A 141,266-nucleotide genomic window follows, 5' to 3' on the forward strand; every position below is an offset into this window, starting at 1 on the left:
CACATGTAGACATGTCTTGTACACCTGTGCTTGTGTGTGTGTGCGCCTGTCGGGAAAACACGCTCAACCTCACTACTCGTTAGACCTGGGGCTGCAGCACTGTGGCAGCCTCACCTGCCACATTCGGCAGCCTCTCATAGAAGGGACTTGAATGATGTAGTGGTGCCGGTGGCCTGGCCAGGGCCACGTGTGCAGCGATGCCCGGACATGTGCAGCCATGCTATGCACCACAGGAGGAGTCAGAGGCACCCAGGCCAGGCTCACAGTGCAGTGCTCGGGCTCTTGATTTCCTCTGCTGTACAAAAGGCTGAAATAGCTGCACCTCATGTGCTGGCCTGACCCATTGCTAAGGCCAGGAGGTGGGCAGCTGGGACCAGGCAGCAGGGCTGCCTGGAGCTGGCAGCATCTGCCCCAGGGGCCAGAAGCAGCCGCAGCACACATGCCCCAGCTAGTCCCAGCTCTCCCACCCAAGGAGCTGCCCAGAGCCAAGTGGAGGGTGCAGGTCCCCCCTGGGTGCCTGTGGCCCATGGCACGTTGCCGGCAGCCAAGCCACATGCTGAGCCACACTGTGCCTCAGGTCTGTCTCCCACTTGCCAGCCCTGCTGGTGCTTCTCCCCAGCACCCGGCAGGCCCACGGTGCCAGCACAATGCGAGCCCAGAGCAGCAGTGATGATGTCCATCTCTGTACAAACAAGTGTGGTTTATTAAGGCATTTCTTTGAGAAGTTGGCACTTGGGTCCAGGCTGTGCTGGAATGGCCCAGTGTGCAGGCCGATGAGCAGCGCCCAATACATGCAGCTCAGCGAGACACGATACAAAAGGTACAAACAAAGTAGAAAACAGGAATCGTAGTACAACGTGTAAAAATAAATAACTGGAGGCTTGGCTCCTGGCTGGGCTTAGCAGCCCATGGCTGTGTTCCCCCAGACCAAAGTGGGGCTGCCGTGTGTCTGACCCTTCTATGTGGCGTGCAAGGGGGGTGGGGTGAGCTCTTCATGTTCCCCTGTCCCAAACATGCAGGGGGGAGCAGGGCTGCTTGGCCACCCTGCAGGCCTGCGCAGAGCTAAGGGAGCACATGGCACCCTTGGCGTGCTCCCCACAGTGCCCGTGAGCAGGACAGCCCATGCAGGAGAGAAGGGATGAGGGGTGCCCGCCCCAAGAGCCTCCATGGGCTGTCCCTGCGCTGAGTGAGGCAGAACCCATCCTCCCTTCCCAGAGCTGCCTTGGGTCCTCCGTGGTTCCCAGGCAGTGCAGGCATGGCCCTGCAGCCGCCTTGGTGCCACCATCACTGCTGCAGATCCCTGTCCCATGTCACTGCCCTGTGCCCAGGACAGCTCCCAGGGCTGCCGGCACCAGGGACCCACTCACATGTGCATCGTGGGGACCAGGGTGCAGCGCTTGCCCGCAGTGTGGGAACACCCACAGTGCAGGCTAGGCTGGGACCTGCAGCACAAATGGGGATGTTTAGGGCTCAGACCATGACAGATGCGGCTGCAGTGGCAGATGGTTCTTAGTGGGAAATGGGGGGGAGTGGGCAAAAGTGATGGGTTTTCACTGCTGTGATAAAACATTTGGGGCTGGGGTTGCAGCCATGGTGCCGACATGCTTCGGGCTGAGGCTACAGAGTGGGTCTAGGAAAAGTGTGATAGGAAGGAAACTCCCCCAGACCCCCTTCTCAGATGGCTGGGCTTCCTCCCTGACACCACAAACATGCTCACACCCAGTGTGACTGTATTTGGGGCTGCCGCAAGTGCTCCACATGCCCTGTTCCCGGCCCTCCCTCTGCACCCATGCCTGTGTGTGGATCACAGCGACCGTGAGCATCCAGGGCTGCAGTGGCAGGCCCTAGGACTGCACTCCCAGGGCACAGGGCCACGCAATGCGTGCCTGCTCCACTGTGAGCAGCCGTGGGCTGTGGGGTGAGCACTGGGTGGGGGGCTGACCCCAGTGTGAGCATGACACCAGCCGCAAGGCCAGCTCTGTGAGTGGTGCTGGAGTGAGGATGGGGACCTGCCCCATTGAAGTGTGGCTCTATACCACGCTCAGAACATGGCATGAAGGAGTGGTGCAGAGCAGCCCCTGCACAGAGGGCTGGGGCCTCGGAGCTGGGAGTCTGGCACCTACCCATATTTTGGAGGTGTCCCTGGTGGCCCAGACTGTCCTGGTGAGCATGTCACACTGCAGGGCCCTGGGGGAGGCCAGCTGCCCAGTTTCCCACCCAGTGGCTGTAAGGTAACATGCTGGCTGCCACCATGCCAGCTTCAGGCCATGTGGCTTTTTGGGGTACCCCCTCCCACCTGCTCCCCTGCAGCTGCAGGCTGGCCACCAGGCCTGGAGCAGATGGAGTGGGAGGAGGTCACTGGCTTGTGTTGCTGAGTGGCCACATTGCTGCCTTTCCTGGGGCCAGGCTGTCTCGGGGTCAGCTCTGCTGCAGCTCTCATGCTGCTGCTCCTGCCAGCCCCACCGCACAGCCTACCTGGTGCCTGGGCACTGTCCATGTCTGGTACCCCAGCCAACCCACAGCCCAGAGAGGTACCTGGCCCCAGGAGCATCTTCTCCAGGAATGGGGCTCCCATGCTGAGCAGGGCACCCACCTCCCAGCCCAGGCTGTGAGGAACAGGGCTCTCCAGCAGCTCTGGGAAGGAGATCCCTTAAAAGGGTCACATGCAGTGGTGGCAGGTGGAAGGGCTTGACACACCCCAAAGGATCTCCTTTCCGCCCACCAGCCACGGATAGGCAAGCAGAAAGTGGGCACTGCCTTCTCCTCCCACTCCAGCTTCACCTGGGATGGGTTGCCCCTCACTATCAGGAAGCAGGTTCAGCCATCCCCATCCCCACAGGCAGCATAGGCAGGCCTGCAGGCTGCTGTGGCTGCGCCTGCTGAGCAGTGCATCCCTGCCCTGGGAACATTCCTCCCCAGCCCTGCGACCTCCTGTGGAGAAGGGGCCAGCGGGGATGGCTCAGCGTCCTGCTGCACCCAGGCTGCTGTGTGGCTTGGGCAAGTGCCAAGTGGCTGGGGAAGGGCAGGGTCTGCAATCTGCAGCACCCCGGCACAGCAGGGCAGAGAGCACCCATCTTCTCCCAGCCTCTCTCAGAGCACAGAGTACCATGAAGCACCATCCTGCCAGGCGCTGATCTGAGACACCATGAGCAGTATAAGGAGCCATCGCCCTGGGGTGCTGGCACTAGGATCAGCAGTCCATAGGGCATCAAAAACAGCACTGAGTCTGCCAGACCGCAGGGAGTGACAGGAGGCAACGGCCCCAAAGGACACGGGAACCCACAGCCCATGGGGGCCCCAGGCCAGGCAAGGTGCTGGGAGAGCAGGATTAGCATCCACGCAGAGCAGCCATGGGCTTGGCCCCACTCCTGACCCCATGGCTGTGGGGTGGGGTGGAGGAGTCCATGGGCCCAGGTCTAAATCCTGAGCTCGGCCTCCTCGGGGGGCTCCAGAGAGTGCTCGGCACTGATAGCGGAGGCAGAAGGCCCCTGTGAGATTCCAAAGGGCGAGACCACAGGGGAGCGGGCAGCCAGCGGGGACAGCGAGGGGGAGAAGCTGGGCGACATGGCAGAGGACGAGATGGAGCCCTCATGGCTGATGGGCGAGCGGCGCAGGGAGGATGGGTGTGGGAAGGTCCTGCCCGGCGGCGGCTTGGGGGGCACAGACTTGGCACCTGGGTGGGCCACTGAGGTGATGAGGGGTGGGGGGTCGATGCGGGGCTTGGGCTCTGCCTTGGGCTTGGTCGGGAAGGGCTTGCGCAGGGAGCTCTCATCCTTGAGGCGGGCAATCTCTGTGAAGACACTGGCCAGCGGCTGGAACTGGGGGCACCAGTTCAGCAGGTAATCCCAGTTGTAGCTGCCACGGAGCTCCTCGTCGCTGGCCACGATGGCAGTGAGCGAGCCCTCCACGGAGGGCTTGCCATCCTCCGGGAAGGCATAGTCCTGAGGCTGTGAGGAGACGCTGAGGCCACAGCGCACGCCGAGGAAGGCGCTGCCTCCTCCATCCTCGCGGTACAGCTGCGGGGGCGGCCCTGGCAGCAGCAGCCCGGAGCCCTTCTTGCTCTTGAACCACTGGGCACTCTCCAGGGCAGCCGGCTCGCAGGAGATGTCAGAGAGCTGGTCGGCATCTTGCTGGATGCCAGAGTCAGGGCCACGGGCAGAGATGTGCTCCTGCATGGAGGCCGTGATGCTGGCCACGCGAGGGTACTCGTTGATCATCCGGATCTCATCGTCCTCAGCAGCTTCGGCGGAGCCTCGGCCGCTGGAGTGTGAGGGGTCCAGCGAGCCGCCCCGCGTGTAAGGCCCTGCCGGCTCACCCCCGTACCCCGGAAGGGCCTGGTGGTAAATGTGCTCACCCCCGGGAAGCGCCGGCTCCTCGCGGCCAAGCTTCTGCAGGGAGCCACTCTGCATGCGGCCCAGCGGGCCGTCCCCCTCTGGCTTCTCACGGCCCCGGCGGTGACGAGAGCGGACCAGTGCCAGCACAATGGCCACAGCGGCCAGCACCACCACAACCCCCAGTGAGGCAGCCACGGCCACCAGCAGCAGGTTGAGATCTGGAGCGAGGCCAAAGGAGGTGTGGGTGACGTCGATGGTGACCTGCGCAGAGGCCGAGCGGGAGGCGGGCAGGGGGCTGCGCGCCTGCACCTCCAGGCTCATCTCGCGTGGCTCTCGCTTGGCACGCCCGGCCCCGGCCTGGGGCTGGCTGTCCACACGCAGGTAGATGGTGCCTGTGGTTTGGTTGATGGCAAAGTACGGCGAGGGCTTTGCCAGGGAGTACAGTATGACGCCGTCGGCCCCCTCATCCTCGTCTGTTGCCAGCACCCGCCCGATGCTCTGCCCTTTGTGGGCGCCCTCAGGGACCTCGAAGTTGAAGGAGGGACTCAGGAATATGGGATCATATTCATCCTCCCCTGTCACCAGCACCCGCACGGTCACCGTGGCAGAGGCGTTGCCAGCATCAGTGGCCCTGACTAGGAGTTGGAAGGCTTTGGTTCGTTCATAGTCAAACGTAAGTCGGGAGCGCAGCTCCCCAGAGCTGCTGTTGATGGCGAAGGCATCCCGGCCCTCTGCCATGCCGGGCTCACCCACTGGCTGCTCCAGCACTGCGTACCGCAGTTCCCCGAAGACACCGGTGTCTGCGTCGACGGCACGCAGCGTGGTGACCAGTGTGCCAGGAGGCAGGTTCTCCCGCATGCTGGCACTCAGCACCTCCACCGGGAAGTACGGCTTGTTATCATTGACGTCTTTCACCTCGATGGCTACAGGTACCAGTGCAAAGTGCCCACCTGGCACGTCCGTGGCCTGCACCACAAGTGCGTGCAGTGCCTGGGCCTCCCGGTCCAGGGGCCGTGCCAGGCACAGGGCTCCCGTGCTCTCGTGAAGTTGGAAAAGCCCATGCTGGTCACCTGAACTGATGGTGTAGTGAACATGGCCACGGGGCCCCGAGTCAGCATCGTGGGCCACCACGCGCAGCAGCTCTGTGCCGGGTGGTGCGCTCTCACTCACCGCTGTGCGGTACTCAGCTCGGGTGAACACAGGTGGGTTGTCGTTGACATCCCGCACGGTGATGAGCACAGGCACTGTGGTGCTGCGCTGCGGCAGGCCCCGGTCCGAGGCTGCCACAGTGAGGTTGTAGACTGGGATGGCCTCAAAGTCCAAGGGCTCCACAAGCACCAAGGCACCCTGAGTGCGGAGATGCCCCCCTGCCCAGGCCACCCGGCTCTCCACCTGGAAGGCATTGCCGCCATTGCCACTGACGATGGTGTAGTCGAAGCCAGCATTCTCCCGGGAGAGGTCAGCATCACCTGCCTCTAGCGTCAGCACGGTGGTTCCTGGGCGCAGGTCCTCGGGGACACTGGCATTGTAGCGTGGCACCTGGAAGCTGGGGCTGTGGTCATTCACATCTAGCACCTGGAGCTGCACTGTGGCCCAGGATGAGAGGCTGGGAGAGCCACAATCACGGGCCTCCACCACCAGGTCCAGGGTGGGCTGGCTGGCATCAAATTCCACCCGCCGGATGGTGAAGAGGGTCCCTGTGAGGGCACAAAGCCAGAGTCAGCATGGGGCCAGCAGGGAGCTGGGAAGGGTGTTAGGGTTATTGGCTGGAGGAACAGGCATCTGGGATGCTGTGGTGGGAGTGCTCGATGGACACACCACCATGTCTGCCTCACTGGCCAACCCAGACTGTGACCTGGTGAGGGGCTGAGCCTGGGCCAGCATGGGGGCACCTCCCTCTGCAGGCACTGTCAGAGCAACCCACAAGATGGGCCCCACACAGCAGCCAGCACCACGCACCATTGCTGGGGTCGATGGCGATGTCAGGGCTGGGCACGGCGAGGTGGAAGGTGACATCCCCATTGCTCCCTGAGTCTGGGTCGGTTGCGCTCACGGTAAGAATGATGCTGCCTGCAGGCGTGTGCTCTGGCAACGTCACCTGGAAGAGGAGGAAGCCCCAGTCAGCGCCAGGTACCCCATGTAGTCTCCCCAGCCAGCCAGCAGGGCTGGGAGAAGGTCTGGGGCTGGTCAGGGCAGTGATAGCCAAGGTGGCCCAGCTCATGGCTGGCACACTGAGGGGGCCCGTCCCACCTGCACAGCACCTAGCCTTGTTAGTGTGACTCCCAACCAGCTTCAGCATCGAGTTCCTGATCCTTTTCTCTACTTTGCTCTGCTACTCTGAGAGATGATACTTTCTCCACAGAAGGTATTTTATACAAATCAAAACAGCTCTTGTCTTTTTGGTGTGCCAAACAGCACATACAGACAGTTCCATTGGTCTGTGCTCTCACAACCTTCAAGCATTTCTGTAGCTTCCCAGCTTCTCACACCTCTGCTCCAGAGATGCAGCACACTGCAAAAGTCAGCTTTCATCCAGTGACCTGCCTGTGGGGCCTCAGCACAGGTCTCACCAGAAACACTCGTCCAGGTTGTGACCCATCTCCCACCACTTCTGGCCTTCCCACTGTTCCCACCTATTCCAGCATGAACCGTCTGCATGCAGCTGTGCAAGCCCGCAGCTGCTGATCCCAGTGCTATGTGCCTGGTTTCAGTCTCCTGTCCATGCCACGGTGACAGCACAACGGGTGTCAGGATGCGGATGGGAGCCCAGGAAGAGAGGGGCCAGGATGGGCTCAGACCCATCCTCAAGGGGATCTCTGTGCCTTGTAAGGCCAGGTGAGCCAGGCAGGAGCAGCAGAGGGGCTTGTGCAGGATGGTCCACACTGCCTGGCACACCTGTGTGCACAGTACCTGATAGAAGCCCTGGCTGAAAGTCGGTGCGTTGTCATTCACATCCTCCACAACGACAGTGAGGTTGGCCTCGGTCTCATGGCGGGTGTCAGAGGCACGCAAGGTGACGGTGTAGTGGCTGCGCTGTTCATAGTCCAGTGGCCCTGTCAGGGCAATGCGTCCCCCATACCGCAGCACACTGAATGTGCCCACGGCATCACCATCCAGCATGAGCGCGTAGGAGAGCGCGGGGCCTGAGTCCACATCATTCCCGGTCAGCTGGGCTATCTGGGTGCCCAGCAGCGTGTCTGTGGAGAGGCAAGGCATGAGCAAGCAGCTCCACCACCTTGGAGAAGACCTGGCTCATGTGGTGGGAGACCAGCTCAGTCCAGAGCCTGAGCACTGGGGACAAGGGGGAGATGCTATGGGTGAAGGGGAAGGTCTTGGGAGCCAGGCAGGGCAGGTCAAGGCTGGCACAGGCACAGAGCACACAGGCCGAGGACAGAGAGCAGGCAGGGCAGGTGTGTGCAGCCAGAGCCCCTACAGTGTGGGCAGGGTCCAGGGATGAGTTGGGAATTCAGCTGGTTCCCTCAGGACACAGCTGCAGCATAGGGGCTGTACAACCCCCAGCCCCAGGCCATCACATACAGGGCAATGCCGAAGAGCTCAGGGGGAGCTCAGCCAGCGGGTCAGCACAAGCCAGCCCTTGGCAAGGGAATGGACAGGCCTCTATGGGGGCTTCTCCCGACCCACAGGTGTCCATCGCGCCTCAGCTTTTGCCATCAGTGACGCATTACCTCATGGGGCTGAGCTGCACTTACTCTCTGGAACCCGCACCTCCCAGGGAAACGGGATGGTGGGGCTATTGTCATTGATGTCCATCACCACGACGGTCAGCGTGGCAGAGCCCACAAGAGGCGGAGTCCCTCTGTCCATTGCCGTTACCACCAAACTGTGGGCAAGCACAAGGGCACAGCACAAGGTTCACAGATGCGTGGCCATATGTGTGAGGGAGCAATGCATGCATGCACAGCATCTGGAACATGTCAGGGGAGTACTGCATGTGTGCACAGGCTTGGAGTGTGTACATGTGGTAGTGGAACTGTGCACAGCATCTGGAGTGTCTGGGGCAATGGATATGTGCAGAGCGTCTGGAATGCATGTGTGGGGCAGTGGATGTGTGTACATCCACAGTATGGTGGGGCAGGGCAGCAGATGGATGCATATTTGAGGTGCGTGTTTGGAGGGCAATGGGTTTGTGTCCAGCACCTGGAACATATGAGCAGGCAGCGAATCTGGGCACAAGTGTTTGGAGCATGTGGTGGGCAGTGTATTCATGCACAGCCCTGGCATGGGCACGTGGGACAAAAGATGCATGCATGATTGGAGGCTTTTGCAAGGGGAGGTAGTGGATGCACCTGTAGCATTTTCAGTCTATGCAAGGGGCCGGAGTCTGGAATGTGTGTGGGAGATGATGCAGGCAGAGCATGTTGTGGGGTGCAGGGAGAAAGGCATTTGGAGCAATCTGGGTGTTGGGGAATGCACGGAGCCTCTTTGAGGAATGGTGATGAGTATGTGAACGGAATGAATGCTCTAGGCCTCCCCATGCCTGGCATGAGGGGAGAGAGACATGTAGCCATTGGAGCATATGGGGGAGTGAACATAGCCTGTGTGGGGTGGCAGAAGTTGTTCTTTGCATCTGAACGACGCATGTGTAAAAGGGCAGGGGAAGTCTTAAATTCATTGTGTGTAGTGTTTGCCGTTATCTTATGTAGCTAGACTGGCTGGATGATGTCTAGAGTGTGTGCACATGGTGAGGGGCCCAGAGCACCTGCACTGAATGCAGGAGGGCTTGCAAGAGGGTTCGGGGCAGTGCATAGCGTGTGTGGCAGGGCAGAAGGGTGCAATGCATGGGAGTGGGAAGGGACTGCGCATATGTGGTCTGGATTAAGTGGGCATGAAAGGGAATGGATGCAACCACTGAAGAGTCCACTGCCCCCCCTGCCAATCTTCTCAGATTTGCAGAGACCAGGCTGAACAGAGCACTGGCTCATCTCATGGCCATCTGTCATGCCTTCAACACCATTTGCTCCCCATATTAACACTAAGCCTAAGTTCCTGCTGTTTGGCAAAAACATTTTACAGACAGGGCTGAGACAGCTTTGGGTGGCATGAAGTAGCAGAGTATCCTCCGCAGCCTTGGGGATGCTGCTCCACAGCTATGCCCCCCTCATATCTGAGGCACAAGTTAGTCTGTCTCCACTCACCGGGTCTGGGACCAGATCTCCCTGTCCAGGATGGCAGCAGTAGTGATAGTGCCAGTCTGAGGGTCGATGTGGTACAAGCCTGTCATTGGCAGGGACTGGTTGATGGCATAAGTCACCTGCCCATTTGCTCCCTGATCCAGATCATCTGCCAGGACCTGCAAAGCCACAGGAGAGATTCAGTAGTGCAGTTGTGGAGCCCTGCAAACCACAAACCTCCAAGACTAGACCTATCCATAGGTGCCAGACCCAGGCCCATGGCACAGGCCCCCAGCCCCTCACCCCAGCAGAGAGGCAGGCCAGGGTTCCAGATGCCCCTGTTTGTGCCTGCAGTGATACCTGGATGACTGGTGAGTCATAGCTCTGTGACTCCCAGATGAACGCCACGTAGTTCTGCAGCTGGAAGCGTGGCAAGTTGTCATTCACATCTTGCAGGTTAAGGTTTATGGCCATAAAGCTGAAGGAAGCTGCTGTCTCTGCCTGGACCACAAGGCGCAGCCGGGGGCTGGCCTCAAAATCCAGGCTGCTGGAGTCCTGAACTGAGATGGCACCTGGGAGCAGGAAAACAGCAGGATGGGGTGAGTGAAGAACCAGCACATCTATCCCTCATCTTCTCTTTTGTTCCCTTACACTCAGTCCATCCCTCTGCTCATCCATCCATTCTCAAATAGACCAAACAAACACACTGAGCTCTTCTGAGCCCTCTCCAAACTGACAGCCTTCTTAGTCCCAGTGAGCTGCCCTGGGTGATAAATCCTGCACCTTGCGCAGGACAGACAGCTTCTGTTTACATTAAAGCATGCAATAGTCCTCCCATTATCAAGACACCATCTGAGGCATGGCCAGTTTGAAAAAGAACTGCTCCATGTCAAGCCCCATACTGCTCCACAAGCTCATCAAACTCCAAGCCAAACTCACCAAACTGCATCTGTTAGTCTAGGTCAAATCCTTACAAAGACACTGTAGGAGCTGCCAGCAGTTCTTCTGCGAGGGGTCTGAGGACAGACATCCATTCTTGTCCTCCTGAGCCACTGTGCACCTGGGCTTTTGTAGTGACAAGGTATTGCTGTCCCACACAAGAAGGTGGAGGGCATCCAAAAAGACATACTGACCGGCAGCATTCCTACAGGCATGCGTTCAAATGTAATGAGGAAGAACTGTGCTCCTGTTGCTGAATTCCTGCCTTGGGGAGTCCTGCGGAGCCTCACTCTCTCTGCAGCCTGTTTCAGCATCTACATGCAACCACCAGGTGAACTGGTCAGGTGATAGGGATGCCGTATCAGGCATCTAGAACAGCTATGTGGCCTTGGACAAACTTAGCTTCTGTGTAAGAGCTCTGCTGCCAGCTTTGCATGATAAACTGAGTTCCAATGCACACAGCTGAAATCAGGCTGTATGTCCGAATGGAAAACACAGAACACAGCTACCAGCATGGTGGCCTGGTTTGGAGAATGGCTGCGTCCTCAGCTCCTGCAACCCAAGGGTTGGGAGCCAGCTGCGCTTCCTTGTCCTTCCAGCACCATTTGGCTGCCAGAGCAGGCCCTGCCTCCAAGGCTGGCTTGGCCCAGAGAAAATAAAAGGAAAGCAGTCAGCAGCAGTCTGCCTTCTGAAGGGTTGTTCCTGCCTGGGACAGAAGCAGCAGAGCCTAAGGTGCCACAGTATGGGGCTGAGTATGCTCCTGTGACATGCCCCGGCTCTGCTCTTGTCCAAAGCAGGCACTTCAGTATGCTCACCAATGCAAAGCTCTGACACACCTCCTGTGGAGATCACCTCTGGTCCTCCCTGGTGAGGACATAAGCCTGGGGATGGCTGAGGACAGTCATGGACTGGTGCCCATGTACTGGCCCATTGTCAAAGCAGAGCTGAAGGACAGGGGCCCAGTGTAGCACTGCTGGGCAGCTGGCACAGGGCAGGAGAGCAGCACTACGCCAGCCTCCCTTGGCCTCCTTCACCGTGGTGCTCCAGCACCCCGCATCTGGTTGCGGCATACAGCCCCTTGCCCTGGGAGAAAGCAGGGCAGCCCTTACAGACAAACCAGACTCAAGGAGGGACATGTTTTAAGGGAAAAATCCTGTATTCTGGGCACTTTGCCTGAGGGAAATGTTTCCTCATTGAGATGAAGTGGTATTGCCACAGCAACCAAGGTGCAACTGAGGTGCAGCCAGGACATGTCCAGGGTATTCTGAGAACCACTGGCACACACGGTTTGAGCAGAGGCAAGATGAAGGGATGCAAAGGGACAGTGATCACAAGGGGTGGATGTGATTCTGTGACCCCATCAGGCCTTGCTGCTGCACAGCATGGCAGCTTGCCATGCAGACCAGTGTCACAGCCACACATGGTGTAGCAGAGCTCTGCTTATACTACCTAGGACAGCAGGGAGACAGGACCTCTCTGCATGACTGACCTCACAGGTCTCAGCCTCCCACAGTGGGGAGCACGGTCCTTGTGTGTAGGGTCTGGCTGCAGACCTGGGTAGAAAAGCACAGAGGAGAAGGGCTCTGTGAGGTCTATTCCAGCTGAGTTGTTGGCACAGGGGTTCAGTTGTAAGCTGGTGCAGTGGTGCTGTGCTGCACCAGGCCTGCTCGGGGCAGACCACTGGGCAGATCTGAGCAGTTGCTGTTCTCACACAGCTTGGCTCTGAACTGGACAGACAGGACAAGGCACAGTTCTGGCAGCCCCATGGGCAGCCTGGGAGTCACTTGGGCTTGTTTTCACCTGCAGGCTATAATGACAGCCATGTAGGCTTTGGCTGAGAGACCTGGATACACATAGGAGCATGGTGACTGCTGGCTCAGAGACCTGGGTGCTGGCTCAGGGACCAGACAGAATTGGCCAGGGTGCCACCCTGTCAGCCCTGCCTTCATGGACATAGCAGCTTTGGCCCAGCTCCATAGCTATCAAATGCTCACTCCTGAATGGCAGCTTCAGACAGACACAATCCTATGGCAGTGTGTGAAGCCTGCTCCTTCACAGGCAGGAGTCCCTGGGACTGAGAGCATGCAGAATAGCCCTGGGCACAACAGCTCTCCACAGTCGAAGACCTCTGTAAGCCTGATTGGGACTTTAGTACACCTGCCCATTGACTCTGGGTTTCAGGAACTGCAGACTACCAACTCCTGAGCTCAGTTTGGGGTTGGGGGTTACTCTGTTTGGGTGCTGGCATGCACCAGATGACAGAGGAATTGCTGTCAGGCTGTGCACGTAGCTTTGTTGCAAGGTGGCATCAGGCCCTGTGGGACAGCCGGGGTGCAGGCAGTCCTGCAGGGGCAGCTCAGCATGGTGCTGGCTGGCTGCCATGATGCAAGGCTGCAGCAGGAAACTTGCAGCTCAGGCTCCTCAGGACTCAGTGGGGCCATCCGCTAATGGGGGTTCGGACCCCCTTCATGAGAAAATGTGCTGGTCTGGCCTCCCCACAGTGCTCTCAGTGCCCATGCTGTAGCTTTCTTGCAGCAGAAGCACAGTGCAGTGAGTGGCTCGCAGTGACACCAGTGTGCTGAGGAGTCTGTATGGCAGCTGAGGGGATGCGTGGTGACAGTGGGCTGCCATGGGCACTGTGATTTCAGATGGGTACTTGTGCATGGCTGAGCATTTCCCACCATGCCCACGGGTGACTTGCAGTGGCCAGTACTTAATCATGGTGCCAACGCATTGCCATACCATGGGTGGCTCACAAGGACCTGCACAGTGGCCATGGGCTGCAGAGGGCACAAGCACGGTGTCAGAAAATCTCTGTCAGCCTGGGATCCTGTCCCAAACCCAACCATTTAGGAGGCACAAGAGAATGGGGTTTTAACAAGAAGTTCCAGCTTGATGTCTGGGCTCCAAGGACTGACTTTCTCATATCATAGAATAGTTTGAGTTGGAAGGGACCTTTAAGGGTCATCTAGTCCAACCCTCCCGCGCAAGGAGCAGGGACATTTTCAACTAGATCAGGTTGCTCAGAGCCCCATCCAACCTGACCTTGAATGTGTCCAGGGACGGGGCATCCACAACGTCTCTGGGCAACCTGCTCCAGTGCCTCACCACCCTCATACTGAAGAATTTCTTCCTTATATCTAATCTAAATCTACCCTCTTTCAGTTTAAAACCATTACTCCTTGTCCTACTACAGGCCCTGCTAAAAAGTCTGTCCTCATCTTTCTTACAAGCCCCCTTTAAGTACTGAAAGGCCGCAATAAGGTCTCCCTGGAGCCTTCTCTTCTCCAGGCTGAACAACCCCCCAATCTCTCAGCCTGTCCTCACAGGAGAGGCGTTCCAGCCCTCTGACTGTTTTCATGGCCCTCCTCTGGACCCACTCCAACACGTCCATGTCTTTCCTGTGCTGAGGACTCCAGAGCTGAATGCAGTACTCCAGGGGGGGTCTCATGAGAGCAGAGTAGAGGGGCAGAATCACCTCCCTCGACCTGCTGGCCACACTTTTTTTGATGCAGCCCAGGATGTGGTTGGCTTTCTGGGCTGCGAGCACCCATTGCTGGGTCATGTCCAGCTTTTCATCCACCAATATCCCCAAGTCCTTCTCCACAGGGCTGCTCTCAATCCCTTCATCCCCCAGCCTGTATTAATACCGGGGGTTGTGATATCCCAGTCTCTTCCAAACTACAGGGCAAGCACTAACTTCACAGCAAGGCACCCCTCACCGTACACTCAGCCAGGCTTTCTCTGATGCCAAGGGATGTGTGGCCCTTCAAAGGCTGCCCTTTCAAGCATGCAGTGCAAACAATGCCAGCTTGCTCAGTGTCACTGGGCAGTCTGCAACCTGCCTCGCTGCTCTGCCTGGGTTATCAGCCACCCACAAGCACCACTGATATGTTCTGCACCTGCTGACTGCTCAAGAAAGAGTTTGGTGCAGAGGGAGGGCTCCGGGCTCCCTTAGAATCCTCACTGGACAGTGAGTGGTTCCCCATTTATTGTCACCTTTGGGACTGCACAGAGACAACCATGAATCCACAGCAGTGCTGCAGTCACAGCAGCTACATGCACACTAGAGAATAAAGTGCGGCAGTCCAGGTGCCTGGCTCCAAGGCCCCAATATAGGCTGTGTCATTTGGCTGGATTTGCCATCTAAGGCAGGGGCTGCACCCAGATTGCATCTTAGTGATGGTCCTGGACTCTGCTAACTCCTGAACTGGGCCTAGGAGTTTTTGGGGAAAGGTCCAGTTAGGAGGAACCAAAATTGTGCTGGGAGCTGTGCTAAAAACCTCTGGACAATGACAGGTTAGTGTCCATGTCCAAATACTAACATATTTAATTTACTGGTATAGAGGTGTAGGCTGTGTTCCCGTGCCTTCAGGATGGCTCTGAGCCTTGTGATAGCTGAGCAGGCATTGGCAGAGCACAGGTAGCCTCCCACTTCCTGCTTCCCCAGGTGCTCTTGGTGCTGTACCTGAACTGGGCTGGATAAGGAAAGTATTCTTCTCGTTGCCGCTGACGATGCTGTACGTGATGCGCCCAGAAGAGCCCCCCGTGTGCATAGCTTGGATGCTTGCCACAGCAGTGCCTGGAAGTGAATGAAATAGTGTGAAGGGACAGCAGAGTCTCGGGGCAGGTGGCAGAGAGCATCAGGGTGGTGTGTTCTCACCATGACCCCTGGAGACCTTCCAGGAGCAACTAGGCACCTGTGACTGCCTACAATGATCTGAACACCCTGAGGCAAACCCATGGGGATTACCACCCTGAACAGCCTGGGCACCAGTCAGACCCTGCAGTCCCTTGGGTCTATCCAAAGCATAATGGGACTTCCCAAGACCCTGCAGTGCTCCCTGGTTTGAGTTTCCCACAGCTTTGTCAGCCCAGCACCCACTTCGCCTCCTGTCCCATTTCATCCCAGCACTTGCTGGTCACTTTGCCAAGCTGATACCTGGAGCAGCATTTTCTGGCAGGGCCACATCACTGGTGCTCCGGGGGAAGCGCAGCCCCCGGTAGGGCTCTTCCTGCAAATGGATCACCACCACACCGGTAGAGGAGAGTGCCGGTTGCCCCAGGTCTGTGGCCAGGATGAAGAGCGTCCGCTGGCGTTGGCTGAGTGAGCCCAGGGGCTGCAGCAGTTGGATATCCCCTGTGTAGGAGTTGATTGCGAAGGCAGAGTTGGGGGTGGCAAGGCGATACAGGATGGAGGCATTGGCACCTGCATCCCTGTCCTCTGCCCTCATGGTGGCCACGACCTGCTTGAGTGATGTGTGGCGGGACAAGTTGACAGTGAGGGGGCTGTGCAGGAACGTGGGGGCATGGTCATTGACATCTCGCACCGTGACCGTGACACGCACAGCTGCACTCTTGGGCTCCCATGGTGCTGAGTCCACAGCCTTGGCCAGGAAGCTGTAACTGGTGTGGCGTTCCCGGTCCAGCGCCTGGGCACTTCTGATGTGCCCACTCTGCGGCTCGACCTGGAACATGCCAAGTGACTCATTGCCCAGGTAGTAAGAGACCTGCCCATTGGTGCCCTCATCAGGGTCCTCAGCCACCAGCTGCAGCACCAGGGCACCAACAGGCAAGTCCTCTGGCACCTCCACCACATAGGTGGCTTGAGCAAAACCAGGCGCGTTGTCATTTAAGTCCAACACCCGCACGTTCACTGACATGGTGGCACTGCGCGGAGGGGTGCCGTGGTCTTGCACCACCACTGTGAGGCTGTAGGAAGCAACTTGCTCCCGGTCAAGGGCACGTGCAGTGGAGAGGACACCGGAGACTGGGTCTAGGCTGAAATCCTGCCCAGGGTCTCCATCTGGAAAAGAAGAAAGGGAATAAAAAGACAGCATGACTATAACTTGTACGAGGAAGGACCTGCCCTGTGCTGCCCAGAGAAGACAGCATGAAGTCCATCCCATTGTGGCCCAGCAGTGAGGGTAGAGTGAGCTGTTTTCTGTAAGGGCCCAGTGGGATTGAACCTCCTTGGTCCAGGTCTGTGTGTGTGCGTGTAAGAACTGGCTCCAAGAGCTTACAGGCCAGTGCTGCTGCCACAGGGAGCCCCCAGATAACGCATGACATGATAACAGCAGAGAGATCTCACTTAGCAACCTGTAAATTCAACAGATCAGAGCAGCCAAGAGAGGTATGGAACTAGTCCAAGCCTGGGGAACCAGACAAGACCATGGGGAATGAGGAAGTGCAGCCTGTCCAGATCTTGGGGTGCTCTTTACTGGGGGCAGAGAAACTAGAGGGCTGAGAGGTGGCAGCAGCTACATGTGGTTTGAAGCAGGAGAGAACTGAAGTGGAACAGGAACTGCCACAGCTGATGCTTCCCAGAGCCACCGGCAACCCAGGGTGAACAGCCCTTACCTACTGCCAAGAAAGAAGCTATAGAGCTCCCTGTGCACCTCACCTGCCACGTGGTATTCCAAGCGCCCATTCTCGCCTCCATCAGGATCGGTGGCCCGCAGGGTGTAGAGTGCCACACGGCTTTGATTCTCAGGGACCTCCACAGAGCAGGACTCACTCTCTAGGTATGGTGCATGGTCATTCTCATCCCCTACTGTTATCCGCACAGTTGCCTTGGAGAGGTTGGGGGGAAGGCCACCATCCCGTGCATAGACTGCAGGAACACAGCAAGAGCACTGCAGGCTACCCTGCTGACTGGGAGCTACTATCAAGGCCATCATATGCAAATGTACAATCACAAGGGCAGCCAGGCATGGGATCACTGGCCCTGCATGCTCAAACCACCCAACAACCCTGCATGCCCCACAAACCCCCATCACTTCCCATGGCCTGCCCTCCCTGCAATACTGCCCTACCCCAGCAGTGGTAGCAGTGCGCCTGCTGCACCCCTCTCATGCGCCAGCACAGCCCTACCCATCAGCACGTGTTGCTCCTGCTCCTCGCGGTCCAGGGCACGTGTGGTGACAATAAGCCCTGTCTGTGGGTGGATGGAGAACGGTCCACCAGAGAGACCCCCATAGGACACCTGCCCATTGGCACCTGCAGGGAGGAACATGGTTTAAGGGCAGCCCAGAAGCAACCCCAGAAGCCTCTCATTTGGCTCACAGCCCTGCACCTCCCTCCTCCCAGGCTTTCAACCCAGGGGTCACACAGGCTGCAAGAGAGGATGATCTCACTCCCTGGCAAGTAAAGCATGGGCAGAGATGTGTGGTGGAGGGAGGTCCCAGCCCAGCCCAGCTTGTGGAAGTGAAGATGGGCCAAGGAACCTCCAGGGAACAAAGACCATTGTCTTGGGGAGCAGAAGGAATCATAGTCCTTGTTCTCATCCTCAGCTTCTCCCAGGATTCAGCCCATCTCTCATCTCCAGGCTAGGTCAAGATCCTTCCCTCCATGGTCAGCCAGGCTCTCCAAGCCAGGTGGAAGGGACCAGAGTGCACCCAGTCCCGGGTGCTGCATCTCTGGAAGGGCCCCTGACCAAACTGGGCAGCTCACCCTCGCCCTGCATCCTCACCCAGGTCCCGGTCCATGGCCAGCACCTGCAGCACAGGGCTGCCAGCTGGCAAGTTCTCCATGATGTGTGCTTCATACTCAGGTTTCTCAAAAGTGGGAGCCTCGTCGTTGACATCCAGCACCAGCACGGACAGTAGCTGTGTGGCAGAGCGGCGTGGGTAACCGTGATCCATGGCCACCACGGTCAGGTTGTGCTGCACCACCTCCTCCCGGTTCAGGGCCCGCACAATGGAGAGCGCACCTGCAGGCACAGGGAGAGGGGCAAGCTGGAACCGCACAGCACCAGGGCCGACTGCTCCCAGGACAGAGCTATCACAAGGCTGCAGGCACTGGGGTGAGTCAGGGACAGCCAGGTCTCAAGAGAGACAGCAGTATCATGCCAAGCAGGTGCTAAGCTTAGGGCTTTCAGCACCCGCCTCCGGGTTCCCCAGCCCATGTTCTCCTCCTGTGCACCACACTACATCCCCATGTATCCCTGTGCCCTCCTCAGCCCCCGCGTTCCCAGTGTCCCTGCCGCCCACCCTGCATCCTGCTGGGCCCTCACCAGTGCCGGGGTTAAGGTGGAAGCGGCCATCACTGTTGCCCGCTCGCAAGGAGTAGCTCACACGCCCGTTCTCTCCCAAATCGTTGTCCTGGGCCACCACATGCAGTACCACGAACCCCGTCGGCTGGTCCTCCATGACACTGACGGCAGCAGGTGAGAGGAACACGGGCGCGTTGTCATTCTCATCAGTCACAAACACACGGGCTGTGACAGCTGCCGAGCGGCGCTGGCTGATGTTGCGGGCCTGGTCTGTGGCCTCCACCACCAAGAGGAAGGAGGCAGCAGCCTCCCGGTCAAGGCTTTGGCGAAGGGTCAGCAGCCCCGAGTGGCTGTCAAGCTGGAAGGGAGCCCCAGGGGGCTCCTGGTGCAGCAGGGCGTAGCGCACCTGGCTATTGGGACCCACGCCATCCCCATCCAGCGCCTGGAAGGTGAAGATGGATGAGCCAGCCTGGGCATTCTCGGGCACCACGATGGTAATGGGGTCTTCAGGGAAGGTGGGTGCCTGGTCATTGCAGTCCTGCACGTGGATCTGTACCAGCACCAGTCGGCTGGAGGGATAGCCATGCTGCGTATCCTCAGCACTCACCTGAAGCACATGCCGTGCCCCAGCTTCATAGTCCAACTCCCGGGCAGCATAAATCTCCCCTGTCACACTGTCAACCACAAAGGTGCCATCCCCACCACCTCCTACCACTGTGTAGGTCAGCTGTCCTCGCGCAGGGGCATCTGGGGGTGCCACCGAGCCAATTACAGACCCCGGCTTGACCCCTTCCAGAGGGTGCAGAGTCAGCACAGTGGCATCAGGCCGTGGCAGCACCCGGGAGGATGGCAGTACCTGTGAGGAGAGGCAGCAGTGAGGGGCATGCACCAGGGTGCTGGGTGACAGGAGGTCCTATCAGGGAGCTGGTGGAGGGGGGGACATGGGGCCCGCAGAGAGCAGGTCTCGGGAGGCAAGGTCTCAGCTCTTGTGGCCCAACAGATGAACAGCAGCCTGAAAAATGTACTGGGGATAAGCATGGGTTTGACAGGGTGAAAGATGAGCTTCACCTGGGCAGCTAGGGTAGGTAAGGACAGACAGAGCTGCTGACTGGGCAGAGAAGGCTCAGGTGGATCTTATCGAAGTATACTGACACCTGAAGGGAGGGTGCAAAGAGGACAGAGCCAGGCTCTTCCCAGTGGTGCCCAGTGCCAGGACCAGAGGCCATGGGCACGAGCTGAAACACAGGAGGTTCCCTCTGAACATCAGGAAACACTTTTCACTGTGAGGGTGACTGAGCACTGACACAGATTGCTCAGAGAGGTGGTGGAGTCTCCATGCTTGGAGACAGTTCAAAGCTGTCTGGACATGGTCCCGGGCAACTGACTCTGGGTGGCCCTGCTTGAACAGGGGTGTTGGACAAGATGACCTTCAGAGGTGGCTTCCTGCCTCAACCAGCCTGTGAGTCTGTGGCTGTGTTAGATACTGCAAAGGCAAGAGACACCAGCAGAAACAATTCTGCAAAACATAAGCGAGAGTGGGCAAGAAGAGAGGTAACACTCATCCAGATGAGAGGTACAGAGAAGAAAGATGACTCGGTATGACCCAAAGATAAATAAATACTATCACTACTTTTATTAAAGATACTGAAGTTAATTTGGGGATGAGGTGCACCTGTGGATGGGAGGGAGGATGCATGAAAAGCCATAGTGTTATCTGAAGGGAAAACGTGTTGAAGAACTCAGTGCACTTATGTCAAGGAGCTGGGGAAAAAGAGAATACAGCAGAACTGTCAGCCCAGAGGGGATCAAAACTGGCAACTGTCAAGCACATAGCTACAGTAGAAGAATGCAAACAAGCACTTCAGGGACAACCAGTCTGCCAGTCTGGCCTCAACACTTTGAAGGCTGTAGAACAACTTTAATGACAAGAACAGTTACAGACATGGCATAAAAAGGAAATGGTATAAAACATATTGTGGAATGGCTAAAGGCAGATGTGCCAGGCTAACACAGTTCTTCTCTCCTCAAGGACAAAGGAAATGCAGTGTATCTAGCTTGCCTGGGTTTTAGCTGGGCTCTGATGCAGCAGCACATGAGAGATCACTCATTTAACCGGGGAAAGGCGCAGTATCAGTGTGGCTGTGTGATGGAAAGGACTAAAAAATCGACTGGCTCAAGGAGAGTGATTAGTGGGCCTTTGCAGAGATGGCTCTTGGTGCTGACATTTACTTTTGATAGGTGCAAGGGCAAAAGAAAGCTGAGTGCGTTATGAAATTGCTGATGATGTTAGAAGGCACTGCCAGCACAGAGAAGCAGCAGAACGTCAAACAAGGAGAGTCTAATGGCCTTACGAACTGCAAGAACCGGGACAGGAAGATGTGAACTGGTGTACTGTGAAAGTGCCTTGGCTGGGAGGGAACGAATCTCTTGCTGTAAAAGGAAGCTCATTAGTAGCAACAGAGAAATGACTTGGCTGTCTAGGCCAATACACCAGACAGTGAGTGCCAAAGTTATAGAGATGTGAAGAACACCCTGCACGTCAGGAACACTGTTTTCAGTAGATGCTGGGAAGAATCAATGTCTCTGTGCAGAGGACCTCTAAGGTCTTCTCTGCAACAGCATAGCTAGGACCGGGTTGGCTGTCTTAAGTCTGGAAAAGACAGAACTGCTTACTATTAATGCTGTTGACCACTTTACAAATGAGAACATGCACAGTGGCAGATGGACCCACCCCTTCCCATCCCAGGTTCTCCACACAGATTTTAGGGCTGGATCAACAGCTGAGCAAGGTGTCCTCAGATGAAGGCAGAGGAAGGCTGCCAAGTAGTTGGATGGTGTCCTCCAAGAAGCGAGCAAGGGGTAGATGGTGCAGGGACAAGAGGAGCTGGGGGTGCTGGATACCTGAATGCGAATGATGGCTGATGTACTGCGAGGCACCGTGCCCCGGTCACTGGCTGTCACAGTGAAGATGTACTCAGCACGATCAGACCGGCGTAGAACTGTGGCAGTCCGCAACTCTCCAGTAGCCATGTGCAGTGTGAAACGCTCTGCCCAGGCTCCTGCAGAAAGAAGGTGAAATGCTACAGGGCAAGGCAGAGAAGAGGGAAGGCAGGGGGCAGGTTGGGATGGAGGAGGGAGCGTGGTGTGGCAGGGCTTGGGCAGTGGGCACCCATCTGCCCCCAAGGGTGATGGCTGCAAGGCAGAGATCAGTCAGTTCTGCAGCTCATACCTATCAGTGAGTAGATGATGGTCCCATTCTCACCCTCGTCGGGGTCCTTGGCTTGCAGGGAGGCGACTAGAAGTCCCGATGGCTTCTCTTCCAGCACCTGCAGCACAGTCCAGGGAGCAGCTGAGTGACACAGGGCACCCTTCAGACTACCCCCACAAACCCCTGAGCATGGTCGGTACAGGATCTGCACCTTCCTACACCAGCCCTGCACCTCACCCAAGGCACAGACCCCCCTGACAAGACCCACAGGCTGTGCCTGAGGCTGGACAACATGGAGAAGTCCACAGCAAAGCTGGCAAAGGCAGTTTCTGCCTTGCTAGCCCTCCTCCCATTCTGCCCTGTTTAACAACCAGCTTAGCAGCATTGGGGCATGCTGCAGCAGTGAGCTGCATGGTGATGGGAGGATGCTATGTCACCCATGTTACATCCAAAGCCTCTACAACTAGGAAAATCGAGGGCTCCGTGACAGTCCTGGTTCTCTCTGCCCTCAATAGACTCCTTCAGCTGCAAATGCAAGGTGTGAGCACTCACAGATTCAGAGGCCAGTCACCCTGGCAATGGAAGGCGATTTCCTCAGTTCCCACCAGCCAGCCCAGGGAGGTTTGTGATCTCTGGAAATGCAGCTGGCTGTTCTTCCTCGGCTCGGACACCTAGGCTCTTAGGGCTTTTCCCTTCTCTCCTTTGTTCGTGGTTAGCATTGCTGACCGCCTGTCTGTAGGCACTGAATACCACCATTTTATGCCAGTGCATCATAGTACCATCAAGACATTAATTATGCACGTGCTCAGCTAACCCCACTTTCTGAGGTGAGTTACCAGCTTCCTGACAGAGACCACATGCAATAGCACTGCATGCAAGCACCCTCCCTGGACAATTATGGAAATGGATGCATCCCCACTACTGCCCCTCACCACCTGTCAGTTTTTGGGAGTATCCTCAGCAAACAACCCATGCCTGCTGGTAGACCTGTCTCTCCTCCAGCACAGACTCCTTGCACCTACCCACACCTTGGTGGTAGAGCAGGTTCCCCACTTGGCACAGACTCTGCAGTCTCTTCCACACCAGAAGACATCAAATTCACATCCTGAGATTAAAGACCTCAAATTCACGTCCTATCAGCACATCCCACAGCACAAATCATCCTCACAGGTCCAGCTGTGCTAGGTGATCTCCGTGTGATACCACATTAATGCATTTATGAAAAAGACAAGTGGAATCTGAGCAAGAATTCAAGGAAAGAGGCTGCAAGCTCCTGAGAGGAGGCAAGCGTTAATGCTGTTGCACAAGCTGCTGGCACCATGCTGGTGGTGCGTGGGGAGGGGAGACCAGAGGAGCTGGACTTGTTTAGCCAGGCCAAGCAGTGATGTGAGTGCACTCTGTAAACACTGGGGAAAGGGGAGGGAAATTCCAAGGAGAGAGAAGAGCTATTTAAGCAAAAACACAATATTGGCACAGGAACAAATGAGTATAAAGTGGTCAGAAATTAGTTTAGGCTGGAAATTAAGAGATGGTTTCTAACTACCAGATCAAGGAATCTGCAACAGCATTTCACAGCAGTGATGGAGGCAGAAGACCTTCTAAATATAGCTTGGCTGTTTATGAAAAGGAGTGTCTGCGTGGACACCTCTGAGCAGGGCCATGCTTAGGAGGCCCCTTCCAATTCCTCCTGTGTAACAGGCCGGGGCAGGGCCTGCCCCTCATGCTGTCCCTAATCGCCCTCAACCAGGATATAAGGGGCTCCTGCTTCGCATGTATGGTCACCCTCCTCTTCCACAAGGAATCAAACTCCATCTGAGGAAAGCAGTGACTCATCAGAGGAGTTAAATGAGCAGCATCCATACAGGCTCCATGTACAAATGCCATTTCTGATGCACAAACAGAGGAATAAACAGCAATAGAAGTGGTCTTGCCCCTGAAAAAAACTCAGCCTTAGTAAAACTGCTACCAGGCAGGCTTGTCCAGGTCAGATGTCCACCCTCCAACAAGGTTGTTGCAAATACAAGCTTGGTCCAAAGATCAGAGAGCCATCTCAATCACTGGCATAGCTCTGACAATGGCTGGCAGTGGATATATAGAGAAGATGCAAGAAATAGGGTATGTATGGAATAATCCTCCTGTGAAACCTTCCCAGCTTCCAGCAGTCTGTGGCTAAGTCGCTTCCTGAGCCACAGATCATATTTTTGTTCAACAGCCTTTGATGGATTTTTTTCTTTCCATGAATTCATCTACTTTTGAACCCATGCAACTTTTGGCAATGATTTCACAATTTAATTATGTTCTGCATGAAAAAGTACTGCCTTTGTTTATTTTAAACCTGCTGGCTGGTCATTTCTTATGAAGCTGCCTAGGTCTTGTGTTGTGAAAAAAGCAACTTCTAATTTTCCCATTACTTTCTCTGTGCCATTCACTGCACACCTCTGTTATATTCCTGCAGTTTCTTCCATGCCAAAGAATGTTCAAGTATTTTCTTTCTGCATGGAAACCATTATCTACTGGAGATCACATTAACATCCTTTTCTGAACCTTTTCTAGCACTACTGCTTATTAAGTGGAATGGAGGCCGGGCAGAGAGTGTGTGCAGAATTTGAAATGTAGGGCAATGATGTTTTCTTTCATTCTCTGTTCCTTTTCTAATAAAACTCAGCATTTGATTTGCCTTTTTGACTGCAGCTGATCCCCGAGCTGATGTTTTCACAAAGCATTCACTGCAATGCCCTAATCTTCTCCCTAAACTTAAGTAGCCAATTCAGAGCCCACCACTGTGTAAGTGAAATTCATATTGGTTTTTGCCATGTGTGTCACTTTCCAGTTGGCAACAGTGAATTTCATCTCCCATCTTCTTTCCTAATTGAACAGTAAAACAAGATCCTTCTACAGTTCTTCACAGGGAGCCCTCACCTTTATTACTACAAATAGACCAATAACATCAACAATCGCCTCTTCTGGAGGGTATACGAAACTGCTAAATAGCAAGGGTACCAGCACCAGTCCTAGGCACCCACCAGCAACATCCCCCCTCTCTGAAAACAGACCACTTCTTCCTTCCCTTTGCTCCTTCTCCCCTCTCCTAGTGACTGTTCCCTGGGAGGATCCATTACTACTGTAGTTCCTGTGTGAACACCACCTGATCCTGCCAGTGTGTTACCAATATGCTTGACAAGCTTATCTTGCAACCCTACAGTGGGAGATATCCTCTAGCTGATGCTTAAAGCAAGGTGCTGATACAGAAACCTCCCTCTTCTTTGCCTAATGAACATTGATACGTATACTTCACTGGCCAAGTCTGCAATAAATCACGGAGCTTTGCATTTATCATTCAGTTTTTACTTTTCCCTCCAAGCCTTTCTTCTACACCTAAATCATGGTTAGCATTGGCCTCTTCCTGTGCTTCACCCTTCTCTACCAGTGTTTCTACCAGGACAGCTTCAAACCAAAGTGCCCAAATATCTGTTTCATTCAAAACTGTCATAGCATTTACCTGCCTTCAGGACTCTAAATCTGTCCCCGCCTTGCTCTGTCTCCTGAAGGATGCATATGCTTTTGTGGTACCTTTGTAGGAGAAGAGACCTCCTGAGCTCTAGCAGGGCACTCCCAGCATTTCACGCCCCCAAACACTGGATTCAACTGCAGAGCCTGCTGTGCGAGTGTGTTGCAGGTGTCCCCGCACAGGAGACAGGAAAGTCAGCAGACTGCAGACACAGAGTGTGAGCAATGCCATTTTGCAGAGCCTGTTCAGCTGCAGTCTCAGCAATGCCACGGCTGGCTGGTCCCTGGCCTGCAGGAGCGACTCAAAGACCAGAGCCTTGCTCAGAGAGAGGACAAGACTAACTTTGCCTTCCTCTGCCTCCACCAGGCCCTGAGTGATGCCTTCATCCAGGCCAAGCCTTGCCAGACAGTTTTGCAAGCAGAGAGTGCCAGCTGGACATGCAAGAAGAAGGCTGGGCAAGGGATGGCTGCGACCTGGAACAGGAAGGGAAAAAGTAATGAACAGGGGAGGCCTGACTGGAGTTGCAGAGCGTCCCCAGAGTCCTGTGCTGATGGCCACCCAGGTGTGGCATTGACCTGCCAACACAGTCCTGCCGGCTCTGACCTGCCTCTGGTGTGCAGCTCAGGCAGGACCTGCAACAGAGATAGGTTGCCATCAACGTGATGTGTAAAACCCAACACAGTGCGAGTGGCTTTGAGCACACTGCCTGAAGTGCAGCAATGTGCAGAGCAAGCACATCCTTTCAGTTGCAGGTTCTCCCCGCTCTGTGCAGAAGAGATGAGGACAGGGCCTCAGTTGCCCATCCTGCTCCGTTGCTGCCAGTGCCACTCGGCCAGCTCCAGCAAGCCCTCGCCACATCTGCCACTCCACACGGGCCACAGCAGAGCAGATGCAGCCGGCTGGGGATGGGGGTGGAGGTTGGTCCTCACCCATTTCTGTTGGGCAGCACAGACATAACTCCATCTGCAGCACACTCAGTGACTGCTGCCACCACACAGTGCTGAGAGGGAAAACTGGGCTGGGACCCATAGCAGATTCTCAGAAAACCCTTGCGGGTGCAAAGTCCAGCTGGGCAGTGCTTTCTTGACCTCCCAGAAAGCCGAGTGGCTATAGCAAAAGTCCCAAGACCTAGAAGTTAATGGCACCCCATGCCTCCCTGCTCGCAAATGTTTTACCCCTGGCTGTATGGGTCAGGTTTAGGGCTCCCTTTCACCTTCCCTCCTTGCAGGCACGTATGAGCCAAGAGCGTCTGCCTACTGGTCAGTCTTATTGGTCTCAGAGCCCTCTGCAGTCCTCACCTGCTCTGTGCACAGGGATGTCTGTATTTCCCAAGGACATGCCCATCTTACCACATCTCAAACAGTTTTACCAGACTGCCCTGGCTGCTGCATGGACGCAATTTGTGCTTGCTTACCTCCCACCCTGAAATTCCCCTGGGTGCCCCTGCCTACTCCCTTTCCGCCTGCAGAACCGCCTGCCCCCAAACCCAGTGGCTATCACACCCCTGCCTCACCAGAGCTCCAGCCTGCTGCCCTTACCTGCACGGGCAGCTCCTGACCACTGGCCACATGAAGAAAAGCAGGAGCATTGTCATTCTCATCCAGCACAGTGATATAGATGGTTCCTGTGGCACTGCGGGGTGGTGCTCCCCCATCCTGCACGATCACCAAGAGCTGGTAGCTGGACTGCTGCTCCCGGTCCAGGCTATGCTTGGTGCTGAGCTCCCCTGTGAGGGAGAAGTGGGACACAGCTCAGCCCAAAAACTGCTTTAAAGAAGAGCCTGCGCTCAGGCACGTTGCAGGGGAGCCCAGCACCGCAGGGGTAGAAAGATGAATATTCTGTTCCTGCACTGGCCTGGTCCGCATCACTTCTGACCTGCCCTGGGCTTTCTCCCCAGCCAGCCCCAGCCTAGGAAGCCAGGAAGTCTCTCACCTGTCTGTGTGTGGATAAGGAAGTTGGGATCGTGCTGGAGCAGGCGGTAGGTGAGTCGGCTGTTCTGTCCAGCGTCCCGGTCACTTGCCATCACCCTCCCCACACTGCTACTGGGAGCCTGATTCTCAGGAACAGTGAAGAAGTAACGCTCCTCACTCAGCCGTGGGCTGTTGTCGTTCTCGTCTGTGATGCTGATCCGTACAGTGCTGGTGCCTGTTTTCCGGGCTTCCCCTCCTGCACCACTGCCTCCTGCTGAGGCCAGCACTGTGAGAACATACAGGTCTCGCGTCTCCCGGTCCAGTGCGCTTTTGACATAGAGCCAACCACTCTCAGGCATGATGCCAAAGCTGGCAGCATCCCCATCTGCACGCAAGTGGTAGGTAAGGGTCATGGATTCTGCATCGTGTGCCAGTGCCCGCACCTGCAGGAAGCGGGTGGAGACAGGCACACCTTCCTGCACCTCTACGCGGTAGGTGAGTGTGTCAAAGATGGGCCCATTGTCGTGCTCGGCTTGCACATGTACCAGCAGCGTGAATGTGGAGCTGAGCTGGGGAACACCATTGTCTCGGGCCACAATGGCCAGCCTGTAGGCTGCACTGGCTTCATATTGCAGGGCCCCGCTCAGTCGCACCGCCCCTGATGAGCGCTCCACACTGAAGGTGCCATCACCTCCTGACAGCAGCTCAAAATTCACCTGACCATTGGCACCGCTGTCACGGTCCTCGGCCTGCAAAGTGTACACTGTAGTCCCAGGTTCTGTGGCCTCTGGCAGCAGAATGGAGTCAGAGGGGGCTGGGAACACTGGCACGTTGTCATTCACATCTGACACAGAGATTTTCACACGTGTGTTGCTATAGGCAGGAGGTGAACCACTTCGGGCCTGGACATCCAGAATGAGGACTGCCTGGGACTCATGATCAAGAGGCAGGCTGGTGCGGAGCTGCCCGGAGGCAGAGTCAATGGAAAAGTAGCCATGAGGATCCCCCGAGGAGATGGAATAAAAGATGTCATCAGCATGACCTGTGGACAAGGAAATGAAGACAGGAAGAATGATTTGTGTACCCGGCTCACCTCCTCAGCCCCCTTACAGACAGCAGCAGGGTTGGACAGTGCTGTCTGCTGCAGACTGCTCAGGAGTTGTACAGTAGCACTGTGTACACATGCATGTATGCACAGATGCATGTGCACAAGTGTGTGTGTACACATGTGTCTAACCGCATGTGTGAGAGCATGCACTGAGTTGAGTGACAATTGCACGGGTGCACATTCGATGTGCGTGCCTCTGTGCATGCACGGAGCTCCCAGAACAGGGTTATTCTGTGAGGAAGTGTGATACTAGACCTTCAAGATGATGCAGGAACAGGGAAAGTGACTGCATACAAAAGAGACAAGCCCGTACCTGGAGGGTTCTGGGCCCGGACAGCCCCCACACTGGCACCCTGCAGCATGTCCTCAGGCACTGTGAAGAAGTACTGAGCTTGCTCAAAGACAGGGGGTGAGACCGTGCCCTCCACGATGCTGATGTTCACCCGGGCATTTGGCTGTGCCTGTAGGCCCCCACCATCTTGTGCAGAGATCACCAGCTGCACCAGGGTGTTGGCTTTACCACTCAGGGACCATGAGAGGGAGATGACACCTAGGGAAGAAAGCAGTTCAGAGGCCACTATGCCTGCACCCCTGCCTGTCATCTGGCACCAAGAGAACAGGCCAAACCATAAGCTTGAAAAGAAAGACCTAAGGGGGCAGCAAACAATGTGCGCTTCACAGGGAGGAGTTTGCCATTGAAGAACTGGAGTAAAGGAGAGGAACCCTCCTGGGAAAGCCTCCCCAAATCCTCCTTTCTCAACCTTAAGCACAGCCCTGAGATAAACAGTGGTAAGGGCTGGGGGAAATGAGCTAGAGGGCAGGTCTTGGGAGAGGGAAAGGAGGGAATAGGGCTTCCAATGTGGGGTGCAGGGTGAGAGTCACAACACAGCAGATGGGATCTGGGCTGTGGGGAGGCTCTCGGAGGAGATGTGAAACTGAAGGACCATCCTCGACAGGCCCTACAAAGGAGGTGGCCCTGCACTGGGGTGGCTGGTAGACCTGTGTCATACCAGTCATGTTCCAGGAACTTGGGAACCAGTGTGGAGAGACTCTAATGCCTGTGCTGAGAACAGGACACCTTCCCATCCTGCTGAGAGCCCCTGGCACCACACGCCCATGCACTCACCTCCCCAGCAAAAACTGCTCTGGCTCTGGTGTCCAAAGCAAGGCAGTGCAGATGCAGCCAGTGAGAAAGGTAGGACCTAACGTGATAGAGTGTTATAGGGAAGCAGAGTAAACTGAGCAGGGGAGAGGAGGGAACTGGGCAGGGACAAGAAACTAAAGAGGATACAGCCTGATGGGGCTAAGTAAGCAGCATGCAGGAGGAAAGCCACAGTGAGTGAGGGATGGGGAATGAGGGAGAGGAAGGAAGACAGGACAAATGAGGAACAGAGCAGGGAGCAGAAAGAAGAGGTCAGAGACTGAGTCTGGGAAGGGGATGCCAGAGGCTCAAGAAGCCGAGGCAGGGAAGATGTGGCAGGGAGTGGAACAGACGTATTCTGGTATTCTGGTGGCAGACTGCACTGCTGAGATGGCCAAGCAGTGACCCTCAGGCTGGCTTTTACACCTGCCCGCATCCCACTGCTCTGATTGCTGCCAACTCTGGCTGCCCTCTGAGCTCTCTCACCTGTGTCCTTGTTGAGGGAGAAGAGAGGGGGTGAGTTTCCCAGGACAATGCGGTAGGTCACTTTCCCATTCAGCCCCTCATCCTTGTCGTGGGCAGTAACACGCAGCACAGCTGTACCTGGCATGCTCTGTGTGCTGATGCTGGCAGCATACTCCAGCGGGTAAAACACTGGCCGGTTGTCATTTATGTCCTCCAAGAAAACCTTCACATACACCATGGAGTTCAGGCCACCCTGTGGAAGGACCAGATCAGAGATGGTGCAAGAGCAGGGGCAAAGACAACAAACAGTATCCCCTGCACAGTGCTGAGTCAGCAGTATCACATCCCCACGGCCTCTCCAGCACTCACCCCATCAACAGCAGTGATGGTAAAATCATAGGCAGACGTGCCCTCATCACGATCCAGAGGCTGCACAGTGCACAGCTGCCCCGTGTGCTTGTCAATGCTGAACTGCGTGGGGACAACACTGCCGATGCCAGAACCAATGGAGTAGGAAAGGGAGCCAAAAGTGCCGCTGTCTGCATCTGTGGCTGTCACCTGGATGAGGGAAGACACTACATGAGCAGGGCCAGCATCACAGAGAAGATCACCAGCCAGACCCCGCCTGTCACCACCACCATCTCTACGATCCAGTGCTGCCCTCTGCTCCATGGCCCACAACCACTGCACAGTCCTCCAAGCTGGCCATAGTAAAGCAGACTGACAGTTACCACCTCAGCCCTGCGATTCTTGTCCCAGACAAGCCACCACTTCCTCTGCAGCCCTCCCTGCAAGGGGACAGGGCCTCCCAGGGGCTCACTGGCTGCAGACAGTGCCCTGGGCAGTGCTGCAGGCAGCTGCAGGGCACCCCAGGATCAGCCTATGCTGGCCCAGTCCCTCTGAGGGGACACAGAGAGGGGGGAGCACAGCATTGCAGACTTGCAAGAGCTGCACCATGATTTCTATCTACAGTGCTGCCATGGGTCCCTGCACCACCAGAGGTGCCTTGTTTCGGGTGATACCTCCCTTCTTGCACCCCTGGGGCAACATCCATGACCCAGGTCAACAGACTTGCCTTAGCAAAGGAAAAGGCCATATGGAGAGGGGGTGCAGAAAGGCCAAGCCTCAGACAGATGCCAAGCATCTAGCAGCCAAGCATCCCCATTGCATGCTGCTTGATCTGCCAGCCAGGGACAACCCACACTTTTGCAGCAGCTGCCCCTGGCCCTCTGCTCCTTCTTTTCTGCAAAGATGCTTCAGACAAGACAAGGAAGAACAACAGCCCCCTTTTCACCATGACCCTGGCTTTGTCCCGCTCTCAGAGCTCTGTGTCCAGCAGCCCTGGGCTCTGAGGATGATGACTGAGGGTGGCATTGCCCTGTGACAGTCAGGGCCCACAAAGGACATGAATTGCATTAGCAGTCACAGACACAGCAGAAGGATTAAAGCTGCTCCCTGCTTACAAGGCCTCAGTTCCTCCTTGGGCTCCTTGCAGAGCTCAGGTCAGCAGAAAACAGCTCCTTCCCCCTGACCCCAGCATCACTGCCCATGGCTCATCCACCAGCTGGGAGCTCTGCACAGAGAACAAAGCTAGAGGACGGAGCCAGGAGGGAGGCAGCTGGGCCAGGCCCGGGTGAAGTGGAGTTCAGGCCTCATCAGCCACAGCTCCTCCCAGCAGCAGCGCTGGGGCCTCGGCTCCCGTGAGCGAGAAGCACAGGAACGTTGCACGCGCGCCAAGGAAAGGGCCCAGCTGGGGGCTGCAAACAGCTCTTTCCTTCGGGCAGGGCCCCTAACCTGAACCACTCACCCAATCATCAGAGATGGAGGAACAACAAGAGAGAGTACAGAGAATGGCTGGGCCAGGGAAGAAAAAATAAATTGGGTAGAGGTGGGACCTCCCTCCCCCCAGACCATATGCTCTGCACCCCAGGGAGGGGAGGCAGCACCTGAGATAGCCCATTGCCAGTTCTCCTGCCCTGTGATCCACAGCCTCCAAGGAGGGGAGGCAGCACCTGCAACACACCCTCACCAACTCTCCTGCCCTGCCGCCTGCGGTCCAAGGGGATGCCGGAGGGGAGAAGCTGAGAGCACATCTACAAAGAGCACCATGCTCCCTGTACAGAGTATTTGCTCCCCAACCCTGCAGCAGCTGCCAGAAGAAGCACCATGAAACAGGATCCCCCTTCCCTGCTCCAGCTGCAAAGCACTCAGAGCCACAGGTGCCATGACAGCAGCCCAGCCAGAAAGCACTTTGGGAAATCAGAACCCCTGAGTTCAACACCCTCCCTTCCTCCTGTCCCAGCTCCCTTTGCCATGGAGCTGCTCATCTGAGAGTATAAATCTGACCTCACTGACATTGCTGAAACCTGTATTCAGGTTACCTGTATTCTGGCTCCATGTTGGATATTATTACTGGGGTAAGAGCCTGGTACCAATAGACTTGAGCTGTATGCCATGCCTGGGTTTTAGCTGGTAGTGTTCTCTACCACTGCAGATGGAAACGCACCTGAAACTGATAAGCTGCGACAGTGATTGGAATAGGCACTATGTGGCAAATTAATAACTTCTTTCCTTCAAAATGAACTGCTTACCATTCTGAAACTGCTCTAAAATGCATGTCAGCTGCTTTAATTCACTGTACAGTCACAGGCTCTGCAGCAGAGTAAGATATTTTCCTTAGGCTCCTCGGGCCAAGGGCTCTGGTGCTTCCAGAACGGCCTCCCTTAATGTTCCCCACCTTAACCATCCTCTGATGGTCACTATCCTAAGAAAGATACCCACACGGGAAGCTATCCAGAAATCCAGCTTTCTGCCACAGGAGCTGGGTCAGATTTGGGGAACAGGGGAGAAACAGTCAAGCTCTCACTATTATACTGTACAGCACCATCTCCCTGTCTGCTCCCTGGTACGCAGAGCCATGTCCCTGCAAGACTGCCTCGTGGAGCCAGCAGTCTGGCATCAGAGCCAAACCTAGCTGTAAAGCCAGGGCAAAGCATTCTCTGAAAAGTTCCCTGTTCATGTGTCCAGTACTCCACCTCCTCATCTTGCTGTGGGACTGGTGGACCAACGGTCTTACACAAACCCTGCCTGTACAAGCCCACACAGGGTCCGAGAGAGCTCATGTCACTGCTACACCAGCACTGGTGCAACCACTACAGGAGACTTGCATCTGGTCCTGATCTCACTGGGAGGGGTAGTGCTAAACTAGGGCTCAGGGAAAAGCCACAGGAACAACAAAACACCTGAAGGAGCAGCTAACTGTGTCAGTCTGGGGCAGCTGGACAGTTTGCTTAGCATCTCTGCCACCATGTGGACAGGGAGTGGGGCTGTGGCTGGCACATCCCCCAGCCTGAGCTCTCCTGCCCACAGGCAGGCAGTGCCTGCAGACTGCTGATGTCCTGTGTGTGCATTCCGTGGGCTGGGGCTGGCCTGATCCCTGCTGCAGCTGGGGTGATGCCTCCTGGGGACTTCTCTGACAGGCAGCACAGGGTTTGTTCAGCCACCAGGTACGGCATGTGTAGCTGGGACCCATGGCTGCAGACTGCAGAGCACACGCAGTCTGGGACATGGTGCACATTTTTAGCTGTGAAGATAATTAACCACCAAATTGGCTCATCAAGGCCATCAAGGTGAATTCACCACTCCTGGAAATTTTTAAACCAAGTCTGGATATTTTTCTAGGAACTCTTCTAGAAGCTAGTGCAGGGCAGCCCCAGGCTCTGTATTTAGCACCCACCCCAAATCTTAGACAGCTTGATTTTACTGTAGCTTACTTATGAGGCTCCTGATGTTCGCCTGAGAAATAAGAGGGAAATGGGGTTAAGCTGTCTATAGGACAGCCCAGGAAACACACCATTCGGGTTTGTGCAAGGCCTGCTGCTTGAATGTGTGGGAGCAGGAGTCAGAGCTCTGAGCCTGAATGGAGCCCCTACAGCACCCTCACCTCTGACTTCTTTGAACATCCTGCAGGGCCAAGACTGGCTGTTCCCAGGAGGAGCTATGTGAGAGGAGAAAGGAGAGAAGGAGAAGGCTGCAGCTAGGAACAAGACACCTGCATGAACTTTCACGGTCAGCATGCAGATACGAGATGTGGGCAAAGCAGTGGGGTCACCTCATCTGCACAGGACACCTGCACAAGCTCACAGGATCACCACAGATACATCAGGCACAATGTGCAGAGGCGAAGTGCGTGCTGTGTTTCTGCCCAAGACTACCGTATGCACAGCTGCAATCCCATGTGCCAAGAACAGAAGTGTTCACAAAGCACAAGTGCAGGGAGACTCCCCATATTGGGTGAAAATGTTCTGTGTCGTGTTGTCAGACAGCAGTGATGCCAGAGCCCAGCACTCTCTCCCATGTTGGGACTCCAGAGAGTGCTCCATGAGGCAGGGAGTGTGGTGACCCTGGAGCTCTGACATCAAGAGTCCAGATGTTCCCATTCACAGACCCAGCCAGATCAGCAGTGAGAAGGAAGCCATGGTGAATTGTTTCTATGGTTCATTACGTTCTCTGCTGAAGACCTACTTCTGATCACTGCTACTACCCGAGTCCGATTCTGTGCTTGTAAGACTAAGGGGCAGTTTTCTCAGAAACCCTCTCTGTATTGGTGGGTGGACCAGGCAACCCATCCCCTTCCTGGATAAACCAGCTGCACAGTCAGAGTGTTTTCCGGCCTGTCGCTTTCCTGTTCGATCCTGTAGGACCCCATTCTCCAAAGGGAAATCCTTTGCCGTCAGGAGATAATGGCTGCAAGAATGCATTCTGCTATTGCACATAGGATGTGCTTCTGACAGCAATCAGCAAATTGGTCTTGAAGAGAGAGGGAGACCAAGACTCAGGGTCCTGCAGAGCATCCTGCTTGAGTCCAGAATGAGGCCAGGGTTTCTGAGAAGCACAGGGCCAATGCTCCCGCCTGTCTTTTGGCCTTGTTAAGATGTGCTTGGCTGCAAGCATGGTATTTCTCTTGAACCTGCTGCAGCTGTGCACAGCACATGGAGCATTACTCTCCCTCCATGCCTTGTCCTCTCATTCTGCCTACAGCATGCTCCTGGGATAGGCCAGCCTTCACACAGCCTCACCTAGAGCCCACTCAGTCCAGGGCAGCACTGGTGTCCCCCAGCACTGCACACCATGATAGCCATGGCTGGGTCTGGCCTGCAACAGGCTACTACACCTCTCCCATGTTCCACAGCACACCCCATCCCTACCTGCCTCTTGTGCCCCACACAGCTCCATCATGTCCCAGGCCTCATACATGCACTAGGACTGGTGCCTTCCTTTTGTCACCCCCAGTGACACCTCTGTCACCTCGCTGTATTGCCAGCTTCCTCCACCGCCCGTTACCCAGGATATCCCCTGGCCATACACTGGTGCTCCACAGTTCTGCTGTGGCTGTGCAGAGCCAGCACCTGACCATGGACGGGAGAGCGTAGCCAGGGCTTGAGGCACTCCATCTCTCTTCACATCTGCCTTCCCCCTTGCAGGGCAGCACAGCACAGCCTCAACCTGTGAAGGTGTGCTGGCGGTGCAGGGTTCAACAAAAATGCAAAAAATGCGGAACTCCTCACTTCAGGGCACAGCGATATCGAATTGTATAGATTCAGAAAGCAACTACCCACATTCACAGGGAAAAATCCACTAAAGGCTTTAAACACAAGGACATCAATGCTGGGCCAGGGAATCCCTGAGTTGAAGCTGCCAAGGAGGCAGCAGTACCTGAGGGAAGCCTCTGGATCACAGCCCCTGGGTCTCACGAAGAATTTCAATTTCCCAGGCCAACCAGGGGTGACACATAGCTGGATCTGCTATTCACTAGCAAGGGAGAACTGGTTGAGGATGTGGTAATCAGCAGTAGCCTTGGCTGTAGTGGCCATGAAGTAGTAGTGTTCAGAATCCTAAATGGAGTGAGGAAGGACAGTAGCAGAGTACAGACTCTGGACTTCAAGCAAGACTTCAGCTTATACAGGGAACTGGTAGGTGGGAGGAATCCCCTGGGAGGCAGCTCTGAAGGCCAAGGGAGCTCAGGAAAGCTGGCGAGCCTTCAGGACAGCATACTCCAGGCAAAAGAACAGTCCATCCCCGTACTCAGGAAAACAAGGCGACATGTCAGCAGATGGCCTTGGCTAAGCAGGGACCTTAGGGCTAAGATGCAATGCAAAAATGTAGCATATGGGTGGTGGATGCAGAGGCAAGCTACAAAGGAGGAATTTACAAACGTTGCCCAGGCATGTAGGGATGGTGTCAGGAAAGTCAATGTTCATGTGGGCTTGAGACTTGCAAGGAAAACTGAGGGTGCTAGGAAGAGCCTTTACCACTACCTTGGTAGTAGAGGGCTGAATAAAGGCCCATTTCTGAATGCAGTGGGTGATTTAGTGACAGGAGACACAGATAAGACTGAGATACTCAATGCCTCCTTTACCTCAGTCTTCACCAACAAGGTCTCCCAGGCCTCCATGCTTTTTGAAAGGGTTCAGAGAGCTACCAGACAGGGATGAAGATTGAGTCAAGTTTTCTTCAGTGAACTTGATCCATACAAATCCATGGGACCCAACAGGCTGCATCAATGGATGGTGACAGAAATGGACTTGCAGGGCTGCTCTTGCAAATGTGGTGGAGATCAGAGGAGATCCCTGACAACTGGAAGAAAGCAAATATTGCACCCCACCTTCAAAAAAGGCCAAAACAATGATCTGGTCTTGTCAGCGACACTGTAGCCCCTGGGAGAATCTTGGAGCGAGTCCTCTTGGAGCATGTTTTTGGCCACATGGAGGAGCCTGGGAGGGGAACAGACAGCATGGACCGACCATCCTGTTTGCTTTCTGTGATGCAATGATGGGATCTGTGGTTGTATGGATGACAGCTGTGGATGACAACTGCCTTGACTTTAAGAAGGTTTTTTACACCTCCTCCCACCAACTTCATACCCAGGGCAGGATGTTACTGTTTGGAGGGCTGGACAACCAGGTGGGTAAAAAACAGGTTGGAGGTTTGGGCTCAGAGGGTGGTGGTTCATGAGCTGTGCTCTGCCTGGAGGCAGGTGACAAGCAGAGCACCACAGGGACCAGCCCGGGGACCTCTCCTGCTTAACATCTTCAGCAATGACCCAGGGCAGGCACCGAGGGCACGCTCGTCAAGGTTACAAATGACACCAGCCTGGTGAGGGGGAAGCAGCTGGCATGCTCGAGGGCAGGACTGCACCCCCAGGGACTTGGGCAGGAGGGAGGAATGGGCCAACAGGGACCGCACAAAACTGAGCAAGGACAAATGCCAAGTCCTGCTCCAGGAAGCAGAGCACCCCTGCAACAGCACAGGCAGGGACTGCCAGGCTGGAGAAGCAGCTCCAGGGAAAATGTCCTGGGGGCCTGGGTGGGCAGCGAGCGGGACATGAGCCACAGTGCACCCTGGCAGCAAGGAGAGCCCAGCAGCACGCTGGCCTGCACGAACAGGGCACAGCCAGGAGGTCGAGGGCAGGCGTTATCCTCCCCTCTACTCAGCCCTTGCTAAACCACATCTAGACACCCCATCTAGTTTTGGGTCCCCGGTACAGGAAAGACCTTGACAGACTGTGGCGAGTTCAGGGGCGGCCACTGCACCCGTCAGGGGCTGGAGTACCTGCCCTGTGAGGAGCTGCTGAGGGACCGGAGCTTGCTCAGCCTTCAGGGGAGAAGGCTGCAGACCTAAGAGCAAGCTGCCAGCACCGATGGCGAGCTTCTCGAGGAAACGGAGCCGGGCTCTTCGCAGTGGTGCACAACAAGAGAAGAAGAGACTACAGGCGTTGGTGGAAATGAGAACTTCAAGCTGGACACCGGGGAAAGCTTCTTCCCGTGAGGACCATCCAGTAGTGGAGCAGGTTGCCGAGAGAGGCTGTGCAGCCTCCCTCCTTGGAGCTTTTCAGGATGCTACTGGACGAGGCTGTGAGCAGCCTGGTCTGACCCCACAGCTGCCCCTGTTTCGAGAAGGAGGTTGGACCAGTGACCTCCCAAGGTCTCTCCAATCTGAATTACTCTATGACTCAGTGATCCAGCTGTTGCACCCTTTCCCCAGCACAGGCTATTGGACACTAGTAAAACAGCTTACCCTGCTATACAGAACTTTGCTCTGCTGTACTATAGCTGCTCTTTGGCTCCCTGTTCAGCACTCAGTGTAGCCCTGTGCTATATGGCCCTTTGTCTTGAACATTGTAGGATCCCTATCTCAGGACTCACAACCGTTGCACACTCAGCAGCAGCCCCAGATTTGCTGCAGCAAATCCAGCCAGTCCCAGCAATAGATTTTCCCCCTCCTCTTCTCCTAGTCGCACACAGGCTAGTTCACAATTCTTCCTCTGAACCCATGCACTCCTTTCCTGTGCCCATGGGGCTGGGCAAATGCAAGGCATTCAGGAGGGTTCCAGCAACACAGTCCTCAAATCCCTGTTAATCTTATAGGCAGAGGGCTGCAGGACTAGTTGGGGTTTCCTCAGATATCTGTGTCCCTACAAGAGGGCAGGAGCCTTGCACCAAGCCAAAGTCATACAGCACCCTAGCATCTCTCCACATGCATATACCACCATGTGACTCTGCAGCTGCCCCCACCTCTGTCCATAACTCACAGCGGGGGTCACAGCATGCTGAGGTCCAGTGAGGACCAACAGGTACAGATTCGCGGGAGGTCTTTCCAACGGAATCTACATCTCCCAGACATGCAAATATGCAGTGACACTCCCAGACACTGCAAACAGCAGTGATTCAGTATATTAAACCTACAAAGCCTCCACTCACCTGTGTCACATAGCAGAATGTACACATATTCATGTGCTCATTCTCTGTTCCCCAAACCTTGCTTGCTGACTGCTTCTCTCCTGCGGCACTGCCTTGGCTTCACTGACCCCCTGCACTAAGCCTAGGCCCACCTCTAGCACCTCTTGAACTTCTGCCTTGGGTGTTTTCACAGTTCCAGCATGTCCAGGGTCCATTTTTCCTAAAACTCTTTCCGCTCCTGAGTCCTAGCAAGGGTAAAGCCTCCTCGAGCTAGCACAGGCTGAGAGTTCCCAGGTGATACATAGCCAAAGAGAGAAGATAATCACTGGGTAAGGGAGAAAGAAGCATGAACCAACCCCCTTCCCAAGGGCCATGAGACACCCACTGTATTTGGCTTGGAACAAGATATACTAAGGCAAAAGACAGCAGTGGTCAGCAGGATCCTGTGCCCTTCACTAGTTAATGTTTCAGTGCTAGTTCATACTTGAGTCCTAACAAGATAGGCTGACAATTTTAAGGTTATTTGGAAATAGGTTGTATGCTTGGTTTTTGTTGTTTCCTCCTTACACAAGTCAAGGGAAATAAGAAGAGAATACAAAAGAGAACAAGTGACACACTGTGCAGCAGCACAAACCAAGAGCTAGGCTGCAGAGGAAAACCTGATGGAGGGGAATTAAGATTTTTTTTTTACTAAACAAGTGAAGCAAGAGGAGGGAGAGGCAGGGTGAAGCCAGGGAGAATATGCCACTTCAATATGAGGGGACAGCCTGAACCAGAGGCCAGCATCCTGGTGCTGCTGAAGGAAGCAGACAACCTGGAGATCCAGCTGGAGATCAGGGGCTGGAGATTGATTCCAGGGCCAGAAAACAACAGCATCCTTAGGGGAAAAGCTGCATTTCACTGCAGACTTTGGAGATAAGAAGTTTAGTATAGACAGTTGTTAATCAGTGCTGCAGCCATGGCCCAGAGCAGGATGGGGGAGAGAGGACAAAGGAACTCAAATGTTGGCAGTTGCTGAGTGGGCAGTGAGCCCTTACAGACAACCCCAACAGGATGTTTTGTACATTGGGCAGCCTCTCTGTGTCTACAGAAGTTGTTTGCAACCACCATAAAAAGGCTGAAGATGTTCTCAAGTCTATATGCATGACAAACAGTGAATATTTAGAGACGTGATTAGCCAGATACTGTAAACTCAGACCTAGGAATATCATGACAGTCATGTGAATGCTAGTATGTAAAAGGCAAGCCAGCAAGAGAAATGTACTAACTGAAAACCACACAAAAATGCAAAACGTTAAAATAAAATAGCTACAGTTTGGCACAATCACCATCTGTGTGCCAGGGAGGAGAACTGGGAAAGGCCTAAAGGATGAGAGGCAAGGGGAAAAGGGATAGGACAGTAAATGCAAAAGGAACTGCACAATGTAGTGGTAGCATAAGGCTGGGATATGCTACTGTTGTTTTTGCATTAAAAAATCATAGAATCATAGAATAGTTTGGGTTGGAGGAGACCTTTAATGGTAATCTAGTCCAACCCCTCTGCAATGAGCACGGACGTCTTCAACTAGATCAGGTTGCTGATGTCAAGTCCGGAAAAGAAACTGGATGAAATTGATGGACAAAATATATTATTCTTTCCATATAATGGATGCAAATTAAATGGCATGTGCCCCTTGGCACCCAAGAATGTATTAAGGAACCCAGGGGATGAACCTGATGCTGTGTTTTGAAGACTTTTCTTTCATAGGCATAGAAGAGGCCACTACCATGGAGGGGGTCAGGGAATGCATCTGGGGCATTTCCTGCTGAAATCACTAACTGATCACTGTAATTACATGAAAATGTAGCTGTTTGCATTCAACTCCCAACTGGATTTGAATCTGGAAAGGGATGTCAAAGTCAAGAAGAAGGGCTTCTATAAGTGCGTAGGTGACAAAAGACAAAAGGAAGGCTATGGAAAATGTAGGCCCACAGCTGAAGGAGACGGGAGACCTGATGACACAGGACATGTAAAAGACTGGGGTACTTAATGCCTTCTTTCCCTCACTCTTTACTAGTTAGACTGGTCTTCAGGAATCCCAGGTCCCAGAGACCAGGCTGAAGGCTGGAGCAAGGAAGATGTACCCTTGGTTGAAGAGGATCAGGTCAGTGAATTCTTAAGCAAACTGGACATAGATAATTCCATGGGCCTTGATGGGATGCACCCATGGTGCTAAGGGAGCTTGCGAGGCCACTCAATAATCTTTGCCCAATCATAGTGTTTGGGAGATATGCCTGAAGACTGCAGGAAAGTAAATGTCACTCCTATCTTCAAGAAGGCTAAGCAGGAGGACCCAGGTTACTACAGACCAGTCAGCCTCACCTCAATCCTTGGGAAGGTGACTGAGCAGCTAATCCTGGAAACCATTTCTATGCACATGAAGGACAAGAAAATCATCAGGAGTAGTCAGCATGACTTCACTCAAGGGGAATTCATGCTTGACCAACTTGATAAATGACTAGCCTGGTAGATGAAGGAAAAGCAGTGGATATTGTCTAGCTGGACTTCAGTAAGGCCTTTGACACTGTCTCCCATAAGATCCTCACAGACAAGCTGTTGATGCATGGGCTGCATGAGCAGACAGTGAGGTGGACTGAAAACTGGCTGAATGGCTCAGCCCAGAGAGTGGTGATCAGTGGCACAAGGTCTACTTGGAGGCCAGAAGCTAGCAGTGTACCCCAGGGGTCAATACTGGGTCCATTCCTGCTGAACATCTTCATTAATGATCTGGATGATGGGGCAGAGTGTACCCTCAGCACGTTTGCTGATGGCACAAAATTGGATGGAGTGGCTGACACGTCAGAGGATTGTGCTGCCATCCAGAGGGGCCTTGGCAGGCTGGCAAAACGGACTGACAGGAACCTCACAAAGTTCAACATGGGGAGGTGCAAAGTCCTGCACCTGGGGAAGAACAACCCTGTGCAGGAACATATGCTGGGGGCCACCCAGTTGGAAAACAGCTTGGCAAAAAAGCACCTGGGGGTCCTGGTGGACACCAAGCTGAAGATGAAACAGCAATGTGCCCTTGCTGCAAAGGCGGTGAATGGTATCCTGGGCTGCATCAGGACGAGTGTTGCCAGCAGCTCGAAGGAGGTGATCCTGCCCCTCTACTCAGCACTGGTGAGACCACAGCTGGAGTGCTGGGTCCAGTGCTGGGCTCTCCAGCACAGGAGAGAGATGGACATACTGGAGAGAGTCCAGTGAAGGGCCGCAAAGATGATGAAGGGACTGGAGCATCTCTTCTATGAGCTGGGACTGTTCAGCCTGGGGAAGAGAAGGTTCGGGGGGATATAATCCATACATGAAAGAGGACACCAAGAGGATGGCACCAGGCTATTCCTAGTGGTGCCCAGTGCCAGGACCAGAGGCAATGGGCACAAACTGAAATAGAGGAGGTTTCCTCTGAACATCAGGAAACGCTTTTTCACTGTGAGGGTGACCAAGCTCTGGCACACGTTGCCCAGGGAGGTGGTGGAGTCTCCATGCTTGGAGGTACTGAAAAGCTATCTGGACATGGACCTGGGCAACTGACTCTGGATGGCCCTGCTTGAGCAGAGGGATGTTGTATTAGATTGTATCAAGAGGTCCCTTCCAAACTCAACCATTCTGTGATCTCCAGCCAAAGGCCCTCCTGAACCTCCCAGTTCCCCATTCAGCTCCAGCCCTTGAGAGAGCTGGTCTACTCCACCAGCCCTGCACAACAGCTCTGCCAGCATTGTGCAGCAGCATCTGCTACCTGCCCCTTCTTCCCTGCAAGTTTGGTGAGAAGACTCCGCTTGTGCACCCTGCAGCTACTGCAGCTGGGCAGAAGAGCACCTCATGGGAGAGCTGTGGCCAAAGTAGAGCAGAAGCAGATGACAAAGAAGAGCAGCAAGATGGCTCAAGGTTAGGCAGAAAGAAACCAGAGCACCAGTCTTAGGGAGCTATGACTGCTGTGAGGTAAGGAGGGCAGGTGCTGGTCAAGTGTGCCTCTTCCCACCGCATGAAGAATTGGGAGGACAAAGATGGGCGTTGAGGCCTTGTTATTTCATGCCCTCCTCCTAGTCCCCCAGCAAGCCAGGATGGACGAGAGGAGCCAAGGCACCACAAAGCTCTTACGTGTCCCAGAGTTGGGGATGGACGGAGAAGCACAGCCCCACACTGGGGTCCTCAGCTGCATCACCTGTAGGAGTCGAGGCTTCTCCTTCCCCCAGACCCACCTAGAGAGCAAACACCAGAGCCCCTCAAACACAGCCATCCCCTGCCCTCCCAGCCTTACTGCTGACCCATGTACCCCCCCCGCCCCACCCCAGTCCACAGCACTGGAAAGGGATGGAGAGCTTCTCAGCAGCTCAGGCCTCCATTCTCTGGCTGTCCTCCCCACCTCCAGCGAGCGCAGTCAGCAGGCAGGGAGCTCATCTGGAGCCCTGCCCTGGCTGGATCTCTGCTACGCACATGTTACGCTGTGGCTTTGGCAAACATCTGGCTCTGGGCTCCCGCCCCTCAGAGTGACGGCTCTTGGTGGGAGAGGAGGGGAGGCTGGCGCCAGTGTGGTCAACGATCCCACGCACGGCTCCCTTTGCCTGACTGTGTGCCAGGCATCCTGCCCTCCCCAGCCCTGGCACAGCTGCTGACCAGCTAAAAGCAGCCAGGGAGCGGCCACGGCTGCTATTTCAGGAGCAGTCTCTGGCTCCCGGGCTGCATCTCAGCCTCCAGCATGCTCAGGCCTCAGGGGAGTAAGCGGGGGTCAGGGTTCAGCCCCAGCGATTGTCCAGCACACGTGGCCGAGGCGAGGGTCAGACCCTGAGGGTGCAGGGAGCGCCATCTCCGGGGGGAGCCCTCTGCACAGCTGCAGGCACTGCCTGCTTGCACCGCCAGCTCCCCGCAGCCCAGCAGCTACAGGGCACTGGCAAGGGCTCTGACTGGCAGCCCCACAGCCACATCTTAGGCACGGACAGGCGCAGGACTGGCACAGCCGTACACACCAAGGTACGGAGAAGAGGAGCAGCCTATGGCCTCCAGCACTGCTCTGGGATGGGGTACAGCCCTCAGTTTTGAGGAGGGGAAGCAGTTTAATCATAGACATTGGCAGGGATGTAGGACCGTGGCTGGCGAGGCTGGGCAACAGCCTGCAGGAGCCTGGGGTGAACACTGCCTTTTCTGCACAGAAAGAGAAGGAGCACAGCTCACACATGGGCACCCAGGTGTCCTCTCTGGGGGAGCAGCAGGGAGGTGAAACAGGAGCTGCAGCAGGAAGCTACAGGGCACTGGGCTTCCCCAGCAGAGCATGCAGGAGTTCGGGAGCTGAGCAGGGCAGGGAAGCTGGGCCTCTGCAGAGGAAGAGTGGTGAAGGTGGGGGGCTCGAGTGGGGCAGCAACAGTGCAGGGTGGAAAGTGACAGGGTCTGGCCATGGCCTCCTGGGGGGGCACTGATGCCCAGAAGGACTCCAGGGTGTTGGGCTGGGTTTTGGCTGTGCAGAGGTCGGGCAGAGAGTGCTCACAGAGCAGGTCTACACAGCGAGGTGGGACACAGCTGGGCAAGACATGCAGGTGAGGCTGGGGCTCAGGGCAGCACGAGATGGAGCAGGGATGGGGAGCAGGAAGAGGCTGGGGTGTCCCACGGGCCATGCAGGTGAGAGAGAGCACTGCCACCGAGAGCTGCCCTGGGGTCAAAACAGCAAAGGTCCCTGGGGGAGCAGGCAACAGCAGCTGGCAGCAACCAAAGGGTGTGGAGAGAACAAGAGGGAGCAGAGTGGGGCGGGGGGGATGCTGGCGGGCTGGGGCTCTGGGAGGGGAGGCACAGGGACAGGCACGTTGGAGGGCAGCGTGCACAGGTGTGGGGCTGTGGACAGACGTGGAGGAGGCAGGGTCTGAGCAAGGACTGTGGGAGGAAGAGGGGTTATAAGGGGCCCGGGGCTGAAGCAGAGGTGAGGGAAAAGGGGCAGCTGTGAGGGGGCTGGGGATCGGCGTAGAAGAAGGAGGGAGCTGTGCGAGGGGGCTGGGGGGAGGAGCGGAGCATGGGGGGAGAGGAGCGCGAGGGGCTGGGGCCTCTCGGCTGCAGTGGAAAAGCTGCTGCAGCTCCAGGGGAAATGCTACTTGAATTAATCATGGCGCTGGCTGCTGTGCCAAGCCCAGGAGGAGGCTGCTGGCAGCGCAAGGAAATAACTTTCACAGGAATTTGGAACAAATGCAGCTCTTCTGGCGGTAACAACAGCACTCACCTCCCCCACAACCTCCCCATGTACCAGCATCTCCCCCATGTCCCCACTCCTTGTGTACCCCCAGACCCTCCCACATTACAGCCTGCTCTCCCAGAAGCATGATGTGCTCCCTCGCCTCACTCTGCTCCCCAGCAAGCTCACAGGCGTCTCCCCATCTTGCCTCAGGAAGCTTGCATTCTTGTTTCTGAGGAGGGGGAGGCCTGCTTTATGTCGTGCAAAGGTCTGAAAATAGGTTAGTGCTAAATCCCTTGTCCCAAGAAAACGAATGCATGTAGTAATGTCCTCCCCACCTCCCGCCACTCTCTTTGGCAGCAAAGTCGGTGAGCATTAGTCCTCTTGCTGTTCCAGTCCCTGTGCACGGCTGCTCCCCGTGTCCTCTCACAGCTGCCCCCTTCAGTAGCATAACCAATGCATCAGGATTAGCCGTCAAGATTCTCTTTCAGTAATACAGTGTATGTGGCCTGGTCTAGCCTACAGCACTTCATGCAGGTCTTCCTATCTTGGGCACAAGCCAAGAAGCTGTCCCGGTGCTGTGCATGCAGGATAGCCAGTCCCACAGAATCACAAATCAGTACTCAAACTTCAAAACTCATCAGGCTTGTCCTCAAAACTGCAAGATACAACTACATGTTAGGTGTGTTGCTGGTCAGCTTTGATTTCTGATGGTCTTGTTCCCCAACAATTGTGTGTATGGGTGCAAAGGAAATACGTAAACCCTGGTTGCAAAATAATTAATATTGGATCTATGCAAGAATCAATAACCCACCATCTCATCTCATTCACATTTCTGTCAAATCAGCCTGTGCTCACAACATGGGGTTTACACAACTCTCTGTGCTTTATGCTGGCTGCCAGAGGACAGACAATACTTGATTTAGCATGAAAAGTTAGAAAGGCCCAGAAAGACAGTATTTGACCATGCATGCAGCTTGCTGGTACGAAGTCAAATGTTTAAAACAAATTTAAGCCAGCAGGGTGAATTTATACCAGAACAGTGCTTCACATCACATAACCATAGCATTCAAATGTAGTCCGATGAGCCCTAAAGCTTCTGTATTATCAACTCATGGCCACAGAGAGAAACAGGCAACCAGTCAGTGACTATCCCTTGCTCTATTTTCTGCTGGTGTCGTGTTCACTGATTCCCTGGGCTGCTTCTCCACTGGTGTTTCTCTCTCATGTCAGACTGTGAGTTTGCTATTTCCTTTGCTTAGTGCTCATGCGGAGTCTGCTACTGTGGGACCTGGCCCATGATAAACACAAGTAATAAATAAAGAAGATGTTATGAGATCCTTTTTCTTTCTTGGGAGCTCAGGCCAGCAACCTGCTCTGCTCATCTCTGTTCGTACACTGAACACAAAGACCGACCTGGCAGAAGATGGGGTGTACAAGGGAGCAGGAGACCTGCAGCCATTCTTCAAGTCTCCTCTGGTCACTCACATGGACTCCCCAGTTCCCCATCGTTCTGTCCTGCCCACGGAGAGCAGACATCACCATCTGAAAATAGACCTGGTCCTCCCAGGTTTTTTGCTTAGAAACATGGCAGTCCAACGGAGGATCGAACCCACTCAGTTCTGTGCTGACCTTGGAGGCTGTCCTGTGTCCTGCACATCACGTTGGCAGGGCCTGCCTGTGCCCTAAGCTCTTGTGACCATTATGCACATCTGGACCAAATCCAGACCTTGACAGAGACCCCTTAACCTCCCAAGGCAGGATGAGCCCTGATGCTCAATAGGGCAATAGGGATGCTGTGGCTGAGGGGTGGCCCACTGGGCAGCCGTGCTCTGAGACCTGGGCTCCCTGCCCCAGCTCTACCCGGCTCCCCGACCTGGCTCACTCCTGCTGCGGCCCAGTGCCGAGCCGGCAGCCTGGCCAGCCTCCTTTCCCATCCTCTCACGTTTCCCGGCTCAGAGGAAGCAGCAGCAGATGTGTGAGCTGTTTGCTTTGTGCCGAGGCCACGCGGGAGTTACCTGCGCTCAGCCCAGACGCGCCGTTTCCAAATGAAACATGAGGGCTGAGCCAAGACCATCGAAATCTGGCCAAACCCTCAGTTGCTGTCGGCTGCCGGGCCAGCACCTTCCCCTGCACAGTGCGGAGCTGGGCTGGCCCTTGCGCTACACTGGCCTCACCATGGCCAGGCAGCCACAAGCTGGACCAGCTTCTCTGTGCCATCTCCATGGTCCCGCATGGCCCCAGCTCCTCCTCAGGTCCTGCTCTCTCTCAGGCCTGTCCCTACACTTGCAGTCAGGAGCCCAGCCACCATCTCCAATTGCATTTCCAGAACGCCTTCCCACACGGCAAGCGGCACTGAGCAGGAAGGCACGGAGAAGGAGAGAGAGGGGGGGCCTCCCTTCGGGGGCTGCCGCAGCCAAGACATCCCTGCACACGCCTGGGGCCTCCATGCTCACCCAGGGACACATGGCTCCTCCACTCCGACCCTGTCCCTGAACCCACCCCCAATCCCTTCCCCATCTCTGTCCCCAGCGCTGGTCCTGTCCCATCCCCACCCACCCGGGACAGTGTGGAGTGTTGCCCTGCACAGACCAAACCCAAATCTTCCCCCACCCAAATCTTCCTCCTCATCTCCCACCCACTTCTTCTGCCCAGACTTCCCCCCCGCAATCCCACCCTGGCCCATCCCATACCCTCCCCCCCCAGATCTGCTGCATCCTAAACTTGCCCCTGCCCCATGTCCCTTCTCTATTCTACACCTGGCCCTTCCTTCCACCCAATTCGTCCCGTCCCCCCGTCCCCCCGTCCCCTGCACTCACCCACCCCAGAAGCCCGTCTCCAGCACTCCCATCCCATATCATCAGTCCTCTGCATTCACATGTCCTGCATGGCCCACACTCACCAGCCCACATGCTCACACCCCACCATGCCCCAGCACTGCACCCATAGAGTGTTTTTTCTTACCAGCTCCACTTCTTCCTCCAGGCCAATCCGGAGGCCCTTTTCCCTGGCCAGGTCGCAGGACCGCTTCCTGCCTTGTCTCATGGGCCCCAGAATTCCTGCTCTCCCCCTTGCCCCCTCCTCCTGGCCCCATGGGCACTGCTCACCACCTGGCCCCAGAGCTCCTCACGGCCCCAGCCAGACATCCCAGTGCCCCACGACTCCAGCAAAGAAGTGCCCCAAACCTCACAGGTGCTTGTCCCAACAGACAGTCTGGACGCTGCCTTGGTTGGCAGTGCCTTGCTGCACTACCGCACCAGTTCCCCACTGTCAGCCCCAAGCCCCACATCTCTCCATCCCGACTCAGATGGGCTCCATCACCTGTCTCCAGCAACCAGGGCTCCAGGGCCGGAGCTGTGACTGAGACAGCAAATGCAGAGAACACAAAATATACAAAGTACAAATGGCATCACTGGCACATCTCAGGGTCTGCAGAACCTGTCAGAGGGGCAGCAGCTTTCCAGGCCGCACCTGTGACCCCTCACTACACGAAGGCTGATGCAGCACAGTCTCTCAGCTCAAATCCCACAGGTGCTGTTTCCAAGGTAATATAACAATACCAGTTGTGCATAATTAATGCCAATGTTCACAACCAGCCTAACACTGATGAACTTAGGCTGATGACTTCACAGGGGAGAAAGCAGTTAACAGCTTGGCTACAAGCAACTTCCTAGAGGTCTTACTCATGTTCCTGAGTACCATTTTGAGTGTCCTGTCCTGCAAGGCAGCTCCACACTTGTGCAAGCAAGGCCTGGCACAGTGGGCCCAATCTTAGCTGAGGTCAACACTGCTTTGCACAAAGGACATCCTGGAGGTGTGCCCATAGTATCAGTGATGCCACCCAGTACTCGCATGCAGAAAGGGTGTAACAGTGCTCTGCCCCATTTCCGACTCACACTGAGCACAGGGGTCTCTGTTCTAGCATTCCTGCTGCAACTGTTGCCCATCTAAGCCTTGACAACTGCACCAAACAGCCATCAGAAGCAGGTCTCCCATCCCAAGCCTCTCATAGCCCTGTCCATGCCCTCCTCAAGCTCAGCTCCTGACAGCTGTACCTACCTGTAAGAAGCAGGTCCCAACAGGGGTGTTCTCCTTCAGGGACACATTGTAGAAATTACTCCTGAACACTGGCTCATTGTCATTGACATCCTGCAGGGCCACATACACTACAGCTGAAGAAGAGAGGGCAGGGGTTCCCCTGTCTGTGGCCAGCACAGTCAGCTGAGGCTGAGGATCCTTCTCATAATCCAGTGGGGCAGCGGTGGTGATGATGCCTGTGGCAGGGTCAATGGCAAACCAGGTGGAGTGGGTGTCATGGCCATGCACGATACTGTACCGCACCTCCCCATTGGGACCCTGGTCCTTGTCACGAGCTGTCACCTGGAGGACAAAGCTGCCTGGGTACACAACCTCAGGGATGCTTTGTTTGTACTCCTGCTGGTCAAAGAGTGGAGGGTTGTCATTGATATCCATCACTTGCAGCACAAAGGCTGATTCTGCTCGGAGTGGGGGTGTTCCTGAGTCAGTAGCTGTCACCCGCAAATCATAGGAGTCTCTTTCTTCCCGATCCAGAAGCTGGTCCACACAGATCAGGTAGATGATGTTGTCCTTGGTAGTGAGGGCAAACTTGCCATCCCCTCCCTCCAGTGTGACATTGACATTGGAGTACTCACCATAGTCTGGGTCAGAAACAGAGATGCGTGCCACATACTGGCCGGGTTGGGCTCCCTCAGAGATCTGCGGGGAGCCATCTTCACTGAGGAAGATGATAGTCATGGTAGGCTGGTTGTCATTGTAGTCACGCACATGAATAGTGACAAAGGCTGTAGTGACCTCAGGATGGACAGCCTTATCCCTCGCCTGCACCACCAGCTCATGCACCTTCCTTACTTCATAGTCCAGACCCTTGTTGAGCTTGATGACTCCAGTCCGGGAGTCAATGGTGAAGTACTGGTCAGGATCACTCTGCCGCCGGTTGATCTCATAAATCACATCCCCATTGTCACCTTCATCTGCGTCAGAGGCAAAGACCTGCAGGATGCTGCTACCAGGTTTCAAATTCTCTGAGATGAGAGTATGATAGCGGCTCTGGTTGAAGCTAGGAGCATTGTCATTGATGTCCTGGATGGACACATCCAGCGTCATCTGAGTACTCCGGGGAGGAGAGCCACCATCATAGGCTTCCAACAGCAGCGAGTATGATGAACGGTTCTCCCGATCCAAGACATTGCTGACCACCAGGTCCAAATACAGGACCCCATTTGGTCCTCGACGTGTTTCCAGGCGGAAGGCCTGCCCCACATTCTCTCCCTTAATCACATAGCCTTGTGTATTGAGTAGGCCACTGTCAGCATCAAAGGCTGGATCCAAGGGAAATCTGCTGCCAATGGGTGTGTGTTCTGGGATCTGGAAGGTGCTGTGTTGTTTGGGAAAGGCTGGAGCATGGTCATTGATGTCATTCACTTGGATGTTCACTTCTACTGTGATGCCCTCTGGGGTAACAGCAATGAAGCTGTAGCGGTCCCGAGTCTCTCGGTCCAGGACACGAGCTGTTTTGATGATACCGGTGTTCTCATCTATCCCCAAGTCAGTGGTAACTCCGCTGCCCTCCTGTGCCGAGATGAAATACATGTAGGCGCTAGTTCCAGGGGGCAGGCCAGCACTGATGTCCCCAATGATGGTGCCAGCTGGCTGCTCCTCATCGATTTGTAGATCCAGGGTGCCCAGGACGGCAGAGCCCTTCCCTGCTCTCAGGCCCCCAAGAATTAGCAGCTCCAGCAGAAACATGGCTGACCCCTTCATCTGCTCCATTGCTAGTGACTTGCAGAGCAGAGGGTGGCTTGATCTCCTTTGCAGTGTGCACTTTAATCCTGCATGGAATGCAGACCAGAGGATGCTGGTTAAGAGGGAGCAGCAAAGGAAGGACAGGAGGAAAAAAAAAACCTAAAGAGGGAAGGCCTGTCACGTACCTGCTGCTCAATTGCTCTGTATCACCTATCCCTCACAAGGAACAAAGGTGAAAATGTGTCAGAGCAGAGGGTGCCCAGAATGAAGACCTGGGGCAGCACCTAATGTCAGCTAAGCGGGTCACACCTGACAGTGCGCTGAGGTTAGCAGCTAGTACCCTATCACATAGTCTATTTCCTACATAGTCAAGCATTCTTCCCAACCACCCGCCCTCCTGGCAACACTGGAGCCAGCTGCCCTAGAGCAGAGTGTTCCTGTGCCTTTAACAGCTGAATGCTTCCTGTGAGGCTGAGAGAGCTGCCTGCAAGATGACAGAGATTTCTGGATGAACAGCAGCCTAGCACCTCTCTACCCTGAAAAAAGCTGGTCTCAAAATGGGAGAGAGCTCAACAAGTGACTGTGTTGAGACCCCCCCAACCCCCACCCCCAGTAGCATGCCTTTCAGGACGACAGGGATATAGGTGCCAAAAACCCCATGAAGTGCAAATCTGGTGTCCCTGGGAGGGAGGAGCAGAACTGGAGCAGGCTTACATCCAGTGAACAATAAATCAGAATGGCTGTATTGCAAAGGATGTACCCACAGCTGGGAATGCCCAGGATAAAATCAGACAGGGCCCATTGTTTGGACTGGCACAGAGATCTGTGGATGCCCCAAGCTGGTACCATGGAGGGTGGTGGCAGTACAGTAGGAACGCAGCAACTCCCTCTGAACTGCCAGCTGCTCTGGCTCCTTCCCGGTCCCACACCCTCCACTGCTCACTCTCCTCCTTTGTCTCCTTCTCACTGCTCCTTGCTCATTCTGGCTCCTTCACTTCATTTCCCCCTGCCGTAGCTTCATTTCACTGCAGCAGTGGGGGAGGGACGAGCAGGGAGGAGCAGCTCCCTGCAGCAACACCACTACTGGACACGCTGGACATGCTCCCAGTGCCCAAGGACTGTCAGCCCCCAGGGGTCTGCCCACCCTCCCTGTGAATAGCCAGAGAAACTCAGCAGTCAAGGAGCTTGTGAAGAACACCAGCCTCAGTGCTGCTTTCAGCCCCCGGTAAACGAGGCTTAGTGGTCTGCAGGGATGGCGGCAGCATGAGCTCACACTTGGACTCTCTTGAAAGCATTTGCTGCTGGTCCCATAACCACACTCAGGAGCCGCTCATGTCAGACGCAGGACGGCAGGAACCTCCCTGTCTTGGGGGATGGAGGTGGCTGACATCGCCTAGTTTGGGGACTAAGAATGTCAGCCCTTGACCTAAAGAACCCTACAGCAGTGTTAACCCTTTCCAGGGGACGCAGGATGATTATTCCTGGGTCCTCTTTCCCACCTCGGGTCAGCTGTTTAGATTGGTTTTCCCTGTGGAAATCCTGGGTTAGTGACAGAAAGAAAAATATTAAGAAGTGTTTTGTACATATAAAGGAGTGTCTGTTTACTTCAGTGAGCATCCAGTGCCTGAGGTCTATGGCAAGTAAATCCCCACACTATTCTTGCACTTAGCAAGTATGAATCCTCCTGATCTCTCAGGAGCAGAAGTCAATAGAAGATACTTCCATCCCTGTGGGCTGCTAGCTGGGAATCTGCACTAACTCAGTGGTCCGAGACAGCTGGCGCTCTCTCTCTCTCTGTAGCAGCTAGTTAAATTTCCCCAGATGGAGGGGTAACTGCATACATCCAGAACATGCAGTGCTGGGGGAATGGGGTCCAAGTTCGCTTCTGTGGTGAAACTGCACCGTCCTAACTGTGACCCAGCTGTTCAGGTCATGGGAGGGTACAGGGCAGAGGGTTTAAAGCGTTGGTAGGAGGTTAGATGAAAAATAAATAAAAAGGAGAGTAGAAAAGAGGACAAGGCTCCCTGGGGCAATCTCAGTGGCTGAGGCCAGGATGAAGCTGAAAGGGCTTGGGTAGTGCTGGAACAGATCAGGGCACAGATATGGGGAAAAACCACCTGGTTTGATTAGTGATGTGGCTCCTGAGAAGCAGAAGGGAGTGCAGCAGGGCTTTCTGGGCTGCTGGTGGGGAGGAGAGAAACTTGAAAAGCAAATCTGGGGAGCGTGAAGAGCAGCTGAGAGCACTGGAGCAAACATAGAACAGAAATTAGGGTCCTTGGGGTGCGGAAGTGGTGATGAAAGTCTTTGTAAACTTTCCATCCTCCCTGGATAGAAGTGGGTAGTTTCAGAGCCTAGCTACCTCTTCAACAGGAGATGCAACTGCCAGGTTGCCAGATTGCACCAGTCCAGGATCGGCAGAAGGGCATCCACAGTACTAGCAGCCCTCTGTTCCTATGAAGTTTGCAGGCTTGGGTCATAGAGGAAGACAGCAGTGACCTCAGTGGATGCAGAGTCACCAAATCTGAACAGCTGCTTCCAATTAGCAGATAGCTCAGTGCTAGGGGCTGGCTTGACTGGTCCAGGCCCAGCCTGTGTAATGTGAGCCAGACTGCCCTGCTCCCTCTCTGTCCCTCCCACCATCAGGCACCAAGTTCCCTAGTGAAAAATGGCAGCAGAAGCCTCTGAAGAAAACTGCTAGCATGAGAATATGTCCAGAGAGGCGTCTGGGGCCCAAAGCCGTTGTAAGGAGGTTGACAGGAATGGCAGCTAAAATGGAGTGAGCTGCAAATATACATAAGCATCTCCAAGCCTAGGGCTGATAGGTCAGGGCACCAGGAAAGCCCAGCCTACACTTAGCAGATAAGTCACATTTAGAAAAAAAAGATACGGAATTACAGAGGGACCACTGCATGCATCCCTGCCTGCCTGCCAGTGGCACCTCGCATCTCATGTCAGCCATGAGGAAGGGGAAGCAGGCCCACAGCGGCCCCAGCAGAGACGCTGGAAAGACGGCACCCACTGTGCATGCCACAAACAGATGTCAGAGTGCTTGCTGTGCAAAAGCTCCATCAAAGCTGCAGATGCTGCTGATGCCATACCCAAAGTCTCACATGAGAGGCCATGACTCATGTAATGATGTTTTTGAGACTTCAGTCCAGATGAGGAAGGATTCAGAAGCCTGTTTCATCTTTGCTGAGCACCAGTCACTGACCTGGAATATGCTTTTCTCATTGCTCACTCCCAGTCCAGCCACACAGCCTCATTTCCCTCTGATATCAGCTCTGAGCAGTGACCAGCGGTGGTGACCATCCTCTAATGAAGATGCAGTCAAGCTCCACTGCATCCCTACGCGTCCCATTTCTGTGCCACACCAGGGCTTCCTGCAGGCTGTCCTATCCCTGAAAACACTTCCCCCGCAAAGGAAGCTCTAATAAAATTTCCTCACGCATTAGCCAGTTCCCACAATCCCAGCCCACATGCACCTCAGCAAGGACCTGGCCCCTGCCAATGCTGTATGCCCATCGCAGAGGTGCGGCAGGGCCTTGTCTGCTCCCTGTCCACTGGTGCCCTCCGGCTGTCGGGGTTCTCCCTCCCTCAGAGCCCCGGGGCGGCCCGGCCCCCCCGGCTCTTGGCGCTCCTCGCCCCGCCCGGGGCCGCCCAGCCGTCGGGCCCACCGCCCGCCGGTGCTCCCAGTCCTCGCGCACAGCCCCGTCCCCGGGCGCTCCCGGGCGTCCCGCACGGTGCACTCCCCGCGCCGGGGCTCCGCTCGAGCCCGCAGCCCCCGCCCGGCGCCTCCGCCGCGACCGCTGCGCGCCCGCCCCGCGGCGCGTCTGCCCCGGCGGCGGCGGTCCCGCGCCCGCACCGTCCCGCCCGTTCGCTGCCGGCGCCGGCCCCACTGCCGTCGCGCCGCGGGCGAGGCCGGTCCGGCCGCGGATCCGCGGTGCTGCGCCGCCGCGGGCGCGCCCCCCCTCGCTTCCCCCCTCCACCTCCCGCCCCATTGTCTGCGCAGCGGAGGCAGAACAAAGCACCCGGTCCCGGTCCCGGTCCCCGGCCCGGTCCCGGTCCCGGTCCCGGTCCCGGTCCCGGTCCCGCCCGGCCCGGGCCGCCGTGCGGCGATGCCGACGTGCGGAGAACCAGGCGCGGGCGGCGGGGCAGCAGGAGCGGGTCGGTCCCCTGCGCTGGCACTTACACCGTGCGTCCCGCGCTGGCGGCGCTCACATCCCGCAGGATCCGGCCCCGCCGAGACGTCCCGCAGCCGCTCCGGTATCCTGGCGCTCCGCCGCCGCCGTGGCTTCGGCACCGCTGGCCGCTCCGGGCCCCCCCCCCCTCGCCCCGGCGCTCCGGTGCCCTCCTGTGCCGCGGCCGCCCCCGCGTTTCGGTGTGCCGGCCTCCCGGTGCCGCGGCCGCCCCGGTGCCGCGGTCGCCCCGCGGAGCGCTCGGCGGCAGGCGGCGGGTCGGCGCTGGCTCGGCGCGGAGGCTCCTGCTGAAACCCGACCCAGCGCCGCCCTCAGCCCCCCGCTCCCCCCACCGCCCCCATCCCCGCCCCGCCACCGGAGCGCGCAGGCAGAGCGCGGCCCCGGAGCGGCCCCGGGCAGGGGTCCGTGGCGACGGGACGGCCCGGCGGGCACGGGGCACGGAGGGGCCAGGGAGCAGCGTCGCGGAGAAGGCCGGCACGGAGGGGGAGGAAGGGCTGGAGCCGGGGTGAAGAGGGACAGGGAGGAAGCAAGGGGCGCCGGGAGCGCGGGGAAATGGGAAGGGGTAGGCAGGAGCAAGAGGCAAGGCAGCGGTGGGACGGGACAGGGCGAGGAGAGGACCGGGCAGGGGATGGAGGGGGGCTGTGGGTGACATTGGGAGCATGTGGGGACACGATCCGCAGAGGCACAATCCATTCTCTGCTCTCTGCCACAGCTCCTGCCTAAGCACAGAGCCCAGAGCCCAAGTACCTGTAACCTGCCACCACCTTGCCTCACAGCAGGGCTTCCAATGTCCAGGCTGGAAGGTACTCATCTGTAGTGCCTGCGCTGCTGGTGATTGGGGCCCCACCAGTCTACCAAGAGACAAACCAAGACTCTGGTGAGTGACTGTCTAGGCTTCTCTGCCAGTGGCTTCCTCCCTGGCTCAGCTTGACCACCCAGACCGTTTTTCTCTGCTCCAGACAGGCCAGGTCACAGCAGTATCGCTGTGTCTGTTGGAGGCCACTCAGCCTCCAGGCTGATAATCACTACTGGGCCTTCTTTTATTTCTTAGTAGAGAAACTGCCATTGACTACAGGTGGTGACAGTCCATTGTTAAGATCATGTGCTATAAAGGCCACAGCTCAGTCTGCTTCATTAGGAAAATGTCTAGTTTCTTCCATCAGTGACAATCAATTCAAACAGAGAATATGGACCACCAGACTAATTTCATACAGAAGGAGCCTTTCAAGATTTGCATGTCTGCATCCCTTCCCGAATACCACCTAGGCTGATCTGGATTTAGAAATAAAAAGTAACTCTGGATTACTTTTACTGATCTAAAGGTACCCTGGAGAAACAAATCCTTTTGACCCTGAACAGCACATCTTACAATTCGTGTCATAAATTCACTGAGCTATAATATATTCAGTTTATTTCCTCCTACATCTATCTTCAGAAGGTCACAGGAAGGCAGGAAAAAAGCTCAGAAGTGGGGAGCAAGAATGATAAAGGTTCAGATCAGCTTCAGTGCATAGAACAATTCAGTCTTCATTCTGGAAAGGAGACAAACGAGGGAAATGGGGAAGAGAACAATGAAATCATGAGTGGTCTGTGGAGGGTGATTTTGTTCAGCTCTGTGGAGCTGATTTTGTTCACTGTGTCTTCCAATATGAAAGAGGCATGAAATAAGGCTAACAGAAGCCAAGATCAAAATACACAAAAGAAGGTGGTACTTCATGTGAGGGACTGTGGATCTGGGGAACTTCTTGCCATAGAATGCTGTGGATGCTCAAAATCTACATCGGCCCAAGAGGTACCTGGATTAGTTCACAGAAGAGAAATCCTTTGAGGGTTCCTGAATAGAGGACACCACCTCCAGCCCATGAAGTCATGTGAGTCACAACGAGTTCGGTCTGGAGGTGTCCTTAGGTGAAATATCGTGTCTATGCTTCTCCTGTTCTTCCACACCTTCCCGTGCATCCACTCGTAGCCACCGTTGGAGCCTGGGCTAGAGGGAGTCTTGAGCTGACTCCCAATGACATGGTCCTTACAATCTTGTGTCTGTTCCAGTTTTAACAATGACATTTCAGTCTTGATTTAGCTATTGTGTCCTTATTTCTCTTTATTTTTGTCTACAATTGTTTTTTCTTACATTACCTTATTCCCTCCCAGATATTTTCAGAAACAGCAGTAAGCATATCATTCAGCATCTCTTCTTCTAAAGGAAACAAACCATGTGCTCTTACTCTTATGATCAACTATCCATTGCTGTTATTCTAGTTGCTCTTCCATATGTACGTCTTCTAGTTTAAATTAATGTCTCTTTAATATAGCAGATCAGAATTCCCACTGTGTTCTGAAGAAGTGTCATCTGCACCTTATAGAAAAGCATTTAAGGGAAGGCTTCCTTTCTCTACTGGAAATGTCTTGCTTGCAGTACTTTCGGATGGCATTTGCTTTTTCATAGTTGCATCATCTTACTATCTCACATGTGACTCACACAGGTATTCTTCCTCTTCTGTGGTTTCTGACTAGAGTAATTTCCAGCTTCTGGCCCAATATTTTCTAATACTTTGCTAAGACCAAGATCCACAATGTGATTTAGGCATATACTCTCCATGGTTTCTAATACCTTGGTGTTTGCAGCAGCGCCTTTATTGATATGGGTTCAAATGCATTAACTTTTACTTTTTGATAGATTAATCAAATATGTGGGGCTGATGGTGCTGAAAGATGTTGATGTGATCACAAGGCTGCTGTCCATTACATATAAAAAATTGTGCCTTTGGAGAGGTGTTTGATGACTGGAAATAAGCTAATAGACCTGGCAGATCTTTAATGACACTTTCCATAGAGCACAAGATCTCGTGATCCCCATGTGTTAGAAATCAGGAAAGGAAGGCAAGAGACCAGCATGGCTGAGTAAAGACCTGCTGGTCAAACTAAAGGGCAAGAAGGAAATGCACAGGCAGTGGGAGCAGGGACAGGTATCCTGGGAAGAGTATAGGGACCTTGCCTAGTTGTCTAGGGATGAGGTCAGGAAGGCCAAGGTGCAGCTGGAGCTGAACTTGGCAAGGGATGCGAAGAGTAGTAAGAAGGGCTTCTATAGGTATGTCAGCCAGAAAAGGAAGGTCAAATAAAGTGTACTCCCCCGATGAACACGACTGGCAAACTGGTAACAGCAGATAAGGAGAAGGCTGAGGTACTCAGCCTGTTGCAGGTAACTCCAAGTTGAGTGGGAGTGTTGATCTGCTTGAGGGCAGGAAGGCTCTACAGAGGGATCTGGACAGGCTGGATGAATGGGCTGAGGCCAGTTGTATGAGATTCAACATGGCTAAGTGCCAAGTCCTGCACTTGGGTCACAACAACCCCATGCAACGCTACAGGCTTGGGGAAGAGTGGCTGGAAAGCTGCCTGGCAGAAAAGGACCTGGGGGTGTTGGTCAATAGCCAGCTGAATATGAGCCAGCAGTGTGCCCAGGTGGCCAAGAAGGCCAATGGCATCCTGGCCTGTACCAGAAATAGTGTGGCCAGCAGTACTAGGGCAGTGATTGTCCGCCTGTACTCGGCACTGGTGAGGCTGCACCTCAAATACTGTGTTCAGTTTTGGGCCCCTCATTCCAAGAAAGATATTGAGGTGCTGGAGCGCATCCAAAGAAGAGCAACAAAGCTGGTGGTCTAGAGAACAAGTCTTATGAGGAGCGGCTGAGGGAACTGGGGTTGTTTAGCCTGGAGAAAAGGAGGCTGAGGGGAGACCTTATCGCTCTCTACAACTGCCTGAAAGGGTAGCGAGGTGGATGTCGATCCCTTTTCCCAAGTAAGAAGTGATAGGACAAGAGTAAAAGGCCTCAAGTTGTGCCAGGGGAGGTTTAGATTGGATATTAGGAAAAAATTCTTCACCAAAAGGGTTGTCAAGCATTGGAACAGGCTGCCCAGGGAAGTGGTTGAGTCACCATCCCTGGAGGTATCTTAAAAAAATGTAGATGTGGCACTTAGGGACACGGTTTAGTGGTGGACTTGGCAGTGTTAGGTTAACGGTTGGACTTGATGATCTTAAAGGTTTTTTCCAAACTAAACAATTATATGATTCTATGATTCCCTGAGTCTACTCAACAACTTTTTTGCCTCAGTCTTCACTGGCAACCTCTCTTCCCACACCTCTTGAGTGGATGGACGTCAAGGCAGGGACTGGGGCGGCAAAGTCCCTCCCACTGTGAGAGGAGATCAGGTTTGAGACCATCTGAGGAACCCGAACATACATAAGTCTATGGGACCTGACAAGATCCATCCCAGAGTCCTGAGGGGATTAACTGATGTAGTTGCCAAGCCACTCTCCACGAGATTTGAAAAGTCATGGCAATCAGGTGAAGCCTCAGGTGACTGGAAAAAAGGAAACATTACACCCATTTTTAAAAAGGGTAGAAAGGAGGACCCTGGGAACCGCCGACCTGTCAGCCTCACCTCTGTGCCTGGGAAGATCATGGAACAGATCCTCCTAGAAGCTATATTAAGGCACATGGAGGACAAGGACTTGATTCGAGACAGCCAGCGCGGCTTCACCAAGTCCTGCCTGACCAACTGTTAGGGGTTTGTGTGGCGCGGGTTTTTTTGGTAGCAGGGCAGGGGCCACAGGGGTGGCTCCTGTGAGAAGCCGCTTGAAGCTTCCCCGGCTGCAACCTGGACCCGCCTCTGGCCCAGGCCAAGCCCATCAGCAACAGTGGTAACACCTGTGGGAGAACAGATTTAAGAGGGGAAACCTGCAGTGGGGGAGGAGATTGGAATGTGAGAGGAACACCTGTGCAGATACCGAGGTCAGTGAGGAAGGCAGGAGGGGATGCCCCCGTAGCCCGTTGTGAGACTGCAGGCTGTCCCCCTGCAGCCCATGGAGGTGAACAGTGGAGCGGAGGCCCCCAAAGATGGCCGTGACTCCACAGGAAAGCCCACACTGGAGCAGTGTGTGACTGAAGATCAGCCTGCGGAAAGGACCCATGCCAGGGAAGTTCGGGAAGAACTGCAGCCCACAGAAAGGACCCACATTGGAGAAGTTTGTGAAGGACTGTCTCCTGTGGGAGGGACCCCACGGTGGAGCAGGGGACGAGTGAGGGGTCCTCCCCCTGAGGAGGAAGGAGCGGTGGAGACAAGGTGTGGTGAGCTGACCCCAACCCTATTCCCTGTCCCCCTGCGCTGCTGGGGGGAGGAGGTGGAGAGAACCAGGAGTGGGATTGAGCCAGGAAGGAGGGAGGCCTGGGGGGAAGGTGTTCTCAGGTTTGGTTTTACTTCCCAATATCCTTGGTTTGTTTTGATTTGTAGTAAATGAAATTGATTTTGTTTCTTCCCCAAGTTGAGCCTGTCTTTTGCCCATGACCACAAGTGGTGAGTGATCCCTCCCAGTCCTTATCTCGATGCACGAGCCTGCCTTTATATTTTCTCCTCATCCCACCGGGGCGGGAGCGAGCAAGCGGCTGCATGGTGCTTTATTTGGCTGGGCTTAAACCACGACACCAACCTAGTGGCCTTCTATGATGGAGTGACTACATTAGTGGACAAGGGCTGATGTCATCTATCTGGACTTCTGTAAGGCCTTTCACATGGTCTCCCACAACATCCTTCTCTCTAAATTGGAGAGATACAGATTTGATGGATGGACTATTCAGTGGATAAGGAATTGGCTGGATGGCTGCATCCAGAGAGTAGTGGTCAATAGCTCAATGTCCAGATGGAGATCACTGATGACTGGTGTCCCTCAGGGGTCCATATTGGGACCAGTACTGTTTAATATCTTTATCAATGACATAGTGGGTCTGAGTACACCCTCAGCAAATTTGCAGACGACACCAAGCTGACTGGTGCGGTTCACACACATGAGGGACAGGATGCCATTCAGAGGGACCTGAACAAGCTCGAGAAGTGGGCCCATGTGAATCTCATGAGGTTCAACAAGGCCAAGTGCAAGGTCCTGCACCTGGGTTGGGGCAGGCTCTGATATCAATACGGGCTGGGGAATGAAGGGATTGAGAACAGCCCTGCCGAGAAGGACTTCGGGGTACTGGTGGATGAAAAGCTGGACATGACCCAGCAATGGGTGCTCGCCACCCAGAAAGCCAACCACATCCTGGGCTGCATCAAAAAAAGTGTGGCCAGCAGGCCAAGGGAGGTGATTCTGCCCCTCTACTCTGCTCTGGTGAGACCCCACCTGGAGTACTGTGTCCAGCTCTGGGGTCCTCAGCACAGGAAAGACATGGACATATTGGAGCAGGTCCAGAGGAGGGCCACAAAAATGATCAGAGGCTTGGAACACCTCTCCTGTGAGGACAGGCTGAGAGAGAGTTAGGGGTTGTTCAGCCTGGAGAAGGCTCTGGGGAGACCTTATTGCAGCCTTCCAGTACCTTAAGGGGGTCTGCAAGAAAGATGCAGAGGGGCTTTTTACAAAGGCATGTAATGATAGGACAAGGGGTAATGGCTTTAAACTAAAGGAGAGTAGATTCAGACTATTTGAGGAAAAAATTTTTTACTGTGAGGGTGGTGAAACACTGGCACAGGTTGCCCAGGGAGGTGGTCGATGCCCCATCCCTGGAAGTGTTCAAGGTCAGGTTGGATGGGGCTCTGAGCAACCTGATCTAGTTGATGTCCTTTCTCATTGCAGGGGGGTTGGACTAGATGACCTTTAAAGGTCCCTTCCAACCCAAACCATTCTATGATTCTATGATTTTAACATTACATTCACCTTTAAGAAAGGCAAGGAGGAACTCAACCACCCATTTGTCAGGGTCATCTCTGTTCCCAGAAAACTCATGGACCACATTCTCTCAGAATCTATTTTTGAACATATGGAGAACAAGGAGGCAATCAGGAACAGTCAGCATAGATTTAGCAAGCACAAATTGTGCTTGACCAGCCTGATTAACTTCTCTGACAAAATGACTGGCTATATGGATGAAGGGAAAGCAGTGGATGCAAAATGCCTTGACAGACTTGACAGTGGCTCCCACAGAATTTTCATTTATAACCTGAGGAAGTATGGGCTGAATGAATGGAGCATTAGGTGGGCTGAAAACTGGCTGCACCTCTGGGTTTAAAGGGTAGTGATCAATGACTCAACATGGGGTTGGAGCCTGGCAGCCAACAAAGCATGCAAACATTGATTTGGGACCCAGTATTGTTCAGTATCTTTAACATTCTATGATAACACAGGGTGCAAGTTTGCAGATGACACTAGGAGAGGTGGCTGATACATTGCACGGCAGAACTTTGGTCCAGAGACATGTCTAGTAACTCAAAGAATTGGATTAGCAGAAACCTCGTGAAGTTCAATAAGAAGTACAAAGTTCTGCACCTGAGGCAGAATAACCCCATACATAATTGGTACGGGTTGGGATCCAACTGGCTGAGTTACAGTCCTGCTGAAAAGAATGTGGAGGTAGGGGTGGACACTGAATTAAGAGTTGATAGTATGCTTCCATTGCAAATAAGGCAAACAACTTACTGCATTGCATTAGGAGAAGGGTGAGCAGCAGATCAAGGGAAATAATTATCCCCCTTGACTTGGGAGGTGCTGAAGTCACACCTGGAATCCTATGTACATTTTTGGCTCCCCCTGTTCATGAGGGATATGGAAAAACTGTAGGAGATAGGTAGGGGCCTGGCACACACAATCGATTTATAAAGAGAGACTGAAGAAGCTGGGTTTGCTCAGTCTAGTGATGAGTAGGCTAAGGGTTTTTTTAATGGCACCCTACTGCTACTTGAAGGACAGGTTAAAAAGATGATGGAACCAAATGTTTCTCCATAGTAGCAGACAACAGAACAGTAACAATGTCAGCTTGGGAGATTCAGAGTGAATGTTAGGGACATTTTTTTCACCAGGAGGGTAGTGCAGCACTGGAAAAAGCTACTCACAGAGGCTGAGAATCTCAGCTCCTTGCAAGTTTTCAAGGCTGATCCGACCTAGTATTGTTGACAGTCTGTCTTCAAATGAGAGGTTGGAACTATGCATTTCTGGACACCCCTTTTAACCATGAAGGGCGGTCTACTATGAATTTCATTCAATTTCTGTTATGCTACTCCTTAATAATAGCTTTTTGCTTTTATAATGTTCTGGTCACCCTCTATACTCACAATGCTTCTTTGTGTCACTGATCAACCTTATCAGCATACTTTTTTTTTGGGGGGGGGGTGGGGGGGTGGGCTGAGACCTTTACTGAAAAAAATTAAATAGATGAGCTCCAAAACTGATCTTTGAAAAGACTGTGCATTTCATCAAGCATAAAACTTCTGATTTACTGGTAACCCTCTTTTTTTTTTTTCCAGTCTTCCACTTCTTACAGGTTTTGTATTAGTTTCTGTTTTCTCCATTTGAATAAATAATTTCTCATGTGTTACTGTAGCACTGCAGTTCAGATAGTCTGATCAACCTTTTTTCCTGGCCCCCAAAAAATCACTTATAAAGTTGTCTAATGTGCTAGTCTGGCATGATTTAGCAAACTTGCTGCATTTGATCACATTTGCCATTTATCGTCATATTTTCAAATTATCATTTCCCTTTAAAATCTGCTTTGAATCCTTCATACTACTGCAAGCAATCTTCATTCTCCTAGGTCATTCACTTCAGTCCTCCTTTCTTCAGTATCTGTGATGTTTGTTATTCTTCAGCCCCATGGTGTTACCTCAGATCATTAAACAACCCTCCTCTCAGACTTGCAATTTGTACACAAGTGCTGCCTCTACTTAGAGATGGAAATTAGTGGATTCCTTCTGGTCTCCTAGTAAATTCTAATTTACTATATATTCTTGGAGCCCTTTGGCAAGAGAAGGGAGAACAGATCCATATGATGGGCATGGACATTCAGAGAAATCTTGGACAGTCTTTCTGACATGCAAGAATCTTTGGAGCTGTATGTGGACTGGTAGAAAAATCTAAGTCAAGCTATGCCTTGTAAGAGCAACTAAGACACAGAAACAAGAGCAGAAATATGCTACTCAGCTATTCAGGGCAGAAGGATACTGGTAATAGTAAAGGTTGGGACCGGACTGCAAGGCTCCCAGCTGTGTCATGCCTTTTAATATTAATGATATGGAGGCCAGAGTATGGAGAAGGGAGATGACTGAGTTTTTTGGATTAATCAGTGCTTTGGTGAACTTCAGAAACTGAAATAACATAGGAGTTGGTGAAACATGGCAAACTGGAGCCAGTAGTGACCAAAGCATAGCTGGAAGGCAGCACAGAAAACATGCTCTCTGCATGCTTTACATTTCCCTAGATCTACAGGCAAATACTGCAATGTAATGGGATGTCATGCTATCTCTCATGTTTCTATTCTGCCACCACAATGATCCTGATCCTGGAGTCGTGCACGTCCCCACCAGGACTGGACTCTGCATGCTCCCACCCTCATCCATAGCAGGTGGGATGTGGTCTGGCAGTTTAGCACCTTCCTGCTAGATGGCATCTTGCTCCTGAACTGGATAGGAGCAATCTGGCAGGTAGCCCAGCAGGACTAAGTTGCTCACAGGCTTCCACTCTTGCAGGCTGGAGTCTGGCTCAAAAGTCCCAAACAGGAAATCCTTCGAGGATGTGTTTAGGCTCTGATTCCCGGATGCTCACAGCAAGCAAAGGCTTCCTGCATTCAGAATGGATGTTAAAAATAAAAGAAGACAGGCACCTGCTAGGAAGATACATGGCTGGGGTTGGGGGGTGGGGCGGGGAAGGGAGGAGCTTTCCCTAAGACAGAAGTAAGTTTTTTCAGGTGAGATCCCAAGTTTGCCTCTGCCATTTGGAATGCCCTTGAAATCCATGAAATACAGAGAAAAAGTTGCAAGGTCATTTCACCTAGCAAATGGAGCCAGTACCTCAGCTTTGCAGCTCTATATTCACAGCCTGGTCAAAAAGAAATGCTGCTAGTGCACTGCTGCTGGATGTAACCTGACTAGACAGCTTTGAACCTCACAGTGGAAGAGTTCTTCTGCATCTCCTGCTTGTCTAGATGGACACAAAGCTCCTGTCATAAAGTCCTTGCAACAGGCATATTTCTGTGCCATAGGGTTTGTTCACGAGCAGCCTGGAGCCCTGAATGTAAGGTCGGCTCCCTGGGCTGCATCTAATGGGATGGTTTTAAGGTAGAGCAGGTAGAGTTCATGGCTTTTGTTAATTTGTTTCTGAGAACGTTTACAATCTTGGAAATGTGGTGAAGCGCTGGAAGCAGCTGGATTGAGCAGTGGTCTTAACATCATGCTTATGCTACATCATGCTTGAAGTAAGGTTGCCCAGCTATCACCTCCCCTTGCTTCCCATCTTTCTTATGGTAGGCTGGTAAGGACTCCCACAGTCTATTTTCCAGGGCTCTATCTAGTACAGTCCTAAATGCCCTGAACACTTGATTGTCAACCTTGCCTCATTTTTAGAGAAATTTTCTAGCACAGCAAAACCTGTGAAATAGTTGGGCTAAAACATTGCTCCTTGCTACCTCCTTGTCTTGAACTTACATTATACCATGCATCTTGCAGGCTGGGAGTCCCACTGTTCATCGTTTCATCTGCCCCAGCCCTGGACTTGTTCTTAATTTTCCCCATTCCTTGCATTCCCAACTAGCAGCTCTCTTGTAATTCAGCTTGGGACTTCTCAAACAGCTCATTTGCTATTATTTTAAGTTATAGCAGCATCTAAAGGTTAAGACTTCAAGTGCAGCAATAAGACAATTCATGCCCAGAAGGCAAAATAATCAAAAGCGAAGACAAGTAAGTAGATACAACAAAGAGCATGGAAGGATAAGGCTACAAGTGAGATAGCAGTTAGATTCTTTGCAGGTACTTTCTAAACAGCATAGTATAGGTAGATTTTAAACAGTAGAAAAAAAATCTAGGGCTGTCAGCTGCTTCATTCCCATACCTCAAAGAGGGTTCAGCTGAACACAGAAGTCCCTGTCATGCTCAGCAGATGTGTACCTAACTAGTTTTTAAAGTCCTCCCATAATGAAGACTTCATAAACCTGCCAGTCAATCTGTTCAGTGCTAAATTTTCTTTGCTATTATTTAAACCCGTTATTTCTTGTACTATCTGTCATGAGCACTGGAAATAGATTGTTCTCTTTGCAACTGTCCTTTACAAATCAAGGCGGTTATCATATCTTCTCACTCTTCTTTAAGCTAAACCGCCCCAGAGCATTTAATCTTTCCATACTGTATTTTCTCAACCTCTAATCATCTCCTCTGGACTTTCTCAGATTTGTCTACATTCTCTGAAGTGCACTGACTTAAGATTGGACACAGTACTGTGGCTAAGGGCCTTATCACAGCAAAGCACAGCCAGAAATGATACTTATGCATCCTGCAAGTCATATGCCTGTTTATACCATCTCATATGATGTTGTTTGTTTTTTGCAACAACATATCCTCAGCTGATTCATAGTCAGCCTACAGGTCACTATAAACTAAACATGGAGAACTACTGTATAGACTGCTGTTTCTCAGTGTCTACCTGTACAGCTTACTGTCACAGAGAACTACTGTATAGACTGTTGTTTCTCAGTCTCTACCTGTACAGCTTTGTTCCTACCAAGTGGATAATCTTCCTACCAAGGAATAATAATAATTTTAATATTTCTATCAATGTGGCTTACTGTCCTGACTAATAATCTGCAAGGAAGTATGGACTGATTAAACAGAAGCACAGAGAACAATAGGGAAATTATATTACTGCAGCTTTAGTGATGTAAATTTAATGTTCAATATTTATAAAGACTGTAGAAAACTCAAAGTGGTCAGGGAAGAGTCGTAAGAATGAGTCAAGATCCGTAGAACAAGTTTCTACATGGAGAGCTTCAGAAAGATTAAAAAAATAAGTGATTTCTAAGTATCTGTAAGAAAGAAAATTTTTAATTGTGTATAATGTTTCAACCTAGCAAATGAAGGCAGAACAGGAGCAATGGGGTATAACTGCAGTTATACAAACTGAAAGTAAAGAGCAACAGTTCAATGGAAGGAGGAATTAATCACTAGAATAAAGAAGAAAAAGGCGTAACAGATTCCTAGCAGTCAAGGTTGTCCATCTTTGGCTGGACAGGGTGCTGGACCGTCTTGTCTAGACCGTGCTTTTGCCAAGAACGGTTGGAAGAGATGATCCTTGAGGTCCCTTCCAACCTGTAAGTCTATGATTCTATGAACTTTCTCAAGAGATGTGCCAGTTCAGCGGAAGTTACAGGGTTTGAAAGAGGAGTCTCTCCCTGAGGTTCTATGAGCTTTGTGATTCCCAAAAGACACAGACAGTGTCGCCTGGTCTTAGTGTCTGAACTGCCCTCTGAATCTGTGTGCTGCTTGCCCCATTAAAGTCTTCCCACATTGATGGCTGAACTGTGTCAAACCAAGAAATTATTTTTATGATGAGAAAAGGGAATGAGAGAATGATGAGAAGGAAACCATTTAATACATTTTAGTCTATGAGCCAAGATAAAACTGAAATCAACATTTCCAGAGAGGGAAGTTGACGGAGCTGAGCCCTGTGCTACTGACTGCTCTACTTCCTGCCCTGGCTTCTTCCATCCTCCTCTTCTGGGATCTCTTCATCCATGTTTCTGCAGCAGGGTGACCTCATTTGGCAGTGGCCTCTGCAAGCATACGCTGACTAAAGCGCACCATTCTCATAGGTGCCTCTTAGAAAGCTGCTCACTAAGGCCTGGACTTCCTCCCTGGTAGCAAACAAGTCTCCTTCTGTTCCCCTGAAAATCAGCTGGGAGGAAGTGAGATGGGGAGGTGGTTTCCGAAATACTGTGGATTGTGATTACAGACATAGTCTCAGATCCATGGGGTGGGGGTGGGGAGCACAGGAGCTGCATGGGGAATCCAGATTATTTTGGTGTGAGGTAAACACGAGCCTTTGATCAATGGTGTTCACAGACAGATACAAGCCGAATGGCAAAGGGCCTGCTGGTGTTTTGTAAAAGGAAAAAAACAATTTGAGGAATATCCCTTCCCAAAGTACATGGCTTTTGCTTTGGAGGAGTTTTCTATATATAGTGAGGTGATTATTTCAGAATGGAAAATGTTTGTTCAGGAAGGAAAGGCTCTGAGATCAGCAGAGTCAAGTCTCACCCACATGCTGTCGGCTCCATTGGACTCTTCTGCCTAGCAGCAGGGAGCTGGGAGGAGTCTGCAGGGGCGATGTGACTGTCCAGGAATCACCCACCTACACCTGAGTTCTCCTCACTCAACATCTTGGGTTGAAGCTCTGCTCTGTCACAGAGGGGCAGGTTCTGAAGTAAGATCTGATGATTCCTCCAGGAAAAAGAAAAATGCAGATGGTCTGACCTTCTTTTTGCCTTTGACAAATTATTATCCAGAACCGATGCTCACTGGGATGCAATGTGATATCCCGCAAATACACTACACTCCTCTGCATGCCAGCAGGCAACCTGGCAACAATGTGCACACGGACCAAACGGCCCGTGCTAAATATGCTGCATGCATATATAAGGTCTGAACTGCACTAAATATACCCGCCGCAAATAGACACAGGAAGCTGTGGTTCTTAAACTAGTGAGGACGACACAGAAGCGCACACACTCCTCTGCTCTCTCGCCCCCCTCCCAGCAAGGCAGGCAGGAACTGGTATGATACAGCTCCATCTAGTGGAAGTTTATCTATTACACAGTCTTAATCTCAGGATTATTAGTTATTTTGTGTTGGAGCATTGCTTATGAGTCCCAGATACAGACCAGTGTGTGTGCTAAACTTATCGCGCTTAAATTATTTTAAAAGCCCGAAAAAAATCATTAACTTGCAGTTTAAGCTGCTCTGACGCACATAACTTGACAAAGATGTTCCATTACGAAACATCAAACGCTCTAATCCAAACCACAATCCAAAAACATCCCATAGGTTAAAAATGCACATATAAGCCTACCACACACTTTAAAAAGTTACTCGGACCTCCAGTTTAAATCACAGCTGCATAGCTCCTCCAACAGCTGAATCAGGCTATAAACAACCACTTAGCTGGTTCTGCTTTACGTAACCTTTAAGGGCCATAACTGAACTAGCAGGAGGAAGAAAGTAGATTTGGTTTATGAGACAACGATTCTTAAATATCTAAAAATAACTCAGGACACTGTGAGACAGAAGAAGGGACGGGTAACCCAGGAGGAGTATAGAGATGTTATCCAAGAAAGTAGATATGGGGTAGGGAAAACCAAAGCCCACCCGGAGTCAAATCTGGCAAGAGATGTGAAGTGCAGCAAGAGAAGCTTCTGCAGGTATATCAGCAGCAACAGGAAAACTAAGGAAAACGTGGGTCCACTGCTAAATGGGGCAAGCACCCTGGTGACAAAGCACGCAGAAAAGCAGCTTTCAGGAATCCCAGGCCCCTAAAACCAAAGGGAAACTCTGGAGCAAGGAAGACTTACCCTTAGCGGAGGAGGGTAATGTTAGGGACCAGTTTTATCAGACCGGGCTTACACAAGTCCCTACGACCTGATAGAATGCACCCACAAGTGGTGAAGGAGCTGGATGACATCACTGCAAGGCCACTCTTGATTATCTTCGAAAGGTCATGGTGACTAGGGAAGGTTCCTGAGGACTGGAAGAAAGCAAATATCACTCCTATCTTCAAGAAAGGCAAAAAGGAAGATCCAGGGAACCACAGGCCAGTCAGCCTCATCACAATTTACTGTAGACAGAGAATTATATAGACATGCCCCATTTTTTCCACCTTTCCTTACTGCATCCCCTACCTCATGGATGCTGTCAGTGGAGCACATCAGAGAGGTTTTATAGTCCTACCTAATGAACTTCTGGAAGGTGTTTACATTTTGTAAGGAAGACATTTATAAATGCTATAAACTGGAAATTGTACCTTGTCTGCTTTGTGTGCCTGTGACCTGAAGGCAATTTAGTGGCTGCCAAAGACTTCCATCATCAATCATAGGTAAGATCCTTCCCTGTTCATGTTCATCAAAGAGAATATCAGAGAGGAGAAGAGGATCATAAATTTTGAAATGTTAAATTTAAAATCACACTAAAACTTATAAAAAAAAAAAAGATATGAAGGGTAAACTAACACTCTGGCTTTAAAATCTGTGACTCCATGCAATAGCTGTGAGACTCACATTCTCTGCAGTTACATAAAGTATCACAAAATTCAAATGGAAGGAGGAAAAAACATGCCCTGCAGGTAGGTGTTTTTAAAGGTGACGCGAGAAGTGTTTAACCCATATGGTTACTGGAAGTGTTCAAGGTCAGGCTGGATGGGGCTTTGAGCAACCTGATCTAGTGAAAGATGTCCCTGCCCATGGACTAGAGATTTTTAAACATCCCTTCCAACGCAAACCATTCTATGATTCTATGATTGTATGACTCTGTAATTATCCTCCCTGATGTTAGTGTACTGCATGACTGTCCCCTTGATGTTGGGTGACAATGACAGTGTTTTGTGCTGATGGCAAGACAGTAAGCAATCAAAGAATCATAGAATAGGTGAGGTTGAAAGGGACATCTGAAGAACTTCTAGCAAGCACTGCCAGCTCAAGGCAGTGTCAACTACAGCAGGTTGCTCAGGACTGCATCTGGTTTTGTTTTGGATATCTCCAAGACAGGAGACTACACAACGTCCCTGAGCAATCTGATCCAGTGTTTGACCACCCTCACAGGAGAAAGTCTTTTTGTATGTTTAAATGCAATCCTGTGTTTCAATTTGACAGTGTCAATGAGGGGATACCTTAAGGAACAGTGGAAAAAGTGGGTTATATCCATATAATTATTCTCTGTAATAAATGAAGAAGTGAAGGAAATAATGCTGGAAAATGAGGAAATCCATAATAGTCCTTGGTTTTACTAAGATTTGTTTCACAAACTGGGATTGGGTACCTCCAAACCAGAATATATGCAGTCTTCATAAGAAGGACTGAATCACAAAATAATTGAAGTTGGAAGGGACGCCTAGAGATCTAGTCCACCTCCCCTGCTCAAAGCAGGGACAACTAGAGCCTTACTAACATTGAAGCAAACAACATCCACTGCTCTCCCCTCCTACACCAAGTCATCTCATTGTAGAAGGCTATCAGGTTAGTTAAGCATGATTTTCTCTTCATAAATCTTTGCTGACTACTCCTGATCACCTTCTTGCTGCCTTGTGTTTGGAAATGGTTTTCAGGAAGATTTGCTCCGTCACCTTCCCAGGAACTGAGATGAGGCTGACCAGCCTGTAGTTCTTTGCGCTTCTTGAAGATAGAAGCACATTGGCTAAGGTGTCTCTCGGTGTTCCCTTTGAAGCTATGGCACTCTCTGATGCAGTGTTACAGTACTTCAGCACTCTGAATCCCATTCCATGTTTTAACAGTCTAAAATTTCAACCAGTTTTTTTGTTTGTTTTGTTGTTGTTGAACTGAGGCCCAATATCACACTTTCATTGGCTAAGGCACCAGACTTTCCTGTATGAATAACTACTTCAAAAAGATAATAAAGATAAACTTAGAATCTCTAGAAATGGAAAAGAGGCTGATTTCTACACCTGAGAAGCATGGTGTCAAAAGCACAGGTGCTAGTAGTAATAAGGGTATGGAAATGCTCATTTCTCAGATGGAAACAATTAGAATTTAATTTTAATTTGGTTCTTACATTGCCTCTGGAACCCAGAATGGAAAGAATGGGCATACATAACTGTAGCAATTGATAATGGAAACAATTTTTAACCAATTCTACCACATTAGAAGTGAAATATTTGGTAAGTATCTAATGCAGTACCTATATTTAGGAAGAGATTTCTTAAAAAGTATTTTAAACAATTACAGGTCTGTTAGCTTTATTGTAACAGAATGCAAAACCGTCCTGGATGGAATCTTACAAAACAGACCAATTCAGCTCAAAAGCAGGATGCAAGCTTTTAACAGCCTAAGTAATTCACAAATGAACAACTTAACTAATAATGTTGTGAATTTCTGGTCATTGGTAACTCCTGAATCAAAATGTGTTTGTGTGTGGTTTTGCTTTGTTGTTGTTTTTGGTTTGTTTTTTTTTTTTCTTTCCCAAATGTATGTTAGTGAGTCAAAGAAAAGATAATTCAGGGAAGTTCTGTGGCATGTGTTTTACAAGATGACAGACTGATTCACAGTACTCTTTCTGTGGTTTTATGATTTATGAATGATAGTAACTGTATCTCAGATTAATCTGAATCCTACTGTTCTGAAGATAAAACCCATGGTTACACATGAAATTAGACTGTAGATCTTATAACTGCAAGACATACTTAAATGAAGAGGTCAACAAGATTCAAGGATTGGAGGTTTTCAAGGATAAGAATATTCAGTGTTACATTACCATGGATTGCAAAAAAAAAAAGTTTTAATTATGGGAACATGCCTGCTTTTGGCATAAGTCAAATCTGTATCCTGCAAATAGAAAAGGAAGCAATTAGGAAGGGGAAATAGATAACTTCTAAGTGACATAATTCCTAGGTCATGTAAAACTGAAGCCAAGGGAAAAAGAAAGAATAAAACCCTGATGGCACTAAAGATAATAAAAATGGTATGCTTTTGTTTTTGAAGTAAACTAAGAACAAAAGAAATCCACATAGGGTAGTCTGTTATGTGGAGACAGTAAAACTGTTAATGATACCAAGAAGGAATAGTTAGCCAAAATTCTCTTTTGTATGTGTGAGATACAAGATGAAAACATTAGAAGATAATAAACAGTAGTCTAGCAATAATAAACGCTTTTTTAAATCAACAGGCCAAATTGATTTGCACCTATCTAAAGAAGCTCACTGAGGAGATCTGCAGTTCACTGATCCTGCATGAGCATGGGGATTGGACAATACAACTTCCAAAGGTCCCTTTCAACCTCAACCGTTCTGTGGTTCTGTGGTTATAGAATGGTTTGGGTTGAAAGGGACCTTTAAAGATCATCTAGTCCAACTTCCTTGCCATGGGTAGGGACATCTTCAATTAGATCAGGTTGCTCAAAGCCCCATCCAACCTGATCTTGAACACTTCCAGGGATGGGACATCCACAGTTCCTCAGGGCAACCTGTTCCAGTGTCTCACCACCCTTATAGTAAAGAATTTATTCCTTATATCTAATCTAAATCAACCCTCTTTTAGTTTAAAGTCAGTACCCCTTGTCCTGTCACTACAGGCCCTGTAATCTCTCTCAGTCTTTCTTATAAGCCCCCTACAAGTATTGAAATGCTGCAGTAAGGTCTTCCCAAAGCCTTCTCTTCTCCAGGCTGAACAACCCCCAACTCTCTCTCAGCCTGTCCTCACAGGAGAGGTGTTCCAAGCCTCTGATCATTTTTGTGTCCCTCCTCTGGACCCACTCCAACAGGTCCATGTCTTTCCCGTGCTGAGGACCCCAGAGCTGGATACAGTACTCCAGGTGGGGTCTCACGAGAGCAGAGTAGAGGGGCAGAATCACCTGCCTCAACCTGGATATTGTATCATCAAGCAGGATACAATTGGTTTCCTGGGCTGCGAGAGCACATTGATGGCTCATGTCCAGCTTTTCATCCACCAGTACCCCCAAGTCCTTCTCTGCAGGGCTGCTCTCAATCCCTTCATTCCCCAGCCCATATTGATACTGGGGGTTGCCTCAAGCCAGGTTCTGTGGTTCTTTAATGAAGGCAAAAATTTGACCTCAGGCAACTTAAGCATTGTCCATTCACTATGGATCTGACAAACCTCAAAAAGTGTTCAAAGTAAAATGATGTAAGCAGGGGTCACAAGAGTAGAGGAATCAGAAAAATCCAGATTTTTTTTTTACTGTTAGATGATTACTCATCCCTGTAATTCCACTGGCAGTTCAAGTATAATTTCTAACTCTTCAGAAGTGTATTACCATAGCAAGTGTAACTCAGTGAAGCTGCGCTGATTTCACTAAAACAAACATTTTGTCCAAGAAATGGTTGAAACTTCACTTTCAGGGTTTTTTTTCTTTTCCACCATCCTCAAAAATCAGTATTATTTCAGCAGTGTAGGCCTATACACACTAAGCATCTTTCTGTGATTCAATACAGACATTGTTTTGGTTTTTTTTCTGGAAGATGAGATGTCTTATAAAAGAAAAACTTCACAGTGTTTCTCAGGAGCTTGTGTGTTTATGTTATACAAAAGGGAGAGCTGGCAAACTCTTAGAGTGTTGCAAGTTCTTACATCTATCTAGTTCTAAAATTGCAGGCAAAAAAACCCTCCAGTAAACCAACAATACCCCCCAAAGAGCTGTCATATTCCCCATCAGTATCCAAAAGAGAAAAAAATGCCTTAGAAGAAGTACTGACAAAGCTAAGAGGTGTGTTTGGGGTTGTGGTGTGTGTGTGTTTATATATATAAATTATAAATATATGTATATAAATATACATTATTCTGATATATTTTATATGTATCATAACATATACATTAGAATAATCATGGTGTGTTAGACCAAAGATCCATCTAGCCTAGTCTCTTCTCTTTGACAGCACATACCTAGAAAAACATGAGAAAAGAGGAAGCATATCATAACACTTCCCCAGAATGCTACTAGCAGCTTTGTACACATACTAGGACACCTTTTCTTGCTTTTATGAGAAACTGAAATATAGTTTCATTCTATCTTAATTTTTGAAACAACCCAGTTACTTAAGATTTGGGCATAAATTTTCTCACGTTAAAAGGTTTTCTTTCATTATTGTCATCAGTTTAAGAAATGCCCACCACCTGTATATAGAGGGATGTGAAATGCATACCCCATAAATGAAGAAATCAGTCCAAAAAGTAAAACATCCAGTGGGTCTATTCTTATCTGGAGGCTTTGAGCTGGTACTGTGCAGAGGGAGGGCAAGCTTTAATTTTGTGGGAATACCCTGATCATCACTGAGGGGTGCTCAGCTGAACTCTGATGATGCTGCAGGTATTACAGTAGTTTCTTTGCAGCAGTTTATAGAAACATTTGCTAGAGACAGAAAAATGCACGCTGGCCAGTGAATGATGCTTCCTGTTAATGTAGGGTGCTCTGCTGTTGCCAGTTCAGATGCTTTTGAGCTGCATCATAGAATCCTGTAGCAAGTCACCTTCTACTTCTCCACAGTCCTTCCCTTTGCAAGAAGCTCTTCTCTAACGCTCGTTTCTCTCTATTCTTGTGACCTAATTCCTCTTGTTAGAATTCCTCTGTGAATCTTAACTGTGTGGGTCTTTTTCTTAGAACACCAAGACTCCAAAAGTTGCCTGTTAGCATGTTGCAGAGCAAGATTAATTTTTACATACTCAGGTATTGATCTACTAGGAGGCAGGGCACTTAAGAGCTCTCCTACTTCCCCTCTTATTAAGGCTGACTTGTGCAGCTGACTTGAATATTATGTGCCACTGTTACAGTTGTGAGGCTCTTGATCTAATGTGAGCATGGCTGATGAAATGGATGGATAGTAAGAAGGCAGAATAGTGGATGGCCATCTCTGTTAATTTGGGATAAATTTCTATGTGAAGCATTTCTCTCCAGGCTTGGACACCCAGGGAGACAGCTTGCTTATACTTTTGCTTCCTGAGCTATGCTATGTGAGCTGGATGCTTCCCAATTTCATCTGGTCGTGGCATCCTCTACTTCTTTCTTCCATGCACACTGAAAGACATTCGAGACTAGAGCAAAGTCTTCAGCACTCTTCTTTCCTATTCTAGATGGGCATGTTTGCTGCACCAGTTACCTCTAATGCTGAAGGAGGACTCACAGAATGCTTTCAAGGCTTTTTTGCCTCAGTCTTTAATGCTAATGACAGACCTTAGACTGCCTAGTCCTCTGAGTTGGAGCACCACGACTGTGGGAACAGTGACTTTCCATTTGTGGACACTGAAATCGTAAGGGACCAGTTGTCTCAGTTGAAAGTTGGTAAGTCCATGGGGCCTGATGGGATTCATCCCAGAGTACTGAAGGAGTTAGCGGATGTTACAGCAGGACCCCTCTCAATCATCTATCAATAGTCTTGGGAGTCTGGGGAGGTCACTGCTGACTGGAAGCTAGCCAACATTATTCCAGTTCACAAGAAGGGCGTGAGAGGAGGCCCAGGAAACTACAGACCTGTTACTCTAACCTCAGTACATGGAAAAATTATGGAGAACATCATATTGGGTGCTATTGAAAGGCATTTAAAGGACAAGGCACCATCAAAATGGGTTCACAAAGCAAAAGACCTGTCTAATTAATTTGATACCCTTCTATGATAAGGTCACCCATCTAGTGGATGAAGGGAAGGTGGTGGATGCAAGTTTTTCTGGATTTTAGTACGGCTTTTGATACTGTCCTTCACAGTATCCTTCTGGTCAAATTGTCTACCTGTGAGATGAGCAAGTACATGGTGTGCTGGGTGAAGAACTGGCTGAACAGCAGCACTCAAAGGGCTGTAGTGAATGGGGCTACACCTGGCTGGTGACCAGTCACCAGCAGTGTTCCTCAGGACTCAATCCTAGGGCCAGTGCTGTTCAATATTTTTATCAATGATCTGGATGCAGGAGTTGAATGCACCATTAGTAAGTGCTGAATCTACTAAACTGGGAGGTGCTGTTGACTCTCTTGAGGGACATGAGGCCTTGCAGAGGGATCTAGGTAGATTGGAGCAGTGGAAAATCATCAATGGCATGAAATTTAACAAAAACAAAAGCTGGATTCTGCCCCTGGGATGGAGTAATGCTGGACACAAGTATAAATTGGGAGAGGAGTGGCTGGAGAGCAGCCCTGCAGAAAGGGATCTGGCGGTGCTGGTCGGCAGCAGGCTCAATAGGAGCCAGCAGTGTGCCCTGGCAGCCAAGAGGGCAAACTGCATCCTGGGGTGCATCAAACACAGCGTGACCAGCCGGTCAAAAGAGGGGATTGTCCCACTGTATTCAGCATTGGTGTGGCCTCACCTTGAGTTCTGTGTGCAGTTCTGGGCCCCACCATTTAAAAAGGATGCATCCAGAGGAGGCCAACAAAGCTGATGAAGAGGCTGGAAGGCATGTCCTATGAGGAGCAGCTAAGGACTCTCGGTTTGTCTAGTTTGGAGAAAAAGAGCCTGGGGATGACCTCATTGCTCTCTGCAGCTTCCTGAGGAGGGAAGCGGAGAGGAAGGTGCTGAACCCTGGTCCCTGGCATCCAAGGATGTGATGGTGGGAATGGTTTAAAGCTGCATCAGGGGAGGTTTAGACTGGACATTAGGAAGCATTTCTTTACAGAAAGGGTGGTCAAACACTGGAACAGGCTTCCTAGAGAGGTGGTCGATGTCCCATGCCTGTCAGTGTTTAAGAGGCATTTGGACAATGCCCTTAATGCCTTAATGCTTTAACTTTTGGTCAGCCGTGAAGTGGTCAGGCAGTTGGACTAGATGATTGTTGTAGGTCCCTTCCAAGTGGAATTAGTCTATTATAATATAGAATAAGAACAATTTTTTTCTGGTTTCATCACTGTCAAAGGTGAAAGACTCTTCTTAGCACTTTCCCAGGTCTGTCCCATCCAGTGTCCAGATCTGCACTTAGAGAGACAACATACCCAACATCACCCACCTAAGAAACACTGGAACATGCAGTGGCTTTAGCAGCTATGTAACAGAGTGAACAATATGCAGCTTTTAGAACCCTGTAATTCTGAGAAACATTATCCCTCACCTACATTACACACAACTACAGGTCTTCTGTTTTATGCTTATTATTGATTCTTTATTTCTCAAATAAAGGAGACAAATATAAGGTTTTAAGTGTCATTTACAGAAAATTAACACATCTGACAGCATTTGCTTTGTACCTGAGTGATTTTGTGCATCACAGGTTTTATGTCTCACTCACATTGTATCCTGTAGCCTTGGAGGCTGAAGTCCAGAGCCCACTATGCCGCAAACCCACTATTTGTTGTAAAAATACCATCTACAAACTTCATCTTCCCTTCTAGAGAAAACAATGAGAGAGTCACATAAATTCTTTGAAATGATGCACTTTAAATCCTCAGAACTGTTACCTGGGATTACAATAACAGAATAAAGTAGGTAAGAAATTTCCACATTTGTGATGGGGAGAAGAAAGAGGAGAAGAATGAAAAAGCAAGGCAAAAGGGAAAGAAGAGGTTATTTCCTGTTCCTTTCCTGTGGGAGGAAGCAGAGAGCTCTTTCAAAGAAAGAACTGAAAGCAGGAGGAGGAAAGTGTTTGAGAAATGAGCTAAAACAGGCTAAAGAAACCTGAAATTGAGGACAAGTGAGTAAGTAAAACTTTGAACCTTCTCATTTTAATCTAGGAAGATGGCAAAATGAGAGTGGGAGGAAAGGCAGTGAAGTGGCAGAATTCAGACTGTTCATGGGAGTTTGTTAATACCAGTACAGGAGGTGAAAGATCCCAGGAGCGTGTAAGGGCTGAGGACTTTCAGGGTTGAGCTTGTAATGGAAGAGAAGGGGAAAATAAATCAAGGGTAGAGGACAACAGAGCATGAAGAGAATTAGCCAGTGGAGAAGTGTGAGCAATGAATGTAAGCAGAAGAAGAGAAAGAGCCAGAAGTTGAAAGAAGAGAGAAATGCTGGCAGGGTGGACCTGGTGAGAGCAAAACTAAGAAGCTGAACACAGCACTGCTCTGAAGAGGAGAAGAGGGAAGGAAGCAGGGTAGGGAAGAGGCAGCAAGGGAAAAGCAGCATTCCCCCACAGCCTGACCCGATTCAAGCAACATGATCCATCAGGAGTTTAGACCTTGAGAAATGTCAAATAAAGGCATCAAAGTCTCTGAAGGACTCAGGACATAGACAGGGAGGCCATGAAGATGCCAGGGACAGATACATTTTTTACAAAGGCCATTTCAGAAACAGCAGGAGAAGGCAAGGTGATGTTAAAATCAGCAACATGACCTGGTGAGTAAGCAGAAAAAATGGAAGGAAATATTAGTCAAACTAAGGGGGAAGGAAGGAAGTAGCAGCTCGTGCAATAGGGATGCAGGATTTTGATTTATACTTACAATGGTAAAGTAAAAACAAGGCAGAGGAAGGATCTAGTAAAGGTAATGTGAACCACTAACAGATAAAGATAACAAGATGGAGAATTAGCATCAGCAAGACAGGAGGAATAAAAAAGTATGAATGACACATAAACAAGAACCCTCTCTCAAAGCATTTGAAAAATGGTGAGCAGATAATTTTCATAGCAGGACCCCAAAGTGCTGGACTGTACCAGGCTACCCCAGAGTAAAAGAGCATGATTGCAAGGCAAGGCATAAAAATGAAGACAAGAACATCTTCCACATGCTTGCAACATTCCCTGCTAGGCTATGAACAGCAGTAGCCCAAGCTCTACACTAGTCCTTAGGACAGGTTAGAAGGACAAGCCCAGAGTGCCATTCTCCATAGTACAATGTCACCTCAAGCAGAGTTAAGAGATGGCACAAAGGTGAGAAAAGCCTGTGTACTTCTCTTCCATTTCTAATTGATGTTTGCTTTACTCTATTGCTCCAAGTCTGGCAGAGGGAGTCCTCTCCTCTTGGGAAGAGCTCTATTCTGGATCTTACTAAGAATTGGTCGCATCCTCCAACAAGGACCCTTTTACCACGGGGTGAGAATATGGTTCATTCCTGCAGCCCTTCACACTGTAATAGACTGGACTGGGACTGCACTGTTCATCAACTCCTGCAACTGCAAGCAGCTTGGCTGCTCTGCACTGATGGAAGATAATTAAAACCTTCCTTGGTACTACTTTCTCCACTCAGAATAGAAAGTGCCTCCCTCTCCATTATGAAACTCATTCCGAGCCCAGAACAAAGGCTAGAAGCTTCTGGCAAGTACAGATCTCGCCACAAGAAAGCAGGGGCCAGCATAATTTATATTGTTTCCTCCCTTGCCATCTATGTGTGGGGCCCCAAAGTGATGACATCGTGGCTCAGATGCTATAAACAAGACCAAATTCATGGACCAGAGACTCCCTGGAGACTGGCTAGATGTCTGTGTTAGGTTACGAGTTCCTGGGAGCAGAGATAATAGCAGGATGAAGCTGAGAGAATGGGAAGTTGCAGAACTGGGGGTTAGGACACTGGGGAGATACTTTCCCTTTGCTAGTCCTGTTCATCTGAGCCTCCTAGGAAAAAAATGGCGAATGTGATTCTGGTTTTAACATCATGTGGATAGGGAATTCTAATTTGGGGAAAGCAGTACTATGTCTGCTGGCAAACATGGCAATATAATACTGGTGATCCTTGAAACATCAGGAAATTGGAAATTGGTAAGAAATAATGTCACCTGCCAGGGGAACACAGAAGGTATCACATACCTGGGACCCTGGCAAAATTTACTCACAGTCCAAATACAGATTGGACTTCTTTTTCTGAAAGTGCTGTTGTAGTTCCATACTAGTTAATTTTACAATCATTTTAAAACTGAAGACTCTCTATGCCTTCAATCTCTGAATATAGGGGAGACCTCAAACCAGAACTCCTTTCAACTTGTAACCAGAATGGGTTTGAAATGCTGATCCCAGAACTCTGACATTGTGCCAGTAATTATTATACTAATGAAATATACGTATGTAATACCAATCCATCCTTCTTTGCAGCTGGACTAGATGCTTGTTGTAGGTCCCTTCCAACTGAACTATCCTATCCTATGCTATCCTATGCTATCCTATGCTATCCTATCCTATCCTATCCTATCCTATCCTATGCTATGATGTTGTCCTCATTATATACCTTTCAAAATACCTTTTGGTCTAGCTGTTTCATCAAACTGAGAACTCATATTCTATTGGTCATCTAATGCAATCAATAAATCCTTTAATTCCTGCTTTCCAGGGCACAGCCACCAATCTGTAACCATGAACTGCTCTGTGGAACTCTCCTAGAAATAACCCTGCTGGCTGACAATCATCCATTGTAAAATACAGCAACAGAGTTTAAGTCAAAAGTTGATGAATTACTGCTCAGTGTTTAATCGGCTTTTTATGTACTACTGACAAATGCCTTACAGAAATCCCTTATCTATCTCTGATGTGCCAAAATTCTTTTTTTTTTTTCCTCATGCTTCACCTCTTGGAGGTATGAAATTTAGTCTTATCCCTATTTTACAGATGGGGAATTGAGACAGAGATCTGAGGAAGAAACAATATAAGATACAGATTTTTGAAGGCTTTCGAGTCGCCAAAGAAACTGTGAAACAGCCAGTGTATAATTTTTGCATTTGGAGAGAAGAACAAGGCAGGGTCTTTATCTCCAAAATACAACGGGAGCTCTGAAAAGCTTGAGTCTGCTGATTAAAGCAGCTGGAGGAGCAGCATCCCCATACATCAGGCCCCTAAACACAGGCAGAAAGGTTAATTTTGAAACTTCCCTCAATGGAAGTTGAAGGGTCCTATCTTGCTCATACCTCTTTGAAAAAAATCCACACTGGACAATAACTCAAACTGGAGTTCAACCTGTTCAGAGAGAAAAAGCAAATTGAGATGGTGTCATAAGGTCTTTAAATAGCACGAACATAAGTGTAATACAGCATAAAGTGCCATATCAGTTTATTAGACAGGTGCTTTACCCCAATCTATGTTTGTTCACAAAATGTAGAGAAACACTGAATGTAAATGCAACAGACACATTTGGTAATGTGTTACTTAAAATGGGGAAAGCAGCAGGTGGTACAGACACTCTGTGGTGGGTAAGGAGATGAAGAGTGCCTCCCACCAAACAGATGAAAGGCAGAGTGAAGGTTGGTATCACATGAAGCGTATGAGCATCCTCCTGAAAGGAGAAGACTTCAAGACATTTTTCAGAAAGCTCTGGCAGTGTTTCAGAAAGACTTGATTATAGCAGTGCCTAAGGTCATGCTTTGTCCTTCAACATGGAATGCACAACATCATTTAATGAAGTTCTGAATTATTAACAAGAAGATTTTAAAAGACCACAGTATTACATGGGAATAAAACAGGGATGCAAACCTCCTAGGATATCGACATATCTCCACTGGTAGTATTCCAAACAGACATATAATTATCTTTCTCAGAAATGTATATTGGTTGTATAGTTAATGGAAATCATCACTCCCTCTTACAATGTGCGGTCAACCCTTCCACTATTTTGTCCAGGGTTGATACTGTATTAAGTGTCCAACAATTTCACAAGACATGTCATTTTCATCCTATAAATATCAGTGCACTGGTAATTCCCCACGATCCTTAGGTCCAAGATCTCTGCAAAACAAAAACAAAGAAAAACAAAACCCCACCTCAACATTCTTTGTCCTCACATCTCCTCAGCTGGTTCTTTTTACCCTCCTTGTTGAGTCACAAATCTAAGCCCATTAGAATACTGGTGCAAATGTTATCCCTCCAGGCTAGTATTTTAGCCAATATCCTTACCTCAGTTCCCCCATCTCTACTGCACAGTCTCTACAAGCCAATAAAACAAACCACTCTTTTTATCTTTTAAAAGTCCTCGCAACTGTTTCCTGCGCTTCCTAAGTTCTGTGACAAGACACAGGATGATTGTTTCTTCTCTCCACTTCCAATATTGCTGCCATTAGTATCTAAGGATATCTTCTAAACTTCCTTTCCATCACTGTTTTTGAAGGAGAAAAGATTCCACTGAACACCAAAGAATGAGAAAATCACAATATCTTCCTTGATAGTGATGGATTTTTTTTTTGAGACGTTTACATTCTTAACAATGACTAGGAAGTAGGTTCCTGTGATTGCATTCAAAGTGGTCAAAGTCAGGTTGGATGGGCCTTTAAGCAACCTGATCTAGTGAAGGATGTCCCTGCCCTTGGCAGCGGGGGTAGACTACATGATCTTTAAAGGTCTTCTCCGACCCAAACCATTCTATGATTCTGTGATTGTATCTTGTTTTGTTAATCACAGTCTCTTTGATGACACAGATGTATTTTACAAAGTATTTAGGTTGTACACTCAAGACTTCGGTGGGTGTATAAGACTTACAAGTTACATTGTTTACCTCTACATTTTGCCGCACCTGCCTTAGCCCGACAAGGCCTTTCCCTGTCACTGAGGCCTTTCTGTGGTATTACATTACAATAAAATGATCAAAATCTGAGACTCATACCCTATGTTCTCCTGGATCCAATTCTTACCACATTGTCCTAGACTGGCAGATGAATCCAGCCCTCCACTCTTGCAGTGACTGGGAGCAACAGGACAATATCAGTGGCATTAGAATCAAGTATTTTGGGTAACAATATTCTTAAGACACAGTCCTACCGCTTAGCACAACACAGATCTGTTACCTTCTTATCATTCCTAGAACTGTTTCCTTGGTGCAAGGTGATATGGAGCTGCAACTGGTAACCTTCAGCATGCATCCAAGTAGTTAAGAAAGCACAACAGGTAAGGGAAAATGCTAGTAGTAGATCAGAAGCACAGATTTTGTGTTCCTGAGTCAGCCCATAGAAAGACCCAAATTTCTTTGGCCCACCTTGAATTGAAGACAGAGTCTTGATACTGTGGATACAGAGTACGCTTCTGTGGGAACAATACCTCCCATTTTATCTCTTCTTTTGTTTAGTGGTGCTGGTGTCTCACCTTCCATGCTGGGTAGCCTGGCTGTGCTTCTCTCACTGGAGCACTCCCTGTTATTCATTTGGGGTTCTCTGACGTCAACTCTGAGGTCAGGCAGGCAGGGCCACGCCTGTCCCTTGCCTGCTTCCAAACACAAAAGACTATAGATAGCTGCTGCAGCAAATGCTTTTCATTATGTACTCCCATCTCTTCAGACCGCCCGCCCAGTTGGGGGTAGGAGCAGCATGGGGCCCCTAGATGCCTTGTGCTGCTCTGCTATGTGTTTTCTGTTATTTGGGGTGAGTTGTGCATTCCTTACGAGCTTTGAATGTCATGCAAAGCCCCAGGGGAATCATCAGAGGAGTGGGAGGAGAGACCAGGCAGGGGAAGGTTGCCCATGCACACCAGGGAAGAGGCATCCCCTCCCCCGTGTCAGCCTATGAAGAAGTCCAAACCAGAGGGAAGTGCCAGGTCTATGACAGCATACCCTCCGCACACAGCATCCATCCCGTCTCAGAAATGTATTTAAAAGCTTTCTACTTCCCACTAGCAGAACTTGCTTAGCTAGCCTTAGTCTGGCAAAACACAGACCAAGAGGTGATAAATCTGTCGGCTTGTACAATTGAAGTCAATGCCAGAAAGGTAAAGGAACAATTTCAGATTAAGATTAACTGTGAATCAAGAGTAAACGGATATAAATTGGCCATTAATACATGCAACAAGAAATCTGGAGTAGATGTCTAGCTACTACAGCAATCAGGCTCCAAAACATCCTTCCAAACTAAGAAGGACATAGAAGCAAAAATCCCATCTGCTTCTAAGCCAGAGACTGATAAAATTATGAGTGATTACAGGATTTTATATCTGTGACAGCTAGGTATTGGACATGCAGACCCAAGAATGGCTGCACACCACCTTCTCACCCTTTACCAAGGTAATCTGATATAGAGACTCCCTTCCTGGAGCACACATGTGGTGCCTTGTACTAAGGACAGGAAACTAACCTCCCAGCCCCCTGTCTGCCCCCCCAAACTATTTGGGTCTGTGTTCTTGTTTTAAACCCAAGATGCCCTGTTCATGTTTCAGTGTCAGCTCCCAGAGTTTGCACAGAAGACTGTTATGGATATAGAAACATAGAACTGGAAAGCACTTCTTGGAATGCCTGGATGCAGTGAGTTCAGTGGCCACTCCCCAACTTGCTGCCATGTGTTTGTTCCATCGTAATTCTCAGGATGCTAGTAAAATTGGAAATCCTGTAGGATCTGAAGTGCCAGCATGATGGGCTGACGGGGGTGACTTAATCTCTCTTAGAAGGACTCCTAGTGAGTTTCAACTGGTAAGGAAGGATGTGCTAGACCTTGTAAGCCGAGAGTTGCACAAGATATGAACAACTCAGCGTGAAAGGCTCTGTACTGATAAGGAGCAAGGCCAGCGAGCCCTTGTCAGTCGCACAATAGCGGGATGCAGTGGCCAAGGGATACGCGGAGGGGGCCGGGAGAAAGGAGAAGTAATAATGAATTTTGTTGCTTAATTGCTAACCAATCATGAGCTCAGCTTTTGTAATATGTATTAGGTGATTAGCTGTTGTACCAATCAACTTAAGGCACATACTGCTCATTCTTTGTCTAAAGATATAAAAATGACTGTTGTAATCAATAAAGTAGATCCTGACTTGCATCAAGCCAGGTCTCCGTCTCTCAATCGCGGCAAATTGGTGACCCCGACGTGATGCGGGATTAAGAACCACCTATCTGCGTGGCATGCTGCGAGTCCCACAGAACGTTGAATGAGCTGCTGAAAGGAAGCAGGAGCCGGCCGGCCTGAAATCCCTCCGGAGTAGAGAGGTGAGCTGTGGGAAACATGGGGAATCAAACGTCTTCCCCTGAGAGAGACGTATATGAGCTTATGAAAGCTCTTCTTCAAAAGCATGGAAAGAATATTTCCGGACATGATCTTAAAGCAATGCTTAAATGGGTACAAGTAAAAATACCCACCGTAACTGCATCTACTATTTTTACGCGGGAACTTTGGGATGATGTGGGGGTGAAACTATGGGATGCGGCAACTACGGGGAATGCCGAGGCACAGCGCATGCTTCCATGGTGGAGGGCTATTTTTGAGACTTTAAAAGCCCAGGAAAAAAGTCACAAAGACAAAGCAGAGAGAGAGGAAGACTCTTCTGCGATACCCCCGTTATCATCGGAGGGTCAAAAATCCATTGCGCCGCTAGAGGTGTGTGCCACGGGGTACCCCCCAGAGGATGATCCTTTTGATCCAGGACCAGTGGACCCAGAGGAGGAGCCGCAGCTTTATCCTCCCGATCCTCATGATGTGTGGGCAAATATTAGACGACAAGCTCTGAAAGAGGGAGACTTACAAATTGCAAAGAAAATAGTTGCTCCCGTTATTTATCAAGGGAGAGGGACCGGAGTGCTCTGACCAGACTTCTGGACAGCAAACAGAAGAATTACCCGGAGAAAAAACAACACTGGAGGAACCAAATGCCACCATCGAAGGAGAAATTACATGAATAAGTATCGAGAACTGTCCATTGCAGAAATTGCCTGTGGTTTATGCAAAAATTGTGACCCTTGGGTTTTGTGTGAATGTTATACTTGTGCGAAAAAATGGTGGCGTCGGGCTACACTTGCTGGACGCTGGTGTGAGTTTTGCTTAGAAAAAGAAGTTAGCATTGCCAGGCTTTTGACCGTTACTGGGCACGAGGCACTGTTCCCACCTAGAAATGTATCTCAAAATATAACAGAATGCTGGGACATATGGACTCCCCAGCTTCCGCTTGCTGCTTTGGAACCTCAAGAAATTGAACTTTTAGGGTCAATAAGGATGGACTTTTGTGTGAAATTCAATTATATAGGCAAAAACCAGTCCAAAGTATGGGATGTCTCTCCTATTCATCCCATTTTCCGAAATGCTAGTGCTTGGTGTAATTATACAGCATCAAATTTGTCTAAATCTGCTAACGCCCCCCTTTTGTTACCCCCAGGCATATTCTTTATCTGTGGGGATAGAGCTTGGCCTGTTATTCCTTCTCACATAAGAGGAGGCCCCTGTAGTCTTGGACGCCTCTCAGTATTAACTCCCAACACCTCCTCAATTTTACAGCATCGCTTTTCTCACAGAGCAAGACGCAGTGTCCATGCCTATACTCCTGACTGCGATGATAATGTGGACTTTTGGTCTTTTAGTCAGCGTTTTGCGGCCTCGCTTTTATTGCCCGGAGCTGCTGCTGGCAAAGCTTTGGCAACTCTAGATAAGTTAGGCTGCTGGCTTGCAAAACAAACTAATGCTACTAGTCAGGCATTGTCTGGTCTTTTGTTAGATGTAGATAGTGTTCGCCATGCTACCTTGCAAAATAGAGCTGCTATAGATTTTTTGCTTTTGGCACAAGGACATGGCTGTGAGGATTTTGATGGTATGTGTTGTATGAACCTCTCGGATCATTCTGAATCGATTCACACTAGTATACAGCAACTCAAGGATGGGGTTTCTAAACTCCACCAGGACGATAGCTGGGATTGGCTGGACAAACTTTTTGGAGGTTGGGGCCTATCGGGATGGTTAAGAAGCCTTGTAAAAATGATTGTGTACGCTTTGGTTGTTTTTATCCTTTTGTTACTCTGTTTACCCTGTTTCCTGCAGTGTGTGCAGAACCTAATAGCCAATTCAGTGAAGAAGGTCCTTATTGTGCAACAAGAAGGGGGAGATGACGGGGGTGACTTAATCTCTCTTAGAAGGACTCCTAGTGAGTTTCAACTGATAAGGAAGGATGTGCTAGACCTTGTAAGCCGAGAGTTGCACAAGATATGAACAACTCAGCGTGAAAGGCTCTGTACTGATAAGGAGCAAGGCCAGCGAGCCCTTGTCAGTCGCACAATAGCGGGATGCAGTGGCCAAGGGATACGCGGAGGGGGCCGGGAGAAAGGAGAAGTAATAATGAATTTTGTTGCTTAATTGCTAACCAATCATGAGCTCAGCTTTTGTAATATGTATTAGGTGATTAGCTGTTGTACCAATCAACTTAAGGCACATACTGCTCATTCTTTGTCTAAAGATATAAAAATGACTGTTGTAATCAATAAAGTAGATCCTGACTTGCATCAAGCCGGGTCTCCGTCTCTCAATCGCGGCAATGGGCTAGCATTCCCTGTAAGTCTTAACCTGTAACTAAATCAAAATATCATTCCCAGATCCCAGAGATGTGACAAGATCAACAAAATGATGAACAGCTAGGAAAAGGGAACCTGGACGAAAAGGAAGCCTTGACCTCTGCAGAAACTGTGCACACACCTAGAATACAAACAGAAATACAGGAGCTACCATAATGTGCTGTATCTTGTGCTATAACTGCAGCAGCTAAGACTAGCTATTTCAGGTATGCCAGGAACCACCTAAAAGGCAACAGTAATAAAATACACCTCAGAGAAAAATTTCCACGTGGTTGTTGATAAAATGCTAGCACCGGGCTGACGATTGAGCTTTATGGGTCCCAGTTAGAAATATGAACACTGACGATTCACTATAAAAGTGACATTTTGAGATTGTAACTTATTTAATGCACAACATACTAATTTGTGGAGTACAAGATGTGTAGAGATACTGAGTGGGACAGTAAGCATAGTACTCTTGACATCTTACATAGCTCAGGCTACCACGGCTCCTCTGTACCACCTAGTACAAATCCTAAGGAGAAATAGCACAAAACATTCACCTCCTCTACCATAGATACTCCCATGGCCCTGCCTGTTTGTCCTCAACACTGCCAGCTTGTGAACCCCCAAGAAACCATGTCCCAAACCACAGGCAGTCACCAGTGCCAGCTCTGCTCTAAACTGCAGCCCAGGGAACAGAGCAGGGGCAGAACGGCTGTGAGTCCTGCTGCGCAGAGCTCTGCACCCCGCCAGGGAACTCGGCATCATGCCCCGGAGAGCCCCGCACCCCGTTCCGGGGAGTTCCGCACCCCGTCTCGGGAGATGGGCACCCCGCCCCGGGGAGCTCCACACCCCGCTCCTGAGGCAGTGCTTCTCCCCCGCCCCGCCGCTTACCGCCCAGAGGCCGCCCGTTGCCGTGGCGACGCGCTCCCGGCCCTCCCTCGCTACCGGGCCCAGGTACGGGACTGCGCTCGCGGGTCCGCCGGGTGCCGCGGCTGCAGCGCTGAGAGTGGGGCGGCCAGGACGGGACCCCGGGGCCGGGATCCCACGCGGGGGCGGCCAGCCCGGGCCAGTCGCCCGGGGACGGGACAGGCACGGGGCGGGCCCGCCAGGGGGCGCGCTCCACCGGCAGCCCCCCGCCCCCGACGCTCCCTCCGCCGGGCGCCGCGCGCGGCGCGTCACTCCCTGCGCCCGGCGGTGCGGTCGCCCTTCCCGCGCGGGATGGGCCGCGGGCGTCCGGGGGCCCCGCGCGCCGCCGCCGTGAGTGACCCTCGGCCGGGCGCCGCCGCCCCTCGGCGCAGCCGTGGCCCCGGCGCGGGTGGCGGGGCCCGGACTGGCTTCGGGGAACGAGGGGAGGCAAACGCGGGCGCGGGGCGGGGGGGGAGAGGAGGGGAGGCTGGGACGTGAACAGGGTTCGGCGGCGCCGGGGGTAACTGCCCTCTCGGCGCTGCCTCGCCCCGCCGTCCCGCCCCGCTAGGCCCGGCCGCTTTCCGGCCCGCGGCGTCGGACGGAAGCGCCGGCGCCGCGGACCTTAAACGTGTCCTTGTCCCGGCAGGTCCAGGGCACCGGCGGCAGCAGCGCCGTCAGCAAGTGCTCGGCGGCGGCGCGGGGCTACATCCAGGACCGGTTCCTGCAGCTCCTGGTGGGGCGGCGGCGGCGGCGGCGAGCCCCGCTTGTGCACCGGTGAGGAGCGGGCGCTGCGCGGGGCCTTCGGCTTCTGTGGCTGCCGAGCCCCGGCGCCGGCGGGTCGGCGTGGGGCTCGCTGCCTCCCGCCTCTCGGGGTGCAGAAGGGCCCTAGTGATTCCCCGGGCCCCTTGAGTTGTCACTGCTGTTTAAGGCACAGCTTTTTAAAATGCATTTTAAGGAAGGTATGCATGGTGATGGAGTGGCAACTTGCAGAGCACTGTCTCTTGGGAAGGTAACCTTTTTAGACTGTTAGTGTAATTTTTTTTTACATGGCTTGTGGGCAAAAATCGAAAGCTTTGTCCTGAGTGAAATGTGTGGCTGGACTGGTTCCTAACTCCCGTATTCAATGCTGCTGAAAACTACTTTCGGTAAGATTGGAAAACTAATGTACTAAAAATGTTAGCACGTCAATGGTTTTCTCATTAATTCTCAAGAACATTACAATTTCAGTAAGGTATTTGGTGGCTCAGGGAAACAGTATTATCTTTTGAATTGGTGGTGACTGACCAGCAGGTCTTCTCTGGAGCTTTGCAGGACACAAGCATGAATGTTTTCATGTGCATGTGTAGAGGGTTCTACACTTACATGGTAGTGGAGTTTACAAGTAATACAAGGCTAATAGTTTAATGCAGTCAAAGTGTCTGTGAGTTGCTAAAGGAATTTCATTCAGGGATGTTGTGGTTTAACCCCAGCCAGCAGCTAACCACCACGCAGCCACTTGCTCGCTCCTCCCCCCTCCCAGTGCGATGGGGAGGAGAATAGGAAAAAAAAGAAAAAGTAAAACTCGTGGGTTGAGATAGAACAGTTTAATAACAAAAGTAAAATAAAATGTAATACTTACAATAATAATAAAAATATAATAATAATAACAAAAAGGAATAAAATAAAAACCAACAAGATAAGACAAGTGGTGCATAGTGCAATTGCTCACTACCCACTGACTGATGTCCGAGCAGCAGTCTGCCCCTCCTGGCCAACTCCCCCCAGTTAATACACTGAGCATGACATTCTATGGCATGGAATATCCCTTCAGCTCTTTCAGGTCAGCTGTCCTGGCCATGCTTCCTCCCAGCTTCTTGTACACCTGCTTGCTGGCAGAGCAGGGGAAACTGAAAAATCCTTAACTTAGGATAAGCGCTACTTAGCAACAACTAAAACATCAGTGTGTTATCAGCATTATTCTCATGCTAAATCCAAAACACACAGTACTGGCTACTAAGAAGAAAATTACCTCTATCCCAGCCAAAACCAGGACAAGGGGGGGAAAAAAAAAAAGTGGTATTCAAGCAGAAGCTTGCAGGCCTATGAAAACAAGTGTTGCTCGTCAGGAAGCTGAGCCTGTGTTGACTTGTCACATGGCATTGGCATGCCAAACTAAATTCATAGAAAGAGTTATGTATTGCAGTTGTCAACACTGTCATGATGAATTTTGGGACATCTTAGAGTATCTAGTGAAGTCTTTAGTGCCTGCGAGGCATGGGGATGACAACTTGCTTGCTAAAGGGGGTGATAGGAACTGGTAAGCCTGGTGGGGACATGATGAAACGCAATAAAAGAGAATGCCAAGGAAAGAGAGACACCAGTCCCTACCAGACTAGGCAAATAGTAATCACTTTCCAGGAGTTAGACTTCCATACATTCAGAAAACAGAGAATGAAATTCCTTTCCTGACTTTTTTGTTCACCTCTCACTGCATTTGCACACAGTGTCATTCATTTTGTTATACCCAATAGCCTCTTGTAAGTAAAGGAGTTAATTTCATATTGTTATGGCATCTGATTTGGGGCAGGAACTCTGGTATTGGCCACCCACATTGCAGGGGAGCATCCTAACTGTCTGGATTCTTACTTTTTCATCCAGTGAGTATTTATTTATGTAAAACAGAACAGGTCCAGCTAGGATATCTACACGTTTTCTCTGGGTTTTCCATAATCTTGTTGGTTAATACACTTACTGAATACAGGAGATCTGTATTTATTAACAAGCTCTAGATAAAACAAATCATCAGACGTTTCCCAGTGCAGGTCTATAAATGTGGGGTTATTGGGTAGAAGCTGAGAGAGAAAAAATCAGTTTTTTTGAAATGGAGGATGCCAGTGCTGGAGAAAAAGGGTTCCTGGACAGTGATTACAACAGAATTTCATTCCACAGGGGTTATTACATCCGTGCCCGTGCTGTAGATCACTGCATTCAAGACTTCCTGCTGAAGACCCAAAGCCACCCTAGGACACAGGTGCATTTTCTTTGTCTGGGTGTACTAGCAATTTCCACTGTATATGTGAAAAGTCTTTTTTTTTGGCATCTTGGCACTGCAGTAGCTTGTTAGTGCATCTGTTGTGATCCTTTCCTAGAAGAGGATCTTTTTTGAAGAGCACAGAGAATCTGACTGGCACTGCTGAGGCTGCCCATTTGTCCCTTTGACAGAAGTATCTGGGAGGGGGCAATAACTACACAAAATTCTTCTACCTCTTGCAGGAGATCGTCTGATTTTGTCACTCTACAGATGATGTGATTGAATATTTTTCACACCTAGATGCTCAGGATGCTGCTAGAGTTGCGTATAACTTTTTTCTGATACTTTCTCTGCAGATCCTGTCTTTAGGTGCTGGCTTTGACTCCTTATACTTCCGTTTGAAGGACATAGGTCTTCTGCATCACACTGTGGTATATGAGGTGGATTTCCCAAGTGTGGCATGCCAGAAAGCTACTCTGATCAAAAGAATGAAAGAGTTGTCAGCACTGGTGGGAGATACTGGAGGGGAAGAATTAGGTACGATATTTATGGAAGGTTTTCTAGATACTAAATGTTTAGAAGAAGCAAACATAGCTTCAGCCTTTAAAAAGTGAGATACGATGGTAGAGGAACTACGAAGTTGTAGATGAAAAGCATGTTCATTTTCTGAAAAATTTTGGGACAAATAAATCATTCATAAGCATTGGGAGATAATAAGATGATGTATAGCTGCCAGAATGGATTTGTCAGGAGCGTATTATATCAAACCAAGTTCAGTTTCTTTCTGTTACAATTTCTGAGGTACTGTGTCCAGCTTTGGGCTCACTAGTACAAAGACAGTGGCGAACTGCAGCATGTCCAGTGAGAGGTCACATAAATTATAAAGTGGTAGAGCACATGAGATAGGAGGGGAGGCTGAGAGAACTGGGTTTGTTCTCCCTTAAGAAAAGGAGGTTGGGAGGGAGGGAGGTAAGTCTTACTGCAGTCTTCAACTACCTAATGGGAGAGTGTAGAAAAGATGGAGCCAGACTTTTCTTGGAGGCACGAAGCAAACAGTCAAGGGGCAATGGTTGCAAATTGCAACAAAGGAAATTCCAGTTATGTATAATGAATTTTTTTTTTTTCTGCCATGTGAGTAGTTAGAAATGGGAACAGGTTGCCCAGAAAGGTGGTAGAATCTCCACCCTTGGAGATAGTTAGAGCTTGACTGGACAAAGCCTTGAGCAACCTGATACAGGTAACTCTGTTGTGAGCAAGGAGTTGGAGTAGATGACCTTCAAAGGCCCCTTTCAACCTAAATTATACTGTGATTTATGGGCTTTATGGGTAGGAGAGAAGCTATGATTCTTAGGTGTCTTGATTGTAATAAAACATTAGTCGTTATGTTACCTGACTTTTTTTTTCCCTCCAAGGCAGGAAAAAATGAGCCTTATGAAACTACTGTAGAATTTAAGCAGAGCTGAAAGGATTATTATGCTAGCTAAGTACTAAGGGGCAGTTCAGTGGCAAAATGGATGAATGTAAAGTATGGGATTCACTAGAGGTTTCTCCTGATTTCCTTCAAGGTTTCCGTTAATATTTTAGATGATATGCTGTAGAAGGTGAAAATGTAATAAACCAGCAAGAAATAGGGAAAGTTGCAATATGGTGGATGAGAGCAGGTTTTTGACAAAGTGCATGAATGGTCTGGAAAATGTGGAATGAAATACAATAGGGACATACATATGTAAGCTGCTACATTTAGATTGTAATAATCAATTTAAATACAGATGGAAGACAGCTACAGAGGTGGGTGCAGAGCACAAGTCCCTGGCTCCCGTGAGCAGTTGAACAAGTCTTAGTGAGTAGCTCTTCCATGAGCTTGTTCAGTTTCCTTTTGAATCCATTCATGTTTTTAATATTGGCAGCATCCCGTGGCAAAGAATTCTGTCCATACCAATAATCTTCAAGTACTTAAATTAAAAGGTGGGTGGGGTGTCAGAAGAGTTGGGAATACCCTGTTCTCTGTGTCCAAAGGGCAGGAAGTGATGGATAGACAAGTTAGTTGTTAGAAGAAATTAACGGTGAACCCTGGGACGGGCTTCTGAAGAAGGCCATGTTGCCTCTGGTAATGGATGCCTTTGAGAACAGTATAGATTAACAGTTCTCAGGACAGGTCTAATTGTTGGATTGTACTGGTACAGAGTAGCTGGTTTCTAAATGTACTTTACAATTAGCTTTGTCTATGTTTGGTTTTGGCTGAAACAGGTCAACAAGCTATAGCTTATGATGCTCTTATGGAGTACGGAGGTATGTCATGGTAATGCTTGCAAATCATAAATTGGACCTTATTTCCTGAGAATGGTGATCTGTGAGATTAGTCCTGGTGTTTGCACACAGCTAGCATGTGTTGGTTCAGGATTCAATGCCATTTTACAGAAATGACATCTATTTAAAAAACAAACAAACAGACCCCCAAAATCTCAAGATGGTTTTATGGTTGTGAGGCAAACCATTCAAATTCTATCAAAGCAATGGTACTTTCTGAGAGGTCTATAAAAGACAGCCTTTAAGATTTGATTCTGAATTATAGTAGTTCTATAAAAATGTTGTTAAAGTAAATATGATAAAGTTTTGTTGTTATAGTAAATGTGATAATTCTATGAGAAATCTGTAGGTGAAATTTGCATTAGGAATAATGGAGTTTTAGGTCTGCATCTAAGGGATCGCTTCTTGACACTATCCCTTTATGGTTCATTTAGTGATGGGGATTTTCTTGTACATGTCCCAAAGAAATTGACTTGATGGGCACAGCCTTGTGAGCAATTGCCTGTGGGGTTGATTTTCCTACTTGTCCCTTTTGGTCTCAGTATTGCATCAGTGCTGTAGTGAAATTGTATCATTTTTGTCTCCCAGGAGTCATTGCCTTTTCTGGAGAGGATTATAAATTACTGGGAGTGGATTTATCAGAGCTGTCTGAGCTGGAGAGAGTCCTCGAGGAAGCAGGACTGGACAATGGAATCCCCACCCTCTTCATAGCAGAGGTGGTGCTCACCTACATGGAAAATAGCAGGTCAATTGCATTATCCTGTTAGCTAGGTGGTAAAATGAAAAGAACAAGCTTCTCTGTATGTACATCACCTGGGGCTGGGAGACCTGCTGTCTTATAAGTAAAGCCTCAGGAATTCTGTGGTGGGGCAATTGATGTCCACATTACATTCTAAAAGGGAGGGAAAAAAGAAGAAAAGCCTCGAACGAGTGATTTTGAGTTTCTTCTTCTTCTCATCCCCTGAATTCTCTGCACAGATGGGGGAGGAGATGTTCGTAAGTCCCCAGCACAGGATTCTCTTTTGTCTATTACCTCTGTCAGGATGCCTTAATAGCATGCTTTGTGGTGTTGCAGGAAGATGTATTGCATCTGCCAGATGATAGGTGGGCCCTCAGTTATTTAATTTCTTACGCACAATCTGCCTGACAGGTCAGATGCCTTGATTCAATGGGCAGCAGAGCATTTCTCTCAGGCATGCTTTCTGCTGTATGAGCAGATGCACCCAGAGGACCCCTTTGGACGTGTCATGCAGCAGCATTTTAGCCAGCTGAACTCAGTACTTCATTCTTTGGCACAGTACCCTGATTGTGAGGCACAGCAGAGGCGCTTTTTTGAAAAGGTAAGTACCTGCAGCTCTAGGGCACACACGAAGCATGATTTACCTGGGAAAGATTGTAACATTAAATAATTTCAGAAGTCATCAGCTGTGTCAGTTACGGGTTGAAGCAAACAGGGCCAAGGCTGAGACACTGCCTTCTCTAGTAGCATGACTAGTCATTTGAAGGTCCTTCCAACCAACTTGCAGCTTACTTTCTGGTATGGGATTAAGGCAAGATGGGTTCCTGTGAGACTTTAGATATAATAAATTAAGTTCTTAAGAGCTTTACAGGTAAGAGATCTATCTTCACCAGATTCTGGGCTGCTGTTGTTCCAGCTAGACAGTCTTAAAGGCTCATGCAGGTGTTTATTTCAGGGTCTTTGTTTTCTTCTGCAAAGTGATCCTCTATCCTTCCAGAGGTAATAATTTTGAGTGATTTCTGTTTTAGGGCTGGACTGAGTGCAGTGTCATGGATATGAATGAGTTTTTCACCTGTTGTACTCCGGAAGATGAGCAGCAAAGAGTGCAGGCTCTGGAGCCTTTTGATGAATACGAGGTAACCCTCCTTTATTCTGAACACCAGTGACCTAGCTTTGATGTGGTAAGGTGTCTGCAATTTCTTATAATCACAGTTCTGTACAAGAGCTTCTGAGGTATAGGTGTTCATGTAGGCAGAAAGGATCTTGAATCAGATTTAGTTAATACAGAGCCTCCAGGAAGCTCAGTGTAAAGCTGGGGCAAGTAGCATTGGAAGAAGACTCTCTTTGGTGCTAGAAAAGCTTCGTGTTCCTTCCTCAGTGAGTGGTCTTTCAAGGAGACAGTCTTAGCATAGCAGACTGGCTGGTGGTATAAAAGATGTTGTAGATGCTAAAAGTTTGCATGGGTTCAAGGGGCAATTATTTTAATGAAAGAGAAATCCATTGAGGATTACTGAATACGTAAAAGTACGCCTGATGTGGGGTTCCTGACTGCAAATGGTTGGGACCATTCCTGGGGGAAGTAGATTGCACTTGTACTGCTGTCTTGTATTTCCGTAGGCTATTACTGTTTGTCATTGCTGGATACAGATTACTAGGTTCAGATATTTTTTGTCTGACTTTGTACAGGTATTCCTATATTAATGATTGAAATTTAACTATGACTATTCTTTGCCATTTTAATGTTAGTTGCTGGCAAAGTTTGTGACTATTTGAAGTCTAGAAGAGAAGGTAAGTCAAAGATACTGAGTAACTTTGAGATAAATATCCTGTAGGATACTTACTACAAGTTTCCCTATACTTACTACAAGTTTCCCTTTCGATTTTGTGGTTTTCTGTTTATAATTCTCTCTAGAAATCTTAACAGCCTACAGTATGAAAACAATTTAATGTGCTTGCATTTATTTTGCCAACATGCAGGATCTGCTCTGCTTCATGAATGCAAAAGGAATGACTGAAAGATGCTGGCAGATTTGCAAAGTGTTGTAGAAATGTGTACAAGAATTATTGTAGATCAAGGCAATTGCTCATACAGTGAGAAAGGACTTTTTATAATTTTCCTTATAGAGGAGGTTAACATGTACACAAGTCCAAGCTGAAAAAATGTGCATAGGAGTAAGATACGTGATTACAGAGAGGTCTACAATTAGCCCTTGAGATAAAGTAAGGTCAAGGTCTTGCTGGAAACAAGCTTGATCAAATTAGATAAGAAATGTAAAATACACACTTAGTGCTGAGGGCGACTAATTTTTAGAATAATTAGCCTAGGGACAAATAGTGGATTCTTCCATTTTTGGTATTTACATTAATTTTTGGCTATCACTTTTCAAAAGATGGTTTTTACTTCTGGTAGAATTTGGGCCCATGATGCCAATATTGTGGTTTCTTGCACCCTTTAAATTCATGGTTATACCTTCCAGTCACATAGTTGGCTGAATATATCCTCATGCAATGTATAATTAAGCTGTGGAACTCCTTGCCACAGCATGTTAGAGGTGATAGGAGTTTATGTGAGTTCAAAGACCAACTGGATGGGTTGGTGGATGAGAAATCCATTAAGGATTGTTCAATACAAAGACACAGCTTCTTGCTTAGAAAATCCCTGAGCTGTAAATTTTTGAAGGTTGGACTGAGGAAAGTATTTATATACTTGCTCTTTTGCAGATTCAACTTTAGTTTTCTGATTTTGGCCACTGTTAGAAACAGTGCTAGGCTAGGTTGGTCTTTGATTTGATCACCCTGGCCATTCTGAGATCCTTACTACTGCTTGCTCTGAGATTTTGAGGGGGATTTTTTTTTTTTTTTTTTTTTTTTCCTTTGGGCTTGCTACAGGAATGGCATCTGAAATGTTCTCATTACTTTGTCTTGACTGCATCAAAGGGGATGGAACCTTCCTGGACTCCGTTGTTATCCAATATGACAGGTACATACTGACTAGTTTTCGTAGTATTCTTTTATGTCATGCAGGCTTCTCTGAGAGGTTTTAGGAGACAATAAAACTCTGGAAGGAACAGATGGGATGCTGCCATGCAAGTAGCTTTCTCCATCCTTCTAACAATGGTTCTGCTGTCCATAGGGAGGCCAGGGCAACATCCTGACTCTGGTAGTTCTGATCAGTTTAATTCTTTCAGTTCATTGAACCTTCCAGTCTGAACAGCTCTTCCTTCTGTTCATACGTGGGGCCCTCTAGTGCATGGCTGCAATGCCAGTCTGCTCTGTTCCTTCTCCTATTTTTGGGATCCCACAGACTCTCCCTTTTCAACTTATTCCCACTTGCCTCCATACATGACTCTCTGAGCCATTCTATCCTTCCAGCTCCCAAAAGGTTGTTATGTTTTACTTACTGCACTATCAAAGTATTGTTCAGCAGAGCACTCAGGAGCGTGTCACAGTTTCTGTTCTGTTATCCCCTGTGGGTGGAATTGTACGTGTAGTATTTCTGTTTCTGAAATGCTTTTAAATCTGTATGTTGCTTTTATCAGCTGGGAGAAAAGTGGTACCTCTGGGGAAAAGCCAAGACCAAGACTGTGTTTCCATGATAAAAAGGACTTGGCAGCAGTAGCAGTCCAAGAAATTCCTGCTTTTAGCTGCTTGCTTCCTTTTTCAGGGTGGAAAACAGAAGGTTATTTTTAACCTGTTTCACATCACTAGTCTTGTTCACAGTATAGCACCACAAGTAGTTCTGTCTGCAACTTTCAGTTGAAATCTGTGTTTTAGGGAGCAGGAAAAGCAGCCACAAAAGGATAAGGCAGGATGGCATTCCTTAAGCCAACAAGGCTACTGAATCCATTGTGTTGTGTCTTGGTTAGGTGTGAAAACATGTAGTGAAACCAAAGCTAAATGAATGTGGGTGTGGTTAAATATACCGTGTGATTGTCACTGGTCCTTATGTTAAAACCTGAAAGTCTCCTAAATGCATAGGACCTATCCTTACGTTAAAAAAACAATCTGACATTTGCTTAACTGACATTAACACAGTGAAGACACTTCATTCATTAGAGACAGGAATAGGGTCTTTCTGCTGCTGTCTCTGTTGTATTCAAAACTGATAGCAAGAGCCTTCAAAATCTAGTAAATTATCCGTGCTTAGATATTTTTTACTGGGAATGGCAAAAAGTGCATCTCAAATACCAGTATGTGCCCCCAGCTATCCTCTCAAATAGGTTTGGGTCCCTGTTCAGGACAGTGCAAGTACTAAATCTTCCAAACAGAGCATGATTTAAGTATATTTTCCAAAATGAAAAAAACCCTCAGTCTTAAAAAGATCCATCTGTAGAAAGAGATTTAAGCCCAAGGAGATGAAATTTTTTACTTCATCAAACAACAGAAAGTAGTGTCTTGTACTAAACAACATTCAGGCAATTTTTCTGGGTATGGCATACAAAAAAAGAGACTGAGTGCTGCTTCTCCTCCACCTCATCATCTCTTATAACACAAGAATAAGTCACTTGATTGAAACGAAGAAGATGCAAATTCAAAACTGATTAAAAGAAAACAATTAGTAAAACGCAAAGTGAGCTAGAGTCCTGTGTTGAAAGCTTGTTTCATACTAAGGGATATAGTATTTAGAGAGAAGATATTTACATAACTGAAAATATTCTCTTGTAGTACGACCATTGGAGTTAACAGAGATTATACTTCATGCTTTAGAGCTTTATTTCAATGCTTTTGTGAAGGTAGGATCAAATTCTAGCAAGAAACTTTGAAATCCAGCTTCCAGGTGTTTGTTCTTTTTCTGCTGTTCTTTGCTAATTAAGTAGCCAAATACTGTCTTCATCAGAAAGGTACTCCTTTTGAAGGTATTGCAGTAATTCCTATCTTGCTACAGCAGTTTAGGACACTGCAGTCTTTTAGCCAGTCTTACCTCCACCCCATTAAAGCAGTCTCAGAACTGTCAGGAGCTGAGGGAGCAGTAAGCAGAAGTTGAAAGTTGGCACAGTGGTAGTTTAAACAATTACAGCTTCATTTTGAGGGCATGTCAGATTGTCTGTGTGCTCTGTCAACTTGCTTCATGATTTTGTCTTCTTGAAAAGCTGAACAGACTTGCTTGATCTCGCATTTAAAACGTAGTCCTTGGTTCTTCCTTGTGCATAAGTTCTTTGTTTCTCTTTGGCTTACAGTTCCTCATCTTGATGAGACTGTCAGGATGGCTGGGAGTATCACTGCAGCAGTGTGTGCAATGCACTCTGAAATTTCTGGCCTGAGACGTTATGGTCACCACTCTGTTCTTATAAAACCCAATGTGATTCTCACCACTGGAGGCTTTGGGGAGGAGGATGGACAGCACTGCCGTATGAGAAATTTTCATGTGTTAATTAAGCATGCAGGCTACTGGAAAGCTGGCTGTGTGAAAAAGGAAAATCCTGATAAAAGATGGGGTGAGTCCCCATACTGATGGCAAGTGTAAGGAAGACATTTTTGTGCTAACAACAAAATGATGTCTAGTGGAAAAGTGATGTCACAGTGCAATTATGCTGGCAGTCAAAGAGATCTGCAGGTTCTGAATGCTAAGTGCCGGGTCCTGCACTTGGGTCACAACAACCCCATGCAACGCTACGGGCTTGGGGAAGAGCTGCTGGAATGTTGCCTGGCAGAAAAGGACCTGGCAGTTTTGGTCGACGGCCAGCTGAGTATGAGCCAGCGATGTGCCCAGGTGGCCAAGGCGACCAATAGCATCCTGGCTTGTGTCAGAAACGGTGTGGCCAGCAGTACTGTGGCAGCGATCATCTGCCTGTACTTGGCACTGGTGAGGCCGCACCTCAAATACTGTGTTCAGTTTTGGGCCCCTCGCTCCAAGAAAGATATTGAGGTGCTGGACTGCATTCAAAGAAGAGCAACAAAGCTGGTGAAGGGTCTAGAGAACAAGTCATATGAGGAACGGCTGAGGGAACTGGGGTTGTTTAGCTTGGAGAAGAGGAGACTGACGGGAGACCTCATCGCTCTCTACAACTACCAGAAAGTAGTTTGTAGCGAGGTGGATATCGATCCCTTTTCCCAAGTAAGAAGTGATAGGACAAGAGTAAAAGGCCTCAAGTTGTGCCAGGGGAGGTTTAGATTGGATATTAGGAGAAATTTCTTCACTGAAAGGGCTGTCACGCATTGGAATGGGCTGCCCAGGGAAGCGGTTGAGTCACCATCACTGGAGGTATTTAAAAGACATGTAGATGTGGCACTTAGGGGCATGGTTTAGTGGTGGACTTGGCAGTGTTAGGTTAACGGTTGGACATGGTGATCTTAAGGGTCGTTTCCAACCTGAATGATTCTATGATTCTGTAAATTTTGTGGGAGAAAGATCTGTGTGAACTGTGATTTTTTTTGTATCTCCACAGCTGAGCGGTTGTACCATACTGTGTCATGTCTCTCGAACAGCCTGGCCCTGGTGGTAGGAGGACGAACATCCCCATCAAGTGCAGGCTTGGGAATGTTGTGGCTAAAGTTCCCTGAAACCTGTAATGCATCAGACCCAGATGACATTACAGTGGAGCTTGTAAGTCTGCAGCCTGCTGCTGAACCAGCTGCTTTGCGTTGGAGACACAGTACAACTGAAGTAGTATTCAAAGGTAAAAAGCCTAGAAAGAGTGGAAATGGCTGTAGGTATGCGGAAGTATACAAATTTCAGAATATATGGAGCAGTCCTGTCCAGACAGTGAGGTCTAAAAGGCAAGCTGTCATGATATTGCCTTAACTTTTTATGTAGTACAGGCTATACAGTTAATGTTGGTGCGTAGTATTCCTTTGGCTGAAACAATAGCTTTTTGCTGAACATTTTGGCAAGAATATGATCTTGATAGATTCATCAGCACTTTAGAGAATCCAATTACATTTCATAAAAAATTTTGTTCAGTGGTGATTTGTTTTCCTGGGCTTAAAGACTTAAGGCTTAAACTTCATTTGAATGTATTTTCCTTATATCTACCCAGTTCTTGTTGTGCCTTTTTTGTTTGTCAAGTCTGAAAGTGTTTGTGAGACAAAAGGGAAAGACTGGACAGTCTCAGCTGAGTTTCCTGAACTGAGCAACTGAATTGGTTGATCCAACAACTGAGCAGGATTTCAATCATCTATGCCATTAATACATGGTTGACTTGTACCTTGTGATAATGACTTTTATTATAGATGACCTGCAATCTTGTTAGTTTTCTAGATGCAGGGCAGGAATCAAAAAGTATGTATGATTGTATAGTGCTGAAAAAAGCTCATAATGCATTTTTCAAAGTGCTACAATATATACTTGTAACTCCAGTTTCACAAACACACCTACCCACAGATGAAAAAGACTCATTTCAGCTGTTCCTGTTTAAGGTGCAGGATGTGGCCAGACAGGCATACTGACCAGCAACCTGTTTACGTATGTTTAGCCCTTTTTATCTTTTTATCCTTCTGTCTTCCTGTGTTTGTACCTCCCCAAATCACCTAAATCCATGCCTTTTCCTGCCTCTTGTTCCCCTCCTGAGCATCCCATATTAAGTCTTATGCAAACCCCCAATGCTTCTCCTCAGCATCTTATAATGTGTCCCATACCCCTAGGCAGTACCCCCTCAAAAGTACTCCAGAGAGTTGGTCCTTTTCACTCATTTTGATGGGTTTCACAGTTGGACAATGGGGATGATAGTTCTCCTGGGACAGCCCTGGGAGGAGCCAGAACAGATGGTCTGCTTCTATAAGCGTGTAATTGGGGTTCTCTTGCCTGCACAACTGCTGCTGCCTCTCTGTGCTCCCCATGTGCATGAGGAAATGAGCATTTTATGGCTTGATTGCTCTCTTGAGATGGGTCTGGAAATAGCTGAGGCAGGATGTTATTTGGGTTCCCCCACCTTGTTTTGCCTCTATGCTCCTCTGTGGGTGTGCAGGTGAGCTTTTTAGCACATAACGTAGCACTGCTAGTCAGTAAGGCTTTGTAATGATGAACAGATGCTTAAAAGAAAAGAAAAGCAAATGTTAAGAATTCTTAGCGCTATGAATTACTACTAAAGGAACAAAACCCAGAATGGTGAATACTGTTCTGCCATTATGTAAATCATAGAATCATAGAATGGGTTGGGTTGGAAGGGACCTTTAAAGATTATCTAGTTCCAACCCCCCTGCTCTGGGCAGGGACATCTTCAATTAGATCAGGTTGCTCAAAGCCCCATCCAACCTGACCTTGAACACTTCCAGGGATGGGACATCCACAGTTCCTCAGGGCAACCTGCTCCAGTGTCTCACCACCCTTATAGTAAAGAATTTATTCCTTATATCTAATCTAAATCAACCCTCTTTTAGTTTAAAGTCAGTACCCCTTGTCCTGTCACTACAGGCCCTGTAGTCTCTCTCAGTCTTTCTTATAAGCCCCCTACAAGTATTGAAAGGCTGCAGTAAGGTCTCCCCAAAGCCTTCTCTTCTCCAGGCTGAACAATTCCAACTCTTTCAGACTTTCCTCATAGGAGAGGTGTTCCAGCCCTCCGACCATTTTCGTGGCCCTCCTCTGGACCCGCTCTAATACGTCCATGTCTGTCTTGTGCTGGGGACCCCAAAGCTGGTTGCATTGCTCCAGGTGGGGTCTCATGAGAGCAGAGCAGAGGGGAAGAATCACCTCCCTTGACCTACTGCCCATGCTTCTTTTGATGCAGCCCAGGATGCGATTGGCTTTCTGGGCTGCAGGTGCACATTGCCAGCTCATATCTAAGCTTTCATCCACCAGTACCCCCAAGTCCTTCTCTGCAGGGCTGCTCTCAATCCCTTCATCCTCAGTCTGTATTGATGCGGGGTATTGCCCTGACCCAGGTGCAGGACATTGCACTTGGCCTTGTTGAACTTCATGAGGTTCGTATTGGCCCACTTCTCAAGCCTGCCAGTAGAAAAGAAATTAGAAGAGGCTTTGAGATCTCTTCTTGAAACTTGAAATATGATAATTTCCTATTTCTTAAACCACATAATACCCAGTGTTAAGTAGAATTGAAACCTAGGGAAATAATCTCTTCTGGAAGACCGATTCTTTGAGATCATTTATGGCTAAAGTTATTCATGCTTGATCACACCAGAAAGAAGTTTCAGAACTTCCTCTCTGAAGTATAATATTTTAATTCTGGAGCATTATGGAGCAGGATCCCTAGCTCTTAATCCAGGAGAGGTGCCTCAGAAGAAATGTTACTCTTCTAGTAGCAATTGACAAATATTCAGTAGTTCTGAATAGGTCTAAAATCAAGCCTTGCAATGGCACGCTGAAGGTTTGTCTAGTAAAAGATATTGACTGTAAGGGGCAAAAACTTCAGCGGTTGTTAGCAAGTCAGTGGTGGGACTTGGTGGAATCCCAAAGGTGAAAGCTGTCATTTCTTTAAGCTGTTTAATTCTCCGCTAGGTGGCAGGGAGCTATTGAAGGGGAACACCAGGGGAATGGTTAAGTAGTTGTTAGTGTAGTCTGAAGCATATTTTGAATTTGTGAAGCAGTGTTTAATTAACACCATAACGTAGTTTAGAGTTCAGCCTTCCGGTCAATATTTTACATCAAGGAAGCAAATGCTAAATGGGAAAATAAAATTTTGTAAATAATACATTGGGTTTTGTCTTTGTCAGACTGTATCGTATCATCTTATTTTTCCCCTGATTTTGCTTTGTAGCTGAAGTAAGTGATCAACACTTGTCTTATCTGCACAGTCCATTATGAAGAAGTGAGCTGACAGGGCACAGTGCAGTTAACGCACATCCTTGACATCTATCCAAAGTACTTTTGTACCTTCTTTTTGAGACTTCTCCAGATTAACTCCTACACACTTAAATTATCATTATCTCTGTTTTGTGTGAACAAACACACATTCTTGCTATCTTATGAGGATTTATCTGTTTTCTTGGGATAAATGTCATTGTGTTGCTATGATTTATGTACTTAGGGTTTTCTAGTTTTGTTAGTTCTGCAGGTGTAATCTTTCCATTGCCTGAATTTTCATTCCTTAAGTCTATCAGGTATATTAAAAACCATGTTTTCTCCTTTTGGTTTTGGGACTACAGTGTGTGATTTCCATTCAGACCTTAACATTCAGAAACTACGTAATGTAAGTGGATGATGGCTGTCTTTTGAATGACCACAAATGTGAAGAATGCAGCTTTTTAGTAAAAATATTTAGTCTTTCATGTGTCTTATAAAAGATCTAGATACAAGAGTAATTCCTGTATCTATGAAACAATTTCTTGCATTTATTGCTAAAGTAGGGAAATGTTCATTGGGTTGCAGGATGTTTTAATATAAATAGTGTAGAAAACTTCTGCCTGACTGCCTTAATTTCTAACTTTGGTCAACTTCCCTTCTATGCAAATGCAAAATTTTTGCTTTTGTGACATACCAAATTCTAACTTCTCTTTTCTCCTGGTTGTCTTTTTCCGTAGGCGAGAAGTACCTGTTTCTGTATGGTGGCCGCTCTGCAATGGAGTCTGTGCTAGGGGATTGGTATTTCCTGCACGCTCAGGAACTTTCCTGCACTGTGGTAAGAACTTAGGGAGGCCCTGGGGAGTAGAAATTGCCTTCACTTCACAGGTGCATGCTGCTGTATTGGAAGCCCAACTAAATCACAGTGTTATTACCATATTGAAGTGGATGGCATTGGCAGTACTGTCACACTTCACGGTGATTAGAGTTAGAGCTAACTTCTAAACACCTTGCTATTTAGTGGAGTACAGTCTTCACAGAATAGTTGAGGTCGGAAGGGACATCTGAAGATCATGTGGTCCAGCACCCTTGCTTAAAGCAGGTCTAACTAGAACAGATTGCTCAGGGTATTGTCCAGTTGGGTTTTGATTATCTCCAAAGATAACAGACTATGCAACCTCTTTGGGCAGCCTATTCCAGTGCTTGACCTCATAGGAAAATGTGAGGCGTTTTTTATATTTAGGTGGGTTTTTCTGTATTTCAATTTGTGCCCATTGCCTCTGGCCCTGTTGCTGGATGCTACTGAGAACGTTCTGTCTCTGTCTTCTTTCCTGTCTCCCATTAGGCTTTTATACACATTGATAAGATTTCCCTGTCAGCGTTCTCAGTCACCAAGGCAAGCAGCTCTGGTGCCAGCACGATCTGCAGTGGCCACTGTAGCGCTGTGTGCAGGGATGTTTCCTGAACTGGGGAAACCTCAGGGGAGCGCAGAGACAGGGCCAGGAGCAACCACAGCCAAGCACCCCCCGCCACCTCTAAAAGAAAACCCTAAGGTATGCTAGTGACCAGGGCAGGCAGACAGGGCATGGTGTGTCAGCCAGGGCTTGGCGCAGCAGTTTGCGTGGCAGGGCGCTGTAACTTTGCTGGCTCGGGCAGGGAGCGGTGGCCTCTACCCAGCAGGAGGCTATGTCCACGACTGGTGCAGCTTCCCAGGCAGAGCTCCCATGAGAACATGCTGCTACCCAGGTGTCAGGGTGCAGGGTGTGCCCTACTCCTACACCAGTACTGGACAGCAGTAGTGGGCACACCTATGAGAGGTGCATCCAGGTAGAGGAAGTCCCCCGCTTTGTGGAGGAGCTCTGGGAGGAGAACAGGTTGAGTAGTATCAGGGAGTCTGAGAAGGAGATTGTCTACTGGAACCGCACCCTACCTTCCCTGGGACAGACCTGTCAGGCAGACAGGACACATGATATGGAAGATTCCCTGTCCTCTCTCCATGTGGCAGAATGTGGTGATTTAAGGGATAGAGGAGAATGGTGACAAGTTCCTGCCTGGTGCACCAGGCACATCTCCTCTGTGACTACCTCACCTTCCCAGGTGTCCTTGTACAATAGGTATGAGGCTCTGGACGTGGAATGAAACAATGAAGAGGATGATGGTCCGTCTAGGTTGAAGGTGTCGCCAAGGTTAAGTCAGCCTACACCCTGCATCAAAACCATTCCATTAAGAAAAAAAGATGCGTCATTGTTATGGGAGACTCTCTTCTGAGGGGAACAGAAGGCCCAATATGCTGACCAGACCCACTTCTTAGGGAAGTCTGCAGTCACCATGGGTCCTGGGTCAAAGATGTTACAAGAAAACTTCCTACACTGGTACGGCCCTTGGATTGTTAGCCATTATTGCTTTTTCATGTAGGCAGCAATGAAGTTGCAGTAAGAAGTCCAGTGGCGATCAAAAGACACTTCAGGGCCTTGGGATGACTGGTTAAGGGTTCAGGAGCACAAGTAGTGTTTTCCTCTATCCTTCCAGTTGCAGGGAATGATGTTGGAAGAAACAGGTAGAGCCAGTTGATCAGTACTGGGCTCCGTGACTGGTGTCACTGGCAGAATTTTGGGTTTTTTGATCACGGGTCAGTCTGCACAACACCAGGCCTGCTGGCGACAGATGGGTGCACCTTTCTCAAAGGGAGAAAAGGGTCTTTGCACAGGAGTCAGCAGGGCTCATCGAAAGAGCTTTAAACTAGATTTGAAGGGGGAAAGGGCTAAAACCAGGCTTGTTAATGATTAGCCACAGGATGGCATGCCAGTGTTTGAGGGATGGTGTGCTAGCGAGGTCCTTCAGTCTGCTCCATGATGTGCTGAGTACACTGGAGCGAATGTGAAATGTCTCTATACTAATGCACACAGCATGAGGAATAAACAAGAGGGGCTAGAAGCTTTGGCCCAGTCCCAGAGCTACGACATCATTGGCATAAGAGAAACCTGGTGGGATGAGTCCTGCGACTGGTGTGCTGTGATGGACGGTTATAGGCTCTTCAGGAGGGATAGGCAGGGCACGCAAGGCAGGGAGGTGGTGCTGTATATAGGGGAGGGGTGGGATTGTATGGCACTTGCAGTTGGCATTGACATGGTTGACAGCCTCTGGGTAAGGATTAAGGGGAAAGCAAATAAAGCAAATGTTGTTGTGGGAGTCTACTATCGACCAGCCAGCCAGGACAACGACACTGATGAATTATTCTGTAAGGAATTGAGAGATACCTCTAGATCAGCTGCCCTTGTCCTTATGGGTGATTTTAACTTCCCAGATGTCAACTGGGTACATCATACAGCAGACACAAACAGGTCCAGGAAATTTCTGAAGCACACTGAAGATAACTTCTTGGTGCAGGTACTAAAGGAGCCAACTAGGAAAGGTGCCCTCCTAGATTTGTTGCCTGTAAACAGCAAAGGATTCACGGGCAAAGTGGTGACTGGTGGCTGTCTTGGTCACAGTGACCATGAAGTAGTTGAGTTTCAAATTCTTGGCCGTAGGAGAAGAACTGCCAGCAAAACTTTGATGCTGGATATGGGGACATCAGGCTGCTGAAGGAACTAGTTAGTAAGGTCCCCTGGGATTCTGCTTTTGAAGGCATTGAGGTCCATGAACGCTGGTTACTTTTTAAGAGCACAGGAGTAGGCAATTCCAAAGTGTCAGAAGTCAAGCAAGTGGGGCAGAAGGCCAGCTTGGCTGAGCAGGGATCTTCTTCTAGAACTTAGGTGGAAAAGGAAAGTGTCTGGACATTGGAAGCAAGGACAGGTGACATGGGAGGACTACAGGGATGCTGTTTGCCACTGTAGGGAGAAAATTCCTGTGGCCAAAGCTTCATTAGAGTTCAAGCTGGCCAGTACTGTGAAGGACAACAAAAAGGGCTTTTTAAAATATATTAACAGCAGAAGGACGATTAGAGATAACATTGGTCTGTTACTTGATGAGATCGCTCACCTCAAAAATACGGACATAGAAGAAGTGGAGACTTTAATGCCTTCTTCGCCTCTAACACTGATGGTGGGCTCTGGGAGCCCTGGAACCCACTGTTGGAAGACTCTGACTGGGGGAATGATAAACTCCCAGCTGACTCTGAACTTGTTCAAGACTTGCTGCTCCAGCTGGATGCACATAAATCTATGGGGCCTGATGGGATTCATACCAAAGTACTGAAAGAGCTGGGCGATGTTATTACAGGAACTCTTTCCATTATTTTTCAGTGATCTTCAGGGTCTGGAGCAACCAGTCCCAGTTGACTGGAAGCTGGCAAATGTCCTAATTTTCAGGAAGGATAAGAAGGAAGAGCCTGGTAATTACAGTCCTGTCAGTCTCACTTTGGTGCCTGGTAAAATTATGGAGAAGGTTATTCTGGGAGTTATTGAAAAACACTTGAGAGACAACGCAGTCATTGGTCATACCCAGCCTCATGAGGGGAGAGTCCTGCTTAACTAATTTAATTTCCTTTTATGACAAGGTCACCTATCTAGTTCACCAAGGGAAGCCAGTAGATGTGGTTGGTTTTTTTTTTATTATTTTAGCAAAGCTTTTGATGCTGTCTCTCACAGTACCCTTCTGGACAAAATGTCCAGCATACAGCTAGACAAGTCCATAATATGATGGATGAACAATTGGCTGACAGACCGGGCTCTAAAAGTTGCAGTAGATGGGGTTACACCAGGCTGGCACCTGGTGGGATTCCGCAGGGCTCAATTATAGGGCCAGTGCTTTTTAATGTTTTTACAGATGATCTGGATGCAGGAATTGAATGTACATTAAGTTAAGTTTGCTGATGATAGTAAACTAGGAGGAGCTGTGGACTCCCTCAAGGGTAGAGAGGCCTTACAGAGAGATCTGGATCAATGGGCCAAGGCCAACTGTATGAGGTTCAACAAGGCCAAGTGCCGGGTCCTGCACTTGGGTCACAGCGACCCCAGGCAACGCTATGGGCTTGGGGAAGAGTGGCTGGAAAGCTGCCCAGCAGAAGAAGACCTCAGGGTGCTGGTTGACAGCCGGCTGAATATGAGCCAGCGGTGTGCCCAGGTGGCCAAGAAGACTAATGGCATCCTGGCCTGTATCAGAAATAGTGTGGCCAGCAGGAGCAGGGAGGTGATTGTTCTCCTGTATTCGACACTGGTGAAGCCGCACCTCGAGTACTGTGTTCAGTGTTCGGCCCCTCACTACAGGAAAGACATCGAGGTGCTGGAATGTGTCCAGAGAAGGGCAACCAAGTTGGTGAGAGGCCTGGAGCACAAGTCTGATGAGGAGCGGCTGAGAGAACAGGGGTTGTTTAGCCTGGAGAAAAGGAGGCTGAGGGGAGACCTTATTGCTCTCTACAACTGCCTGAAAGGAGGTTGTAGTGGGGTGGGTGCTGGTCTCTTCTGTCAGGTGGCTGGAGATAGGACGAGAGGAAATGGCCTCAAGTTGTGCCAGGGGAGGTTTAGATTGGATATTAGGAAAAATTTCTTTACTGAAAGGGTTGTCAGGCATTGGAACAGGCTGCCCAGGGAAGTGGTGGTGTCACCATCCACTGGAGGTATTCAGAAAGCACGTAGACAAGGCACTTTGGGACATGGTTTAGTGGGCATGGTTGACGGTTGGACTTTATGATCTTAAAGGTCTTTTCCAACCTAAATGATTCTGTGATTCTAGAGAGCTGGCCAGTCACCAAGCATATGGAATTTAACAAGAGCAAGTCCCAGATTCTGTACCTAGACAGAGTAATCCTGGTTATATATACAAATTGGGGGACAAGAGGCTGGAGAGCAGCCCTAGACTGCCTAAAGAGGTGAGAAATTCTTGTCACTGCAGACTTTCTGAAACTATTAAATAACAATCTCTCCAGATGATAATAGATGAATTTGCTTTAGGAGAAAGGGATGGACCAGATGGCCTCCAAAATTTTCTCCACAGCTTGTTTGCTATGATATTCCATTAAACCCCTCATCTTACATTTTTTCCTTTAGTGCAAGCACTAAAGGTTTCCTTTCTGCATATTAGTACTGCAGTTCAGCATTTTATCTTGCTCTGTGGTTTGAACCACCGATCACCTGCTTTACTGATCACTGAATTAGTCTATGTGTTTGTACACTTGTGGTTCTCAGGTGCATGTCTTGAACAGAAAGCAGCATGCAGGAATGCAAATACAGTAACCTCTAATAAATGTGCAGAAATAAAACCCTCTAAAGACTGAATGATATTAAATATGCTGAGGGCCAGAGAAATATTGGAGATGGTGTAAATGGAAACACTTCTGCTTAGCTGTCCCTAGAGGAACATGTGTAGGTTGGGTTTTTTTGATTGTTCCCTATCATGTTTACTCTGTTCCCCTCCAGCAACTGTTCCTATCCTGTGGCAGGAAAGAATATTACATCCCACAGGACATGCAACAGAAGAGATCTTTTAAGAGCCTGGACATGAAGAAGACACTTAGCTTGGCAAACTTCAGCCTTGGACTTATGTTTTTCTAGATTCCTGTTGGGGGTCCAGTACCAGAAAGCCGTCACTCTCACAGCGCCTGTAGCTGGAAAGGAGGAGTGCTAATTGCAGGAGGTCTGGGAGCAGCTGAGCAGCCCTTAGGTTCAGTTTTCTTTCTGAGGGAGCTTGAGCATGGCTTTCAGTGGCAGACAGTAGAGACTCACCCTCCTCTCATCCCAAGGTAAGTAGACAGCATTCAGCAGTGAATCTGTGGCCTGTCTCTACCTACCTCTGTTACTAATGGAGTTCAATCTCATTTTGAACTCACAGGTATTCACATACTGCACATGTGCATGACGGAAGACTTCTGCTTGTTGGTGGCGTGTGGTTTCACTCATCCTCTGTGCCAGGCATCACTGTCATTGACTTAATGACTGGTCTCTGCTTGGACTATACGATTAATGTGGTAAGTACTGAAATTTTTCTTTCAAGGTAAACAGTGTTGTGTGAAGGAACATGGTAACTTTAGGGCTATTACCTGAAGTGGAGTAGGGAATGCAAAATAGGCAAATTTGTAAGTGGAATAAACATTCCCTGTTCAAGGTAGAATCTAATTTTGAAGTGCTTTTGCCAGCCCAGAGATCATAATGGTGTTAAGAGAGGGAGAGTCTGAGTATGCAGAAGACTGTAGGGCATGGAGCTCCTCTATTCCAGACAGGGTGAGCAGAACTGAGATGGGCACAAGCGTAGTAATTTCAGGATGTCTGTGGAAGAAGAGAACAGATCAAACCAGAGCCTCAGTTAGTCTTTATGGAGGTCTGTGGTATAATTTAATTAAAAACTTCATGGTGGAAATTGCTGCGTGCTATAGCTGCTGCCTGAAGTACAATAAGAAAACAGCATGGAAATACTGGAAACTCCACTTAAACATAAGAAAACTTTTTACTGTAAGGGTGATTGAACACTGAACTGGTTGCTCAGAGAGGCTGTGGTGTCTCCATCATTGGAGATATTAAAAACCTGACTAGGCAAGGTACTGAGCAACCTGCTGTAGTTAAGCCTGCTTTGAACAGGGGTGGCTGGACTAGGTGATACTTCCCTTCCAACCTCAACTATTCTGTGATTCTGTTTTATGATTCAGTGAAGAACAGTCATACAGGTGATGTCACATAGCAGGATTTTGGCATACTCTGGGCAAAACTTAGTCTAAATCTGTGAGTAGCCCTCATCTGTGATAATACTGCCTGGAGTACAAGAAAACATGGACCTGTTGGAGCGGGTCCAGAGGAGGGCCACAAAAATGATCAGACGCTTGGAACATCTGTCCTGTGAGGACAGGCTGAGAGAGAGTTGGGGTTGTTCAGCCTGGAGAAGAGAAGGCTCCAGGCAGAACTTATTGCAGCCTTTCAATAGACTTTTTAGTACGGCCTGTAGTGACAGGACAAGTGGTAATGGTTTTACACTACAAGAGGGGAGATTCAGACCAGATGTAAGGAAGAAATTTGTTATGCTGAGGGTGGTGAAACACTGGCACGGGTTGCCCAGAGAGGTGGTTGATGCCCCATCCCTGGACACATTCAAGGTCAGGTTGGACGGAGCTCTGAGCAACCTGATCTAGTTGTCTCTGTCCCATGTCCCATCTAGAAGACGTCCCTGCTCACTGCAGGGGGGTTGGACTAGATGACCTTTAAAGGTCCCTTCCAACCCAAACCATTCTATGATTCTTTGAGAAAGCTTCTGTTGCTTGACAAGTTTTTGTTTATCTTTTATGTAAATAAACGAATTTCTTTAGATACCTGTACCTATGGATCCTGTCCTTGGTGAAACTGGAATTTGTGACTGGTTTGTTGTTTATAATGGATAGCATGCGTGCATCTGGCTGACCTTGCAGCATTTTCCTGAGGGCATAAAGCATGAAGTATGCTTAAGTGTAGTTTAGTTTTTTCTTACTCTCTACAGCAGAAGTTTTAAGTGGCCTAGGGTTCTTTAGATAAAATAGGCTACTTTTGTTGGATAGCAGTGAGGATGGGTATGGCAGATGGATTGGTAGCTGCCTTTGTTTATGGGCTGTTTGCTTTGACTTAGGTGAAACTCTGTAGGCTCTTGAACCTACCAGTACTGTGCTAAAGTATTGATAGTACTGTACAGTGTATGTGGATTGGTCCCAAGTTTTGAAAGACTGGAATTGTCGGTGATTTTCTGTGCATACTGGATACTATTAGTATTACTGCTTTGATACATGCATTAGAAGGTGATAGCACCAAAACCATTGGCTCACAGCTTTCTCTGTGCTTGAAAAAGCTGTGGAATGGTTACCATGGGCAGATATATCTCTCTTAATTACTATCCCTTAACCTTTCTCCAAGAATACAGACGAGAGTACCCTCATAAAAGTTGCCTTCTGTCTTGAGCATTTTACAAGGGAAGCCTCTACAACCTGTCCTCTTCAGATTCCAGCGGCCCCAACAATAAATGAATTGCCAACACAGCAGTTTTGTTACTGCTACAGTCTGTTATCTGCCACAAGTGTGTCTCCAGGGTTCACTTTGCTGAGCTTTTTGAATATTAGAGGTCATTACGACAGAGCTTCTTTTCAGATTGTCAGATACACAGGTTATAAATCAGATGTTTCGTGGACCTCAGATGTATAACTATACTTTAGGCTGTCTCCTTTGTGGTGAAGAGGCCATGACTGTTCATTGCTTCTTTTGATTTAAGAACTAGGAGACATCAAAAGAAGCTAGCAGGCAATATGCTTCAAAAGAGTGCTTCATATGAAACATAGGTAAGCTCTGGAACTCCTTGCCACAGGAGATGGATGCCAAAGGTTACACAGATTCAGAAAGTGACTGGCTGTGTTCTTGGAAGGAAAAACATTAAAGTTCAGGGAGTAAAAAGACATTCTCTCATTAAAAATCACTGAACTGCAAGTTGTTGGGTGGGTGGCGTACACTAGAGGAGTATATCGTGGTTTCCTTGTTCCTGTGTTCTCTAGCTATCTAATTTTGCCCACATTTGTGAGTGGTATAGTGGACTAAATGGTCCTAGATGGGACCTAATGTGGTTGTTCTTAACTTTCTAATGAAAGTACCATCTGAAATATCTCTACAGCATTGTATAAGGTACCCATGTTTTGAAGTCCTGTATGTTCAAAATCCCCTTTCCTTTTTTAGGAGCATCTGGAGTGGCCATTAATGCTACATAACCATAGTAGTGTCTTTCTGCCAAATGAGAAGGAGTTGTTGCTTATTGGTGGTGGTGGGAACTGCTTCTCCTTTGGCACGCACCTGAACCCAGAGCCTGTCTCGTTGAGCCTCAGCAAGATCCTGACCAGCCACTGACTGGGACCAAACAGGACTGAGCCATGCTGCTGCACTGTGGTGAGACATCAATTCGCTTGTACATGCAAGAGCAGCAAAAATTTTCCACAAAGGTTTTGTATCCAGAATGCATTTGTAAAGGTGGGATTAGGAGGGACAGTTACGACAAGGGGTTGTATATCTCATCTGTCTCTTTTTTGTGCTACTCTTTGTGTTGCTGTAAATAAAGTATCTCAAAAGTAGCTCTGTGGTGATAGCAGTAGTCCTTAGAGGTGAAACGAAGAACAGTGCTGTGTTCAAAAGGGACATGACTTTGCACCATGCTGACTTGGAGGTACAGTGAAATCACCGAGTCAAAAAGCCATTGGAAATGTTCAGTCACGCATAATTAAATAAGTGAAAGGAAGTGTATTGTAGGTCATACTTTAATGTTTCAAAAGGTCATGTCTAGTCTAGATACGACAAACTCATGCTCCTCTGACTTGTTGCCCGCAGCTCAGACCCTGCTAGCTGTAGCCCTTGCTTGTTTCTTGGGAGCATAATGATATACCAATAAGAGAGGGGTGGGGGGATGCTACGTGAAATCACAGCTCAGCCTCATTGCTAACATTTGAACTGTTCTTCTACGCCTGGGAAGGTGCCATGATGAGGAGACTGTGCTTGGAACACAGTGTTTGAGAACAGTCTTCAAACTAGGATGATGTTCTTGAGAAGAGACATACGCTTCTGTCTATATGTATTTTATATAGGATGGCCAAATTAGTTCAGGGACATTTTTATTTTGGGGAAAGCCCTGTGGAAAACTACTGGAGAGAGATTCCTTGGAGTATAAACTAGAAAATGAGAAAGGGAGATTTCTAAAATACCCTATGGCAAAATTGGGGTATTATAGGGACTACGACACTCTCTCAAAATCCCCTTTTCCAAAAAATGCACAATTTGTTTTTCAGTGCTGGGAATGGCTTCATTTATAATTGGATATTGCCAAATTGAAGGAGGAGTCCCTCCTTTTGTTTTTATCACAACTCATTCAGCAGATTTCAATAATCCTACTTCATCTCCTGATGTACTCCAAAGTTCTCTGGGAACTCCAGCTAATTCAGGTGGTATTTTTGAATCACTTTGTTTTTGTTCTTTAAATTCAATTACTTCAGAACCCATTATAATTAATTGGATTCCTGTAGGTGCCAAAGAGATAAATGTACCAAATTCCTGCAAAAGGTCTCATCCCAGCAGGGAAACAGGAGAGTTTGGAGAAATTTTCTTGCTACTTTTCCCTCTCTGTCTCCCTGACCTTACTTTAATTTCTCGCCCGTGTTTCTTGTACCCTGTTGCTTTTCAAATTTAGTTCTCACGTCTCCCTCTATGCAGCTCCATGTACCTACTTTTTGATTCTTGTACCCTGTTGCTTTCAAAATTTTCTATGTTTCCTTCTATCCATCTCCCTGTCTCTAGTTCCTAACTCTTCCCTCTCTGTCCTGTACCCTGTCACTTCTTATATTTTCTTTCTACATCTCCCTCTTTCTATCTTCCTGTGCCTATTTGTTAGGTCTTGCCTATGTTTCTTGTATGCTGTTGCTTTTTTGCAATTTTTCTCTCTACCTGGCTCCCTGTTTCTGTTTTCTAGTTCTTGCTGTTTCTTCTCCTGTATCACTTGAGAATGTTTCCCTGTCCCTTGTCCTGTCTTTATCTTGTTGTCCTGCCAGTCCCTTCCCCTTCTCTCCCCTGCTTCCTATTATTTATTCCTCCATCTCCATCCCTGTTGTTTTGCTCAGTCTTTCTCTCTCTACACCATTTTCCTGCTTCTTGTCCTTCTCTTGTTCCTAGCATCCCATTTTCTGGCTCCCTGTCTTGCACCTCTGTGTCCCTCTGTCCTTCCTCCTGCTTTTCTCTTCCCTTTTATCCCCCCATCCTGCTGCCTTTGGGCACTGAGCCTTGTAGCCAACTCACTGCCAGGATTTCTTACGTGAATTAATAAATAAATTTTTCCTGCCTCCTCTGTCTCCCTGGATATGGGTAGGTGCAGGGGCAGGGATGATGTGCTGTGGGGCTTTGGCAATTACCCCTGTTCCTGATGGGCTCCAGCTGGGCCTGGGATGGCCCCAGGTGTGGCCAGTGAGGCTGAGGATGGGGCTGGCCCTGCTGTGTGAAGGGGCTCCAGCTGTAAAGGGGGCTGCCTGGGCAGGGGAACTGGCTGAGGAGGGAGCGCAGGGGGGTCTGGCTGGTAGGTGCCTGCAGCAAGGAATGGCCAGTCCCTGTGGCAAGGAAGGATCCCTCTGAGCTGTCCCTGGCCTTTGGTGGCTACATGCGTGAGCCACCATGTATCAAAGCAAGCCTTGTGGATGAGGAGCATTGAGGTGTCCACTGTGTGCTGCCGAGCGGGTGAGGGTCAGGCAGCCAGTATTGGGGAGGAGGAAGGGGCAGAGGCAGAGAGAGAAGCATCGGGGCGGTGAAGGTCTCCTGCCAGCACCAGGAGCTGTGGTGAGTCGCACGTCCTCTCCTCTACACCCTGGCCCATCTCTGCCACCCTTCTTTAGATGTCTGCCTGCCTCCCTTCCTCTGTCTCTCTCTCTGCCTGCCCACCTCTGTGTCTGGCTCCTCAAAACTTGTTATTCTTCTGTCAACTCTGCCCAGTACCCTGTTGCCTTTTGAATTTTTAATATGCCTCTCTCTGACCAGCTTCTTCTCCCTGTTTTTTATTTTTTCTGCACAGCCTTGTACCCTGTTACTTTTAAAATTTAATTTCTATGTCTTCCCCTCTCTGTCTCCCTGACCCTATATTTTAATTCCTCCCTCTCTGTCCTGTACCCAGTTGCTTGAGACTGGCCGGGCATCGGTCAGTTGATGGTGAGCAATTGTTTTCATTTGCTGTTTTTTTTTTTATTTTCCTCTTACAACTTTTAAAAAAAAGTCTTTTTAATTATTAAACTTTTTATATCAACCCATGAGTTTCTCACATTTACCCTCCCGATTCTCCCCCTATCCCACTGTGGGGGAGTAAGTGAGCAGCTGTATGGTACTTAGTTGCCAGCCAGGGTTAAACCATGATGCTACATCTACTTTTAGGAAGCTGCCTATTGCTATTTTTTAATTATTTCCTGTCTGTTGTGTACCCTGTTGCTTTGAAAATTTGCTTGCTAGATCTACTTTTATCCAGTTCACTGTCTTTATTTTTTTTCTCTCTGTCCTGTACCCCTGTGTCACTTTTTCCTTTATATTTCTCAGTTTTAGTTCACTGTGGCTATTTTTTAAATTTTTTTCTGTCCTGTACCCAGTCACTTCTTAAATTTTCCTTCTATGTCTACTTGTATTGAGCTGTGTATCACTGTTTTTTAATTCTTTCCTCACTATTGTGTACCCCATTGCTTTTTACTTTTTCTATGTCTACTTTAACCTATTCACTGTCTTTAAGTTATTCCTGTCTGTCATGTAGCCCATCACCTTTTAAATTTTCTTCCTATGTCTGTTTGTTTAGTTAGCTGTCCCCATTTTTCAATTCTTTTGTCTCTGTCACATACCCTGTTGTGCTGGTTTTGGCTGGGATAGAGTTAATTTTCTGCCCAGTAGCTAGTATGGGGCTACGTTTTGGATTTGTGCTGAAAACAGCAACACAGGGATGCTTTTGTTATTGCTGAGCAGTGCTTGCACAGAGTCAAGGGCTGTTCTGCTTCTCACCCTGCCCCACCAGTGAGCAGGCTGGGGCTGAACAAGGAGCTGGGAAGGGAGACAGCTGGGACAGCTGACCCCAACTGACCGAAGGGCTGTTCCAGACCATATGATGTCATGCTCAGCATATCAAGCTGGGGGAAGGAGAAGGAAGGGGGGACATTCAGAGCGATGGCATTTGTCTTCCCACATAACTGTTACACAGGATGGAGCCCTGCTTTCCTGGAGATGGCTGAACACCCGCAGGGACAGAAGTGACCACCTGACTTGTCTGTTCTTTGCACTTGACTGCTGTAAACGCTCCAGCCACTCGGGTGCTTTTTGGAACGGAGGCGATGAAGATGACTGCCCGGGCTGCGAGTGGGGAAAGGGCAGGGCAATGTAAGCCCTGTGCCCCCAGTAAGTAGTTCCCACCTCCGGCTGGTCTCTACTGGTCTGAGCTGTCAGTCATCCCTCATCCAGCTGATGCTCCGAAGAGGATCCTTACGGAGATGCGGATGCTGCTGCCCGGTGAGCGAAGGTGGGAACTGGCGTTGGGGAGGGCCGCATGCGCGGTGGCGTGCGTCGGTGGGCTCCGGCTGTTGCCGGGCAACCCAGGTGCGGTACGTCAGCTCGACAGCCGCGCATGCGCGGTGGTGCGATTACGGCGCTAGCTACTGTTGCCTGGCAACCAAAGCACGACACGGCGAATCAGCAACCGCGCATGCGCGGTGGGGCGGTTTACGACGCTCCTGCAGTTGCCGAGAAACCAAAACGCGTTACGGCAGCTCGGCGAAGGCGCATGCGCACTGCGACTTTTACGGCGTTCGCCGCTGTTGCCTGGCAACCAAAGCGCGACAAAGCTTCTCGAAAACTGAGCATGCGCGGCGGCGCGGTTTACGGCGCCCCTTCTGTTGCTCGGCAACCAAAACGCTTTACGGCTGCTCGGCAACCGCGCATGCGTGGTTCGACTTTTACGGTGCTGGCCGCTGTTGCCTGGCAACCGAAGCGCGACACGGCGCCTCGGCAACCGCGCATGCGCAGCGGCCCGGTTTACGGCGCTCCTGCTGTTGCCTGGCAACCGAAACGCGTTACGGCAGCTCGGCAAGGGCGCATGCGTGTTTCGACTTTTACGGTGCTGGCGGCTGTTGCCTGGCAACTGAAGCGCGACACGGCGCGTCGGCAACCGCGCATGCGCGGCGGCGCGGTTTACGGCCTCCTGCTGTTGCTCGGCAACCAAAACGCGGTACGGCAGCTCGGCAAGGGCGCATGCGCAGTTTCGCGTTTACGGCGCTCGCCGCTGTTGCCTGGCAACCAAAGCACGACACGGCACCTCGGCATGCGCGGCGGCGCGGTTGACGGCACTCCTGCTGTTGCCTGGCAACCAAAACGCGGCCCTGGCCGTCGGGAGCCGCGCATGCGCGGTGGCGCCTTTTGCCGCCCTCCTGCTGTTGCCTAGCAACCGAAACGCGGTACAGCAGCGCGGAGCCGCGCATGCGCGGTGGCGGCGCGTTTCGCCAGGGCTCTCTTCCGCCACCTGTTGAACAGACTTCGGTACTGCAGCTGGGGTGCCGCGCATGCGCGCTGGCGCGTTGTGCCAAGCGCTCGCCGCTGCCACCCCGCGACCAATGTTCGGTACTGCAGCTCGGAGGCTGCGAGTGCGCGGGGCTGCCGCGGTCCTGCACGTGCCGTCCGACGGTAACGGCAACGCGGCACCGGCGGGAGGTGCCGCCGCGCTCGTTGCTTCCTCCCGGTAAGGAAACGCCGCCGGCAAGGAAAGCTCGCACGGGCTGTCTCTGCCCGGCCTCCCTCTCGGCGCGGGAGCACAGAGGGACAGGCGGGGCGCTTACCGGCTGCGGGCAGGAGCTGCTACGGCTGAAGTTGGAGAGGCCAGAGAAAGGTAGAGAAGAAGAAACGGAAGGCCGGCCGGCTGGCAGCTGCCTCCCGCTGCAGGCAAGAGAGAGCCTGCCTCTCCGCGTGTGGAAGGATCCCTCTTCGTAGTCCGCAGCAGGTCAGACCGCCGAGGTGCACCGCAGGGTCCGGATGGTGCGCTGCAGGGTCCGTATGCAGCACCGACGGTGCGGTACGGCCACGTAGTGTGCGAGCGAGCGAGGCTCCATGCCTAGGAAGCCTCGTCTTGCAAGACCTATGAGACGCGTGTTCTCCTAGGGGGAGGACGGCCGCGCCGCCGGAGTTACAGAAGAGGAGGGGAGCGGGAGAGGAGCAGAAAGAAGCGTCTGAACTGGCAAATTCTCCTGGCAGCACCAAGAACAAGAGATGTGGTGAGCCCCGGGCCCTCGGGGCCCTGACTCCCCTCTTCTGCGTTCTGGTCCCTCCCTGCCCCTCCCCTGGTCCCCTCTCTTTCCCACACCGCTGCCTTTTTTTTTTTTTTCTTTTTTTTTCTTTTTCTTTCCTCCCTTGTACCTCTGATACTGAAAAGCCGGTCGAAGAAACTCCCTAAGACTCGTTTTGGAGTTTTAGAAAGCAGGCATTCTTTTGCAGCGCTGGCTGCACGGGGGATAGTTCCACCTAGCGTGCATGCCACAGCTTCAGCACAAACAGGTTATATAGAATAACTCATTGCATATTAATCAGATTAGTATACATATACGTAAAAATGATGGCAACTGATTATCGTAGTACTGCCTACATCCAATCACACGCAATGAAGGATCCATTTGAGGCAAAGGGCTGCTTTTACAACCATGGACCCATTTGAAGTTCTTGTTGGCTGTCCTTGAAGTCTTTATTCTTGTCCTTCTTTGATCTTGAAGCTTAACACAGTTTCCATCACATGTGGTCAGTTTCAACATTGTTCTCATCTAGCATACAGGAACATCTAGTCATAAGAGCAAAGAACTGCAAAACTTATGAATAATTACTAGTTAATCACTTGACTACACTTTTGTAATTATGTCCCCAGCTACCCTTTGTCTACTGTTTCAACCATAATGTTAATATATGATCATTTATCAAATCTCACTTATACAGTTATCTAGCAGCAAACCAGTTTTCATCAGTCTACCTTCTAAAGGATGTGTTGTATTGTGAGCTGACCTGTTTAGCTCAAGTCCTGATTAGGGCACCTGCTAGCCTCTCCCTTTGCTGGAATTCCTCTACTCATTTGGTGTTTTTTTTTTTTTAATATGCTGAAATACAATTTGTGATTTTAATTTTTCAGATGTGTTGTCGTAAGGGTGTGGTGATGCTCAGCAGATGCCCCATCCTGTGGGAAGCACCCCCTCCATGGGGCAGGCAGTGTGGATTATCTGGTGTTGGGTCAAGAACCCAGAGTGGAACTGCTGTTGCAGATTATCCCAGATGAGTTTACCTACTGTGGATTACCTGGGTGGAGCCCCTGGTGAAGGTAAACCTCATGCATGCCCCCCCCCAGACTGTGCACGTTCTTGCGCACGTATCTTACCACTGCAAACTGTCCATCTAACCCACTTTCCCTGTGAGGTTTTTCCCATGCCGATTGGTGGGGGTGTCACCCCCTTCCCCCCACCGGCCGTGTATCCCTGAAGTTCCGTGTTTTCTTGGTGTCATTTGTGGCTGCTGCCCTGCCCTAAACCGCGGGGGTGTGGCTTCTGCTGACCCTTTCCTGCATGACTGCAGGGGGTGTTGTTGCCCCCCTGCCCTGCCCTTGTGGGGCATGGCTGCTGCCTGGTCCCCCCCCATGTATTTCCATGGGTTTTTTGGTGTCTTTTGTGCTTTAGGACTCTTGTACAAGGGAGTCAGCTGGAGACACGCTCAGGGGGACTCTGAATCATTGGCTATTCACAGTAAATAATTTATTTTGCAACCAGAGATATTTTGGAGATGGAATTCTTAAGGGATCTAATTCTGTGTTTTGATTCATTCCTATCCAGAAGGTAGTTCTGGTAGAAGTAAGGTGGTATGCACAGTCTTGCTAGAAATGAAGCAAAACCCCAGAGCATTTTGGCTTTTTTATAGGAAACTAAAGCACATCAATTTTGATAACAACATTGTCATTGCATTTAATGAGCTAGTTTCTTACCTAGTTTAGAAGGGCATCTATCATTTTCTATCTATATGCCAGAAAAATTAAGTTTAATTCCCTACCTGGTCACGTTGCCAATGCAATAGTTGTAGCTGTAGTACAGGAGCAAGTAGTGCTATTTCCTGGAGGGGTTACTTTCTCTGTCTAGGACCTTGCTTGCTGTAAATTTAAGGCAGGTGAGAACAGTGCTGCTGCTCCTCCAGCTGACTTTATAACTGCTGGTGGTTTGCCCGTCCCCTTTCCCAGGTGATTGCGCTAAGGGTGGTGGGCGGAGGCTCGGGGTATTTGAGCCACAGCCTCTGCTGAGGGAGCTTATTGTGCTCCTGGGTTTCTCTGGTGTTGGTGCTCAGCTCTTTCTTGAGTCCTTTGCAGCTTTGGAGCTGGCTCAGCCCTTTGGGAAGAGGTGTCTGCCTGAGGTAAGAGCTTCAGCTCCAGTCAAGGTTCAGCAGCATGTATAGTAGAAAGTAACACTTGTATGTAGCTGCTTTTTTTTTTTTCCTTTCTTTTTTTCAGGTCAGTAATTTTGTATTGATTGTTCAGGGGTAGAAAGATGATTTAATAGTATGCATTGTTTGGTTTTTTTTTAAATTCTTCATGCATTGTGTTTTCCTGGAATTCCCAACTTTATTGAAAAAGGAACCTTGTTTTTTTCACCAGTTCTGCTGTATGCTGTGTATGTTGCTGATGTCTCTCTTAATGGGACCGATGGTGACATTGTTTAGCAGGGGTTAGGGTGAGTGTCTTGTATGCATCTGTATATGGAGTTTTGGTATTTCTGAAGAAAGCAGAAGGGCTGTGAGGCGCAGTGCCCTTCAGGGTTTGGGATGCCTTTCTTTAATGCCTACAGAATGCCACATTGTCCCTAGAACCTTTGCAGCTTGTGGCAGGCCCCTCATAGATTACAAACCTTGGGACTTGACTTTATTTTGTGGGCATGTAGCAGAACTCAGAGTCTCTGGGAGGCTGTAGGTTAGGAGGTGCCCTCAGAATTTGGGATGTGGCTCAGAAGAGCAGCTCCTGAGGAGTAGCTACTGAAGGGGGTTTAGGGGTGCAAATCGAGGGCAGGAGGTGTCAGGAAGCAGTGGGGTTCCTTTCCTGACAGTTGAGGAGAAGGAAAGGGGTTTCTGAAGTTTTGGGACTGCTGGGGAAAGGGAGGAGGGTTCACCAGCCTTTCTCAGATGAGTTTTGCAGTTGGATTTGAATGTCATAGAATCGTAGAATGGTTTGGGTTGGAAGGCACCATAAAGATCCTCTAGTTCCAACCCTCCCACCCCCTGTAATGAGTAGGGACACCTTCCACGAGACCAGGTTGCTCAAAGCCCCATCTGACCTGGCCTTGAATGCTTCCAGGGAGGGAGCATCTGCAGGTTCTCTGGGCAACATGTTCCAGTGCCTCACCACTCATAGTGAGAAACGTCTTCCTAACGCCTAAACTAAATGTACCCTCTTTAGGACTGAAGCCGTTACTGCCTTGTCCTATTGCTGTACACCCTTGTAAAAAGTCCCTCTGCAGGTTTCTTATAGGCACCCTTTACGTACCGTGAAGTCTGCTACAAGGTCTCCTGCAAAGCTGCATGCCGGTGAGGGGTCTGAGGAGGTGAGGTGGTCGTCAGCCGGGTTGGTGTTGAATAGCAAAGTATTATGGGGCTGCTTGGTTAAGCATTTACTTTCTGTTCTGGAGGCGTTGTGTGGGCTATCTTTGAATTGGATGAGCATTTGAGGTGAGCTGTGGATTAGTGAGGAGGAGCATGGGGCCGATGGCTTCTCACGAGCGCCACGCTAACTTGGTGTCTCTTGGTACCTTAGGTACCATGAGTGACGACGGCTGCAGGGTCTGAGTCTGGAATGAGTGGGGAAGCGAACACGGTGGGACTTGTGAGGAGGGGGGAGATGGGGAAGTAGTTGGCGTTGGCCAGTGGGATGCTTACTCCCTTTTCTGATTTGTGGGGTTTTTTGTTTGTTTGTTTCGCTCATTGCAGATGACAAAGAGCAATGTGTCCCCTTGAGGAACATCCCAGTTAGCCCGTGTGGTTTTGTGGAGGATGGATTCGGACTCTTGGCCCTCTGAAAGCTAAGTTGAGGGACCCGGGCTGGGGAGAGGCTGGGAGGAAGGGACAAAGCTGGGAATTGCAGGGAGGGGTTTTAAAGTTAGTGCAGGAGAGAGGGCTGTCCCAAAGCAGTCACCTTTGTGCAGGCGAAGGGAGCGGGTTGCTTTTCAGCATGAGACCTGTGTGTGCCGGGCAGGGCAGTTCCAGCCTGTGTCTGTGGTGGCGCGCAGTTTGTGTAGTCTGTCCTCTGTGGCTTAGATCTCAATGTCCTCGTTGCGCTTTGTGCCGGGGGAGCGCGGCATGCACTTTAGGCGCCGTCTCTGGGGTCTTGAATGCTCTTACTCATCGGCCCAGTGCCAATTGGGGGGTGCTTTTCTTGCGTTCGGAGCTCTAAAGCACAGATCGGTCTCGGCAGATTCCAGTCGGTTCTTTTTGCGGCGTTCTTTCGGGCCGCTTCGGCAGCTCTGCTCTCTAGCTGTCCATTTTCTCAGACTGGGAGTTCTTCCCCGCATCTTGACGTTCCTAGGTCTTGATGACAGGCTTCTGGCGCATCCATCATCTCAGTTTTAACAGTACCATCTTGTAACAGGCTGTTACGTTGGACTCCTCGGGGGTCTGCTGTACAACCTCCTCGCCTCAGCGTTTTGGACCCTGTAGGTCATCTTGCCGGAGGGCACCTCCCGCCCGGGAGTCATTCTTCTTGCCGAGAGTTTTCTCTCTGAATCACCTTGTCTGTACTGTTCTGTCTTGTGTTGGTCTGTGCACAGGTGTGTTTGGCTTGGAGCTGCTCTGCCCGGGGCTGTAGAGTTGGGGTAGGTGGAACAGCGATAAGAGTCTATGGGTGAAATGTTGATTTGCCTTAATTGTTTAGGCAAGGGTTGTACAGTCATCTGGGATCGAGTAGGCATTGGTGGGCTGTGTGGACAGCAACGTTGAGATTTCTTTACGGAAGTGATTGTAGGCTTGTGGCAGAGGCTGTTGAGGGGTGGTGAAGTGGATTTGAGTCTCTAAGGTGTTGAGGCTTGCATGTGATGGGCTTAAAGTTTGGCCCTGTTTTTTTTATTTGTTTTGTTTTTTAAAAAATGGCTGGTTGTAGGTGGAGTACTGGTATTCCTAGATGGAATCAAGATCTCTGGAGTTGTTAGGCTCTTGCTCTGCATCCAGGCTGACTCGTTCAATATGGGGTTTTATTCAGATGCAGAAAGACAAGATGCATGCCCCAGAGTGACGGAGGAGGGGAGCGGAGTGCCATAAGGAGGTGGGTCTGTGAGTGGAGTCAGAGGGAAGATGCGGCCAGTGGCTCTATGACTAGCTGATGGGGTTCTTTTTTTCTTTTATTTGGAAGGTGCGAAGCAAGGAGCGAAGCGGGCCATCAGCACCGGAGGTGTCTCGGGCAAGGTGAGCCGTGACTACTGGGTTAAAGGAACCGTTCCTTTGGAGGTGTTCCATTGTTGGCAAAGTTGGAAGCATCCCTTGTTTTTTTTTTTTTTTTTTTTTTTTTGCAGGTAGTACACATGCTTTGATGTGGCAAGCTCTTGATGACAGAGCGGGGTAGTTGAGCAGCCGAGGTAAAGGAGAGGGAGTTGGGAATCGGTCTGGGCAGGCTGAGGTTTCAGGCGGCCTCTCAGCATGCGTCTTCTGCTTTGGTTTTTGCAGGTGGGGCATGCAGCCTCAGAGGAGCCATGCCACAGGCCAATGAGCAGTCTGAGAAGGTGAGGTGGTTGTGGGCTGGGCCAGTGTTGAATATCGAAGTATTAGGTGGTTGCTCGGTTAAGTGTTTACCTTCTGTTTTGCAGGCGCTGTGCGGGCCACCTTTGGAATGGGATGAGCGTTCGAGGTGAGCTGTGGATTAGTGAGGAGGAGCGTGGGGCTGGTGAGTCTCACAACCGCTATGCTAATTGTGTGTCTTGCTACCTTAGGTACCATGAGTGATGATGGCTGCAGGGTCTGACTCTGGAATGAGCAGGTAAGCATAATGCTGTGGTGTGTGTGATTAAGTGGGGGGTTGGGAAAATAGTTGCTGTTGGCTGATGGGTTACTTACTGTCTCTTCTGATTTTGTTGCCTTTTTTTTTTTTTTGTCTTCACTGCAGATGATGAAGAGGAACCTGGCGACTGCCAGATTGTCCCAGTTAGCCCATGTGATTTTTGCGGAGGATGGATTCGTACCCTTGGCCTTCTGAAAGTTAAGTTGAGGGACCCGGGCTGGGGAGAGGCTGGGAGGGAGGGACACAGCTGGGAATTGCCAGGAGGGGTTTTAAAGTGAGAGTAGGAGGGCAGGGCTGTCCAGGAGCAGTCCTGTTTGGGCAGATGAAGGGAGCGCGTTGCTTTTCAGCCCGAGACCAGCGTGTGCCGGGCAGGGCAGTTCCAGCCTGTGTCTGTGGTGGTGTGTAGTTTGTGTAGTCTGTCTTGTGTGCTTAGACCTTCCTCGGGTCTCAATGTCATCATCAGTCTTTGCGCCGGAGGAGCATGGCATGCGCTTTGGGCACCGTCCCTAGGGTCTTGAATGCCCTTACTCATTGGCACTGTGCCAGTTGGGTGCTTCTTTTCTTGCGCTCGGAGCTGTAAAGCGTGGATTGGTGTCAGAAGGTTCCCGCTGTTTCTCTTTTTGCGGCACTCTTCTGGGCTGCTTTGGCAGCTCTGCTCTCTAGCCGTGTGTTGTCTTGGACTGAGAGTTCTTCCCTGCACCTTGACGTTCCTAGGTCTTGATGACAGGCTTCTTACGCATCCATCATCTTGGTTTTGACAGTACCATCTTGTAATGGGCAGTTACTTTTGCCTCTTTCTTCTTTGGGGCTGTTGTAGAGCCTTCTCGCTTCGTGGTTTTGGGCGCTGTAGGTCAATTTGCTGGATGGCACCTCCCACCCGGGGGTCATTCTTCTTGCTGAGAGTTTTCTCTCTTTGAATCACCTTGTTAGCAGTGTTCTGTGTTGTGTGTGTTTGTGCACTGGTGTGTTTGGCTTGGAGCTGCTCTGCCCGGGGATGTAGAGTCAGGGGTAGGTGGAACAGCAATAAGAGTCTATGGGTGAAATGTTGATATGTCCAGATTGCTAGCATTGAGGGTTAAAAGATTTTTAAGTCATTGCATGCCAGTAGGGGAGTGGATTGCAAGTGGATTGTGAGGTTGTAGGGTTTAGGGTTAATCCATCTGGGGTCCGGATGATGGAACACCAATATGATGATCAAAAGTAGTAGTCATTTATTGAGCTTAGCCCATCATTTTTATACAATTCTATAAGTTGTTTAGAAATTCTAATTGGTTGCTGCATGCAAGCATTTGGTGTCCACGCGCACAAGCATAAACGGTGATTGGTTACATCGGTACTGTCCACGCGCACAGACATAAGAAAAGGTTAGTTATACACGCGCATAAACATAGGACATAATTGGCCATATTAATTAGAGCATGCAAGGCTTGTCTTAGTCCAACTGGTCGAGATAAGTCCTTGAATTGAGGTTGTTTGTGCCAAGTTCCCTTTATCGTGGAATGCGCACCTGTGTTTTTCTAATTGGGATCTTTCTTCTTCTATCTTCTTGTTTAGTCTGTTCAAAGCCTTCTAAAGGCGTCTGGAACACTCTTGTGACCATGAGCTACTTTCAGGCCCGATAACTAAGTTCCATATAATTGAACCCTACATGAGGTAGAATATAGTACGGCAGTAATTGGGCGTGGGTGTTAATATTGTTTATGTGGACACTTTGTGGTAAGCTTCTAGAAATGGTGAAGGCATTGAGGTTTTTGTTTTTGGAATCGGTGGGAAGCAGGTGTTTAGAGCTGTGGAGGATTTCTTTTTATGCCGAGGGTGAAGTGCGTATTCAAGAGTTTTGTGTGTTGGTTTGGCAGGTGATCACGGGCCACGAGGCGGTTGAAGGAACCTCGCGTTTAGGCGATGTGGCTGCTACGGAGGTTGGACTGTGACAAATGCCACTATGAAAGCTAAGTATCAGGTTGAAAATCTGTGTGTGGTGCAGATGGTGAGTGTTGAAGCGTTGCTGTAACGGAAGGGCAGTTTGTGGGAGCTTGGAAGGAGATTGGTCTGGGGCCGGGGTTTTGCAGGCAGGGTGATTTTTGAGGCCCCGGGTGCTGCGAGTAAGGGGCGATGGCCCCTTGACACCCTTTGGCTGTGAGATGGGTTAGTTGAGAGTGAGGGCTAGCATGCGTGTGATCTGAATGAGTGGTGTGTTGTGAATGTGTGTAATGTTGTGGGGTTATGTGGTTTAGCTTTTTAGTGGTCTCTTGCAGGGTGGATGTAGAGATGTTTGTTAGGCAATTAGGAAAAAATAAAATACAATTAGAATAAAAAATCCCCAGCCAGGGGATTCCCCCCCCCCCCCCCAGTCCTGGCCACTCTGTGAGGCGATGTTCATGGCCAGTGTTCAGACGGGGGTCAGGCTCAGGCCGGGGTTTTGGCAGGCAGGGTGATTTTTGAGACCCCTGGTGCTGCAGACACAGGGCGATGGCCTATTGAGGGTGGCAGGCTGTTGGATGGATGAGTTGAGAGCGAGGGCTGGTGTGCATGCAATGTCAATGCGTAGTGTGTTGTGAATGTGTGTAACCTTGTAGGGTTATGTGTTTTGACTTTTTAATGTTTTTTTCCTTTCAGGTTGTACAGGTGAGATGTTTTCTAGGGAATTATAATTGAAAAAAAAATACAATTAGAATTGGAAAAAAAACCCTAGCTGGGGCTTTTTTTTTTTTCCCCCCCCAGCTAGGTTTTGTTTTTTTTTTTTTTTTTTTCCCCCCAGTCCCAGCTGCTCTGTGAGGCGATGTTCATCACCAATTTTCAGATGGGGGTCAGGCTTGGGCCGAGGTTTCGGTAGGCAGGACAATTTTTTTCAAGGGTCCCAGGAATGGCGCTCCCGTGGAGCACCCCCCTGGAACGTGGTAATTGCCAATTAGTGCAGGGAATTAAATTGGTCAGCGGACAGTCTTTGAAACACAGTTGAGGATTTTGCGGGCGAAGGGTGGGGGGAGTTGGACTAGATGGCCAGCATGGAGTAGGCCAGGGTTGTGAAGTGTGTGAGTGTAATGGTATTTTTTCTTGGTGTGTTTATAAAATATTTGGGTGCTCTTTGTAGTTTGTGATGTTATGATCTTTTTCAATTTTTGTTTTTGTGCCTAGGTGTGGAAGTGCACCGTCTGTGAAGAGGAGCAGAGCTAACTCATTTTCTACTTGAGAACAGGGATCATGGAGGTACCATCACCTCTTGGGAGGAAAACTTCTGGATGTGCAGCAATGGACATAATGGCAGTGAGGAATGTGGAAAAGACTGATGTGTTGGAACATGGTCTGTAAACTCGGAACATGGTATGTAAACTTTGTATTTAAATACCCTGAGAAACAATAATAAAAAGCACTAGGATATGGTACTGTCCCTGGGTGTAATTAAGGAAAAAAATAAAAAAATTACTATTATGGTGGAAGCCATTTTGTCTTGCAATTTTTGAAGTTGCTGTTGTACAAATGAATTGTAAAACTGTATTGTAAAAATGTAAAGTTGCTATTGTGAAACTGTATTGTAAAACTTGAAAGTTGGTATAGTGAAACTTTGAAGTTGCTATAGTGAAACTGTACTGTGGAACTTTGAGGTTGCTACTGTGGAACTTTGAGGTTGCTACTGTGGAACTTTGAGGTTGCTACTGTGGAACTTTGAGGTTGCTACTGTGGAACTTTGAGGTTGCTACTGTGGAACTTTGAGGTTGCTACTGTGGAACTTTGAGGTTGCTACTGTGGAACTTTGAGGTTGCTACTGTGGAACTTTGAGGTTGCTACTGTGGAACTTTGAGGTTGCTACTGTGGAACTTTGAGGTTGCTACTGTGGAACTTTGAGGTTGCTACTGTGGAACTTTGAGGTTGCTACTGTGGAACTTTGAGGTTGCTACTGTGGAACTTTGAGGTTGCTACTGTGGAACTTTGAGGTTGCTACTGTGGAACTTTGAGGTTGCTACTGTGGAACTTTGAGGTTGCTACTGTGGAACTTTGAGGTTGCTACTGTGGAACTTTGAGGTTGCTACTGTGGAACTTTGAGGTTGCTACTGTGGAACTTTGAGGTTGCTACTGTGGAACTTTGAGGTTGCTACTGTGGAACTTTGAGGTTGCTACTGTGGAACTTTGAGGTTGCTACTGTGGAACTTTGAGGTTGCTACTGTGGAACTTTGAGGTTGCTACTGTGGAACTTTGAGGTTGCTACTGTGGAACTTTGAGGTTGCTACTGTGGAACTTTGAGGTTGCTACTGTGGAACTTTGAGGTTGCTACTGTGGAACTTAAATTTAAAACAAAAGAGCAGTAGTAGATGGCTCAGGCTCTGGGAGTAAAGAGTTATAAAATGAAGATAAAAAATTTACTCCCAGAGCAGAAGCCATTTGCTACTGCAACTTTGCAGTACTGTAGTGCTTAGCTTTAAGATTGGCACTACTGCTGTGCTTAGCTTTAAGATTGGCACTACTGCTGTGCTTAGCTTTAAGATTGGCACTACTGCTGTGCTTAGCTTTAAGATTGGCACTACTGCTGTGCTTAGCTTTAAGATTGGCACTACTGCTGTGCTTAGCTTTAAGATTGGCACTACTGCTGTGCTTAGCTTTAAGATTGGCACTACTGCTGTGCTTAGCTTTAAGATTGGCACTACTGCTGTGCTTAGCTTTAAGATTGGCACTACTGCTGTGCTTAGCTTTAAGATTGGCACTACTGCTGTGCTTAGCTTTAAGATTGGCACTACTGCTGTGCTTAGCTTTAAGATTGGCACTACTGCTGTGCTTAGCTTTAAGATTGGCACTACTGCTGTGCTTAGCTTTAAGATTGGCACTACTGCTGTGCTTAGCTTTAAGATTGGCACTACTGCTGTGCTTAGCTTTAAGATTGGCACTACTGCTGTGCTTAGCTTTAAGATTGGCACTACTGCTGTGCTTAGCTTTAAGATTGGCACTACTGCTGTGCTTAGCTTTAAGATTGGCACTACTGCTGTGCTTAGCTTTAAGATTGGCACTACTGCTGTGCTTAGCTTTAAGATTGGCACTACTGCTGTGCTTAGCTTTAAGATTGGCACTACTGCTGTGCTTAGCTTTAAGATTGGCACTACTGCTGTGCTTAGCTTTAAGATTGGCACTACTGCTGTGCTTAGCTTTAAGATTGGCACTACTGCTGTGCTTAGCTTTAAGTTTAAAAGTAAACATTTTTTTTAAAAAAAAGCAGTAGAAATTGCTAGACTCCGTGGGAGCAAAGAGTTAAAAAAAAACACAAAGAAGAAAACACTTGCTCCTGGGCAGGAAGCCAGTTTCTACTGCTGCACCAAACTTATATATTCTTAATATTTTTTTTATAGATTATCTACACCTTCCCCACCCACCTACCACTTCATGAGGTAAGTTCACCCCCAAGCACCCACCCCTGGTGTTAGTGGGCTTCCCCCCAGCACCTGCCCTGGGATTAGCAAGCCCTGCCCCAAGCACCAGCCCCCTAATTAGCAGCCCCCCCTGTAGGTAATCCTTCCCCAACCCCCACCCCCTCATTAGGAGCCCTGCCCCCACTCCCTACTCCCTCCCTGAGCCCTACCCCCTACTTTGCACACCTCTACACACCCCCCAATGCAATAATTAGAGTAAGCTGGAACTCTCCCCATAGTAATCAATTAGGGTAACAGCTGCCCTGTGCCCCACCCCTACAGTTTTAGTTAGCTCAAGGTAGGGTTAGGGTACCATTGGGACCCAGAGCCGCACCCTAACCCTACTGAGGGGGTACCCCCACATTACACCCCCTAGTGCTCTATGGTTAGGGGACCTCTTAGACATAGAACCCCACCCTAACCCCAATGGGGAACCCCCAATTAGGCCCCCCTAATCCGTAGGGTTGTGGTTAGGGCTCTGCAGGGCTATGGTTGGGGGGGGCTAGGGTTAGGGGTCCCTGGGGTCTGGGGTCCCTGCATTCACAGGCACTCTAGACCCCAGGGACCCCTAACCCTACCCCAGGGATCCCTAACCACAAGCCAGAACACCCATAACCCTAGCATTACAGAACCCCAGGCTCCACTACCCCCCACTCCCTGGAAACCCTCTGGTGGCTGGATGTGGGTTTGGGATTAGGAGTTAGGGATGAGGTTTAGGGCCGTTAGTATTTAGGTTTGGGGTTAGGGTGTCGGCTTTGGGGTCAAGGTCAAATATCACCTGGGTCATGTGTCAAGGTCAAAGGTCATGTGTCAAGGTCAAAGGTCACAGTGCTGAGGGTAAAATTAATGGAGGTCAGGGGTCAAAGGTCACAGGGTCAAAGGTTTAGGATTAGGTTGTCAGTTTAGGTTTAGGGGTTAGGGTGTCAGGGTGACGGGTTAGGGTGTCAGGGTGACGGGTTAGGGTGTCAGATTAGGGTTAGGGTTAGGCTTAGGGTATTGGTTTAGGGTGCCAGGTTAGGTTGTGAGCTTAGGTTTAGGGTGATAGGGTTAGGGTGTCGGATTAGGGTTAGGGTTACTGTTAAGAGTTTAGTGTTAGGTTGTCAGGTTAGTGTTAGGGTGTCCGGTTCGGGGGTTAGGGTTACTGTGTTGTTTTAGGGGTTAGGGTTAGGGGTTAGGGTGTCAGGTTAGGGTAGGCATAGGGCATCAGGTTATGGTTGGGGTTAGGGTTAAAGTGTTGGGTTAGGGAGTTAGGGTTAAGAGTTAGGGTTTGGGTGTCTGGTTAGGGTGTCGGGTTAGGCTTAGGGTTAGCGTGTTAGGGTTAGGGATTAGAGTTAGGGATTACACTTAGCGTTAGGGATAGGGGTCAGTCTTTAGGGTGTCGGGCTAGGGCTAGGGTGTCGGGCTAGGTTGTGTGTAGGGTTCAATTATATGGAACTTAGTTATCGGGCCTGAAAGTAGCTCATGGTCACAAGAGTGTTCCAGATGCCTTTAGAAGGCTTTGAACAGACTAAACAAGATAGAAGAAGAAAGATCCCAATTAGAAAAACACAGGTGCGCATTCCACGATAAAGGGAACTTGGCACAAACAACCTCAATTCAAGGACTTATCTCGACCAATTGGACTAAGACAAGCCTTGCATGCTCTAATTAATATGGCCAATTATGTCCTATGTTTATGCGCGTGTATAACTAACCTTTTCTTACGTCTGTGCGCGTGGACAGTACCGATGTAACCAATCACCGTTTATGCTTGTGCGCGTGGACACCAAATGCTTGCATGCAGCAACCAATTAGAATTTCTAAACAACTTATAGAATTGTATAAAAATGATGGGCTAAGCTCAATAAACTACTACTTTGATCATCATATTGGTATTCCATCATCCGGACCCCAGATGGATTAACCCTAAACCCTACAGTTGTGAGCTTAGGGCTAGGCTGTAAGGTTAGGGTTCCTGTTAAGGGTTTAGTGTTAGGTTGTCGGGTTAGTGTGTCACGTTAGGTTTAGGGTGTAGCATTAGCATGAGGGTGTCCGGTTAAGGCGTTACGGTTACTGTGTCGTGTTAGTGTTAGGGTTAGCGTGTCTGGTTAGGGTGTTGGGTTAGGCTTAGGGGTTAGGGTTATGGTTAGTCACAGCATTAGGGTTAGGGCCTAGCGTTAGGGCTTAGGGTTAGTGTTATTCACACCGTTAGGGTTAGGTTAGGTTTAGGGTCGTTAGGGGTAAGTGTTAGGGCGGTTAGGGTTAGGTTGGGGTTAGGGTCCTTAGGGGTTGGGCTTGGGGTGTTGGGCTTAAGGTTAGGGTCGGGCCAGGTTAGGGGTTGGGCTAAAGGTTAGGGTCGGGCCGGGTCAGGGGTTGGGCTTAGGGTTAGGGTAGGGCCGGGTCAGGGGTTGGGCTTAGGGTTAGGGTCGGGCCGGGTCAGGGGTAGGGGTTAGGGGTTAGGCTTAGGGTTAGGGATAGGGGTTAGGGATAGGGGTTACGCTTAGAGTTAGGGATAGGGGTTAGGGTTAGGGGTTAGTCTTTAGGGTTAGGCCTAGGGTGTCGGGTTAGGCCTAGGGTGTCGGGTTAGGCTGTGAGCTTAGGGTTCCTGTTAAGGGTTTAGCGTTAGGTTGTCGGGTTAGTGTGTCACATTAGGTCGAGGGTGTAGCGTTAGCACGAGGGTGCCCAGTTAGGGCGTTAGGGTTACTGTGTCGTGTTAGGGTTAGTGTGTCTGGTTAGGGTGTTGGGTTAGGCTTAGTGGTTAGGGTTATGGTTAGTCACAGCATTAGGGTTAGGGCCTAGCGTTAGGGGGTTACGGTTAGTGTAATTCATACTATTAGGGTTAGGGTAGGTTTAGGGTCATTAGGGTTAGGCGTTAGGGTTTAGGGTTCGGGCGGTTACGGTTCGGGCGGTTAGGGGATAGGGTTGGGGTTAGGTAGTTAGGGTTAGGGCCTTAGGCTTAGGGGTTAGGGCCTTAGGGTTAGGGTAAGAGTTAGGGTTAGAGGTAGCTTAGGGTTAGGAGTTAGGCTTAGGGTTTCTATTAGGTTAGTTTTAAGGGCTAAGGTTAGGCTTAGGCTTAAGGTAGGGTTAGGGTTAGGGTACGACTTAGGGCTAGGGTTAGGGTTAGGGTAAGAGTTAGGGTTCGGGTTAGGTTTGGTTTAGGGTTAGGTTAGGTTGAGGTATAGGGTTAGGTTACGTTTAGAAGAAGGGCCCAGCCCTGAAAGCTCTTGCTGCTCTTCCCCTCCCCTTGGCGCCCTATCCACAGGCCCCGCAGCGCTGGGGCTCCGGGCTTTGCCAGAGGCGGGACACCTCAGGGCCCCTGGGCCGCCGCCGAGCCTCTTTTCCGGAGGGGCGAATGTCCGGCTCCTGCTCCCGCAGGGAAGGGCCCAGCCCTGAAAGCTCTTGCTGCTCTTCCCCTCCCCTTGGTGGCCTATCCACAGGCCCCGCAGCGCTGGGGCTCCGGGCTTTGCCAGGGGCGGGACAGCTCAGGGCCCCTCGGCCGCTGCCGAGCCTCTTTTCCGGAGGGGCGAACGTCCGGCTCCTGCTCCCGCAGGGAAGGGCCCAGCCCTGAAAGCTCTTGCTGCTCTTCCCCTCCCCTTGGCGCCCTATCCACAGGCCCCGCAGCGCTGGGGCTCCGGGCTTTGCCAGGGGCGGGACACCTCAGGGCCCCTGGGCCGCCGCCGAGCCTCTTTTCCGGAGGGGCGAACGTCCGGCTCCTGCTCCTGCAGGGAAGGGCCCAGCCCTGAAAGCTCTTGCTGCTCTTCCCCTCCCCTTGGCGCCCTATCCACAGGCCCCGCAGCGCTAGGGTTATGGTTATGGTACCCTTGGCTAGGGTTATGGTTAGGGTTATGGTAAGAGTTAGGGTTAGGGTTACGGTTAGGGTTAGGGTTAGGTTAGGGTTAGGGTTAGGAGTTAGGGTTAGGGTTTCTATTAGGTTAGTTTTAAGGGCTAAGGTTAGTTTTAAGGTTAAGGTTTTTAGGGTTAGGATCAGGGTTAGGGTACGACTTAGGGCTAGGGTTAGGGCTAGGCTTAGGGTTAGGGTTTAGGGTTAGGGGTTAGGGGTTAGGCTTAGGGTTAGCGTTATGGTTAGGGTTTACGGGTTACGGTTAGGGCTAAGGTTAGGGTTAGGGTTGGCTAGGGTTAGGGTTAGGGTTAGGGATATGGCTAGGGTTAGGAGTTAGGAGTTAGGGTTAGGGTTTCTATTAGGTTAGTTTTAAGGGCTAAGGTTAGTCTTAGGGTTAACATTGGGTTATTGTGAGGATTAGGGCTAGGGTACGATTTAGGGCTAGGGTTAGGGCTAGGGTTAGGGTTAGGGTTTAGGGTTACGGTTAGGGTTAGGCGTTATGGGTTAGGGGTTAGACTTAGGGTTAGCATTACGGTTAGGGGATAGTGGTTAGGGTTAGGGCTAAGGTTAGGGTTAGGGCTAGGGTTAGGGTTAGGTTAGGGTTAGGAGTTAGGGTTAGGGTTTCTATTAGGTTAGTTTTAAGGGCTAAGGTTAGTCTTAGGGTTAACGTTGTGTTAGGCTTAGGATTAGGGTTAGGGTACGATTTAGGTGTAGGGTTAGGGCTAGGGTTAGGATTAGGGTTAGGGTTAGGGTTTAGGTTTATGGTTAGGGTTAGGGGTTAAGGGTTAGGGGTTAGGCTTAGGGTTAGCATTACGGTTAGGGGTTAGGGTTAGGGCTAGGGTTAGGGTTAGGGTTACGGCTAGGGTTAGGGTTAGGTTAGGCTTAGGGTTAGGAGTTAGGGTTAGGGTTTCTATTAGGTTAGTTTTAAGGGCTAAGGTTAGTTTTAGGGTTAAGGTTGGGTTAGGGTTAGGATTAGGGTTAGGGTACGACTTAGGGCTAGGGTTAGGGTTAGGGTTTAGGGTTATGGTTAGGGTTAGGGGTTAGGCTTAGGGTTAGCGTTACGGTTAGGGGTTAGGGGTTAGGGTTAGGGCTAAGGTTAGGGTTAGGGTTAGGGTTAGGGCTAGGGTTAGGCTTAGGGTTAGGTTAGGCTTAGGGTTAGGAGTTAGGATTAGGGTTTCTATTAGGTTAGTTTTAAGGGCTAAGGTTAGTTTTAGGGTTAAGGTTGGGTTAGGGTTAGGATTAGGGTTAGGGTACGACTTAGGACTAGGTTTAGGGCTAGGGATAGGGTTAGGGTTTAGGGTTATGGTTAGCGTTAGGGGTTAGGGGTTAGGCTTAGGGTTAGCGTTACGGTTAGGGGTTAGGGGTTAGGGTTAGGGCTAAGTTTAGGGTTAGGGTTAGGGTTAGGGCTAAGGTTAGGGTTAGGGCTAGGGTTAGGGTTAGGGTTACGTCTAGGGTTAGGGTTAGGGTTAGGTTAGGCTTAGGGTTAGGAGTTAGGGTTAGGGTTTCTATTAGGTTAGTTTTAAGGGCTAAGGTTAGTTTTAGGGTTAAGGTTGAGTTAGGGTTAGGATTAGGGTTAGGGTACGACTTAGGGCTAGGGTTAGGTCTAGGGTTAGGGTTAGGGTTTAGGGTTTAGGGTTATGGTTAGGGTTAGGGGTTAGGGGTTAGGCTTAGGGTTAGCGTTACGGTTAGGGGTTAGGGGTTAGGGTTAGGGCTAAGGTTAGGGTTAGGGCTAGGGTTAGGGTTACGGCTAGGGTTAGGGTTAGGGTTAGCGTTTAGGGTTATGGTTAGGGTTAGGGGTTAGGGGTTAGGCTTAGGGTTAGCGTTACGGTTAGGGATTAGGGGTTAGGGTTAGGGCTAAGGTTAGGGTTAGGGCTAGGGTTAGGGTTACGGCTAGGGTTAGGGTTAGGTTAGGCTTAGGGTTAGGAGTTAGGGTTAGGGTTTCTATTAGGTTAGTTTTAAGGGCTAAGGTTAGTTTTACGGTTAAGGTTGGGTTAGGGTTAGGATTAGGGTTAGGGTACGACTTAGGGCTAGGGTTAGGGCTAGGGTTAGGGTTAGGGTTTAGGGTTATGGTTAGGGTTAGGGGTTAGGGGTTAGTGGTTAGGCTTAGGGTTAGCGTTACGGTTAGGGGTTAGGGTTAGGGCTAAGGTTAGGGTTAGGTTTAGGGTTAGGGCTAGGGTTAGGGTTAGGTTAGGCTTAGGGTTAGGAGTTAGGGTTAGGGTTTCTATTAGGTTAGTTTTAAGGGCTAAGGTTAGTTTTAGGGTTAAGGTTGGGGTAGGGTTAGGATTAGGGTTAGGGTACGACTTAGGGCTAGGGTTAGGGTTAGGGTTTAGGGTTAGGGTTAGGGGTTAGGGGTTAGGCTTAGGGTTAGCGTTACGGTTAGGGGTTAGGGTTAGGGCTAAGGTTAGGGTTAGGGTTAGGGCTAGGGTTAGGGTTAGGGTTACGGCTAGGGTTAGGGTTAGGTTAGGCTTAGGGTTAGGAGTTAGGGTTAGGGTTTCTATTAGGTTAGTTTTAAGGGCTAAGGTTAGTTTTAGGGTTAAGGTTGGGTTAGGGTTAGTATTAGGGTTAGGGTACGACTTAGGGCTAGGGTTAGGGTTAGGGTTTAGGGTTATGGTTAGGGTTAGGGGTTAGGGGTTAGGCTTAGGGTTAGCGTTACGGTTAGGGGTTAGGGGTTAGGGTTAGGGCTAAGGTTAGGGTTAGGGCTAAGGTTAGGGTTAGGGTTAGGGCTAGGGTTAGGGTTAGGGTTACGGCTAGGGTTAGGGTTAGGGTTAGGTTAGGCTTAGGGTTAGGAGTTAGGGTTAGGGTTTCTATTAGGTTAGTTTTAAGGGCTAAGGTTATTTTTAGGGTTAAGGTTGGGTTAGGGTTAGGATTAGGGTTAGGGTACGACTTAGGGCTAGGGTTAGGGCTAGGGTTAGGGTTAGGGTTTAGGGTTATGGTTAGGGTTAGGGGTTAGGGGTTAGGCTTAGGGTTAGCGTTACGGTTAGGGGTTAGGGTTAGGGTTAAGGTTAGGGTTAGGGCTAGGGTTAGGGTTAGGGTTACGGCTAGGGTTAGGGTTAGGGTTAGGTTAGGCTTAGGGTTAGGAGTTAGGGTTAGGGTTTCTATTAGGTTAGTTTTAAGGGCTAAGGTTAGTTTTAGGGTTAAGGTTGGGTTAGGGTTAGGATTAGGGTTAGGGTACGACTTAGGGCTAGGGTTACGGCTAGGGTTAGGGTTAGGGTTTAGGGTTATGGTTAGGGTTAGGGGTTAGGGGTTAGGCTTAGGGTTAGCGTTACGGTTAGGGGTTAGGGTTAGGGCTAAGGTTAGGGTTAGGGTTAGGGTTAGGGCTAGGGTTAGGGTTAGGTTAGGCTTAGGGTTAGGAGTTAGGGTTAGGGTTTCTATTAGGTTAGTTTTAAGGGCTAAGGTTAGTTTTAGGGTTAAGGTTGGGTTAGGGTTAGGATTAGGGTATGACTTAGGGCTAGGGTTAGGGCTAGGGTTAGGGTTAGGGTTAGGGTTTAGGGTTTAGGGTTATGGTTAGGGTTAGGGGTTAGGGGTTAGGCTTAGGGTTAGCGTTACGGTTAGGGGTTAGGGGTTAGGGTTAGGGCTAAGGTTAGGGCTAGGGTTAGGGCTAGGGTTAGGGTTAGGGTTACGGCTAGGGTTAGGGTTAGGGTTAGGTTAGGCTTAGGGTTAGGAGTTAGGGTTAGGGTTTCTATTAGGTTAGTTTTAAGGGCTAAGGTTAGTTTTAGGGTTAAGGTTGGGTTAGGGTTAGGATTAGGGTTAGGGTACGACTTAGGGCTAGGGTTAGGGCTAGGGTTAGGGTTAGGGTTTAGGGTTATGGTTAGGGTTAGGGGTTAGGGGTTAGGCTTAGGGTTAGCGTTACGGTTAGGGGTTAGGGGTTAGGGTTAGGGCTAAGGCTAGGGTTAGGGTTAGGGTTACGGCTAGGGTTAGGGTTAGGTTAGGCTTAGGGTTAGGAGTTAGGGTTAGGGTTTCTATTAGGTTAGTTTTAAGGGCTAAGGTTAGTTTTAGGGTTAAGGTTGGGGTAGGGTTAGGATTAGGGTTAGGGTACGACTTAGGGCTAGGGTTAGGGTTAGGGTTAGGGTTTAGGGTTAGGGTTAGGGGTTAGGGGTTAGGCTTAGGGTTAGCGTTACGGTTAGGGGTTAGGGTTAGGGCTAAGGTTAGGGTTAGGGTTAGGGCTAGGGTTAGGGTTAGGTTAGGCTTAGGGTTAGGAGTTAGGGTTAGGGTTTCTATTAGGTTAGTTTTAAGGGCTAAGGTTAGTTTTAGGGTTAAGGTTGGGTTAGGGTTAGGATTAGGGTTAGGGTACGACTTAGGGCTAGGGTTAGGGTTAGGGTTTAGGGTTATGGTTAGGGTTAGGGGTTAGGGGTTAGGCTTAGGGTTAGCGTTACGGTTAGGGGTTAGGGGTTAGGGTTAGGGCTAAGGTTAGGGTTAGGGCTAAGGTTAGGGTTAGGGTTAGGGTTAGGGCTAGGGTTAGGGTTAGGGTTACGGCTAGGGTTAGGGTTAGGGTTAGGTTAGGCTTAGGGTTAGGAGTTAGGGTTAGGGTTTCTATTAGGTTAGTTTTAAGGGCTAAGGTTATTTTTAGGGTTAAGGTTGGGTTAGGGTTAGGATTAGGGTTAGGGTACGACTTAGGGCTAGGGTTAGGGCTAGGGTTAGGGTTAGGGTTTAGGGTTATGGTTAGGGTTAGGGGTTAGGGGTTAGGCTTAGGGTTAGCGTTACGGTTAGGGGTTAGGGTTAGGGCTAAGGTTAGGGTTAGGGCTAGGGTTAGGGTTAGGGTTACGGCTAGGGTTAGGGTTAGGGTTAGGTTAGGCTTAGGGTTAGGAGTTAGGGTTAGGGTTTCTATTAGGTTAGTTTTAAGGGCTAAGGTTAGTTTTAGGGTTAAGGTTGGGTTAGGGTTAGGATTAGGGTTAGGGTACGACTTAGGGCTAGGGTTAGGGCTAGGGTTAGGGTTAGGGTTTAGGGTTATGGTTAGGGTTAGGGGTTAGGGGTTAGGCTTAGGGTTAGCGTTACGGTTAGGGGTTAGGGTTAGGGCTAAGGTTAGGGTTAGGGTTAGGGTTTGGGCTAGGGTTAGGGTTAGGGTTACGGCTAGGGTTAGGGTTAGGGTTAGGTTAGGCCTAGGGTTAGGAGTTAGGGTTAGGGTTTCTATTAGGTTAGTTTTAAGGGCTAAGGTTAGTTTTAGGGTTAAGGTTGGGTTAGGGTTAGGATTAGGGTATGACTTAGGGCTAGGGTTAGGGCTAGGGTTAGGGTTAGGGTTAGGGTTTAGGGTTTAGGGTTATGGTTAGGGTTAGGGGTTAGGGGTTAGGGGTTAGGCTTAGGGTTAGCGTTACGGTTAGGGGTTAGGGGTTAGGGTTAGGGCTAAGGTTAGGGCTAGGGTTAGGGCTAGGGTTAGGGTTAGGGTTACGGCTAGGGTTAGGGTTAGGTTAGGCTTAGGGTTAGGAGTTAGGGTTAGGGTTTCTATTAGGTTAGTTTTAAGGGCTAAGGTTAGTTTTAGGGTTAAGGTTGGGTTAGGGTTAGGATTAGGGTTAGGGTACGACTTAGGGCTAGGGTTAGGGCTAGGGTTAGGGTTAGGGTTTAGGGTTATGGTTAGGGTTAGGGGTTAGGGGTTAGGCTTAGGGTTAGCGTTACGGTTAGGGGTTAGGGTTAGGGCTAAGGCTAGGGTTAGGGTTAGGGTTACGGCTAGGGTTAGGGTTAGGTTAGGCTTAGGGTTAGGAGTTAGGGTTAGGGTTTCTATTAGGTTAGTTTTAAGGGCTAAGGTTAGTTTTAGGGTTAAGGTTGGGTTAGGGTTAGGATTAGGGTTAGGGTACGAGTTAGGGCTAGGGTTAGGGCTAGGGTTAGGGTTAGGGTTTAGGGTTATGGTTAGGGTTAGGGGTTAGGGGTTAGGCTTAGGGTTAGCGTTACGGTTAGGGGTTAGGGGTTAGGGTTAGGGCTAAGGTTCGGGTTAGGGTTAGGGCTAGGGTTAGGGTTACGGCAAGGGTTAGGGTTAGGGTTAGGTTAGGCTTAGGGTTTGGAGTTAGGGTTAGGGTTTCTATTAGGTTAGTTTTAAGGGCTAAGGTTAGTTTTAGGGTTAAGGTTGGGTTAGGGTTAGGATTAGGGTTAGGGTACGACTTAGGGCTAGGGTTAGGGCTAGGGTTAGGGTTAGGGTTTAGGGTTATGGTTAGGGTTAGGGGTTAGGGGTTAGGCTTAGGGTTAGCGTTACGGTTAGGGGTTAGGGGTTAGGGTTAGGGCTAAGGTTAGGGTTAGGGCTAGGGTTAGGGTTAGGGTTATGGCTAGGGTTAGGGTTAGGTTAGGCTTAGGGTTAGGAGTTAGGGTTAGGGTTTCTATTAGGTTAGTTTTAAGGGCTAAGGTTAGTTTTAGGGTTAAGGTTGGGTTAGGGTTAGGATTAGGGTTAGGGTACGACTTAGGGCTAGGGTTAGGGCTAGGGTTAGGGTTAGGGTTTAGGGTTATGGTTAGGGTTAGGGGTTAGGGGTTAGGCTTAGGGTTAGCGTTACGGTTAGGGGTTAGGGTTAGGGCTAAGGTTAGGGTTAGGGTTAGGGCTAGGGTTAGGGTTAGGGTTACGGCTAGGGTTAGGGTTAGGTTAGGCTTAGGGTTAGGAGTTAGGGTTAGGGTTTCTATTAGGTTAGTTTTAAGGGCCAAGGTTAGTTTTAGGGTTAAGGTTGGGTTAGGGTTAGGATTAGGGTTAGGGTACGACTTAGGGCTAGGGTTAGGGCTAGGGTTAGGGTTAGGGTTTAGGGTTATGGTTAGGGTTAG

General features: G+C 49.7%; 2 protein-coding genes across 4 annotated transcripts; one reads left to right on the forward strand and one right to left on the reverse strand.

Moving 5' to 3' along the window:
- Positions 1 to 636: 636 nt before the first annotated feature.
- Positions 637 to 54,905, reverse strand: DCHS1 (dachsous cadherin-related 1). The gene is made up of 21 exons (XM_075050399.1): positions 54,641 to 54,905; positions 48,727 to 50,537; positions 30,108 to 30,296; positions 29,760 to 29,991; positions 28,446 to 28,682; positions 27,047 to 28,066; positions 26,653 to 26,840; positions 21,628 to 21,724; positions 21,300 to 21,457; positions 18,420 to 19,254; positions 17,877 to 18,116; positions 17,279 to 17,404; positions 16,809 to 17,018; positions 15,348 to 16,211; positions 14,874 to 14,987; positions 9,827 to 10,038; positions 9,491 to 9,645; positions 8,045 to 8,175; positions 7,245 to 7,531; positions 6,294 to 6,432; positions 637 to 6,031 (listed from the first exon to the last, which is right to left on the reverse strand). The coding sequence occupies exons 2-21, from the start codon at positions 50,476 to 50,478 to the stop codon at positions 3,417 to 3,419; spliced, it is 9,801 nt and encodes a 3,266-aa protein (XP_074906500.1). The 5' UTR covers positions 50,479 to 50,537; positions 54,641 to 54,905; the 3' UTR covers positions 637 to 3,416.
- Positions 54,906 to 88,377: 33,472 nt separating this feature from the next.
- LCMT2 (leucine carboxyl methyltransferase 2) lies at positions 88,378 to 113,862 on the forward strand. Of its 3 annotated transcripts, none has more exons than XM_075050400.1 (14): positions 88,378 to 88,484; positions 88,780 to 88,907; positions 91,062 to 91,143; positions 91,500 to 91,680; positions 94,039 to 94,195; positions 94,601 to 94,790; positions 95,218 to 95,325; positions 97,079 to 97,169; positions 99,367 to 99,624; positions 100,576 to 100,806; positions 104,603 to 104,700; positions 110,354 to 110,541; positions 110,631 to 110,766; positions 113,474 to 113,862. In XM_075050400.1, exons 1-14 carry the CDS (start codon positions 88,446 to 88,448, stop codon positions 113,639 to 113,641), a joined length of 2,055 nt encoding a protein of 684 aa, XP_074906501.1. In that variant the 5' UTR covers positions 88,378 to 88,445; the 3' UTR covers positions 113,642 to 113,862. The 3 variants fall into 3 exon arrangements, with proteins under 3 accessions (XP_074906501.1, XP_074906502.1, XP_074906504.1); XM_075050401.1 differs by having other exon boundaries at positions 97,127 to 97,169; XM_075050403.1 differs by lacking the exons at positions 88,378 to 88,484; positions 88,780 to 88,907 and adding an exon at positions 89,198 to 89,278.
- Positions 113,863 to 141,266: the final 27,404 nt, after the last annotated feature.

Source organism: Buteo buteo, chromosome 18, assembly GCF_964188355.1.
Source record: "Buteo buteo chromosome 18, bButBut1.hap1.1, whole genome shotgun sequence".
NCBI classification, from domain to species: Eukaryota; Metazoa; Chordata; class Aves; order Accipitriformes; family Accipitridae; genus Buteo; species Buteo buteo.

Bases quoted from the DNA above. Each gene is read 5' to 3' on its own strand.
- DCHS1 (XM_075050399.1), bottom strand. From the start codon at position 50,478: ATGGAGCAGATGAAGGGGTCAGCCATGTTTCTGCTGGAGCTGCTAATT. The intron at 21,725-26,652 runs GTAAGGGCAGCA...ACTGTGCTGCAG, and splicing joins GTCAGGAGCTGCCCGTGCAG to GTGCTGGAAGAGAAGCCATC. The intron at 8,176-9,490 runs GTGAGTGGAGAC...GCTTGCCCACAG, and splicing joins GAGATCTGGTCCCAGACCCG to TTTGGTGGTAACGGCAATGG.
- LCMT2 (XM_075050400.1), top strand. From the start codon at position 88,446: ATGGGCCGCGGGCGTCCGGGGGCCCCGCGCGCCGCCGCC. The intron at 88,485-88,779 runs GTGAGTGACCCT...TTGTCCCGGCAG, and splicing joins GGGCCCCGCGCGCCGCCGCC to GTCCAGGGCACCGGCGGCAG. The intron at 99,625-100,575 runs GTGAGTCCCCAT...GTATCTCCACAG, and splicing joins AAATCCTGATAAAAGATGGG to CTGAGCGGTTGTACCATACT.